General features: G+C 44.0%; 1 protein-coding gene across 5 annotated transcripts; it reads right to left on the reverse strand.

The window, feature by feature from the left end:
* Positions 1-14,598: 14,598 nt before the first annotated feature.
* On the reverse strand, positions 14,599-110,263 carry LOC131904342 (calmodulin-binding transcription activator 1-like). 5 transcript variants are annotated; one of them, XR_009377730.1, is made up of 6 exons: positions 110,153-110,263; positions 82,588-82,657; positions 77,489-77,607; positions 28,539-28,622; positions 26,395-26,544; positions 14,599-16,308 (listed from the first exon to the last, which is right to left on the reverse strand). XR_009377730.1 is itself a non-coding variant. In XM_059255453.1 (4 exons), the coding sequence occupies exons 1-4, from the start codon at positions 110,195-110,197 to the stop codon at positions 16,291-16,293; spliced, it is 252 nt and encodes an 83-aa protein (XP_059111436.1). In that variant the 5' UTR covers positions 110,198-110,263; the 3' UTR covers positions 14,599-16,290. The 5 variants fall into 5 exon arrangements, 2 of the variants coding, with proteins under 2 accessions (XP_059111436.1, XP_059111437.1); XR_009377729.1 differs by having other exon boundaries at positions 26,270-26,544; XR_009377728.1 differs by lacking the exons at positions 26,395-26,544; positions 28,539-28,622 and having other exon boundaries at positions 14,599-15,068; positions 16,210-16,308.
* Between the last annotated feature and the right edge of the window lie 33,916 nt (positions 110,264-144,179).

The raw sequence follows: 144,179 nt of genomic DNA on the forward strand, positions 1-144,179 counted from the left end.
ACCTCCCCCTACTGGTAGCCACTACTGGCAGGTTTCCTCAGGTTTCCTTGGCTTTTGCATCCTAGATGCACCAAGTAAGCACTTCTCATTTCTGAATTCTGTCTCTATAGGGATCAGTCTGTAATAGTCCATTGTATTTCTTGGCAGTTGATATATATACGGGTTGTTTCCAGTTCAGGGTTTCATATAAGCATTATTGTCCAAGTACTTTGAGGGAACTTTCATATTCATTTCTCTAAGGTAAATACCTAACAGAGGACTTGATGGGCCATAGTACAATGTTTAATTTCAGGGGAAAATAATGTAAAAATTCAAAGAGACCATAGTTTTACTTCTTTTTTTTTTTTTTTTTTTTTTTTTTGAGACAGGGTTTCTCGTGTAGCTTTGCACTTTTCCTGGAACTCACTCTGTAGCCCAGGCTGGCCTCGAACTCAGAAATCCACCTGCCTCTGCCTCCCGAGTGCTGGGATTAAAGGCGTGAGCCACCACAGCCCGGCTTGCTTCTCATTTTTATGTATGTGTATCTGTGTGTGCCCAGTGTGCAGATGGCTGTGGAGAAAAGGGTGCTGGGTCCCCTAGAATTAGAGTTACAGGTGGTTGTGAGCCACCTGGTGTGAGTTCTGGGAACGGAACTCTGGAAAAGCAGAAGTGCTCAGAGCTACTGAGCATCTCTCCAGGCTCAAGGCTGTGTTTCATAATCCACAGGATGCTGCCTGTGCCCACCTACCTCAGCAGCACCTACCTGCCAGCAGCCTCACTGCAGACACCCTAGTGGACAATCAGTCACTGTACTTTCACCGAGTTCCCACATCCTCCCACTTCCCCACACTTACTTTTTGAGAATCTTCCTTTATATAATCCCTGTTCCATCTACTCATGGCTACACATAACAAAACACACAAACATGCACCCATGGCCACTCGAGACTTTTATCATCCCACAGTTCCTGTGCCCTTGTAGTAGGGAATTCCACCCCAGTCCTCAGCAGCCTGCCTCCTTTCCTAGTTTATCCTTACAGAACATCACATCAAAAGCCTTGTGGTTCTGGTTTCTTTTTTCTAAACCTAAGTTATTAGAGAGTCATCCATGTTATGTTATTCCTTTCACTGCTGTCTATCCTGTCTACTACCTGTTCATGACATCTGGGTTGCTTTTGGATCTGGAGATGATAAGAACCACAGAAAACAATCATAAAAGCATTTGTTCCAACACAGCATCTCATTCTCTTAGGTAAGTACTTTGAATCGGGACTGCTGGTCATATAATAAACACTGATTTATTATATTTTCCTTAACATATAGATTTACTTAAAAACAAAACAAAGCCAGGCTTGATTTCAAGGTGCTGTGGGTTTGTGCACTCATTTCCAGAAGCAAGCTGAGTTTTGGGTGCTCTGAATCTTCACCAGCCACTACCAGATTTCCTATTTGTTTTGGTTCGAAAACAATGTGAACTGGTAGCATATCATTGTGGTATTTCATTTCCCTGGTGACCAATTTTAGTAAAATTCTTCCATCTACTCTCTGTGTATCTTTAAATGTCTATTCCAATCTCTGGCCTGTTTTAATACTGGCACTTTGTATTACTGAGATCTAAGAGTTCTTTGGGCATTACACATGCTATCCTGTGAAACACATTCTCTGCTCAGGCTCCTTGTGCCCTGGATGCCACCACGATCCTGTCTTTTCAAGAACAGACTTTTTAACTTCTATGAAGTCTAACATTGACTTTTTACAGATTGTACCATATCAAGAAGCCCCTTCCTAATCCATCACACAAATGTTTGCTTTGTTTTTTCAGGTGTCACAATTCTACAACAAATTTATGTCTACAGCCCATCTTGAGTAACATGCACAGTCTAGGGTGGAGACCAGGTGTCCTTCTCTTTTTACATGTGGGTATCCAGGGTTATGGTTACAGTTAGAGGTTCCTTCATTGAATTGCCTTTACACCTCTATCAAAGATAACTGACAGCCCGAACTGACTTACTCTGGTGATGGGATGGCCAAACACCCTAATTGTCGTGCTAGAAACCTCATCCAACTACTGAGGGATCTGGATGCAGAGATCCATGACTAGGCCCCAGGTGGATCTCTGGGAGTCCAATTAGCGAGAATGAGGAGGGTTTATATGAGCGAGAATTGTTGAGACCAAGGTTGGATAAAGCACAGGGACAAATAGCCAAACGAATGGAAACACATGAACTATGAACCAATGGCTGAGGGGTCACCAACTGGATCAGGCCCTCTGAATGGGTGAGACAGTTGATTGGCTTGATCTGTTTGGGAGGCATCCAGGCAGTGGGACCGGGTCCTGTGCTCATTGCATGAGTCGGCTGTTTGAAACCTGGGGCCTATACAGGATCGCTTGGCTTGGCCTGGGAGGAGGGGACTGGACCTACCTGGACTGAGTCTACCAGGTTGATCTCAGTCCACGGGGAAGACTTTGCCCTGGAGGAGATGGGAATGGTGGGAGGGCTGGGGGGAAGGTGAGGGGGGAGGGAGGGGGGAGAACAAGGGAATCCGTGGCTGATATATAGAACTGAATTGTATTGAAAAAAAAAAAAAAAAAAAAAAGATAACTGACCAATTCTTAGACTCTCAATTTTGTCCTATTGATCTCCATGTCTACCCTTCTGCAATACCACTGTCTTGATTGCTAGAGATGTTTACAAGTCTGGAAACCAGGCAAATGAATCTTCTAGCTTTATTTTCAAAATTAACTTGGTTTTCCTAGGTCCTCTGTGTTTCCATATAAACTTCACAATCAGCCAGCTAAATTTTGAAGAGAATGACACTGAATTCATAACCAGTGCAAGGAAGACAGGAGCCACAATAATATCAAACCATGTGACACAGTGTCTCCCTTTGACTCAATGTCAAAGTTCTCTCTGAGGTAGCATCCAGTGCAGAGGTCACAGTCAAACATATTTTCTTTAAAGTGTTTGAAGTACAGGATGCTACTATAAGCAATACTGGTTTCAAATCTTCATCTCAGTTGACATATACCCTGTCAAAATCAAATATTCACATAGGTGATTTTTTTTTTGCTTTGTTTGGATAAACTGCATAGTTTTTCATAATTATAGTTTTTGCAAATAAAGGTTAAATTTTGGAGCTATATTAACTCTCTGAAACTTCAAATCACAGGTTGTTTTCAACAATTAGAATGCAGAAAAGAAAAAAAAAACTCACTGATTGCCTAGGTTGACAAAATCCAGACTTCAGAGCGTCCACGGTTGTCTGTTAGAGATGCACTCTCCTGTGGAGCTGATGGGAACCTGGCACCTCACACAGCTAAGCAGCTATAGACATAGTGTGTACAGTCAACAGCGAGGAGGAGATGTTGCTCCACCCCAACACCCCTCCCAGCACTGCTCTGCATTTACAGTAACAGGATCTCAGTCTAGAAAACAGACGCGGGGGCTCAACACCTGACTTTGCAGAGAACTCTCCATTTCATCCTTTCAAGAGTTCCAAAGAGGGAGCTGTTAACACCATTTTCCCCATCAACAGACCCACATGAAAGGTCTCAACTACAGACAACTGAATAACCAACAAACACACAGCAGTGTTCATAAAGGAAAAAAAAATAAAGGCCCCTGTTTAGCAAAAGGCCACACTACATACACCAAGTTTCTGGTACATGACTATGGAGAAACAAGAAGACAGATCAGATAAAACATAGGCTTAAAATGTATTTCTGCATGTGACTGTTTTTGTCCATCCTGCAATTACATGAACTGACTATGGTCCTCAGCTGCATCTGTAGTGGCATCTGCAAGGACTTGTTCAAAGTTCATTTTAGCCTCCATTATGGAAGCCGTCACTATTGACCACGCTTGTGTTTTCACCTGGTGCCTTAGAAACTGACGTCTTTACTAAGAGGCAGTGGAGCTCTATCTCAAGTGCACATCTCGTATGTATATAACTTTTAACAGAGGAGTAAGTCGAGCACTCCACTGCCATTCGATCAAACTCAAGGCAAGTGATTGCTGAGTTCCCAATTATGCTCAACCTTAAATCACTGTTTGCACTGATTGCAGACCCAGCCCTGCAGGGCGCTGTGCAAAAGCATATATTTGGCAAGCTTTCAAACCACAGCAACAAAACATGTGCTGAGGAAAATGATTCAAAACATTAAGAAAGCAGTCATTTATTTTAGAAGGCCTGATCACGTGAGACAATAAGCTGCTTCCCAGAATAGGCGCCATCCATCAGGAAACCCTACAGCCCCAGCACATACTGGCTAGAGTGTGCCTCAACTATCATGGGGCCTTAGTGAATATTTATCATCCACATGCATCCAACGTTGATAAGCAAGCTGGGTACATGCCTATAATGGTGCACAGCCAAGGTCAGATGACCTCATGGAGCCTAGAGACATACCTGAGTTTCCATATAAGCCTGTGGACACAGAGAAAGGGGACAGTTGGAGTGCCTTTGTGCTGGGCTGACATCACCCATTTCTATGTTTAAAAAAACTATGCAGAAAAAGACAGGCTATGCCTTCACATTAACCAAGGGGCTCCTGGGAGGTCTACGTGACAAGAGGCCATAGGTATATCTAGAAATCAGGCTATTAAGCCAGCCAAGCTAAGCCTGTGAAAATGATAGTGACCCCACTGAGACACAGCTGGGGAAAGCCCTTCCCAGTACCTTTCCTGAACAGCCCCCAGAAAGCCTTCTGTACCATCTTCAGAGTTCAACTACATGCCAATCCTAAGCCAATCCCACCATCTGCCACCTCCTGTGAACTTCAACCTGTCTGCCTGCAAGGACAACCAGTAAAACCAGAGGAATGGTAGCAGACGGACTTTGTTAAAGAGCATGGTGATTGGCTCTCTCAATCAAGGCATACAAGAAGTTTAATAAGTATTTAATCTCCTCAATCAATTTTAGGAAACAAGCCTCTGGAATCCCTGCTCGCTTAAGGTTACAATGTCATGAGTTGCAGGTGTCTTTAGACTCCTCTAAACACGTCACTTCAAAGATGAGAGGAATTACAGGCTTGTAGTCATCCAGACATCCCTTGAGTATCTTAGCCATGAAAAGAAAGGTTAGAAGAACCTGGGTCTTGTGTGGATAGAAAGCTCTTCTAAGGCTGGGAAAAGAGACTGCTGGTGAGTGGGAACTTCCCATGGCCAACATTCAAAGCCCATCAAATACAAGCAGCACATCATTTCCTCAGGACTGATCAGAGGACTCGGAAGTGATGACTTCCAAACATTTAAATTATAACTACTGTTTGTTAGACAGTATAAAATTTACTGTACACACTAGATCCTAAGGATGTACGTATGAAAGTCAAGTAGCCTTTCCATCCCAGGATCACTGACCACCAGCAGCCAGCATATGCAGGAATATGGTTACTACATTCTGTTAAACTAAGCCACCTCACTAACTTCAGACACCACCAAACAGAGGTCCATTCCAAAGTGACAGAATTTGATGGCATGCAGTGACAGCTTTTCCGGTAAGAGGAGATTCACTAGGAACTAGGGGAACTAGGATACCAGAGATCGATGGACCCAAACTCTCCTCCCCATCCCTTGCTGATCTTAATCACATCTACCCAGAAACCACCTGCAGCTGCTCTTCCATAAAGACCCTGCCAACAGTGAGTGGTCAACAGCCTCATCTAGTCCCTCCGCTGCTGTACATAGCACCCAGAGTGGGAAGAAATAGGCCAGTTGCTTCGTTCCCACCTTGTTCATTCCAAGTCCAACCTGGTTCCCAGTTGGGCAGTTACATAACCAGATAATTAAGGCACCCATACCTCCACGGCATTAGGCTCCAGTCAAACAGGAGAAACTCTTGGTAAACTAGTCTAATAAACTGACACTCCATTAAAAGCAATCTAAGTCCTCCTGTTCCAAGGCTTATTAATCCCTGAGTCTCAGTTCAAAAGAAAAAGAAAAGTCCATTTCATCAAAAATTAACTGAGAAGTCAGTCTCCATTTGTACAACCCAACCACTGCAAAAACACTCTGATATAGACAGTGGCAAAGTCACAAATGGAAAGTCACACAGGGGAGCGTTTGTTCAGCAGACAGGTCTCCTGAGTTCCACAAACCAGTCCCCAACCAGCACATTCAAGACCAGAGTCAGTGTTTCAACAGTTTAGAGAGGCATGGTATTCCAAGACAGAGTTGGAAATGTAATTCCTTTCTTACCTAAGGAAATTTTGTGCAAAAGGTGCAACTAGCTACAAGAGCACCTTCACTTTTCTAAGTATCAACAGCTGTCCATATTTTCTCCCCAGATCTGGCAGTGTGGTACTTGGAATGTAATTGACCCCCAGAAGCTCATAGGGAGTAGCACTATTAGGAAGTGTGGCTTTGTTGGAGTAGGTATTGCCTTGTTGGATGAAGTGTATCACTGTGTGAGTGGGTTTTTGAAGTCTCATATATGCCCAATCCATGTCTATACCACAGTCCACTTCCTGTTGCCTTCTGATCAAGATGTAGCCAGCACTACATCTGCCTGCACAGCACCATGCTCCCCGCCACGATAATGGACTAAACCTCTGAAATTGTAAGCTGTCACCTCAATTAAATGTTTTCCTTTATAAGAGTTGCTGGTGTTTCTTCACAGCAACAGAAATCCTAAGACAGGTAGGAGAGAAACTAAGGAAGCCAAATGCTGCTGGCTGAGGTTTAGATTTCTAGAAATACTTGTTTCTCAACAGATCTGTTTCCAAGCCATAGAGTGACTGCTGAACTTGGAAAGGGTCTTTATCATACTCATCAGAAAGATATCACAGAAGCCACAGGAAACGACATCTGCTTCTCTCAGAAGTGGCCCTGTGGGACCAGGAAGCTAACCTAGCAAGTTCATACTGTGGACAGAAACCACATTAGCTCTCCATCCCACCTGGTGGGGGGTGGGGTGGGGGTTAAGAGCTTCCACATGGGCAAGACACAGGATGCCCTGTGAGAAGCTAGCTGTACCAGATGGCAGTCTCCTCCCACACAAGCTCCTCTCCTATATCCACTTGTTCAGTGCCTATGTGTTCAGTCAAGGCATTTGATTGCTAGGTATACAGTTGAGGGGGCTGGTGCGGTGGGGAGGAGACAAGGGCTGAAATATGGAGACAATTTCTTGACTAATAAATGCTACAGAGAAAACAAAAGTCATGAATGATGCAGACTGCATATGACAGGATCATCAGGTCTAAGGAGACTATCCTTGGAATGAGCTCTGGCTGGTACAAAGGTGCCAGCACATACAAAAGGAGAAGGGCTGATGGGAAAGCTTCCCAGGTAGACAAAACAGAAAATTCCTAATAGAACTTGTCTGATGTGTTCCAGGTTTGGGCAGCCTTGGTGACTAGAGGGCAGAGTGAGCAAATGATGGGAGAATGACAAGCAAGTCAAAGGTACTCCAAGTAATGATTGCTATTCTCAATTCTAGATAGACACCATGACTGCTGCACAGGGAGGCAAATTGAGGCATAAAGTCCAAGTAGGAAATGGGAACAGCTGTCTAAAGGAAGAGAAAGAGGCCTGGTCCCAAGTGGAGATGTGGAATCTGATCCACATAAGAAGTAAATAAAAGAACCAACAGATGGATCAGATGTTTGAGATGGAGAAAGGCAAAATCAGGGCTACTCAGAGTTCTGGCTTTAACTAATGAGTTTCTATAAGCCACTTATGTTCTAGGAGACAAAAGCATACATAACCCAGGCTGGCTTCCAATTAGCACTCTCCCTGACTCAGTCTCCCCAGTGCTGGGATTACAGTATGCTCCAGCCCACCTTACTCTTCACCATCATATTCTTCCATGCTCTTTTCATCAACACCACTTCAGCTCTCCACAGCTTTTAACACTGGCTACCAGAACAGCAAAATGCAGACTCAAGTGCATCACACACAACACTGTAAGTTATGGCAGGAGCGCCAGCTCCCAGCCTACCAGACCCTGCCGTGCCACCCTCTCCTCCCACCATTCCCTGCCTTAGTCAAGAGCCTGGCTCTGAACCCCTCCACCAGCAGTGCTCACAGAACAACTTTAGCTTCCTCTCACCAGGCTTTTTAAAGCAGGTACTTTCTCTAGCTTGAGTTTGTCACTGTTTAAAATGTTGTGCTAGTTAGCAGTAATTATGTAAATGCAAGCAGCCATTTCTATTTTTAAAAGGGAACCCCATTTAGCATTCTTACATCCTGAGATGTTTAAAATAGCTAGTCCAGTGGTGCCTTCACTTTATTCAAACTGTTTGTGGGTTTAAATACAGGTTCAGCAGAAACCAAAGCAAGCCAAACATTTGCTTTCTATTAAATGTCTAAATCAGAGGATTAAAAAACAAACTATTTTACATTTGACAGTAAGCGGCCATCAGATCAGCACCATGGAAGCATACTGACTGCCAGGCAGTGCTGACATTGGAGAAGGAATCAACTTGGGAAAGGAAGGATGGCTTTCTTTAAACTCCTCAAAAAGTAGGAAAATACATTTGAGCAAATCTTTAAATTATAGTATCTTCCAAAGAACCCACAAAGCCTTTCTTCTTCCCAAACCTAATGCTTTTTAAAGGCAGCTTTTGCCCCTTAATTCCACATGAAATATTCAGTACAGCATAATTAAATTTTATTCCATGCTATTTTTACTGGGTTCACTGAAATAGAGGGTGCTCGCATCTTTAAAACAAACTTCCCCGCAACTCAGCTTGCACAGTGAATGGCTGGCTCTCAAAACTGAACTTAAAATGCAAAACCTACTTTAAAGGCCTCTGCCAGTGCAGGGTAGTCATGGGTATTAAAAAGGCAGGCTCAATCCTATGTCCCACCAACCTTCACATAAGCAATCAACCCAGCTTTGTTTGCCTAATTGTCTTTGCCACAAGGCACCAGGCAGCTCAGATCTTCTTTTCCAACTAGAGTCTCTGTTCACTTTCTGGTCTCTCCATGGTGGGAAAGGAGACGGAATACAAACAAGTACCTTAGAGAAACCTGTGGTTTCAGTATTTGGATAACTGGGTCTTTCACTAGTCAGGGAGTAGGCCTGATGGCTTGGATTTTTTATACAAACTGAAATTTTAGTGTCTCTTCTAGTTAGGATCAGTAGGCCACAGAGTCCAATACAAGAGAAAGGGAAGTGTAAAGTCTCCCTAATGGTGAACAGGAAAGCTCACTATCCAAAGGAAGCCAAGCACTGTTGCCTTTCACCATGGCCTCAGGAGGAAAATAACTCACCGTAATGTAAAACTCCCCCAGGAATGCACATGACAGTAACATCTGCACCCTGATTCTACCAGCCTGAGACTGTCCCTGTTGATGGGATTACAGAGTTCAAAGTCTATCCTCTTCACTCCAGCCAGACTGTTTCATGTCCTGTAATTTCCTAAAAGCGCTACAGCTGAAGAGGGCAAGCAAACCAACAACCAAAATCTGCACAACAAACATCAGAAATTGTAAGGACAGCCTCTGGGAATTGACTCTGGACAGCTCTCCACAACTTCATGGGTGCCAGACTACAAAAGACAACACTCCAGACACATTTTCAGCTTTAATGAGGCTGTTAGGCTTTCAAAGGATCAAAACATCTCAATCCGCTCATTTGTCTTTGTAGAGCCAGCCACCTTTGCTACTGACTAAAAAGAAAAGCAGGCCTTTGTGGTGTATACCTTTAATCCCAGCACTCTGGAAGTAGAGGCAGGTGGATCGCTGAGTTCAAGGCTTGGTCTACATGTCAAATTCCAGCCTCGCCAGAGGTATATAAAACGACACTGTCTCAAAATAAATAAGCAAGCAAGCAAAGCAACAGGGCCAGACATGGTGGCACTCAGGAATTGAAGGCAGGAGGACCAGGAATTAAACTGTCCTCAGTTACACAGCAACTGGAACACTAGCTGGAGCTACATCTCCAAAGAGCACAACAGAAAAGCAACGGCACCTGCCAAACTCACCAAAGTGGTGAATCGAGACTTGACAGCCTGTTATTGTGGAAATCTGTTATTTCCACAACCACCAGTACAGGGGACTCTTCTGAGCTGTGATGTTCTTAGAAATGGACATCAACCAAAAGTAAAGAAGAGCAAGACATGTGGCAACAACATTTACTTTTCATAGGACAGGAATGGGTAGGGCATTATAATTTACCTAAAGTATGGCTGCCTCCATCACACATGCAAACTTTCTTTCTGGAGATGCTCTACTATTTTCATCTGCATCCCAGTGTTTTCGTAAGAAGTTCTCCTAGCTTCTCAAGGACTGGCCCTTATCACATTTCTTTCAAATAGCTCAGTGGCACTTATTAAAAACAAAAACACTTATATGTTACACATCTCTACTGACAAGGTTCATCTCATGCAACCCAGGGATCACAGAGTAGTTACCATAGAAGCAGCCCATTACCCCAGAGACCACCATGGTGCTGATGCAAGCAACACAGCCACCACTGCCCAAAGCACAAATGAGTCTGTGCTGCCTGACCCCTAGTTTCTTCTGAAGACATGGGGTGGTGGGGAATGCTAACTCAATCCTAACAATATCAACTTCATAACAGTTAATGAAGATATAGAATAAGGAAACTACTAGTCATCGAAGAATTATGCATAACCTGTGGTTGACATTTTGTGCAGTCCAATAAACTTATCTGGGGTTAGAGAACAGAACAGCCACTATATTAAACATAGAGATCACGCCTTTAATCCCAGCATTTGAGGGCAGAGATCCGTCTGGATCTTTGTGAATTCAAGGCCACACTGGGAACAGAGCCAGGCGTGGTGGCTTGGGAAGGACACAGACCTTTAATCCCAGGAAGTAACATGGCAGGACACAGAAAGGTATATAAAGTTTGAGGAAACAGGAACTCGAGCTCTTAAGGCGCGAGGACCAGGAACTAGAAGCTTTTAGCAGCAGTGCAGCTGAGATCCATTTGGGTGAGGACTCAGAGGCTTTCAGCCTGAGGAAACAAGATCAGCTGAGTAGTTGGTGAGGCGAGGTTAGCTGTGGCTTGTTTTGTTTCTCTGATCTTCTAGCTTTCACCCCAGTATCTAGCTCTGGGTTTGTTGTTGGTTTTTTATTAATAAAACTGTTTAGCAATTCGTCTTACAATAGCCAGCCTAAGGTCACCAGGAGTCTCTTCAATGTAAAGGGGACAGCAGCCTTTTCAAAGGCATAGCTGCAGGAGCTGTGGGCTGGGGATGCTGAGCTGCTTGTGGAATGATTGGGACCAGGGTCTGTGCTCTGTGGCCCTCAACCAGGTCAACCCTTGATCTTACATCATCTTGTTCATAAAAAAAGGACAAAGCTCTCCCTGCTCATTCCTCAGCATGAAGAAGCCAAGTGACATGTCATGTCACTTTCTTAAACCTAAAGTATGTGAACTGCAAGGAGTTTCCATGTATTTCCATATATGTATTAAAACTAGCAGGAAGACTGTGGATTTAGATGTTCATTAAAAGGAAAGGGTTTGAACCGATTTTACTCTTCTAAAGAAACATTTGGGGATTACTCATTTTGAAAACACGTACATTGCCTTCAATTTAAGTGTATGAGAAGCAGCTATGAGACTTTGAAAATGCAGAGCTGAAACACGACGCCACGGACCACCCTGTCTCTCCTTAGGTTGCACATATCAGTTAACTGTACCAATAGGAAAAATACTTAGGCATTAAGATGCTGGAAAATCGCAGAAAATATTTCTAACATCAAATAGCTGGAGACATGGCATGAGGTCAAAACTGAAGGTGGCTTGGTGACAAGTGCCAGGTCTACAGTGGAACTCAAGGACCAGAGGCAACTATTTAGCAAAGTGCTAAGTGGGCAACTAAACCAAATCTTACCCACGTGAAGCAATATAAAGGGAACACATTTTTAAAAAAACAATGGTATCAAAGGGCTTACCAATTATGTGTAAACTCAGTCCTATCTTTGGAACTCTGCTGTTAAATACAAAGTTAACCCAAAAACAAGAGTTGGGTTTTTTTGTTTTTGTTTTTTTGTTTTGTCTTTTGAGCACCAAAGGCAGGACTTGCTGTTCAGTGAAGAAATATGCCTTTAGCAGCAATCTAGGAAAGTTCATCTGTTTGGCCCTTGAGTTCACCCCTTAGCATCATCCTCCAAGTTGTTCTCTTCCAGGTTTGAGACACAGTCTAACCTCCCTATTTCACTGACAGACCCACACAAGGCAGAACCACTTCCCCAGATCGGTGGCCATGCAGAGCTGAAGACAGATATGGTGTCTGCTCTACCTGATGCTGAAATCCAGAGTAACGGAATCTGGCCAGGGGACCTCAGTGAAAAATACCGGAGGACAAATAAGACCAACTCACCAAGCCTGGGCCAAGCCATGCCTGTAAGTCGCCCAAAGCTAGCAGGAGGCCTTTCCTTAACCCAGTAATTGACAGCAATGTCCCTCTGGAAAGGCAGGGTGAGGATGCATCCTGGGAAATCTGAATGCCAACACCTCAAACATTCATTCCTCATGCAGAGCATCACTCTCAACTTGAGTGAGGCCACTGCTAAGTTAACTCCATGGCCAGGCTTAGTGGTAGGAAACTGGCAGGCACCAAATATAAGATGACAAACTTCAAGTGGGTATAAATCAGCACCTGGGGACTTTCAAAATCAGAAGGAAAAGACTCAACAACTAATCGTAAGGCAGTGCCCCTTTACAGAGCTAGCCCAGGGCTCTTGGGTCAGAGTCCCTCTCTGCCTGATGTCCTCCGTGTACCAGCAGAGGGCACTAGCTCACGGACTCACTCTTCAAAAGCATATGGCATGTCATTTAAACGGCAGGAACACTGAGAGCTAGATTTTGAATAAGTGCTAAGTATGCAATGTTAACAGTGACTTTAAACAATCATCAGAAGTTTCACTGAACCCCACAAAACTTAAAGGTACTCATACATACACACACACACACACACACACACACACACACACACACACACACACAGGATCATCACATGTAAACAGTAAGTCAATCTGATCTTCAGACCGATGAAGACATTTCAAAATGCATGAAGAACTGCTCCTCCATGGCCCATGAGAGCTGTACCCTTGTCAGGCGCTTGCAGCTTCTTCCACATGCAAACAACAGGAGCACCAACCAAGAGAAACGAGTGGGTTTCTTAACTTGAGAAACCATTCTGTGATGAACTAGAAAGGAGATATTGCCCATAACAAAATTATAGTGCACTTTATTAAGCAGGATTAAAACATGATTTTGTTTGTACTTCAACCCTTCAAGAATAAAGAGCATGTAGTTGTATTCACTATGCCCTGGGTCGCTGTTCTAAGCAAATTAAATTATTTAAAATACAACTTACCCCGAGAGGTTCTAAAATTCTATTTTAGTGAAAAGTTCAACCTTGCATTTCTTGACTGCAACCAAGAATTTTCCTTACATCTGTACCCTCTACCAGGATTTATGCACCCACACAATTCTAAGTAGGGGTCTGTGAGCTCTGCCTCATTAACCACTTTCTACAATTACATTCTCGCCTCAAAATGCACACGTCTTACACTTCCACAGGAAGAAAAGGTTACATTCAAAATAACTCAGTGGCTTGTCTAGTGCAAACAGCATCAGACTACCCAAGGCTTTAGTTTCTTGGTTTGCTGTGTGGCACAGAAAGGTCTGGCCTTTGCTTTCCTTAAAAAGAACCGAGTGCAGTTTGAGCAGAGGTACTGGATACTTCCAAAGTGAAATAAAACTCAGGTAAATTGGTTCTTTGTCATAGTTTTAGTTGACTCCTCCTGTGTGTAATAAGTAAAGTTTACAATGAAATGAACAAAATCTGACAGATACTCTACACCTGAAGAAATTTTATTTCTGCAGACTATTCATCACAAGCCAATGCTACAGACAAACTCACCTTGAGAACGGCCCACTTCACAGGAGACTGTCTCCTTGGGTCTTTGTTCAAGAACAAAAACTCAAGGTTGGCAGAAGTAATATCGGGTACTGTGACCTCTGCCAATACACAAAAGGGTAAAGAAGGCTTCTGGGTCAGGACTTCTGCTGTTACTCTCCACATCCGGCCATGCATGCTTAATAACTGCCCCTGGGTGCTCTGGGCGACATGTGAATATCACAGAGCACACAGACTAAGCCAGTTTTGAGATTACTAAGTCCTAAATTCTCATGAGGCAGTTAAGCGTGTGTGGTCCACTGAGGGCCGAAATGCCCAAAGCCTCTTGTTAGCTCCATCCAGCTCCACGTGTCCTAGTCAATGCCTGCTCACTCTAGACAGCATCTGGACTGAACCGAATGCAGTCACACATTGGATCACTAGACACTGAGGAGACAATTCAGGGTATCTACCTCTTTTCTACCTTCTTGTGTGTTGAGTCTCTTCCTGGACTCTCCTCAGCGGTGGTGAGTGATGCTACAACAAGCCAGGGAAGTGACTCATATCCCCTCTGTCTATTGCTACTCAGGCGGCATGGACACCACAACCAAGTGGCTCAGAAATTCATAATCCCACCATCTCGGATGCTCTGGCTTCTTGTATCTTGCTGAACTAGCTGCAAAACAAAACTTCCTATTTATGTTATAATTTTGAAAGGTATACACAAATACATAAAGTACATAAACAGCAAGTCAAAGGAGAAGGCTGAGAAAGGACGCAACACCAGTGACCCACTAGTTCACTGAACAGCATTTATTGATATGCCAGGCCAGGCTGCCCTACGTGCTGGAGACAGAGGAGACAACACAGAGGCCCTGCTCTCATGGAGCTTCCATTCTTTTGGGAGGCAGTAATCAACACAAACAGGTCATTGCTGGGTGAATGGGAAGTTTGCTGGGGGCAAAAGGACACTAGAACCAGGGAGCACACAATGCAGGTTACTCCCCAGAGGTAAGCAGCAGCTGTACTCTTTCAGTCACTCCGGATGAATCTACTGCATTTCTAGTAACATTCAACTCATATAAACTTGGGGTTTAAAATACAATTAATTCACTAATAGAACTGTCTTGAAGCAGATACGGAGCTGGCAGGATGGAAAGCTCTCCCTATGCGCTCTGCCAGCTTCCTCCCAATGTGTCAGCCCTCACGGCTCCAGCTCTGTGGGTCCCTCTTCTTGCTGCGCCCATGAACAAGTGTGTGGTGAGAGCCTGAAATAAACAGGTGTAAAATGGGTCAAGACCGTTGCTTCTATTTCTGTTTTTAACTGAAGAAAATGTGCCCCACTTCCAGAGGCAGAGAGAGAAAACATGTGGATAAAGGACAACTACAATGTATTTTAAACACACTTATGAGTGTGTATTTGTACATGTGTCTACCCTATATAAAACCTATTTCTCTAAGATAATTCAAAATTGGGTCTTGTATAAAATGTCTTTTTGGCAATGTTACAGTATAACTTTTATTAGGCTCTATCTTTGAAAGGCAGAACTGCTTTAAAGAATCAAATTAAAAATTAAAAGTGCAAAGATGATCAAGGTCCAAGCTCAATTAACACTAATTTTACAATAATTTTTTTACTTACTCCGCATATTCAACATACTCCTTCAGTTTTTGTTTTTTTTTTTCTGACATGGCATCCCAGGGGAGCCATTAGGTACAATCAGTTCTCTAATTTGGATTAATGTGTCTAAGTACATATTGATAGAACAGACAATACTTGGAGAGGCTGCCTTGCTGGAGTCTGTCTGTGGCACAAAGCACTGAGAAGGCTGACTCAACTCCAGCACTTCCAACTGGTCACCACAGGCCAGCTTCCCAGGTTGGAAAAATAAGAGTACTTCAAAGGGATGCTGAGGGCTGTAAGTGAAGGACACTTCCTAATCAATGTAAGATCTTAACAAGCTGCTAGTGACTTCCATTGAGGCCCTGAAACTACCACAAAGAACAAAGTTGCAGAAGGGAAGCCTCAGAAGTCTCTACCTCCCTCACTCAGGTGCTGCAGTGGGCAGGAGGAGGGGCAGGCAGGCAGCAGGACCAGTAGGCTTACAAGTCATGCAGGGGAGTGGATGCATATGGAGTGGAAGTTGCCTGACTACTTCCTAGTCCTCAGATTAGCACAATGCAAACAGGACTGTAGTTCAGGGTTTGAGGGGGAGTAAAAGGCCCACAGCACCAGGCTATGCTCAGCACTTCATAGGTCTAGAGTTTGACAGCAATAGGTTACATTGTGAAGAGGATCTGTGGCCTTCTGCAGGTCTGCAGTCCTCATGACCTATTTCCCCAGGTGTTATTGCACTAAATTAGCAATTTGAGATATCAGGATAAATTGAAGATTTCAACATAAATCACATGTCATAAAGTGTGGACATCTCTGGAATCAGACAGCAGCTTCTGACTTGTTTCCATTGCTCTCTGCACCTTTGCTTTCTGCTACCAAAATTTTAAGACCTGCATGAACAAAAACAGCATTTATTCTTCTCTTCTCCAAACAGTTAAGTTTACCCTTTTAACCTGAGCGTACCTTACCCCACCAGCACTTCTCCCACCACCCACCCTGATTCATTCACTCACACCACATGCTAGTGCGAGGATGGACTCTACGCATCGAAATAAGGCCTAGCACCAGCCCCCAGAGAGCTCCTAACTCAATCGTGAAAGAGATTGCGACAATACACTGTGCCAAGGACTCTCATATAGACACGGGTGCCACACCTGTGAGAACAGTGAACTGGAGTCAATTGTACTGAACAAAGCCCAAGAAAAGAGTTTATGAGAAGGGAATCCCAGCTAGAGTCTGAGAGGAGGTGGCTTGAGCTGGTGCACGGAACAGAGGGCAAAACAGAAGTGTTAGAGAGTGTGGGGAGGGGTCAAGGGGCAAGCAAGGTGTAGCTGGGTGGGGGCACAGTGTAATGGGTCAGGGCTGTGGGTTTGGTTTTATGTGTGTATGTGGACTCTGATCAAGACAAGGAATGGGTAGGTGCCTGCCTAAGGAAGACCAAACACTGCTTTGGGTAGGACGATACTTGCTATGTTAGTCAAGCCTTGAGGGCCAGCAGCAAATTTTCAAAATAAATAAATCACAAGTTTAAATGTTATACCTTGGATTTCTTTGGTTTCTTTTCTTTCTTCTTCTTTATTTTATTTTTTTTAAGAACTCTAGTAACCCAGATCTAAATTAAATACAGTGGGCAAGGATCAAACACTCACTTTCCTAGTCTGGACAAACTGACCTTCACTTTCAATGAGACTACAATTCCATGCACAACAATTAAGTAATTGTGATAACACTGTCTTCAAAACCTAAGCCTCTGGTTATCTTCCACGGCCATGCTGTGATTTACAAGTGACATGATAGACAGTCCCTCTTTTGTTGGGACCCATTCAAGTCCACTTCTCGTAAGATTTATCACAAAGCCATGAGTCAGTCTGTAAGCAAAACACCACTTGGTGGTGAAGAAACCCTAAACAAGCTGCAGCGAAGCCAGACATTAATGGCCACCTAATATCTTATTCCAGCTGGCTCTTGGTACCCACGCCCTTCTCCTTAGATGCTCTCATTAGGGTAAGGAGTCGGAGAAAGCTTACATAGGAGTAAGTTTCATTGTTTCTAAAACAAGGTTCTTGAGCTGCACCCCCCACACACACACACCCCTGCTTTTAAATGCAAGAATACATTTAGGGGAAAAACAAAAAAGGAAAAAAAAGTTCTCAGCTGACAAGCCTGGGCTCCGACAGGCTACAGACCAGTTGGAGCCCTCCTTCTCTTTTGATACCAGTTGTTATTAAAAAAACCACACAACACACAGGGCTCAAAATGGGCTCTTTATAAACCCCTGTGCTCAGATGATCTTGACAGGAATTCCTGGTTAATCTTACTATTGTAGAGAAAAAACAAAAGGGGACCCTAAAGTAAACTTAGATTTGATAAGGGCATGGAATCAGGGCACCATGCAGCTTTCTCTTGGGACTCAGACTAAGTTTGCATTAACAGTCTGCATGAAAAGAGAGAATGGCAGAAGTGAGCCGGTGTTCCTCTCTATCCCTACAAACTATCTTACCTTTCCCCAGTCTTTAAGGCTAAAAAATAAGTTTCTAGATTGAACTGAGTTTTATTAATCTTCAAAGATTCAATATGGTCAAAGCCAGCATACGTATCTACAAACACTCATCTGTGCATGTGCAGATATGAACTATATATAGTTAAGCTGCATGGCAAACACTGGCTCGGGCTTTGTCAAGGGGACCAGGGAGGGCAGGAGAGTGTGCACACTGCTGTCTGTATCACACAGAAATGCCCTGAAGCTACTCAAGGTCGGCTTCTGTGGGGATTCAAACACCTTCAAGATTGTTGAGCTAAGTATTACTAACAGAATCTGAAGGATTTGAGGATTACACCAAAATAAAGATCAGCATCTAAAGATACATGGAAATAAAGACAAGAACTGTCTGAAACATTCACAGGGACAACACCTTTATTAGCTACTCCTTGCCTGAATGAAAACAGACAGAGGGCATCAGAATGCTGCCATGTGAGGAAGATCCTACAGAAACGATGGCCTATGCTTCTGGAATTACTGAGAACTCCTGGTCCAACCCTGGGACTTTAGTGAGGAAGAGCAGCCCTCAGATCCAAATGCTCAGACTCACCCCACGGCAGCTTAAAAAGGACCACTAAAACACCTGGCTCTAGAGCCTCTCTTGCCTCACAACCTGGAAGAAGCTAATGGATTCAGCCACCCAGCTAGCTCTTCATGAACCCAGGTTTCTCTGTCCCTTGAAGCTGGACTGCACTTCATGGTCATCTGCAGAGCTTCGCTGACCAGTGTGGTAGCCATGAGCTTCCTGGGCACCTGAAACGTGACCCTACTGGAGTGAGGTGTGCCTGAAGTACACAATACACACCAACTTCAAAGACTGTACCCCAAACAGCACTGTATCCTGACAATCTTTGTGGTACATACTCACAATATACCAGGTGAAAGAGTGCAATCTAGTAAGGCTCACTTCATTCTGACCTTTCAAAACCAGCTCCCTTGCCACTGCTGGCAGACAGTCTGCCCTAGGTCTACGTGGGTACAATCACCCCTCCAGGGTTCCAGCTTCAAGCACTTCCACTCTGGGTACCATCTAACTCCAGCAATCCCAGGTTCCTACTTCTTAATCACTGAACCAAGAATTCCTTTTCAGCTCTCTGCCTGGCACACCTCACATAGTCCATCCCCATGTGAGCTCTTTAGTACACCATTCAGCTCCTTCACTGAACTCACTGACAACAGCCAGTCCTATTCCAGTCCTGGCCTGGCCTGCACGTGGCTCCTGAAAACAGAACTCTAACTTTCTAGCCTCTTACTTTCATCTGAAGCTGCTGGTACTGGAGTTTCCCTCCAGCTCCTGACGAGCCACACAAGCTCCACTACCACCAGTGACTCCCCAGTGGTGTCCTGCTTGATGCTTAGCAGAATCTGACAGGTGACCACACTGCTTCTAAGGCCTGTCCCCTCGGGTGCCTTCTCCACTTGCTTCTTCACTCTCTCTCCTTCTCCTTAACACTGGGTGGCCCTGGGCTCCATGCTCAGACCTCTCCACCCATGTTTCCTCCCTGTAGGACTCCCCTCTCTACGGTCTCATCACTTCTGGGCAATATTAAAATGCTAATGCTGCTCCCATGGCTAGCTCTAGCCTAGGCCTCTCCTCCGAGTTAGACTGACACATGACTTTGTATCCAACACCTACAGCAGACATCTTAAAGGCCAATGTGTCCAAAAACACAAGCCAGGCGCTCTCCTTCCTCCCCTCCCTAGCCTGCCATTCCTCCAGTCTTTCCAGTTCAGGGAACCGAATTTTTCCGGTTTCTCTGTGCCCAGCACTGATATTAACCTCATGAGAATCCCATGTATCAGCTCTTGCCTTACTAGGCTGCCTGCTTCCACCCTGTCTCCTTAAGCCAGCGAATAGTGGTACTTTCCAAAAAGGGCCCAAGGCAGCTACATGGTCTGCTGGACTGGACTACACAACTCAAAGACAGCCTCAGACATTCTTTCATGAGAGATGCTCTGCTACTCACTGTGTGGTTGAGAAGAATGAAGAACTAATGGGGTTCTCTTCCAACAGAACTACAACCAGATGCTAACCTGAATTGTAATGTGCAAGATTATCACTCATGTTCTTCATCCCATTATTAAAAAATGTAAACAGTTGGCTAAGTGGTGCTTGCGCACGCCTTTAATCCTAGCACTCAGGAGGCAGAGTCAGATGGATCTCTGTGAAGTTCAAGGCCAGCCTGGGCTACAGAGTGAGATCCAGGAAAGGCACAAAGCTACACAAAGAAACCCTTCTTGAAAACAAAACAAACAAACAAAAAGTAAACAGCATTCCAAGCATGCTGTCTATACCAAAATGAGCGGTAGTAGGACACTGTATGTGTACCCTGCCCTAAACTCTGGAGAGAGAGAGATGGACAGATAGAGAGATGGGTATGCACGTGTAGGTGGAGGCAGAGGTTGGCATCACGTGTCCACTTTGGTTGCTCACCACTCTGTTTTTTGAAACAGGATCTCTCACTAAACCTGGAGCTCACTTTTCCAGCTATATCGCCTGGCCCATGTGCTCTAGGGATCTGCCCATCTACCACTTCCCTGGCACTGGAATTACAGAGAATCTGGATTCATCAAGTATTTACCCACTGAGCCATCTCCCGAGACCTTGAAGAATCCTTTTCCTGTTTCTCTCCTTCTTAAACACACACACACACACACACACACACACACACACACACACACACATATATCTTGGATGGCTTCCCCTCATTTAGCAAAATCAAAAGGCCTTAGCCAGGTATGGTGCTACATACTTGTAATCCCAGGACTCGGGAAGCTGAGGCAAGAGAATAAATAGAGCATTTGAGGCCAGACTGGGACTATCCAGTAAGTTGCAGGCTAGCCTAGACTACATAGGTGAGACCCTGTCTTTAAAAAAAAAAAAAAAGCTTTACCTGTGACCTACAAAAACCTCCCAAGATGCTACTACTGGTCCCTGTCCTGCCCTACCCTGCCCTGTGGCTCTGGCTCTCTCTGGACAGCAGCAGCCTCTATCTGTCCTTCCAGCTCTCCTCTCTGTTCCCGCCCTGCACATATCGTAGGGCCTCTGCTTTGGGCTGTCCTACCTACTTGGGATATTTTCACTCCAGATCTCTCCATGGCTCATTATGTCACATCTTTCCCATCACCGAAAGGGAGATACCTGCTCAAGTCATACCTGAAAAGAGTGTGCGCAAGAGCACTCTCTGACCCTGGGGCCACCTGACAAAGCTCACCTCACTGGATCAACCTGTTACCACTAATTATTAGAAATAAACTGGTCAGGCAGCTTCATTAACACAAAATCTGGAGTCAGAAAAGCTAGGATGGAATGCCAACAGTACTGCTTACTCAAGTGAGGTGAAGCAAGCGAACTCTGTGGTACCCTGGTCTCCTCATCTATGGATCTGGGAACAAAGTGGGATATACTATCCTGTAGTCTGGGGTCAGGAGTGTCCGTGAGTTAATACATGGACTGTCTGTCACATATAAACACTCAAGTTACTGGCTCTTGGTTTTTGTTCCTTGTTGCTCTTTCCCAAACAGCAAAGGACTTCAAGAGGAAGGCTGTGCTTGTTTACTGCTTCATTCCAAGCACCGAGACAGCCACATACTAGACATCTGATAGCAGCTTAAAGGAACAAATGGATAAATACTAGACATTAGTCACTTTGGAGGTAGGGCACAAAAGTTTTCTCCCAATCTACGCCAGAAAGAGTAGGTACTGGGCTTGGTACTTGGTTCTTGCTTGTAATCCTTACTAACATTCAGGAGGCTAGAATGGGTGCATGGGTACGAGTATAAGATCAGCTCAGGCTACAGAGTGAAACTATCCACCCGCTCAAAAAAAAAAAAAAAAAAAAAAAAAGCACACCATTCGGGGTAGTTTTGTAGATGTTGTGCCTTCCTGAATAAATAGTCTCTTTGCTACCTGAAGCAAGTCACATGTTCCACTTTCTGAGCAAAAAGAGTTTAATTGTACAAGCTAGAAGTCTCCTACAATCTCAGACTATTTTCTCAAAAGTTACCCAAAAAAAAAGTTTAGGTCTCAAAACAAATGACAGAAAAAAATAGATTTCAGTCTGTCAGGTCCAAATTTGCACATGTTAATGCTTACTGGAATCACTAGTACTACACTGCATTCAGATCACATGGCATTTTCTGGATACCACCATGAAAGACTATTCAAAGCACTTTCCCCGAACTAAGATCACAGAACAGCTCACCAAATACTGCAGTCTCCCAAGCCCAAGCAGAGGTAGATGCATTTCTAAGCAGTCCTGAAACAAAGACTGCTCAAAGGACGTACCAGGTCCCTTGAGTCTGGCCTATCTCACACCTATACATGTGTATTCCTCCCAGACTAACTGAGCCTGGATTTACAGATGGTATTGATGGGTTAAATTAGTTCCAAGATCTACTATCCTGTAATAATACAGGCTCATTCCAGGGAAAGATTGGTTGCCTTTAAAAGCCATAGAGAAGGAATGGCGAAATGGAAGTGACTCAGTGCTCAGCAAAGGAGGCAGGACTTGGCTCCTAACCTCTGAACTAACTGCTCCCCTGTGAAATACAAGGGTGTCTTCAGGACTGTTCTGCTGAACAGAGCAAACAAAGCATCAGTACAACGTTGCAGAACTGCTGCTACACCTGCCCTGAATGCCTTCAACCCTGTGTGCCAGACCAAGTTCAACTTGAGAGCAGAGGCCCAGGAGGCCACAGTGAGAGAAATGCCATGCACCCCATGCACGCATGGCCTGACTGTTTGCCTATACTGTTCTGGCTTCCTGAAGATGGTGATAGGAGTAGAAAAAGTGGCTGGAGGTCACTGGGAGGTCCTGAAAAGTGGTAAGGTCTAGAGAGGTCCTTTCTGTTAGCTCTTGTGGTTGTTGTGTTTTTTAAATTCTGCACCTGACTGACCATTAAGGTCACCACAACATAGCAGAGGACTACTGTGAGGCAGGCAGCTACACGTCACATCTCAATTCTGCACTGCTTTACACTGGCAACACCTGAAGCATCAGGATGCTGCTGCTCTACTTTCAATTGTATTTAGCTGATGATCCTAAATAACACTCTGTCAGCTTTTGTAACCCGGCACAAAACCACACACCTTGTGAGCTACCAGCTGGGCTGCGGTAATGCCCTTGACTTGAGGCTTAAAAGCTTTGGTCAGGAGCACCTTTGATGTATTGTCTTTCCGTATCAGACTGCAAGGATGACCCCCAGATGTGTCATCACATAGAGTGCTGCCAAAATTAGATTATGGCCAGCTAGTGAAACTGCCTCTCCCCTCTGGACCACTATGGAGGCTGCTGCTCTTGCCTTTGTCTGCAAGATCGAGAAGACACAGCTCTTAGGTTTATAGGATGCAGGGATAAGAACCATCTGCCTGGTCTGGTATTTCTTTAATTAAAACTTTAATTACAGATATATCTCTGCACAGATACATGCAGTCTTTCAGCTCCTGCTCTTAATTACCTGAGCTAATGGGAAATGAAGAGTTAGCATTCGCTGAGCGTCTACTATGTACAAGACATGTGCCAGAGGCCTGAGGGGAACCAGAGCCCAGCAGGGAAGACCCAGAGACAGACCTGGGCCACGAAGTTCACCTGCTCCTCGCCCTATCCTCTTGGCACTATCTTTGGAAAGATAAAAGAAGCCAGGAAAAGGACCGGAAGTGAAGGCTGAGCCACTTCCATGGGACCATGGCCATCATTTCATGGGAGAATGAGTAAATGGGGATTAGAACTACAGGGTGCTGCTTCCATGACATCCTGCCCAGCAGCAATTCTGATGCCATCTTCTTCATCAACTCCCTTTGGCTTGGACAGACCTTTGTGGAGAATGACAAAGCACTTCCCACACCCCCACTGTGTGTATCCTACTCTCCAGAGAAGCCACAAGATCAAAGGCCATCAGAAGGACCTCAAAGGCCACCAGGTGGCACCCAGGCCAAACTGCACAGATTCAGAGACTCAGAGTCCCCCTAACCTTATATAGCACTCGCTCTTGTGGAGAGGAAGCAGAAGACTGCTCTAACAGCCCCACCAACACTGCTGGAGGAAGGTAGTTAAGGGCAAGCTTCTGTACTGCCATATTTGCTGTTCCACCCTTACACAGGACGTGTGACAGGCAGCAGATCTGAAGCCCTTCCCTCTCAGGAGCAGATTCCCCATCGCCAAAATCAAGGGGTTCAACACAGTGACCACCCACACACAGTTTAAAAGCTTACACAGCAGCCATGAAGAGGCCCAAGGCAAAATCCTCTCCAAGACAACCCCAGCCTGTCCTAGTGCCTAACCTGCACTGCTTGGTGATTTAAACCCTGGCGTTTCTTAGCCTACTGAAGCCCATGTGGCAAAATTACTTAAATCCTTGAGATGAACCAAATCAGGACAGATAGTCACAAACGAAGCCTAACAGTGTTCAGGCTAATGAGGGGTGGCACCTACTCCAAAACAGATATCAAGACCAATTTTAAAAGCCCATTTGAACAGCTACTATGTGCTAGGCCCCTTGAAGATTTGTAAGCATATTACACTGTGATGACAGATACACTGTGAACATCAGGGTTGGGAGTGGTGTCAGAGCTATAGAGGAAGGAAAGAGAAAGGAAAACTAAATGCATAAGAGACAGAGGAAAGAAGGTGACAGACTGAGAAAGCAGGAAAGGCCCTGTGTACTTAGTTCTAACTGTCTGATACAACCTAGCAGCTGGGAGAATGATCTCAATGAGGACTGTCTAGCCCAAGCTGTCCTGTAGGCATGTCCCTCAGCGATTGTCTGGACTGCCTTAACTGATATGGAAAGATCCAGTCTCCAAGTGGGCAGCTCCATTCCCTGATTTTGTGAGTATAGAAAGTTAGCTTAAGTACACGTGTTTGTGGTTCTCTGCTCCAGTGAGGATATAATGTGACCAGCTGTCTCAAGCTCTGCTGTGACTTCCCCACAGTGATGGACTATAACTGGGAATTTTGAGCTAAAATAAATGCTTTCTCCCTCTAAGTTGCTTTCTGTCAGTTTTCTGTTCTTCAATTACAGCAACAGAAATAGAACAAGAGCCCTCTACTTCCTGAACCTCATAAGGGAAGCACAAGCCTGGCTTTTGTGACAGCTGATTCTCACTCAGGACGGCTGTGTAGAGCGGTGGCTGGGCCTATAGGTACTGGTTAGTGGTAGATGTATGCAGTCAACCCGGAGAGACCCATTCAGCTTGCAGTGTAACCTGCTCTGGAAGTAACAGCTCTGACCCATACATACCCTAGAAAAGCACATTTCTATGTGTACACATGATTTACCTGCTTTTTTTCTTCTTTATAAAATAAACTTCCAGGATTTCTGAACCCTGTTGATCAATGGTTCTCAGCAATAAAAGATCAGAACCATGGAGTTGGCCAGTGATGCAAGTTTTTAACCAACTATGCAAGGGGCTCCATATCCACAGCCAGGACTAAAGAAGCCACTGTCATCAGTCAGTTTTTATTAAGCTTAGTACTGTTACGTCTCTGTCTGATGACTGAGGGAAGAGAATGCGCACAGCTGATTCCTGCAGTCAAATGGCAGAACTGTCTTGTGTAGTAAGGCAGTGGCAGTGAAACCCATGAAACCTAGTCTCAAGTGCAAGACCTACAGCATAATGAATGTAAGCCTCTCCAGGTCTATTAAACCTACCTGAGCATCAGTGTGCTCATGCAGGTCTCCCCACCTCCTGGGTAAATATGGATAATTAAAATGTGTAAAAACCACTGGGAAGAACACCTGATACATATCCTCATACACATGGTGACAGTGAGGTCACTTCCCCTTTACTCAAGAGGACACTGAAGCCTCCTGCAGCTGAGGGAAACACTAGGCAGCTCAACACCTTGACTCCCTAAAAGCTAGCTGCAGGGTTTTACCAGAGTAGCGTGAAGGGTGAGTCCAGCTAAAGAGGCAAGCGGTGACGTTCTCTCTTCAGTCTCTTTCCTTTTGCCTCCAAAGTCAAAACTAGGTAAACAAATAAACTTTTAAAAAAAGGTTAAAAAAAAAAAAAAAGTAACAGCAGCAGGTGAGGCAGCTCCTGGTGGCTGGACTTTCTCACTGTAAGACTAGGAGGCCGTGTAGCTCTACCTGGAGTTTGCATCTGCTACAGATGTCTTACTTACCACATGCTCTGTAGATCCTCTCTAGGCATCCAAGGGTCTCTAAGTCAGTGCTAAAAGACTGAGGTAGGAAGGGCTAGAGTTCACTTTGCTTGAGGTGCATGCACTACTCATGGTATGCAGATCTGGCCACACTGCACTTAGTGCTCCTCTACAGACCTCACACACAGCAACTCTGCTAGAACTCACCATGATCCTGTGAGTGGGTGCTATTACTGACACCCCATTTAAAGAGGAAGCAAACTCGAGAATAGGGCAGCTAGGTAATGTGCTGCAGTCAGTACACTTGCAAGAGGCCAAGGTGGGATTCGAACCTCAGCAGCCTGGCTCCACAGCCATGGTCCTGGCCCTTCACCACGGGGTTCACTACCACTGCCTCTTGGCACAGCCATAGGATGAGGTTCAGTTTCAAAAGCACCTTTCTTCTGAGTTCTCAGTGTGTTTCATTTATCCTCCCAACAACCCTAAAAAAGCAAGTAGGAGACATACAGCATCTGTATTTCACACACATTACAATGGAAGCAGCAAGAACACGGCTAACAAACTCCTACCTGGACAACCAAATTCCTGTCTTCTGAAGTCTCTGTTTGAATTCTTTAGTTTGGGCTAACAGCCTTAACAGGTGCTGACAGCACGTCCAGACCTGAGTAGTCCAGAACAGACTTTCTCACACTCAGGTAAGATCCCCTCAGTGAATCACAATTACAAAAGCAGTATCTGTGGGGCTTACAACTTAGTACAAGTCCTAAATTCTAACCAAAAACTATTTTGTTCATCAAAAATAAGTAGTCAATGTATTCAGTTACTAGCTCTCTGAAAAAAAAATAGGTTATCTTAAAAATGTACTAAGCAGACAGCTTTAAGGAAAAATCTAATGAAAACATTTCACGTCTGCATTTACTAATGTGTCCTAGGCTCCTACTAAATTTATGAATAAAATACTGGACCCTAGAGAGCCAACTCTGTCAACAGGGAGCTTGGGACTCCCTCAGGTGCCATCAGGCAGCTGAGAGGAAAGGAGGTGACAGCCACCATCTCCTGCCACTCTGAGAGTCCGCGAACTCTTACGTCAAGTGCCATTCCTCTACGTGGCACCCAAGAAACAAAGGACACAACTAAAATGGAGGAGAAAATACTCTTGCACAACTGTGCAATGCATATGATAATTACTTTTTAAATCACCTGAACAGTCAAGGTTCAGCCTCCAACTCCCAGGACAGGTACAGTCACAGGGGCTTCATAATCACAGGAGTCTTTATCTATTTCTATTTCTCAACTCTGGTGCTCTGCAATTCCGTGACTAGATATCCAGCAGGCCAGAGGCAGCTTTGCAAGCACGTGGGTGTAAGGCAAAAACAAGCTTGGAAGCGCCAAGTAGTGCAGGAGTTCTGGTCACCAATGAGCAGCTCCTGGTACTCTGACTCTAATGAATGATATAAACTTTCACAGATATCAACAAAGACTGGAAAGAACTTACATCTATGTCAGTGTTCACCTAGAAGTTTCGGCTGTGTGCAGTTGAAATATCATCATTAAACATTAGAGAATAAAATAACAAGACACTAAAAATAATCTGTGCTTCACTGGGTCACGCTAAGAAATTACATGTGATTTTGGGGGGGGATATTTTATTAGTTCAAAGAATTAAGTATGGTTCTGGTTTTTGTTCTGCTTTGTTCTTAAGATAAATTAAAAAAAATATATATACTAATTTGAAAGAAAAAAAACTGTCAGAGCCAACAGCATAAATTAACCTGGTATAGAGTCCACCAAAGCTGACCAGATTTCAGCAAAAACAAAAACATAGTGGATAATGTAAACTGTTGTTTTCCCTTATGTTTAAAAGAAGTAGATTATAAAGGATGGAAAAAGGTGAAATTTGATGAGATAACCATATTCTTCAGGCCTTTTAATGAAATAAAACATTTAACCTTTTTCTCTCAGTAAAATTTGAGAACACAAAATATAATCTGAGGATGCAAAATATGGCATTTAAGAAACTAACAGATTTAAATTGCTGCTGTTTTTTGAGGGGGAAGGCAGCAACAGATGTGAAGAAGGGTGTGGGTAAAGATAGATGTGAGCATGAGTGTGTATGGAAGGGAGGTGGAATGGGAAGGGAGACTTCAGGCAGCCTGGGTATGTATATGTGAGTTACATGTAAACATCAGTCAATTCATAGTTTTTGTAAAATATGAACATAAAAGGAAATACCCTGCATGGGGAAATGCACTCATTAAACTTAAATTTTAAAAGGATGAAAACACAGATTACACTTTATTCTTAAAAACCAAAATGAATTTCAATACAGAAAATGAAGACAGCATTTTGCAACTTTATCACTCAAAGGAGAATCTCTACTTGAGGAAATCAGTGTGCTGCACTTGGAGAGATGAAATGTTACAGCTTGTACACCAAAATTAAAAAATGAAATTAAATTAAAAAATGAAATGGTTACCAAGGTAATGCAGGTCAGGGGATCAAAGGTGAAGGGTCACACATTATTAAAAAGAAATCCAAAAGGGCGGCTGCATCATGATCTCTGCAAAACAAAGGAGCTCCAGTAAGTACAACTAGCATCTCCCAGAATCAACAATCAAGCTCTTGACGCTCTCCCTGCAATTGAACAGTCTTCCCTGATTCCATGGAGAGCCATTTTTATTCAGGTACAAAACCAAATTTTAATTATCAAATTACAAATATTTAACCAATCATATTAAAACCTCCAATATTTCCAATTGAAAGTGGCTGGGAAGTGCTGGCATTTCGTTTCAGTTGGAATCCACACCCTGTTTTCTGGAAATGACAGTGTTTGATAAGTTGCCAACATATCAAGAATCTAATTTGGTCACAGCATGGTGAGCTGGGTTTTTTTTTCCTCCCTTCTCCTTAAGGAATGAGTTCCAAAATTGAGTTTTTGCAAATTTCTTCCATTTGAAGTAGCTGCATAAAATTCCCATTATTGGAACATTTAGTATAACAATGTTCCTGAAGACAGCAATAAAGTGATACATGATAAAATAAACTGTGTAACTATACCTATTAAGTCTGTTCTCACATTCAACTTTCACTGCACAAGGGAAAGGACATTTTAAGCAAAGTAACAACTTGCTATCTCTATTGGAATCACACAGTTAACAGGAGCCTGACATGAGGAAGAACCAGGGAAGAAAGAGGTATCTGACAGGCTTCATTTCCAACCAATGTTACACTTTCTCACTTTCATTAACGAACTAATTTGTGTTCCTACAAAGAACAGGAGGGCCAAAGCTTTGGATGAAATGTGACTACCACCCAGGTTGTGGCACTCACCAACAGTAACAACAACAAGCAAATAGGGACCGTAAATGCTTATTCCCTGGTAAACAACCAGCACAGAAGGACAATCGTCCTTACTGTTGTTAGTCTGAAAACTAATCCTGAGCAGGCTGTTTCCTGATTCAGGATTCCAGGCTCCTTATGCTGAACAGGCAGCATCTAAGAAGCCCTGTGCACAGTGGCCTGCCGCCTCGCCTGAGGCAAGAGAGGCTGGAGGAGGGAACTGGGTTTGATTACCATCTTAGACCCCTTCCATCCTCCCACCTTAGTTTCATGCTGCCATATCAAACACTTGAGTTAACATTGTTAAAAATCGCATCCCCATATACTTATACATTAAGATATAGACAACTGTCCAGAAGGATTTATTAAAAGGAATAAGATATTCCTTCTAGTGGCTTATGGCAATCAATAAATAAAATAATTCTATGAATGCCAGCTTTTGCTCCCTCTGATTAGGTTTTGTTAAAATAACTGCAGATCATCATGCACTGGATTGAGTGTGTTAGTGCTTAAGGCCACATCTCTAAAGTCATGGCTTTCTGTTCAGTTGCACAGCTATGAAAAGTAAACTAACATTTCGTTTTTGGAACCCTCATCTCACACAGTCTGGCACATACATATTTGCTGCTGGGAGGCATGCAGGCAATGTTGAACACTGCAGAAGGAATCAATACCCCATCAAAACAATGCATACGGTGCTTTAGCAGCATCATTACTGAGACCATTTCAGCGTGTTTGTAACGAAAGACAAGAAGCCAGCAGTGTGGCATTAACTCGAGTTTTGTTTTCCTAGAGTATTTTATATTAAAAAGCACCAGACCTGTCCAGATCAAGAAATAAACACACACACACACACACACACACACACACACACACACACACACACACATACACACACAAACATGCCCACTACTAAACATATATTCATAATCTCTTCTTAATGACAAGATGACTTCTAGATGCTTTTTAAAAGTCTTCTAAATCATTCTTAAAATTCCATAGCTTACAGAAACAGTTCCCCAAATTTCTGCGAATTCATCAGTCCTGCCAGAAGTGTTAGGCATAAACTACCTAATGCAACCTCCAAGTTGTCAGCTGCTCCCTAGCATGTCCTACTCTTCCATGGAAGTGGATTCATACTCCCTGCCAAAACACATGGCAGTTCTGACAGACAGCCTTTGAATGTAACTGCACCCATGGTAATAACAATCCAGCTGATTTTTAAAATAACAATCTATTAAGAATTTTAGCCAGTGTTTTCTGCTTTGGGGACAAGGTAAAGCTGAAGGGGGTTTACTATGGTCCTAACAAGTACCTAGAACAGCACTCAGGAAGGTAAAGTGTGCATTCTACCATTGCCAGCAAAGACCGCAGCACCCAAGCCCATCTATGTGAAGAGCAGCTCCGAGACCACTGCATCTGCTGAGGCCAGCATAGGATGCCCTCAAGCAGTGGTCCAGATAGCAGGTCTGGTGGGCACCTACCTGATCTGAAACCATCATTCTGGACCACAGGCTCTAGGAGGTTCAGGACCTGGATAGCTACAATCTTCATCCAAGGGGCTAAGTCTAGTCCTAACTGGAGTCAGTTTATTTTCCCTATGGAATTTTCTGCCTTCTAGACCATTTCCAAGTCTCAAGCAGCAGTAGACTTCATGAACCAAAATGACTCATCTTCCTTTTCTTCTCCAGAAGCCTCCCTTGCCTTCACTATAGCCACAGTCAGCTAGTGGTGAAGTCCTCACTGAAGTAACACAGAACACTCAGGAATTGCCACAGACTGAAATAAGCTCCCAGCTAAGGAACCACAGGGAATTTTCTATCAAGTGGGGACAGTGCTCTAGACCACCTCAGGGAAACAAAGTTACATACAGTTTGTCTCTTTTCACAACCAGTAACAGAATTAAACAGTAAACACTCAAAACCCCTAACCAGCCTCCAAACCCTTCAATGTATCCTTGATCTAAATCTATCTACCTGCTACTGGCAGGATTCCCCAGGGACTCTTACAGCCGACTGTCTGGGACACACTTACGGACAAATTTAATTCCTTTTCTCAATGTATCTACAAGCAAGAGGAACCGGCTCGGTTCTCAGACAGAGCAAAGGCCTGTGAGAGGAAAGAGGTGCTGCCACATCTCCCTTAGATGTTAACTTCTAATGTAACAAAGAAGGAAGAACTGGGAAGAAATCCACAATAAAAAAGTCAAAAGACTCAGAGTCAGGGTACAGTACTACAGAACTGAAGAAGCCCAAGCCCATCAAAACAACCCTAGACATTTTTCTGGTTTTTTGCAAAATGGCTATTAGTGCTGTTATATAATGCTTTCTGCAGCAGATATTAAGCTCTGCAAGCATGCATACTGATTAGAGACATTAAAAAAAGAAACTAATTAAGGTGATGGGGCAAATTTTATGATTTTTAATCTATAAATATAAATACATAAATCCCCAGCATGTCATTCTGTAGAGCATCAAATGTACTTGAACTATATTGAGCTTTTCAGTTAAGCAGAGACTACAGTTCTGTTACCACTTCATGGTATGGTCTGTGTTAGTTTGCCCGACATAACAGAAATGCAACCTAACCAACACCAGAAAGAGAAGTGTTTGGCTTTCGTGTTTGCAGTCCCTGTGTTCACAGACTCCAATGTTTGCAGTGCCTGAGTTCCAGGCACCCATGTTTTCAGGCCCTGTGTCCAAGCACCCATGTTCTAGGCCCCATGTCCCAGGTACCTGTGTTCGACCGAAGATGGGGTGTAATCTCCTTTCCTCTGCCAACAATCATCATGTCTTCTGGTTTTCCAAATTTCCAGAATACTGACCTTTGTTACTTGTCTCTAAGATGAACTAAGATACATGTCTGTTTTTCCAAAACTTTCTATAAATGATAAGACATCCCACACCACAATCATAGTAGTCCTACTATATTCTTTCTTTTTTGTGAAAGAAGGTCTCACTATGTAGCTCTGGAACTTGCTATATAGACCAGGCTAGCCTGAAACTCACAGAAATCCACCTGCTTATGCCTCCCGAGAACTGGGACTAAACAAGTGTGCTACCCAGCCCCACTGTATTAATTTTAAGGGGGTGAGGAGATGAGGTAGCATGCACCTGTAACCCCAAAACTAGGCACTGTGGTAAGAGGATTTAGAGATCCAGGCCAGGCTGGACTATACAATAAGAGCAAGAAAAACAAAGAAATAAAAAGGAAGAGGAGAGTAAAGGAGAGATTTAGAGGGAAGCAGAGAAGATAAACCTTAAACTATTTACCTTCAACAATGAATGTAATCTTTTCCTCTGGTAGCTTAGAATATTTCATAAAGGATAAACAGCATGGAAGAGAGGAACTGTGAGAGAACCACAGGACTTCTGAGGATGCACTTGCTCATGGCACTGAGGCTGCCATGCCAGGTACATACTGTGCAGTTATGAAACACACACAGCACTGTGCAAAGTAACAGCACATAGTCTCACATGCAGGAGCTAAACAGTCAACCTCACAGAATTAGATAGAAGAACAGTGGTTAGCAGAACCTGGGATGGCTGAGGGGCCAAGAATAAAAACATGGTGCAAGGGGAAAAGGAACACTGTGCATTAATTATTTTGAGATAAGGTCTCATACCATGTGTAGCTCAAGCTGGCCCAGGCTGGCTTCAAAGTCATGGCAATCCTACTGCCTCAGTCTCCTAAATGCTGGAATATTATAGACATGAGCAATCATGTCTGGCTATAAGAAGTAACTTCTAACGCTCTATAACACTGAGGAATGACTCGTTGACAACAATGATATATTCAAAATAACTAGAAGAAAAAATTCTGAATGTCCTCAACATACACACACACATACTCATCGAGTAATAGGTACGCCAATCAATAGCTCTATCAGTATACACTGAGTAAGTGTATTAAACATCTTAATGCAGCTCATAAATATGAAATTACTATGTATCAATTAAAAATAAAAAGAGGGGGCTGGGGAGATGGATCCATGGTTAAAGCACTTGTCACACAGTGTAAGAATCAAAATTTGGATCCACATAAAACTACAAATGGTTGCACCTATCTGTAATTCTACAAGACATGGGGCAGAAACAGGAACATGTCCAGGAACTCACCAACCAGCCTTAGGAAGCGCTGAGCAAAAAACCCTGCCTCAAACAAGACGGAAGCCAAAGACTGACACCCAAGGTTGTCCTCTGACCTACATACAAATACATGTACACTGACCCACATACAGACACACCAAACACAATCATCAATTCAATCAAAATATAGCTCAGTGGTTAATGTACTTGCCTAGCATACACCAGACCTTGGGTCTGCTCCCCAGAAGCACATACACAGGGTGTAATAGTGTATGTCTGTAATCCCAGCACTCAGAGGATAGAGGTAGAAGGATCAGATGTGCAGTCATACTCAGCTATGTTACTTAGCAAATTCCAGGTTAGACAGGGCTACATGAGACTCTCTAAATAACTAGATATTTTTAAAGAGAGTATAATTTATCATACACCAGTTCCTCAATGAAGAAAGCTGTATAAGGATGAGAATGCTAAGTGGGAGCACAGGACAAGGATTTAGCCTCACACTGCACTCTTGGAACCAGGCCATGCTGGGACTGCCCATGCAGAGAAGGCCAAGACACTTCCAGGGAGGCTGTGGAAGCCACTGCTCCTGAACTCTTTGTTGCCTGTCTATTACCACAGATGGCAAGAGAATCCTCCCTGTACACACATAGACACTGTGTATTTAAATGTTTGGTACTGCTGGCCCATACGGGGTGCACACCTGAAATTACCCCATTTCCAAAATCAGATTGGCCTACCACATTTATAAAGCTAAGTGAGCCTTGGCATAGCCAAGACCCACGCACGCCTTTCTAGAACTATCCACTAGGGTAAGAGTTGACAAAATGCATAAGTTCTCCCAAATACAACCCTAAAATAAATTCTAAAAAGAAGCAAATTCACCACTGCTGGCCTCATCAAATTCCTTGTTTAGGAGCCAGGTGTGGTGGCACACCCCTTTAATCCCAGCACTGGGGAGGCAGAGGCAGGCGGATCTCTGTAAATTGAAGGCCATTTTAGTCTACAGAGCTAATTCTAGGGCAGCCAATGATACACAAAGAAGCCCTGTCTCAAAAAAAACAAAACAAAACAACAACAAAAATTTCCTTGTTTGCAAACTTCTTAGCAACACACCAGTGCTCAGCTATTTTTCCGACTGGTTAAGAAGCTCCTATCTGAACCATCACCAATAAATAGCTTCTTAGGTACAGTAGCAGGAAATGTAATTCTAAACACCAAACATGTGACTAAGGAGCCTGCCTTTCTGGCAAGTCTCCCAGGTGAGTCTGGACAGTCCAAAGCCCTCCCTTTGAAATGGGACGCAGGTTGGCTGAACCCATCTTCCAATCTCCTCACAGACACACTGGCCTCAGGGGGCAACTAGCCATTAAGTGGCAAAGCTGCTAAAATTTAAGTTTAAAAGAAAATCTAAGCCTGGAGTGAGAGCTCAGTAAGTAAAATGCTTGTCTTTTAAGCATGAAGACCTGGATTCATATCCCAAGAAACCATGTAAAGTCAGATGTGGAAGCACACGTCTATAATCCCAGTCCTCCAGCAGCAAGACTGCAGGAGAGACCCTATACTCCCCAGGAGCTTGGCCAAACAGAGACAGGGCAGGAGTCATCCACACACTCCACCAACACTTGTATGTGACACCATTTGTTTTTATAGAAAGAAGATGCAAACACAGCTTACTGGTGGTCCCTCTCTATCCATATTTAAAAGCTTTTAGATGCCCAAACACATGCCTTTAAGTCTTTAAACCCAAGAGAATTATGTATGAAGTGGAGTGGAGATGGAGAAGGCAAAGCAGAAGAGAGAAACTGGGAGCGAAAGACAACAAAAACTACTTTCTAAAAAAGTCATGGCTGTAGAAGCTTCCTAAAAATATATCTATATACATACATAAAAAGTTAAAAAAAAGCCGGGCAGTGGTGGCGCACGCCTTTAATCCCAGCACTCGGGAGGCAGAGCCAGGTGGATCTCTGTGAGTTCGAGGCCAGCCTGGGCTACCAAGTGAGTTCCAGGAAAGGCGCAAAGCTACACAGAGAAACCCTGTCTCGAAAAACCAAAAAAAAAAAAAAAAAAAAAGAAGTGTAAAGAAAACAATATTTAAAAAAAAAAAAAAAAAGAAGTGTAAAGAAAACAATATTTAAAAAAAAAAAAAAGTTTAAAAAAAAAAAAAAAAGCCGGGCGGTGGTGGCATACGCCTTTAACCCCAGCTCTCAGGAGGCAGAGCCAGGCGGATTTCAGTGAGTTTGAGGCCAGCCTGGTCTACAGAGTGAGATCCAGGATAGGCACCAAAGCTACACAGAGAAACCCTATCCTGAAAAACAAATAAACAAACAAACAAACAAAAAAAGAGTTAAAATGAACTTCCTATAATGGGGCAACAATGCCCCTACTGGGCACTAGAAGCTAACAAAAAGCCCAGCCCCAGGAATGAGTTACTTTGGGGGGATGTGGGGTGTGAGTCAGTGACATTCCCAAAGATCCCCAAACACTACAGGCTATTGCCAAAGCTCTTGGTTACCTTCCAGAACTTGATGGTAAGACTCTGTTACTGAAGACACCACATACATGATCATATGAGAAGAAATACCAAGCTAGTACTGACATAGAAGCATCATCTCTCCTGCTAGCTTCCATAATGCTGGAAGGTGCTATGCATACTGCCAAAGGAGAAAAATAATCATCAATCTTACCGAGCTGTGAACTCTGCAAGCCACAGTAATGACAAGGCCTAGTAAGACATGGCCACTAGTGCAATAGCAGAGTAAACATGGGAGTAACCAACCGACCATTTTCTGACTTTATTTCATGCCCACACCATAGATAAAATCCATACCTGGCACTATATTAGACCAAAAACCTACGGCTAGACAGATTGTAGATCCCAGGAGAGAACATACTACTATTATTATGCTAAACAGAGATAATGTTAAACCAACTCCTAAAGACTTAACATTATACCTATAGATTTAAGTACTTTCTCAATCCTTATCAGAGAAGCTTTTGCATATGTAGACAATGATCAACACAGAGACCCACAAACTAGCCAACTCAGAGACCCACAACTGGCCAAGGTGCAGAGAATAAGGTGCAGAGTGTTCAGCCCTAAGTGGAATAGACACATTCCCTCCTCCAAAGGCTCAGAAATCATTAAAGAGGGAGCCAGAGGCTGTAGGCTACAAGGAAACAGCAGGGCACCTGCCCATATGAACTCACAGCAGCTGTCATAGCATGTATTAAGACCTGTGCAAGCCAAAGCCAGACCAAAGAGAAAAAAGTGTGTTGCAGTCAACAAAGCTGAGAGGGATTAGAGATCTGAAGAGCACTTTGACATCAGACATGGAGATGCAGAGTTTGGAGTTTGCCCAGCTGGTTTTCAGTCTTGCTTTGGTCCAGCATTTCCTCACTATGCTTCCTTCCCTACATTTTGGAATAATTTTGGGTAATGTATATTCTATGTTATTATATGTTGAAAGTATGTGATCTGTTTTTGTATTTTGACTTTGTAGGGGATTACAGTTAAGAGACTGCATGAATCTCAGAAGAAACTTTGAACTTTTAAACATTATTGAGAACGTGATAGACTACAGGGACTTTTGAAATTAAACTAAATGCATTTTGCATTATGATATTATTACAAGCTTATGGGGGCCAGGGAGTAGAATGTGGTAGTTTGGATGTAATTGGCCCCAATAAACTTATAGGGAGTGGCACTATTAGGAGGTGTGGCTTTGTTGGAGTAGGTGTGGCCCTGTTGGAGTGTCACTACTGTGGGGGGCAGGCTTGGAGGTCTCCTACACTCAAGCTACACCCTGTGTCTCAGTTCACTTCTTGTTGCCTGCTGATCAAGATGTAGGACTCTCAGCTACCTCTCCAGCATTATGTCTGCCTATATTCCATCCACCATGTCCTGCCATGAAGATAATGGACTAAACCTCTGAACTGTAAGCCACCCCAATTAAATGTTTTCCTTTATAAGAGTTGTCATGATATTGCTTCACAGCAACAGAAACCTAAGACATTGACCATACTTCTTTATGGAAGGCCACACATCCAAGAATATTTGGGCAGCAAACACTGGCTTGGGGGGAGGGGGGAGTTGCAAGGGGGAGGGGCACAAAGACACAAAGTTGGGTTGGAAAGAAGGGTAGATCTGTGAAGAGTTGGGGGAGGGAAGATGACTATGATCAAAACACATATGAAATTCTCAAAGAATATTTTTCTTAAGTTTTTAGAACAGTACTATTTTTTTCCTTTTGTGATCCTGGGACATTACTTCCTTTTCAACTATGTCTCGTTATTCATTTATAACATGAAAATATTATCCCTACATCACCGGGTTGCTGTGAAAAGTAACTAAAGTGATTAAAGCACATATCAGCACTCAAGCTAAAAACAATAAATGTTAGTTCTGCAGCTGGCATGATGCAGTTGGTCCTCTAACATCCGACTCCCTGGCTTTCCAGGAACACACTCCATGGGTGGAGGTGGTAGATATAAGTTCAAAATGGCAAATCTTAAAGTTAGAATTCAGGGTACTTAGCTCAAACTCTAAAGGGATGGTCTGTGGGGGTCTCTTCCAACTCCAACTGGTTCCTACCCACTCCAAACCCCACACTCTGCACAGAGCACTGCAATGCAGAGACTCCCAATTCATGTAATGAGTGAGGAAATGAATGTGGCCTCAAGAGTAGCAGAGGCTGAGCATGCAGTTACAAATGATCCCAACAACGATCCTCTCACCACACCTTACAGAGTACACAGGAAAGGATGCACACTTCTATCCATGGAACAAGAGAAATATACTCAAGAACTTGTTTATAAGCTAAAAGCGAAAAGTATTTGTTTTCTGACAAAAACTCACCCAGTGGGCAAACATTTATCAAGTGCCTACCTTGGGGCAGACCTTAGGAACACGTATGAACAAGGATGAATACAAAGAACACAGCAGAGACAAAGTCACCGCCTGCTCTACCATAGTGATCCAGGCACAGCTCAGACCCAGATCAAGACCTTTCAGACAGCATGAGTATACTGGAAAAGTATAGGAACTATGAATGTTCACAGCAAGGGCACTTCATTGACCCTGCAAGGCAATTAGAGAGATCTGGAGGAAAACAGTGGAGAGAGAGTGAGCACCAATCCAAGCAAAAAAAGACCACATAAGAGTAGGAATGCATGGGGGCTGGAGAGATGGCTCAGAGGTTAAGAGCACTGACTGCTCTTCCAGAGGTCCTGAGTTCAATTCCCAGCAACCACATGGTAGCTCACAACCATTTATAATGAGATCTGGTGCCCTCTTCTGGTGTGCAGACATACATACAAACTTAACACTGTATACATAATAAATAAATAAATCTTAAAAAAAAAAAAAAAAAGAGTGGGAATGCAGAGGTAGCCTACAGCCAGACTTCAGACCTATGGAGGGTGCAGGCACTTCTAAAACTATTCTGGATGCACACCAAGCTAGGAACCAGCTACAGTGGGCAGAAGGGTCTGGAGAAGCACCAATCCAGTCTAGAACCCAAGGGTCATTTCAGCCAGGAGGGAGTGGTGAGCATAAAGAATGGAAATTTATTTGAGAAAAAGATCCAAGAGAAATTGGAGAAGATGCAATACAGATCAAAAGAAGAGCGAAGTGTTCCAAATGACCCTCAAAGGGAACAACAGTGGTCTTACAGTAGATATAGTTGGCTGATATTAATATCAACAGTTAATAACTCATGTGGAAAAGGTGCCTTTGACATAATATGGTAAGATTGGTTCTTTTCCTTCCAATGGCCTTCAAGACCTATCTAGTCATGAGGAAGGATAGCAAACAAACCCAAACCAGAGAATATCATACAAAAATATTTCTCCCATCAAGGTCAACACCACCAAGACAAGTCAGAAAAATTGTCAACTGAATGAAGCCTAAGAAGAGAGGATAACTAGACAATGTGACAAACCAGACTGGGTTCTGGAAAGGCAAAGAACATGAAGAGGAACTATGGAAGGGGAAGGAAGTGCACAGTACAGATTATAAGGCATTGGTTTGCAGGGACCAATGAGCTAGCTCAGTATTAACCAGAACCAGGCACAGGGCAGAGCTCAGTAACATTATACAACTTCCCTAATGTAAAAGATTTGTCTTAAATTTAACCTAAGATTTGACTACAGAGTTGGAAGCTCAGGTTCTCTTTTCTGAACAGGACTCAGGAGGAGACTGCTAGCTCTATTTCAAAAACTAAGACAGGAGTCCCCGCTAGATGCAGACTGTGCTCATCATTACACCGTACACACACAGTGAGTCATTACACCTCAGCCTTCTGAGCATACAGTATTTATCAATTATGTTATAGTGTGTCACACTCTTTAAAATCAGTGTCATTTATACGATCTCTATTCTTGTCCTCTTTACCATCCCTTTTTATCAAAGGGCATCTTACTTACATAGAAGATGAAACTAACCTATTTGATAAAATCTCCTTGGCTCTCTTTTTTTGAGTGGTAGGAGGCCAGTAACACCCACAACTAATAGTAGAAGACAAAAAGCATAAAGCCAAGACCTGAGAAAATTCTGCTTTTAAATTTAAGAGAACAAGAGGGAACATCCAGCACAGGGAGAAAGAAGTGGCACATACTTCCCAGGAGCTGGGGAAGTATGGTATGTGTGGTCACTGTGGTATGTGTGACACAGTAAAAGCACACACTGAAAAATGCTCCTTGTATTTTGAGCTCTGCTGCTGCTGTTGGAGACAAGGTGGTGTTGTTGGCAACACTGTTTGGTATTGGTGGTGATGTTATTGTTGTTGCAGTTATTAAAATCTTGCTACATAGCCCAGGTTGGCCTAGAACTCACAGCAATCCTCCTATCTCTACTTCCTGAGTGATTGAGATCACAGACATAAATCACATACCTGGCTTATTTTAACTTTGAGATCACTAGTGATCCAAGAAAGAAGATGCTACAGAATAATTGGAACTAGGTTCAAATTCAAACACTTGAATAACAAATGAAGGTGGGAAGGGAGAAGTCTGGATCTCAAATTTACAAACCCATGTTCATAGCAGCATTATTCAAACCACACAGAGGCAAAATGTGGTATCTACATAATGGAATATCCTAGCTTTAAAAGGGAAGGAGGCTGGATAGAGAGATACCTCAGAAGTTAAGAGCACAAATTGCTCTTGCAAAAAAACCAATTTAGGTCCCGACACCTTTTATAGCAGTTCACAACCACCTGTAAGTCCAGGTCTATGGGAGCTGATACACTCTTCTGGCCTCTGCAAGCATCTGTACTCATATGTACATACCTACATACACACACAGTCAAAAGTAAAAGTACATCTTTAAACTCAGAAGGGAAGGGGGGCTAACATGCTACAACATGAAGGAACCTTTAGAGCATTATACTAAGTTAGACAATCCTTGTCACACACAAAAACAACACTGCCTGAGTCCCCTTTATAAGGTCCTTAGAACCAAGCCCACAGATGACAAAGGAAGGCATCAGAAAAGGGATAGACTGTTTGAGGACAGTTTCAGTTTCTGGAGATGGATGATGACGGTGTCTGCACAACAAAAATGAACTTCACACTGATGAGTTCTATGTATAGAAACCATTAAGACACTGAATTTCTGTTGTGTAAATGTAAAAGACACCTGTCTGTCTGAATATTGATGGAGCTATCATGCCATCATGACCACAATAGCAAAGGACTTAGAGCAGGAGTATGAGGGTCAGAGCAGAGAGATCATGGATGTTCGTCCCTCCCTAAGAGGAACCAGGACAGCCAGACTAGACCAAGGACATTCTTCTAGTCATCACAGCCGGACCTACCAGCATTTGTGATGTGCTCAGACATGAGGAAAGGAGAGAAAGTGAAGGCTACAGAAACAAAGATAAGAACTATTCCAGTCCCGTCATCAGTGGCAAGACTTTAATTGTGCTTTAATTCAGTCTTCCTCAACATACTGCTTTTAGGATTACATGAGCTCATTGACTGAAACTCACAACAGAATTCATTCAAATAATAAGTATCTACTGAAACAGATATTTAAGGTTACAATGGAAGGGAGGGTCACCATGTAAGGAAAGAAAACTGTGACAGCAATATAAGCCTAGAGTGAACAGATCTCAGAAGACAGTCCAAACAGATCCCAGGACTGTCGCAGCAACACAGGTAACTGCAGCATTTCAAGTCAACTGGGAAAGATCAACAATTTAATACAGGACCAATTTGGAAGGAAAATGAAATTACAACTATGCCTCACCCTGTTCACGTGGTTTCTTTAGTGTTTAGTTACATTAAACATTTTAGGATAAACCAGAAAAAGAGACTCTGGATAGACAACCCAATTACTAATACCAGGAAGACTTTTCTGTGAGTATTCAAAACCAGAAAGAGCCAAAGTTCGTGTGCACTGTTCACAGAGCTGTTACCCAACAAGTTCAAAAAGCTAGCAATTAATTACAGATGTTTTGTGCAAGAAAAACTATACATATTTCTTAAAAATACTTAAAAGGCAAGGACGGGGGGCTGGAGAGATGGCTCAGAGGTTAAGAGCACCAACCGCTCTTTCAGAGGTCCTGAGTTCAATTCCCAGCAACCACATGGTGGCTTACAACCATCTGTAACGAGATCTGGCACCCTCTTTTGTGTACATAATAAATAAAGAAATAAAAATTAAAAAAAAAAAAGCAAGGACAGGGGGAGGGAGGATAAAGAACCAACTTCAGAAAAAAGAGTGAAAGAAATGAAGATAATTTTTAAAAAGTTAGACAAGCAGTCAAAGTACACTAAATCAAAGGAACGTACAAACCTATGAAATTTAAAGGAAACAAGGAGCCAGGCATAGTGGCACACACCTGTAATTCCAGCTCTTGGGAAGCAGAGGCAGGAGGTTTTGAGTTCAAGGCCAGCCTGGGCTACATAGAGGGACCCTATCTCCTAGTAACAAAGGAAGTATCAGTTTCTCACCCCATAGACTGAAAGATCCCTAAGTGAGAACACCTACTGTTGGTAAGGACATGTGGAGCACGCACTCTCATATCTGGTTACTGAGAATTAAATTGCTACATAGCAAATGTTTATCCTTTGACAAGCACATCTGTCCTGAGAACATAACTAGAGAAGTATGCAAAAATATGTGAGCCAGAATGTTAAATGTGCTATTTAAAAATGGCGCAGCTATATTAAACATCTAAGGCTAAAAATCCAAACCAAAATGATGTAAGAACAAAATAGAGATTGCTAAGTTTTTTATGGGCATCCTTGCTCTGCAATCATGCATATTCATAACCACACATATGCACCAACATGGGCAATGGCCACAATGTTCTGTGTTATAAGGAGGAAACAGTTAAGAAAGAGGTATGCAGTGTCGTGTGTGTCTGTGCGCGCACACACATAGAGTTATACACCACAGGAGCACACCAGACTTGCTCAAGCATCATTTACACCCCCAGAAGGGCGTTACTATGGTCTGAACATGTTTCAAAGTGTCCCGAAAAAGGTCTGTATCAGAAGTCTGGCTCCCAGCATAAAGATGTGTAACTTTTGGAGCCAGAGAGAGGCCCTTAGAGCAACAGGCAGCATGCCAGTGAAGAAACCCTGGTGGGTTCTTGGAGCAGCTCGGCCTCTCTGGCTTCCTATCTGGTGACACAGTTTCTCTCTCCACATACGCTCCTGAAATCAACCATCAGATCTCACCAGAGGTTGAACCATAAGCCACGTGATCTTAAACTATCAGTCTGTAAGTTAACTGTAAGTTAAATAACTCTTACTATAAAGCTCCTAGTCTTAGGCATTTTTACTATAAAAACCAAAAATTGGAATACACATTCCCAAAATCAAACTGCACACAATGGCTATTTTCTCAGATGTACAATTGTAGGAGAAAGTCTGTTTTTAAATGTCCACATTTCTATGGTGCTAGAATTTTTTAGTGATAACTTATTACCACCTTTAATTAAGCACATATATAAGTACTCATATAATAAAATGTAATAAAGCAATTTCTGGGAGTAAGGATATACAATCTGTAGCAAAGAACAGAGTGATCCCATGTGCTCCTTTTTGCTCTACAGTAAACTCATGTGGTACTGGGATTCTCACATAAAAAGTATTACAAATACATGACAATCTTCCTCAAGCTTGCCTAAATTAGAAAGAATTATGGCCTGCCAATAAGATTCAAGCAAAGAACACTGTGAGGCTAAACTCAGCAAAGCCTATGAAGAAATGCACTATAGAAATGGTCTACTGGGGCTAGAGAGATGGCTCAGCGATTAAGAGTACTGACTGGCCGGGCGGTGGTGGCGCACGCCTTTAATCCCAGCACTCGGGAGGCAGAGCCAAGCGGATCTCTGTGAGTTCGAGGCCAGCCTGGGCTACCAAGTGAGTTCCAGAAAAAGGCGCAAAGCTACACAGAGAAACCCTGTCTCGAAAAACAAAAAAACAACAACAACAAAAAAAAAAGAGTACTGACTGCTCTTCCAGAGGACCTGGATTCAATTCCCAGCACCCACAGGGCAGGATACAACTGTCTGTAACTCCAGTTCTGGGTGACCCACACAGACATACACGCAGGCAAAACACCAAATAAAATATAAAATAACATAAAAAGAAACAACAAAAAAACATGAAATAAAAATAAAAAAAGAAATGGACTATTAACTATTAACTATCCAAAGAGTGACTTCAATATATAGTCACTATAGCTTTAACACAACAAAACCATTTTAATTGCCACAAAGCAAGCACAACATATATACATATATATGGTGATATAATGTGTCCCCCAATATATTGTGTACCCTAATAAAACTTATCTGGGGTCAGAGAACAGAACAGCCACTGTATTAGACATAGAGGCCAGATAGTGGTGGTAATATGCTTTTAATCCTAGCATTCCAAAGGCAGAGATCATGTGGATCTCTGTGAGTTCAAGGCTACAACTGGGAACAGAGCCAGGCGTGGTGGCACACACACTTGAAATCTCATGTCTTTGCTTGGGAGGACACATGCTTTAATCCCAGGAAGTAATACGGCAGGACACAGAAAGGTATACAAGGCGTGAGGACCAGGAACTTTTAGCAGCAGTTCAGCTGAGATCCATTCGGGCGAGGACTCAAGGCTTTCAGTCTGAGGAAACAATATCAGTTGAGGAGATGGCGAGGTGAGGTTGGTTGTGGCTTGTTCTGTCTCTCTGATCTTTCAACTTTCACCCCAATATCTGGCTCTGGGTTTTTTATTAATAAGACCATTTAGCAATTCGTCTTACACATATGCACACACACCCCACAAGAAGCAGAATAATGCTGTAGGCAAGACAGGTTAAAGATCTTCAATACATAAAACCAGTTGGATTTTTAGATTACTAGAAAATGTAAAAAGCCACCCCTCCCTCTGTTGGGCAAGGCCCTCAAGGGGCCTTAAAACTGTAACATCAGTAAATTTCACTAGAACACCTGAGAAAAAGAGGGTGAAACCAGGGCCATGAAACCAAAAATGATTAGAAGAACCCAAAGCACAAATGAACAATTAGATCCTTTCAGAGTGAATAGAATTATAATTCTTATAAATTTACTTTCTTTACATTACTGTGTATATGGTGTGGCAGGGCACAGCTCTGTGGGTCAGTTCTCACCTTCCTCCTTTATGTGGGTTCTGGTATTGAACTCAGATCATCAGGCTCAAAACAAGTGTTTTACTTACTGACACATCTTGCTGGCCTGGGCCATGACTATAATTTGTATTATGGTCATCAGTACTAACATCCCTACTCACAATTGTCCCCTCTTTCCTCTGTTTTTCCTTTCTTCCTATTTCCTGGAATCAGGTACCATGAACTGTTCCTACAATTGCCTACTAAGCACTTACTGAACACTAGGCCTATCCCAAGCCCTGGCAGGCAGTGAATATGACCCTCTACCTGGTATGCCTCCCATGGCTCATGCTGCTAGTCCACCTTACTGTCCACCTCCTCAGCACTTCCGTGCCTCTCATAAATAGGCTTAGTTTGTATCTATAGTGTATTGAACAGGTTCCCTATTGTCTGTCTCCACCTTCAGAAAGGAAGACCCAGAAGGGAGTTTTGTGGTTTGGGATACTACCTAGCTAACAGAGGTTCAAATATTTGCTCAGCCAATGAATGCCCTCTTTTCTAGTTGGTCATATCTCCCATCTGTGCAAAAAAACACGGGCTTTGTCCCACAGAACCTGTGGAAATACCTTGGTCTACACTCTTGCCATTTCCTTACCGCTAGCCTCCATTGTAACTGGCTCAGTTTTGTTTGCTCTTCATCTCCAATCCAAATTCCTTTTTTTTTGATTGAACAAGTGTAGTGGGTAGCTGTTGCAGCTTTGACCTGAAGGTACTACCCCCATTGAGATTTACAGTAACTGTCATGCCTATGAGGCGGGGCGAGACAGGAGCCCTTAAGACCTGAGATCCAGATGTGCCGGCTCTCTCTTGGTTCTTGGATCCTGGATGCTGGAGGTAGACTGGGCAGAGTTTTCCAGAGAACACCACTGGACTGCACTTCACCTCTCCCGGACCCTGTAACCTATCCCTTTACTTGTAAATTACCCCCCCAAAAAAATAAACCTCCCTTTTAACTACGTGGAGTTGCCTTAATACTTCCACCAATATCCAAGTAATTCACATTCACTACAGAAGGTCACTGAAAACCCAGCATCACATTCTGTAAAATGAATGGAGTAAAAAAACTTGGGAGTCACATCAACAGCTCCCTCACCTCCCAGGCCACATTCATCCTATTCCCAGGGCTAGACCAACCTATGTGTAAACCCTATCCCCAGCCATCTAAGTATGTCTAGGTTCAATGCCACCACCTTGGTCCCAGCATGCTAGTGTCCCCTGGATTCCTATAAATGTATCCCATAGTCTCTGGAAGCCAGTCAGGTGACAGAAGTACCTACAACAGAGTTCAAAGCTCTACAATCTCAGGCCTCCATTGTGGGGACCTGCATGGGACATCCCACTTCCTCAGGTAGCCCAAGGCCAGGAGCAACTTAACCTCAGCTGCTGACCATTCTGCCACAATTCAACTCATTCTATTCTCTAACCTTCCCCACTGCTCCCTACTTTTTCATATGGGACAAGCTCTCCCTCAGTGTAGGCCTCTCCACAAGCTTCCACTATCTGGATCTGTCATCTCATAGAGCTAACATCTCATACTTTCAATGGCTTCACATCCCTTTAAATGGCTTTCTAAATACATATCTACTCTTTGATGACTTGCTTGGTGGTGACTGTACCTTGATCACACATAGACCTCCAGAGACCAGACAATGCTGGTCAAGTAACCAGCTGGCCCATGTTAACAGACTTCACCTCTACAAAGGTAAATTCAGTATCTGCTCTGTCCACTCTCAGGTATCCAATCTGGCACAGAAAGAGCATGCAATGGCATGATTTACTGAATTAATACAAAATGTCTAGGGTCATCATAGTCTTATTTACCAGGGAGAAGAAAACCACTGGTACCCACTTACCATCCTTTTTTTAAAATATTTATTTATTTATTTATTTATTATGTATGCAGTATTCTGTCTGCATGTATGCCTGCAGACCAGAAGAGGGAACCTGATCTCATTACAGATGGTTGCGAGCCACCATGTGGTTGCTGGGAATTGAACTCAGGACCTCTGAGCCATCTCTCCAGCCACCCCCACTTACCATCTTAACAGACCTGGGCCTTCTAGGGTTTTGTGCCAGAAGTGCACTGCTCTTCAAAAGCCAGCTCTTCTACCCTAGTGGCTTCTCCAACACCTAGCCTTACAGCAGGTGCATCCACTCTGCCTTCTGGAGACTGCAGCTCATGACTGGCCAAGTCTCAGCAGCATGTATCCAGACACTTCTCTACCACACAGTGAACCAGAGGCCTGCCCTCTGGTTTGTTCATTTACTCACTAACTTACTTATTCATTTATTTTTGCAATGTTAAAGATCAAGCCTGAGCCTCATGCACGCTACATACACTAGGTTCCATAAATGAGCTACACCCCCAATCCCAAACACCACTGACTGCCATGTGTGTCCTTTCTCTACTGCGCTCTCTGCACAAGCTCCTATGTGATCAGTCCAGTTTCTGTGGAGGTATGGATCTCTTATAGACCACTTCTGTTCAGTGGTCTACTGTACTCTTTACTAAAACCACATTTTCACTATTTTACAGCAAGTCTTACTACCCTGGAGCATATAGAAACTTTGTCCTTCAAAATTAGCTTATCCTATTTATATCTTCGCATACATTTTAGCACTCATTTGTCAATTTTAACCACTCCATTCTCCTCTGAAAAGTCTGCTGGCACTGCTTGATACTATGTCAAACACATAAAAGAGTTTGCAAACAATCAATCTTTAAAAAGTGAGTTTTCTAATTAATGAACATGGTATATCCTGTTGTGTTTGTTGCTCTTGCATGGTCTGCACTGCTTCCAAATTTTTTCCAAATAATAAGCTTTTTATCCTATGGCAAATGATTGGCTTTACTACACTTTCTGTTAGCTATCAGTGTGTTGAAACTACAGCTGTAACTAGAGCTACCTTGAGTCTTCAATCTCATTTATTCCTAATGTTATAAAGATATAGTCAAACTGGCTGTGAGTACAATTTATAAGATCACAGCCATATTCCTTCCATTCCAGTTGCTGAACTCGTCTCTTCTTGTCATACCAAACTCGGGAAAACTTCTAGGAACACCATAAACATTGAAATTAGTCTTTCCCAGGCTGAAGAGGACAACTGCTGCTCTTATCATTACCTCAAGGCTTGCTGGACAGCTTCTCTAAATACTTTCTAGCCATGCGATTCATTTCATTTCTGAACAGGCATTGGATTTTATCAAAGGTAGTTCTGTATTTGTTAACACTGTCACAATTTTTAGCTTTATTCTATTAATTTAGTAATTTATGCCAATCAATTTTTTGAATATTGAATCTGTCTCATAGTAAGTCTGATATTCTAACTTTGGTGCTTTCAATTTTTCAAGACTTGTTTATGAAGCAGTTCTGATTAATGTTCTTTATGAACTTGAGAAAAATGTACAGTCAATAGTTGTTAGATGGAATATATTTATTCATGTTTCATTATGTTCCATTTTTAGTTATTTCTTCTTTTAAATGCACTATTTCTCTCTTCTACCGTGTCTAATTTACTGATAAACCCACTCACTGAGATCTCAGGTCGCACTTGTTCATTACAAACCTGTTCATTATCTTACTCAGATTTTCTGCTTCCTTATAGACACAGTCACTCTGTTAACAAATCTGTTAAAGGTTCTCACTTTGCCCCCTCTTTTAAACTATGGTTTTGCTGAACAGAACTCTAGCATGACAGGTCACCTTTTCTTTAACATTTTGAAGCACCATCCCACAGTCTTCTAAACACTTGCCTCCATAACCTTTAAACAAGTTTGTTTTAAATTCTGCCCATCTTTTCTACTTGTTCACCAGGAGCAAGGACCCAAACACTCAGCCTACTACCACCAACAAAACAAAACCCACCCCCCTCCCACTCTGCCTTTGTTTATACTCTGCATGTTTCCCTTCTGGCATTTTATCAATTTTGTGGAAGCAAGTGGAAATAAAAACATTTTCAGGGCCAGTGAGATGGTTCAGCAGGTGACCCTGCAAGCAGAACAGTCTAAGTTGATCGTTAGAACCCACAGGTAGGGAGAGAGAACCAACTGCTAAAAATGGCTAACCACATATACATATCACATACATACACATGCAAAACAAATTCTCAATATTCATTGAGTCCTTCCTTTCTCAGCACTATGAGATAAGAACATAATAAACCTCTGCCAAATATGTACCAAATTCATTCCAGTTACATTTAAATTTTATGAACTCTTTAGCACATAGAAAACCTAAATTTACATGCAGTCTTTTTTTTTTTTTTCCCCCTAATTAAATTGATGGGCCTTTTCTTTCTGGTTCTGGCATCATGACTAGTACGGCCTTTACTACTTGAACAATATGTAAATATTAATCCATATTTTCTTCTAGTGTTCTTAGGACTCTAACTTTTACATTTAATTTTTAGATTTATCTTGTCATAAGGTATGAGGCAATGACTTAATATTTTTCAGGAATAAATCAACTGTTCTAAATTTATTTAAGTAAATAAACTTTTGTCTCGAAACCCCCCCAAAATGTATTCAAATATAAATGGATCCTGCAGCCTGACACTGCTCATCACTACTGCAAACTCTCTCTCTCTGTCCTCCTTTGGTTTTAGAACAGGGGCTGAGAGGTTGCTTTTGCTAAAAGCACTAATTCTTTGCTTGGGCACAACCACAGGATAAAAGCCTGGCATCTCTGCCTTCCCTTGCTTCTGTCTTCCTTGCTCTGGGTCAGAAATGCTTCTCAGCTCTTCCATGGGCACCCTGATCACTTGAGAGGTGTGCGTCTAAAAACAGCTATCCTCCCCAGGAGGCTGACGGCACCAAGAAACAAAGGTAAGGGTTCCTAAGTGTGAAAAGATACGATATTCAACAAAATCTGAACAATGCCACCTCTGGGAGGACCTCACACAAGACTCTGGTACACCTAACCCCGAAGGAACACACTCCATCTTGGCTTTCTGACCTGTCCTTTCTCAGCATCCTTCTCTCTGCAGTCACCTGGGATTCCAAGAACAACTCTCTGATCATGAGCCTATGTGGTCAGTTGAAATTACCCAGCAGACAGCAACAACCCTTTTATCCATGGCTCACAGGGCCAACTGGACCACAGTCTGATCACACTAACCAAGCATGTTTCTCACTCCCACTTGCATTCCTTATCTATTTGAACCTGAAGATCTTTTAAGTGCCCCAAGGACAAGACTGAAGATGCTCAGCACCCACCTTTCCCAGTGGCTACACTGGATATTACTTTGCTGTTTCTTGGCCTCACCTTCTATTTGGTCTGTCTGGCCCCTTCTGCCTAGAACAGTAACAGATTCCACAACTCCCCAGTCCTCATCTTCAACTAGTTGTCCTCTGTAAGGTCATTTTCTTCCTGACCCTTCTGCTTCCCAATCCCAGTCTCCTTTACTTTTTCCAGGACCTTTCTCTTTTCCTATTCACCCCACTCCACTAAGAAAGATCAATCAGAGCTGGGCGGTGGTGACACACATCTTTAATCCTAGTACTCAGAAGGCAGAGGCAGGTGAATCTCTGTGAGTTTGAGGACAGCCTGGTCTACAGAGTGAGTTCCAGGACAGGCTCCAAAGCTACACAGCGAAACCCTGTCTTGAAAAAGCAGGGGGAAAAAAAACCCAAAACTCAATCAGTACTCTTGGCTTCTTTGGCTTTTCCCTGGAGCCTACATCTATATCTAACTACTCCCAAGGATGCCTGCCTCAATGTCCCACATATGCTCCAAGCTCCAGCCTAAAACATGAACTCAACACTACTGAAACCTGTTCTTGGTGCATTTTGTTCTCGAGTTTCCTCTCCTCTGTCAGTAGAAAACTCAGAATAAACTCACTAAGGCATAAAAAAGGTATTTTAAACTGAAAATATAAGTTCTAAAATCCCTTATCTTCCTACAAGCAGAGTCTCCCCAGAGATCTCCAAGTAAGTCAACTGTCATAAACCCCTTCCCTGGGAACAACTCAAACCTTCTAAGATGAGAAGACAACTAGAGAAACCATTCGTACGCAGATGCCAAAGGACCATCATTTCTCTATCCTAAAGCCTTTTTTCCCAAACCTTGTTTCTTTTCCAAAAATGCACTCTGTCTCCCCTTTACCTATTAATGTAGTATAAAAGCTCCAAAGTTTGGCTCTTTTCAATCACAATTCTCTGTAAACATCCCTAAAATAAGCAACACACACACACAACATTAGAATCTGTTTTGTTGTTGTTGTTGTTGTTGTTGTTGTTGTTTGTTTTTTCTTGCTAACCTGTCTTTTGTCAGCTTAGGGAAAGGGCCACCATATCTTGGCAATCTCTTTAAACCCTATTATATCAGAGTCTTCTCTAAGGGCACTGCCCAGAAACAGGGCTAAACGAACTGCTCTGGTTTGGAATCCACCAGAATTCCAGCTTTTCTCCACACCATTTTCTAGACCGTTGGTTCTCATCCTCCATAATGCTTTGACCTTTTGATACAGTTCTTCACAATGTGGTGACCCCCAGCCATAAAACTATTTTCATTGCTACTTCATAACTGTTTTTGCTATCGTATGTTATGTACCGTAATGTAAATGTTTATTTTCTGATGGTCTTAGGCAACCCCTGTGGAAAGGTTGTTCAACAACTCCCTCTCAAAAGAGTCACAATCCACAGGTTGAAAACCACTGCTCTAGACTGTCTAGACTGCGAAAAATAAAAACCTAATTGGTCACTGATTAGAATCTTATAATCAATATTTATTACCTCAGAGGTAAAATGTAAGCCAAAGCAGCCGCAAGCAGCACTCAAGGCTACTCTTCTACTCCTTTGGACATGCAATACTTTCACGCTTGTTTGCTAATTCTGCCTGCCTGGTAACACCTTCAAAATGTGTTGTATTTCTTATGTCCATCTTTATCTAGTCTCACACTCATCTGATCCATTCAATTTCCTGATACCCTGAGCACACCATGATGCAACTGAGCTTCATGCTCCTAGAAGACTGCAGAGCCTCTTTTATGTCCTACTGACAGAATGCCTCCTGGCCAAACTTGGATCAGGCTCCTCTGAATTACTCTCTTCAGTGTCCATCAGAATCAGGCTCACACAGTCCAGTGTTGGCACACATTATACCAAGGTGGCTTGGCCAGAACCCCCACCCTCAAGTATTCTCAGTACCTGTTCCTTGTCCTCCACCACTCCCTACGTGGTATCTGATTACCCTTGTCTGCCTTTGACAAGAATCTTGCAGGTTGGTTTAGTCAGAGGCCCTACAACCGCTAAAGTTTCTTCTTAGTAATTTTCCACCCACACCCCCCCTTCACCCTAGCTCCTTGCCCTGTGTGTAGGCAGACTTAGGCCCACTCTGCCCTACTGCAAAACCTCACTGCTGTGCTCCTAACAAGGAGCATCCCTAAACAGTCTACCTTACTGTTTTAACAAAGTAAGTGTCTTGAGTGGTTTTTTCTATAGCAGTACATAGCGGGCACTCAAAACTACCACTAAAGCAGATTAACAGATATGATGTTTAAGAATAAATTGGCTTTGAACACTTATCAAAAGACTGCTTAATGGAAAAAGCATGAAAAGTTACAACTGATTTAAATCATGCATGGAACTGGAAGAATCCCATGGGGGGGAAAAAAATGTAACCCTGAAGTTTTACAAATAGTTCAGAGGTACAATATGCGATCCTAAAAAAGCTTTATTATCATAAACTCAAACTATCCAGAATTAGTCTCATCCAGCAGCAAGCAACACCACCTTTCATTGTTCTGCCCCAGAAGCAGCAGTCTTTGTCATTCCTAGTCATGTGACAATGAGACAAAACACTGTTCAACCGTCACTTCTACCTGTAACTGTGGCACAACCGCAGCCCTGGAAACAAAAGCAACCTAAGTTTACATGGGCAGCTGCACCCTTGGCTAAGAGGACAAAAACAACCAAAACAAACATTCAAATGAAAAGTGGCTCGATGGACATGGGGAGCAGACAAGGGAGATTTCCAGCAAGCTGTAAAGGATGAGAATGTTCTCATTTCTCAGATTATCGAAATGGATTTTTGATATAGGAGTTTTGATGAATTTATATCTACCATTAAATCCCAAAAAAATCTCAGTTCAGCATTTACAGCCAACAAAGTACAGTGATAAAACTCTCCCACTGATCTATCTCTAAAACAGGCTCCTCTTATGGGAGACCTAACAAGTCAGTTACTTTCCTCTGGCTTTCTACAGTCTGGTGAGTAAGAAGCAATTACTACCCTCAAATCTAGACTTCAAAAAGGAGACCCTAGGCCGGGCGGTGGTGGCGCACGCCTTTAATCCCAGCACTCGGGAGGCAGAGCCAGGCGGATCTCTGTGAGTTCGAGGCCAGCCTGGGCTACAGAGTGAGTTCCAGGAAAAGGCGCAAAGCTACACAGAGAAACCCTGTCTCGAAAAACCAAAAAAAAAAAAAAGGAGACCCTAAACCAACCATATTTGAACCTTAGAAAGCAAGCAAATGACACCAGCTGGAACTCTACTACCTACCACCACTAGCTACTACCTGCCACCACACTGGCCACCACCTACCATCACACTGGACATTACCTGCCACCACATTAGACACCACCTGCCATCACACTGGACACTATCCACCACCACTCTGGAAACCACCTGCCACCACACTGGACACTACCTGCCACCACTCGACTGCAATTTTGTCTTTTCTGTTTCCTGTACACCCATTTACAGAAGACAGGGTGGTAATAAAACTAACATTGTGGAACCCTCACCCCTATTCAAGAAGACTTTCCTAAGCCCCAGAAGGCTCATCATCACACATCCTCTGCCAAAGGCAAGGTTCTGACTTTTGTGGTTCCCTTGCTTTTCTGTAAGTTTGACCTGTCATTGTTTAAGTAGCAGCTTTACTGAGATGTTATTCACATACCTTAAAGTCCACCCACTTAGGAGTATTCTTAGTATGTTCTTAAAGTTATGCAACCATCACTATAGCAGCTTTTAGCACAAATGATTTAGGAAATCTAGGACTCCCTTCCCTCGATTTACACTAGACTTAAAAGATAGCCATGAAGGTCCCACTACATTCCAAAGCCTGAACAGCTAAAGGTGGTAAAACCCAGAAATGAAGGCGCTCGCCAGTGCTTTCCAAAGAGCTAGAAACACACACAGAAGAGGTAGTAGGTCACCTGCCTGTTCTTAAAGTTATGCAACCATCACTATAGCTCTTCTTTCATAAGCTTTTCCCTTCAGCAGCTGGTCTTGCAGACCAGCTGAAGCCAGCCCCCACCAGATGCTCAGCAGCAGGCCTAAGGAAATGGTTGTTACTTTCTACTTTTTCCACAGATTAATGGGGGCTGCCCATGCTAGCAGCTGCTCATGCTGGCTACCCTTCCAGGTGCTTCAGGAGAGGTGCTGTAGTGAATTTCCTGAGCCTCTCCTTCCTCCTCTTGTTCTTGTTTCCAGTTTCTCCCAAGATAGTTACCAGCTTATTCCTGTAATACACACTCCCTTACTCTGTAGCACTCACAGTGGGTCTACTCACCCCCCCCCCCCGCCCCCGGAATCCTAATTGTCACTACTCAGATAACTCTAGAACTGACTTAGACAACTACACTCTGTGACTCTCTGTGTGCTGCATGCAGCTATGTTCTGCATCTATTTTATACCACACACTATTTTAATGATCTAATTATTGAAATATATGCAAACAGAAAATACTGTAAATTGTAAATATACATGTTTGTAAGCATGTACCATACCAATACCTATAAAACAGAATACTACCAGCATCCCAAAAGCTGGTCCACATCCTCCCCACTCTCTAAAAGTCACACCAAATCTATAAAATCATTTCACCTATTTTCAAACAAGTTTTTAACTTATGTATGGAATCACAGAATATTTAATATCAAATGCCTGGTTCCTTTGCATCAACAACTATGTTTGTTAAAGTGACTCATTTCTTGAATGAAACAAAAGTCCACTCATTTTCATGGCTGTACAGCTTTGCATTACATAAGCATACTACAACCAATTTTCTGTTGTGTTGTTAAGCATTTGGGCTGCTTCCAGACTCTGAGGACTAGGAATATAGCTCTTGAGAGTGTTTCCCATGTGTTTTTGGGTGCACACGCATACACACATTTTTGTTAACATATATAAGGAGTTGAACTACTAAGATGCATGCTGTATCTCTTCTACTCTGACAGATAATTCTAATTTTCCACAGTGGTTAAATTAATGCAGATGCTGGCTGCTCCTTGCCAACAACTGATGCTGTCCTTTTCAGTTTGGTCATGTCCACACGCAACAGTGTCTTGCTGTGGTTCTGCTCTGTCATTCCCTAATGGCTCATTCAGTGAACATCCTCTGGTTTTAGTAAGCCTCCTGCTCACTTTCCTGTGTTGTCTTTTCTTCTGACTTACAGAAATTCCTAAAATACTCTGATAAAGGCCTGTGTCGGCCACTCTCACTCTATGACTTGACTTTTCATTCTCTCAGAGAGGTCATTTAGTGAAGAGAAGTGCTTCTAACGCAATCCAATGTACCCTAAGCTCTTTACTTTATACTCTCTATGTCTTAATACTAACTGTACAAATCAGCACCAGAAAAATGAACTGTATTTAGCAATGTGTCCTGTCTGTGCCACACCTCTTAGCTCAAAACCATCCTTCAAGCGAGTGGAACTGTCTAGAAGCAGAGGCCCTGTCAAGCACCAGACAGTAGAAAAAGCCCCACCAGATCCAGGAGATAGGTGAGCTCAGGCTCAGTGATAATATGAGACTATGCACAGTAGTGTGAGAAATGTGTTCCAAACACTGCTAGAAGGTGTGCTTACAACTCCACCTAAGCACGGGCATGTAGTGACCACAAGATTCGCTACATGTCTACATAACATACACATATCTACCCACATACATACATTTATTTTCTCACTTACATTTCAAAAATTATGACATCAAATGAGATGGCTTAGTAGGTAAAGTGTCACAGAAAGCTGACAACTTGAATTTAATCCACAGAACTCACATAAAGGTAGGAGAGAATCAACTCCACAAAGTTGTCCTCTACTGCTGTGGGATGGTCTGTATGTCAAATGTGTTGCTGATTGGTCAATAAATAAATCACTGATTGGCCAGTGGCCAGGCAGGAAGTATAGGCGGGACTAACAGAGAGGAGAATTGAGAGAACAGGAAGCTGGGTGGGGAGACACTGCCAGCCACCACCATGACAAGCCGCATGTGAAGATGCCGGTAAGCCACGAGCCATGTGGCAAGGTATAGATTAATAGAAAAGGATTAATTTAAGCTGTAAGAACAGTTAGCAAGAAGCCTGCCATGGCCATACAGTTTGTAAGCAATATAAGTCTCTGTGTTTACTTGGTCAGGTCTGAGTGGCTGTGGGACTGGCGGGTGAGAGAGATTTGCCCTGACCGTGGGCCAGGCAGGAAAACTCTAGCTACACTCTACCCTCCACATGCCTACGGTGGCACATGTACCCCTCCCCCAACACATAATAAAATTTTTAAAACGTAGTTACAAAAAATTAACTCAAAAAGTTAAGGAAGTCACCCTATTAGCAGAAGATGATATATGGCTCTTCAATCACTTGAGAGACTAAGATGGACCAGACTGGCTACATAGCAATGTTCTGGCCAGCCTGGGAACACGAGTCCTTGTCACCAAAGAAAAGTCAGGCTGACTAAATATTAAAAGTTCCCAGTGAAATCTCCTGAAAAGGGGGAAACATTCTGACCTAAACCATTGAGGCTGCCATCTAGTTACAGAAAACCACAAGCAGGTAATTCGGTGAAAAAGAAGGCTGACATTAAACAACAAGGCAAGATAAAGCATGAAGGTAGGAGAGGAGGAGAACAAGTTCTGTGGAAAGTTAAAAATGAAGTGACACACTGCGCTATCTGAGAGCTCACACTAACTTTGCCTCAGTGGCACTCAATGTCCAGGGAAAGGCTCAGTAAGAGACCTTGACAGTGGACACTAAGGACAGAGACTGCTACTCTCATGGTACTCGATATCAAGGGCAAGGTTCAGTAGAGATGCTGACAGTGGACATCAAGGATAGAGATAGCTCCTCTCATCCCAGTGAGTGTTATCTCAAGAGAAGCTGTATGGCTGGGAAGAGCAGGGCGTCTAGTGAGGCAGGACTGCCTTCACAAGCACTTTTCTACATCCTTTCTTGACTAAGTTAACAATGGAAGGTGCCTAACAACCGAGGTCACTCAGAAACTGGTCATCCTGTAACATGCAGTGTCCTTCCAAGCCGGATGGCATTTCCCAGGAGTGATCACTGCCACAGTGTTTTAGGACAGAAAACAACTACTAATTGACAGAAGTAGGCTATGGAGAAAAAAACAAAGAAATCATGTTCACATGTTACCCTTTTCCATGTTAGTTTGAACTACTCAGGATGGGAAAAGGTATAAGGAAAACAGGAAAACAGAAATGGATAAGCTTTATCCTAGCAGGTATCAACCTAGAGTGTTGTACATGGCTTGGCAGGTGTTTTTAAGGATTTGTTTGTTTGTGCCTATGTATGTACCTGAAAGCGTTTATGTGCACCACATACAAACAGGTGCCTGTGGAAGCCAGAAGAGAACTTCAACATCCCTGGAACTGCAACTACAGGTGGTTACAAACCACCTGCTGTGGATGCTGGGAACCAAATGTGGGTCCTCTGCAAGAGCAGGAAGTGCTCTTAACCATAGAGTCATCTCTCCAGCCCCTGCCTGGCAGTTTCATCTGAATTTAGATGTTCCTTCTGTCCATCTGTTTATTACAAATGTCCCCTCCATTTCCTTCTGTGTACTTTAACCATTATTTGTTTAATTATGATGAAGACAGCCTCTGAAAGCAGATGAGAGTAGATTAAACCACTGGCTTTCAACCCTAGCAGTACTTCAGAATCTCCTAGAGCACTTTTAAAAACAAAAAACCCACACCGGGCGGTGGTGGTGCATACCTTTAATCCCAGCACTTGGGAGGCAGAGCCATGAGGATCTCTGTGAGTTTGAGAACAGCTTAGTACACAGAGTGAGTTCCAGGACAGGCACCAAAACTACACAGAGAAACTCTGTCTTGAAAAACCAAACCAAAACAAAACAAAAACCAAAACTACCCCCACCCCTAGGCCTCCAACTTAATTGGTCTAGGGTGGGTCTGCTCAGGGGTTAAATTCATCTTATAATTAGGATTAAGCACCAACACCACAGAGACAGCAGGATGGGGGTGGCTTCTCAAAACTGCTTACAGAAAGGCATTTTATCCTTCAATGTAGCATTACAGCACACAATGACACCCTCTTATTTCAATGGACCCTTTAAGAGGGCACTTCCCACACTTCAGAGCATCTGGTCCAGGATGAATGGGTCTTTACTATCTTGGTCTACCTATCTGGGTACCAGCTTCCTCCAACAGTTTGGCAATCTTGCTTCCTATCATCCAAACTTTCAAGGGCTCAACTTGGGAGTTGCTATCAGAAGTGGCAAGAAGCCCTAGAAGGCATTTGGTCTCACTCCCCCACTGTAACCACATCTCTACTTTTGTCAGTTTTATAGCTCTTAGGACTCCCATAAGATGATGTATAGAAAGCAGCTCACAGGCTATTAAGTCTTTGTTTTGTTTGTATTGTTTGTTGTTGCTGTTGCTGTTGCTCATTTTTACAGTTCTCTGAGTTGAAGTTTCACTCTGGCTGGCCCTGAACTCACTGTGTGTGTGTGTGTGTGTGTGTGTGTGTGTGTGTGTGACAGAGAGAGAGAGAGAGAGAGAGAGAGAGAGAGAGAGAGAGAGAGAGAGAGAGAGAGAGTGTGTTCACGCTGGCCTCAAACTCATGGTATCCTTAGGAAGTGCTGTGATTACAGGTATGAGTCACCACACCTGGCTCAAAATTTCTTTTTTGAAAATTGCCAGACCTTCTTCTAGTTCAAAAGTACTAAATGTTGGGGCTTGTGGTGACTTGAGTAAGAATTGTCTCCCATAAGTTCATATATTTGAATGTTCAATCATCAGGGAATGGCACTACACAGAAGGATTAGGAGGTGTGTAGGAGTAGGTATGGCCTTGTTGAAGGAAGTGTGTCACTGGGGATAGCCTTTGAAGTTTTAAAAGCCCACACCAGGCAGAATGTCTCTGTCTCTCAGGATGTAGCTCTACTACTAGTACAGCTAATACTCCAGTGTCATGCTTCCCACCATGATGATAATGGTCTAAGCTTCTAAAACTGTCAACAAGTCCCAATTAATTGTTTTCTTTCTTAAGAGACGCTGTGGTCATGGCATCTCTTCACAGTAATACAACAGTGACCAAGACAGGACTTCTACAATAGCTCAGCATGGATGAGTGCTTTGCAGTTGAACTTGATGCCTCGAGTTCAAACCCTGGGACCTACATGGTGAAAGCAGAAAACCCACTCCCATTAGTTTCTTCATTAAAGAAAAACACTGTCTTCTCTAGCTTGTTTCTTCCAATGACTCAGGAACTCTTGATGTACCTTTTAAGATGACAAATTTAAAAGGGAGACTCTCAGAGATGTCCACTCAGTGCTCTTAGGTGTTCTTAAATGTAGTTCTGGGAGCCTCTTTCCTTCTCCTAGCCCATGCTTAAAAGCAGTGTTAGAAGTGTATTCTAAAGGGGAAAAAAAAAGCAAAGAAATGAAGATCTCTGGCTACTAAACTGAGAATTAAATGAAGGGTCAAGGTCAGAAAGCTCTAGAGACCAGATGACAAAGTGGTGCTGAAGACACAGGATCAAATGGTAAAGAGGTATGAGCCTGGATGATAAGAACGCCATCCTCATTCCACTAACTCCAATGAGACGTACTGTTTAGTTTAGCTATAAACACAGGCCAGCAGCAATTGGAGCAATCACAGGGGTTTTATTATCCCAATCACCAATATCATGACATAAAAGATATCATTTATCATTCTTCCAAGCATAAGGTAGGTTGTACTCACCCACCACTAGATGCTGCTATTTAAGAACATCTAGAAAGCATGCACACACATGAGTAGAGATGGTAGGTATGTGTGCTTTAGAGTAAAAGGTTCTGTTCCCATCTGTCTGGTGAGTATACAGTTGTTCACCTGCATGCAGACAGTACCACAGATCTGTGTCAACAGGACAACTAAACACAAGTCTCAGAGGAGTAACTACACCAAGAAATTAGGAACTGAAGAGAGAGGTCAGTGCAAGGGTGAAGTGCTTGCCACACAGCATGAGGGCTTGAGTTCAGATTCATAATGGTGTGTATCTATTACTCCTGCCCCACACTGGGGCATAAAGCTAGGCCAATCCCCAAGCTCACAGGCCAGTCAGTCTAATCAACTGGTGGGAGCTCCAGATTCAGTGACAGAACTGGTCTAAAAAGCTAAGGGGCAGAGCAATAGAGGAAGACACTAACATAGTCTCCACTGCACAATAACACACAAGTATACAAACACACACACACACACACACACACACACACAAATAAATAAAAATAAAGTGAGAAACTGGCAATAAAGAATTGATTTTAGGGAAGTTCTATTGTCCTAAGATTTTTTTTCCCTGCATGGGCTGTTTGCAGACAGAAAGCATGGGTCTGTACAGTTGTCTTGTACTGGAGGCTGGCTCTAACCAAAGGGTCTTTGAACATCACCTGAATAACGAGATGAACACAGAGCTATCTCTAACCAGGAGCCTGCAAGGTAGCTGCTGGTTATGCCTAAGGGTAGATAGAGGGCTATGGTGCCAAGCTCATGGCAGCCAACTTGCCTCTAAGGGAACAGGGTCACATGCTCAGTTTGGTAACAGACCAATCTGGAGCTACCTGAAGCTTTCGTTCCCTAATGTGAAGCAGGGTCAACACTACAGGCAGAGCTTAATAAAGGGCTGGTCCTGCTTAAGGCAGGAGGGATGTATAAAGCAAACTACACAGACAATAGAGTAGGCTGAGCCTGGGAGAACTTTGAAGACTGCAGAGACCACATGATAAGGCCCGCCAGAAAGCTCAGAGATGGTGGTACATGCCTTTAATCCCAGCACTCAGGAGGCAGAGGCAGGAGGATGTCTATGAGTTCAAGGCCAGCCTGGTCTACAGATTGAGTTCTAGGACAGTCAAGGCTACACAGAGAAACCATCTCGAAAAACAAACAAATAAAGATAAAGTCCACATGAGGCTGCCAGTCAACAATTTAGAGAGGTCACAGTCTGCATCAGTACCCTGCTTTTCTCTAGCAGCACTTAAATGCTTGGGGGCAGACAAAAGGAGCCAGGTGACAACACTGGTCCTCTCAGCACTGCTCTCTGTCCAACTAGGTATGACAGGAAGGGCTTCAGGAAAGTCCTAAGAGAGTGACCGTGTACCATAGACTCTGGATTTGAAGCTGAGGAGACAGAGAAAAGTAGAAGAGGAGCCTTCCTGAGGTCCCCATGAGAAGGCTTTGCTACTCCTTGACCTGGAAACCAACATCGTCACACAGGTTCTGAAGTTCTCACTTCATGTTCATGAACACCTGTGAAACTGTTCAGGTACACACAGCTGAAAAGTCACCCAGTGTCTGAAGATATCACCTAGAAGAAGCAATGTGTGCCACTGAAAGGGTGTGATGGAATCAGTAGGTATTCCTGTGCCAAGATCGAGGCTGGACATAGGGTCAGTGCTCAGAGTGCTGAATGTTTACTGCACAGGCTTAGACAGAGCGCAAGACTGACCTTAAGAGTTTAGATGGAGTCTCTAGTCATCAAACACATCAGGTCAACACCCAAGATGTGTCTCCAGGCTTACAGCACTCAAGATTAGACCAACCCACACCTGAGTCTCCCCTGCCACACTAAGATGATCCTCACTGAAAAGGAATAAATTGTTCCTGAAGCAGACAGAAGGAGGCTGCACCAAAAGAAGAAACTGAATGGGCAAATCTTTATGATATGGAAAGAAATTCAGCACAGGATAAATACAAGGAAAATAAAGAGAGCAAAGGTGCAGGAGAAAGAGAGGAGAGGAAGGTGGGGAGGGAGGGAAGAGGAAGAGGAGAGTGAGGGGAAGAAGGAGGGGAGGGAAGGGGAGGGAAGAGGGACAGAATAGAGGGAAGGAGAGAGGACAAGAGCAAGGAGGGAGGAGAGGGGAGGGAAAGGAGAACATTGGAGGAAACAACTTCCCTGAGGCTCAACAACAGTCAGTCAACAACTAGCCAGTGAAGTGGGGGGGGGGGGGGGGGACTGATAAAGGGGGACAGATGCCAACAGCAGGAAATAATGGTCATCCCAGCAGGAAGCCACAATAATGAGGTAAAGGAGTCAAAGAGTTAGCAGGCTGGAGGAGGGCTCAAATCCTGTGCCTTGTCTCCTGGGAGAACCTCTCACCTATAGAAGGTTCCAACTAGAACACAAGCCCCACAAAGGTACACACCTTTGCTGTACCACAGCACACCTCAGCAACTAGGATCCCATCAAACCTGCTTAATAGTGTAATGTCCTGAAACAATCAAAAGAAAAACTGAGGCAGGCAACAGGGGAAACTGAGGGAAGAACAAAGGACTAGAGCCCTACACATAAACACTCAACGGCACCGAGCTGTGGCCAGACCACAGCTGTTCCAGGCTTCAGGAGGAAACTCTACTCTGACCTCAAAGGCTAGGTCAATTACACATGGAATTACTAATGTGGGCGAGCAAAGGAGGCAAGACACCACTCACTCTAGCCTCATGTTGCCACCTCTACAGACCGGTCCATGGTTTCTCCCTCTCACCTATCCCTTCTAACCTCTCAGTCCCCACATGTGGCCTCACACATCACTTTCCTCTTCACTCCACTTCAACCTGCCTGTGTCAACACTCCACTGACACCATGTCACAAGGTCAATACAAACCTCCAAGTAGTCAAATCCAAGCATGACTTCCTCTCTGATTTTACTCAACTTCTTATAACCTTTAGCTATGGCCTGTCCACAGAATAATGCCACCCAGACAGCTACATATGACCCACAGCCTGTACATATGCTAAATGGTAAAATTAATCAGGTCACAGGCGGAATTTAGGTTGCCTATTAATTTGTCTTGAAACAGAGAAATTGCCCCTGGATTATCCAACTGGGCTCGGGGTACTCAAGCTGGGAATGTGGCTTTCTGACACTGCACTTACCCAGCACATCCCCACTACTGTAAGAAAGAAGAGAAGAAGGCACTGAAAATAACAGGAGGGGGAAGGAGCAGCAGTCTGACAGAAAGGAATGGGACTACAGAGGCAAGCTCTGGGTTGCTGACTTTGGGGATGGAAAACAGAGCTCAGCAGCAAAACACTTGCCTGCCACACACAAGGCTCTAGGTTCGATCCCCAGCACCAGGGCAGAAGTGGGGTCTGTAGTAAAGAGCCACAGCCACAGAATATAAACAACCCTCTAGAATGGTTCAGGTAACAGAGCCTCATGAAAGGTGTGTGGTCCATCCACACCTTGATTCTGGTGCAGTAGGAGCTATGCCAATGCTTGCAATACAGAGCCAGGTAATAATAACTGCATTGCTTTAAGCCACTAACATTGTAACAATGTGCTGCAGCAGCAAACAAGAACCCGAGGTGCTTCTTTGTTGTTGTGGTGGTGGTGGTTGTTGTTGTTGTTGTTGTTGTTGTTCTGAGACAGGGTCTCACTACGGAGCCCTGGTTAGTAGAGACTGTTACGTAGACCAAGGCTAGCCTTAAACTCATAGACATCTACTTGCCTCAACCTCCCCTCCCAAATGCTGGAATTAAAGGTTTATACTTTAGGCTCCCCTCTTTTCTTTTTCTTTCTTTCCTTTTTTAAAATTTTTCTGGAGGTGAGGGGGAGTTAGCGGGGGATGTCTCTCTACATAGCTCTGGCTGTCCTAGAACTCACTCTGTAGCCTAGGCTGGCCTCAAACTCACAGAGATCCACCTGCCTCTGCCTTCTGCATGCTGTGTGCTGGAACTGAAGGTGTGCACCACCATGCTTAGGCTTCCTTCTTGAAACACTCAGCTTCCATCTCAGCCTCTGCACTGGCTCCTCCTACATCCCTTCTCATGTACCTTTCACACCCAGAAGACCTCACTCAGTCCACAGTTCTAAATACAGTGGTGGCTCTGCAATGATTATCCCTAGGCACACTTCTACCCAGACATCTAGACAGCTGAGTACTGGACATCACCACTTTGGTGTCTCTACCTGACTCCTCATACCCTGTAAGCCTTCCTCTCACACTGCCACCAACACCAAGCTAAGGCCACAACCAGGGACCATTCTTGGCCTCTTCATCTCCACCTCAGGACACACCTACTTTTCCAGTCTCCCATCTCTTACAAAGACCTCGAACATTCTGACCATGCCCCACAAGACAAGGAGCAAAGACAGTGAAAATAAACTCCATATACCTCATGTCACTCACTTCCTCAAAGCTCCTCTTCCAATGGTTGCCCATTATTTAAAAATGGTACCAGAAGGCCTACCCTGCCCATCTCACCTAGTTTATCTTCCAGAAGCATACTCTGCTCCAATCAACAGGTCTTTCTCACTGTTCCTCAAACGAGCATATCCTAGCCTCAAACCTCTGCTCAAGATAGTCCCTCTCTGCCAAGAATATTCTTCCCCAAGACCCTTGGGCAGTTGGCCAGATCTCTCAGCTCACAGGGCCCTTCCTAAAGTTTTTTTCTATAACACACCCTCTAGACTCCCCAATGCTCACAACCTCAGTATCCTGTCGGCACCCTTGAATCTCTTCCCTACTTAACTCACACAGTCTGTCAGGCAGACCCATGAGAACAGGGGCTTGTCCATCTGGTGCCTTCAACATCTCCAATCAGTGCCGGGTAAACAGTAGTACTTCAAAAAAATTACTGAATGCATAAATAATAGTGTGAACTAAAACATTAACATGCCATCAGTAAGCACTATATTGTGGATGGCTGTCAAGAAAGGCCTACCATAGAATACAGGAAGAGAAGAACCAGGTCACAAACCACATGCGTAAAAACTATATTCTGGGTTAATACATAACATATGCCCACATTAGCAAAGAAAAGGTCTGCGTGGCAATTGTGTTTCTGGCGGTACTTACGTCAGTAAGTAGGGAAGAGAAATCCCCTTTCTGAGGCCTCCAGTTTTAACTTGGCAAGCAGTCTTCTTCAAAGAGGCTCTTGGATTCTTACTTCATCCTCCCTCCTGTCCGCCTTTTGTAACTAGGGGGCCTAATGACAGACCTAAGTGAGCCTATCTCAGGCCTGTGTCCCTCCTAAGAGTCTGCTGGTACCTAGGGGTTAGGGGTACACTTTAGCTCCTCTCCTCTACTTCAAGTTTTCCAAGGGTAGCTCTCGTAGATCTGTTGGTTGCTACTGGTAGCTTTAGTGGGCCAGGCAATCTAATTCAGGGTCAAGTTAGAGTAGCCCCTAGAACAGCAATTCAACAATCCATGCTGATCAGTTCCTCATTCAGTTATTCAGTGAGTGGTGACTAGGTAAGAGCTCAAGATCCACCCAAGAGCACAGCAAAGATTCCTTGTCCACCTAGAACTCCCAGTCCGGCAGAAGTAGAATGCAGAGTTTAAAGATGGAAGCTGGAGCTGGAGAGATGGTTCCCTGGTTAAGAGCACTTGTTGACCTTGCACAGGACCTAGGCTTGTTTCCCAGAGCTCACAACTATCTGTAACTCCAGTTCCAGGGGATCTGATGGCCTCTTCTAGCCTCCATGGGCATTAGGTACATACACAATGCATACCAGGCAAAACACTCATGACATAGAATAAAAATGAATCTTTTTTTAAAGATGTAAATGGTATAGTATATTAGATAATGGCAGATGCTAATTCAGAATACTTAAGTCTCACTATCCTCATTTATGAAATAAAAACACACAGCAGGTTCTCTGAATTGCTTGAAGAATGGACTATTAAAAACTTACTGGAAATTATCTTAATACAAAAAATTTGGTTAATAATAATTAAAGCATTTAATAGAAATGATTCTTAAATAACCAGAGTTAAAAAGCCTAAATTTTGTTCAACAGTTTAAAAATGAAACTGTAACATTCACATTAACAAGAATCTTATGATACCAGGAAAGGGGGAATCTGTCACCACACAGCTAAGGGGTGTCAGAAAACATGGGAAATGACTATACTTGTCCTCAATCCTCCAGATCTTGCTTCACTTCAGAAATGGGAAGCAGGTGGCATTTTCCTATTCTTTCAACTTTTTCCCAACTTTGATAAAGACAGGTGTCTGTAAGGGCTTTTCTTCTATGTGTTCTATCTAAAGAAGTCCCTTGTAGCTTTCTGAATTAGAACCCAACCTGTCAACAGAACAAGCCTCCCTCTGAGGCAGCTTCAGGCAACAGCCTGCCCTCCACCACAAAGTACAAGACAGGAGGGAGGCTCTCTCCACCCTTGGCCTTGGCCTTGGCCTTCTGACTACACTATGGTCTCCTTCAAAGGGATAGAAGATGATGTCCTGTCCCTTATCAGCGGTCTGTGTACTCCAGTGCTACCTGCTCTATCTAGTCCCTGATCTGAAGTTCCTCTGCCCAACCAATTCTCTTCCTTCTGGCACTACAGGTGGCTATCTTCACCTTCGCCTACACATTCGGTTTTCTATTTTGTTTCTTACATATGGAAACTTTTTCACACAAATTCCTTTAGAATTATCATAAAATGAATGTACAGCTAAATGAAGCTGGACACAAATTCTACCTAAGTTCTGGCCACAGATGCCTCACCTGAAGGACTGACAGATCTTGGTCAACTTGAAAGCTGACAGTTCTCCCAAGTTTCCCCTTTTTTCCTCAAACATAAACTGCAAGCACCTTAAATTTTGCCTTTATTTCAATTCTACATCTATGGTGGGATCCAACAGAAACCTATCTAAGTACAGACCTATGATAATCTCCCCCACGCTCATCTCACTCTAACCCACCATAGTCCATGGAGCAGTTTGCTGTTTGTTTCCTTTTTCTGGAGATGAGGTCTCAAGCATCCCTGGCTTCAAACTCTCCTTAGCTGAAGATGACCTCAAACTTCTCAATCTCCTGCTTCTATCTCCAGGTACTGGCATTAAAGGCGTGAGCCATCACACCCAGAGCATGTGGTATTGAGATCAAACTCAGGGCCTTGTTCATGCCAGGCAAACACTGTTAGCAACTCTCAAATCAAAAGGGACTTTCCGCGTCTGTGCTGCTGATACTCATCAGTATCCCTAGGAGCATCAGCTCTGGGGAAACTTGAGTTATACTTTAGGAGCTTTTTTAAAAACCTCAGTGGGGTTTCATAAGTAGGAAGCATGTAAGTTGGTGGCAGGTAGATGGGTCAGAAGGGAGGTTATGACACTTGGTTTTGGGGTTCTGCTGCCTTCAGCCTCATGGGCCAAAGATAAGAGTGAAAAAGAAGACTATCTTCCATGCTACTCCTCAACACATGTCAAAATATCAGAATATGCATCCACATGCCCTGATTCCACCACTCTTAAAGGGCCTTCCTATATAAAACATTTAAGTTTTTAAAACTGCATTCAATATCATCTATGTGCTTACTAAAATAAGAAAAAGACTTTAGAAAGCTTCATCATATTCCCTGTAGCCAAAGTTCCCCAAAATAAACCTGAGTGGGGTGGACTACAGTCAAGTCACACACTTAGACTGAGGTCTCCACCTGAGTACACGCTAGATACAATCGGGTGCCACACAGGCACAGGAACAGACACTCCAAACAGCCAGTAGATGCCAGTGAGCCAGACCAGTCCATGCAGCTGAAGAATGCCAGCTTCTCCAGGCAGCCTTCCCTCTCTACCTCAGTGCACTGGTTCGGCTTCTCATCTGTGGAAACCATCAGCATCCAAAGTCACTTGGCTACTGAAAAGGGTGGGATGTTTTATTCCACTTTTGACAACATGGTTTTTAACTGAACCTGAATGAATACTCTTCAGCCTTCTCCAAACTGAATTTGTATGCTAATGTTTGGCAACAGTCCAGTAAGTAAGTTATGACCTAGATCAGAGAACAATCTTCTCCAGTTTCATCTCCAATGCTAAACAGGTACAAAAACTTAGAGGTAAAACCAAGAACTCCGGAGGGAAGGAGGGAGGGAGGGAGGGAGGGAGGGAGGGAGGGAGGGAGGGAGGAAGTTTAAAAAGACAAGACCAAGAACTCATGAGCCTGCCCTCTTCTAAGTGTACTGATCCCACCAAGGCCAAAGGCTTGTGGAGTGATGAAAACATTCTAGAATTTGGAAGGAGCGGTTACTGCACAATTTTGTCATTATATTAAAAAAAAAAATCACTAAACTGCACAGTTCACAAACAAAATTAAGGGATGATTAACAGTAAAAACAAAATCACAATTACAATACAACAGCAGAGCTGTACTCTAGCTTCTCCTACTGCCCCACACTCCAAACTCTGAAAACAATAACCAATAATACCAATCTTCAAAGGTCACTGGACACCATCACCTCCAACCAGAGGCGGCTGAGCAGACCACCATTTCACACAGCACACCTGCTCAGGAACAGAACCAAGACTAGAATGTCCTCCTGCACCAGCTCTGCATCTGCACTGGGTCTCTCAGTTCAGACTCTGTGAAACAATTATCAGGGTCTATGAGTTTGAAATGATTCACATCTTAATTTATCATCTGAAACAGTAACGCCAATTACAAACATATTCTAACACAAAAAGTCACTGTTCAAGTGTGTGGTTTGTGATTATATTTGCTTTGGCACCCAAGAGTGTCATTTAAATTCTTGTTGGGCTAATGAGAAAAATCACAGAAGTGAATTTAAGACTAAATGATGTATTTGTACCAGGGTCTAACGAACTTATAACAAAAACCAGTTTATCAATGAGGAAACAAGGTAGACCTGCAGGGCACAGGACAGCACCACATGCCAAGTCACAAAGAAGGGAGAGCAGCCCAACCCATAAGGTACTCAGCCCCAAGAGATGGTTTTGTTTTGACAGAGCATTACCCACCCCACCCACCAGCACTATTCACATAAGCTTTGTCGGTTGTGAAGTTTCTGTGGATATCATATATCTGAAACTATATTAACACTAAAAATTACAATAAAAACGCAACTGCAAAGCTGAGCTCCAAAAATTACAGAATTTAGTTTTCTACGGTTTTATCTATTTCGTTCACTCAAGATGAGCCCTACTGAGCAGTGGATATGGGCTAGATGTTCCTCTAGGTGCTACTCCCTGAAGTAATGCTGTAGTAAGTAGCTAAGACCTAAACTGAGGGAACTACCTACCTTTAAAGAAGGTCCCACCCCCTCAGCATCTGTTCGGATACTGAAAGCATCACCCTCTGCAGGAGAAGCTGCCTCTCTTGCTAGTCCTCAAAGACAACCCAGGCTGAAATGGGCAGTATTCCTTGCGCGCCCTTCCCCAGTGGTGGCACTGTGATGGGTCTTGTCTCCTTGTCCACTGCAGATGGGAGCCTACAGACTTAACACAGGCTGCTCTCACCAGAGTACTGAGAACTGTATTTAACCCAATTGTGATAGAATGATCAGGAACGTGGTATGTGATACTATATGCTGTGTTCAAAGATCAGATGGTGTCCCTCTTACAACTTGGCTCTGTTCCTGCTGCTCACATCTACATTTCATGTTTTCGTTTAACCAAAGCAACCCACCCTGAAATCAGAAACCAACCACCACTACCTCATGTCACAAAGCTACCCAAAACAAAACCTCCTTCAAGGCTAACTTCCCAGGTCCTCAAAGCCAACATTATCTCCATGGCCTTCCCGACTAGGCACTGTGTGTTCCAGCTGAGCTCACACTCAGGAAGCTTCCAGAGTCTTAAATGTCTCCCAAAACTGTGGTTTCAAACTTCAGAGCTAACATTACATAATAGACCAGCAAAGCCAATCACTGAAAACTGCAGCCCTAAAACTGTAGCTTTTTAAAAATATGCAAAGAAAAAAATTAAAAATACAAAAGTACTGAAAAATATATGCCTACACACAAAAATGATTATGGAAATTGTAAAAGTATAAGGCAGTTTGTATTTAAAAGTGTAAATGAAATATAATAATTCCCATGGTCTTGCAGTCCATTTTTTTTTTTTTAAACTAAACACAGAAAGCCAGGAAAGGTGGTCACAATTTCCCAGTCTCCTCTTAGAAAGACATCAGCCATGCACTTGGGCTCTCCCTGGCTGCCGGCAGCTCGGAGTGCATCATCTGTAGCTACACTGCCTGCTTCTGTCACAGAACCTGTTTTTAGCACTAAAAATGCACCTTAGGGGCTGGACAGCTGACTCAGTAGTTTAGAGCATTTACTGCTCTTGCAGAGAACTGGGTTGGATTCCCAGCACCACATGGTGGCTCACAAACATACTTAAATCCAGTTCCAGGGGCTCTTCTGACCTTCTCTGGGACCAGGGACACACATGATACACATACATATATACACACATGCAGGCAAAACACTCATACATATAAAATAAAATATTTTCTTTTAATGCATCTTTCACAGAAAACCTTGAAGCTGACACCAGCATGTGATGCCATTTAAAGAACTGAATCAGAACGAGGAACCATTTGCTTACTCTAGAAAAACTTTGTACTAGAAGAAGAAACAGAATTAATAGTTCAAAAACTGTAGCACAGGCAAGTGACTTGAACATTTTATTACAGAAAGTTTTTGGTGCTGCAGGAGTCTGAGACCCAGCTCCGAGAGACTCAGGGATGCAGCAGTTATGTTCAAGTTAATAGCTAATTGATGACTAAACAGAAGAAATTCCACACTGGACAACGAATCCAGAGCAGTAACAACTCCAATTATGAAGCAGTCATTTGCCATCAGAAACTTGCAATAGCATAATTATTCCTGGCTCTGAACTTCAAAAATATTAACTCAGAATGCAGAAATCTTGTAATAGTTCATCTAATAGAATGCCAATGCCTACAGATTGGTTTCCAGTAAAGTACACACTTCAGCTGGGCAAGGCAGGGCATGCCTGTTATCTCAAACACATCCCACTCCTGAGGTAGAAGGACTATGAGTTAAAAGCCAGCCTGGGCTACTAAGTAGTCCCTATCTATGTAGAGCAATAAATAAATGTGCTGTGCTCCTTGAGGCCTCCGTCCTGGAAATAAGAACTGGCCTGGCCACCAAGTTACACACAGACGTGGTTTCTACTTTCAATGTACCTTCTTCATTTCTGGAGACTGCCATTACTCATCATTAATAGGCAAAATGTCCAGGTGGTGGCACATGCCTGTGATTCAGGAGGCCGAGGCAGGAGAACTGACAAGCATGGAGCCAGTCTGTACTACACAGCCAAGTGCCAAGTCAGAAGAGCCTTCACTGCAAAACTGTCTCAAAACAAACAAACATTGTTTTAAAGGAGCCAGTGAGATGACTCAGCAGGTAAAGGCACTTTGCCACAAAGCCTAGCAACCTGAGTTTGATCCCCAGGACCTACACAGTGAAAGCAGAGAACTACTTCCTCAAGCTGTCCTCCATCCTCCACACATGTGCATACACACACACACTCTCTCAAATAAATAAACAAATACATGCAATCAAAGAATGAAGGTATGGAGAGATGGCTCTGCTCACAAAATGCTTGCCACATTCAGCATGAGGACCTTAGGTCAGCCCTTCAGCACACATGTCAGAAGCTGGTACATACACATACCTGTAATCCTAACACTGGGAAGGAACAGACAGAAGGAGCCTGGAGCTTGATGGCCAGCTAGTCTTCCAAGTTGATGAGCTCCAGGTTTAGGGAGAGACTCTATCACAAAAAGTTATGTGGAGAGAAACTGAGGGAGACACTGTACATGTGCCTGGCCTCCACACAGACACACATGTGTGTGCATGCACACACATACATGCATACACACAAACATGTAATATGTACATACATCACACATACTACAGCAAAACTATTTCCCTAAGAAATGAATGATACTAAAATAAAATCACCATGCAAGACATGATATACTTAAAAGGAAATGAATTTAAGAAGTCAAACAGTTCTATACAACAAAAAGATTACAAGTCACTGAATAACTGCTAGATTTTGAAGAGTCCAATTGAAAAATGTCATGACCTGTAATCCTGCACTTGGGACATTGAGGCAGGATAGAATTCAAGATGCAGAGTTTAAGACCGGTCTGAGATACATGTGCTTCTATCTCAAAAACAAGAAAGGTGTGGGAATGGTGGCCGCAGGGGAAAGAACACTGAGAAGGGAAGTTGGAAGAAAGGGAATATTAACAATAACAATAATAATAATAATAATATAGTAACAGTTCTTCAGGACAGAGCAGGAAAGAATATAAGTTCCAGCACCTGCAGGGGTTGTACTCCCCAGCCACTTATTCTAAGAACACTATTTAGCATCTCTATATGCCACACTTTGTGTCTATACTATGAAGGTAATCAAACAGCCTACCCTCATAGGGTTTATTCAAGAGCTAAGTAAGAGTATTCATGAAGAAGAACCCACAGTGCCTACCCTACAATCAACTGTCAAGAGACACTGACCTCCATGATTGCTACTGTAGCACCAGCATCACTCCTGTGTGGCCTCAGGCCTCAGGAGCACTGTATCTACCCAAGAAAGCACAGTCTAAAGCTGATTTGCTTCTAGACACAACACTCCATTTCTTCTCAGCTGCAAATAACATTTAAGAAGGTAAGAAAACTATATAGCCCAATGGGTTAGGAAAAGCTAAAATAAACTGGGATGGTGGCCCACACATTTAACACCAGCAGCACTCTGGAGGCAGGGGCAGCCAGATCTCTGTGTTCAAGGCCAACTCTGTCTACGGAGTTCCAGGACAGCCAGGACTATACAGAAAGACTCTTGGGGGAGGTGGGGGATGGGACACAACAACAACAAAAAGATAGTTAAAATAAAAGTGGCTAAACTAAGACAGAAATCACCTAATCAAAGCCTTCCTCTTCTAACTTCCAGCTTCATCAACACTGGAATATGAAGTCACAATACTAACCCTCTACTCACTCACTTTCCAACTCAAAGCTACATTAGAGAAGGGGTTTGCTGCCTACACTAACATTGTTTAGTTTGAGATCTCACAGTGAAAAGATAAATAACTGTTGTAGGATATTATTTTAAAATGTATTATATTTGTTTATGCTGTGGAACATCTGTTTAATGATGCAAAGCTGTGTTGCATTCTTTTATGTTGCATTTGTTTAACTCTGTGAAGCTGTGTTACTGTGCCTGTGTAAAACACCTGATGGTCAAATAAAGAGCTGAGCAGCCAAAAGCAAGGCAGGAGAAAGGACAGGCAGGGCTGGCAGGCAGGGAAAATAAAGAGGAAGAGGATCAAGGAGCAAGAGAACAAGGAGAGAAAAAAGAAGGGGCCAGCCACGGAGTAATAAGAAAAGGAAAAAGCCCAGAGGCAAAAGGTGAACAGGATAATTTAAGGAAAGCTGGCTAGAAACAAGCCAAGTTAAGGCCAGGCATTTATAAGTAATAAGCCTGTGTGTGTGATTTATTTGGGAGCTGAGTGGTGGGCCCCTAAAGAGCCTAATGAGTAAAAACAACCAACTACAAGTACTAGGATGCATTCCACACCTGGCTTGACATGTGCAAGTTCTAGAGTCAACACCCCAACACTGTAAAAACAGAACGAAGTTCCTAGGCAACTTAAGAAAGCAAGTTCCAGGAACTGGGCAAATGGACCTGTTATTAAAAAGAAATCAGTCAGTAAAGTGCTTGCCACACATGCACATGAACTTGAGTTTGAACCCTAGATCCCACCTGAAAAGGCTGCTCTGTGGCCAGTAAGATGGCTCAGCAGTTAAAGGAGCCTGCCACCAAGCCTGTCAACCTGAATTCAATCCCCAGAACCTACATGGTAAAAGAGAACTGATTCCCAAAAGCTGTCCTCTGATTTCCATTTGGGCACTGTGGCACATGCACATAAGCAATAAGTAAATGAAGTAATAAAATAAAAGCTATGCTTGGTCAGTGGGAGCTCGCAATCACAGGGTGGGGGTGGGTGCACGCACTCACTAACCGCCAACCTACCCTACCTGGCAAACTTCAGGCCAGTAAGGAAGGAATCCTGTCTCAAAAATCAGGATGGGTGATAAGTAAAGAACTATACACCTGAGGCTGACCTCTGGCCTACACACACACACACACACACACACACACACACACACACACACACACACACGGGGGGGGGGGCGGGGGGTGATTTTTACACATACATGCCCACATTACACACACACACACACACACACAAAATGAAGCTAGGAAACAATCTGCAGACAAAGAGCACTGCCATGACGCAACCATTCAGCCTTTTCACCCTACATGGCCGGCCTCACTTTGAAAAAAAAACACTGTTCACCTCACAGTATTAGAAAACTTAGAAATCATTTGGGCTCAGTCCCTAGCAAAAAGTAGGTACTCAGTGAACAGCAACCTGAGTAGAGACAGTTCTAACTCTCCCTGTGGCAACACTACAGTGTTAAACTAGTTTCCTCAAAACAAATGATTACAGGCAAGTCTGAGTAAAGGAATGCCTCCAAAGTACAAATGAGTCCCACTGAAGCCAGGAGTCACCTGTGTGGGGTGCGGAGAAGAACTCGGTGGCTGGAGGAGGACAGCTGCCACTTCTCGGCAGCTCTAGTGCCAGTCCTGCTTTGCACAGGCTGCGCAGAGTGAGATGGGAACACAACTTCAACACACACTCAGCTTCTCTCAGGCCACACACCTCTTCCAGGGTGGAGTTCCTTGTCCCAGGAAGTGGGATTTTAAGAAATGTAGTCTTTGTATAACAAGCTTTTCAACAAGCCACCTCCTTCACATGGTTCTCAACCAGAACACAGCCATCTAGTCTACTCTGGAAGGAAAATGGGCTCGTAACTACGACACTGACAGCACTTCACTCCATAAGCCAGCACAGGGGTTTCATGGGCAAACTGTACAGGATTTTCCTCTCCTGGGAACACAAAGGGTACATCCATCCAATACCATGAAGACAACCGGAGGAAGAATTCAGGAAATGCCCAGCCAGCCAAACCACAGAAGTGGGTACCTACATGACCACACCCATTTCTTCTTCCCTGTGGTCCAAACCAGTCGTTAATAAAACAGGGACAGGTGTGGTCACCACAGGCATCTAGACTTCAAGCTCCCATCTGAGCCTTCCACTTTACACTAAGCAATCCTCTGGTTCTTCCAGAGCCAAGAAACAACAGCGATCCCCCACACAGAACTGCAGGCCAATCTTTCCACCTGGTTTTCCTCAGAGCTTCTGTCAGTGTTGAGCTGACAAATCACTGCAAGAAATGATGGCTGTCCATCAGCTGTGCTGTCCCTGCCTCCGCACCTTCAGCAACACATTCCCCTTTGTGCTTGCTGCGGCAGCAACGCCTGCACAGAACAATCTACCTTTTCTCCTCTAGACCTGCAGTTTCATATTTCAGTTGTCTGAAAGGGGGTCAACAACAGCAATCCACAGCACGGGAGAAAACAGAGAGCCACTCCTCACATCCCCTATAAACACTGCTGCACATGGTGGCTCATGCCTGTGACACCTACATTTGGAAGGCTAAGGCAGGAGGACCATGAGCTCAAGGCTAGCCTGGGCTACATATCAATACTTAGTCATGCACACACATACAGAAAGTCCTTGATTGGTGTTTTATAACAAAGCTAGTATGGTAGAAAGTGGAGCATGTAAATAATTTAGACTTAGAAGCAAATAAATACATAAAAGTTTCACATTGAAATCCCTGATCCAGCCACAGTGACTCTCAGACTTGTGAGCACGCTATCAGATAGTCTCTAACTTCACTAAACCACACTGACAGTGTCTATTCCTTATGAAATATAACTGGTAGCATGTTTATTTTATGTGTTTTGTGACAATTATAAACTAGAGCTAAAGCATAAACATTGTGGTGTCAAATCTACGTCTCCAGGAGCATCAAGAGACACTGAGTTTCTGTGTAATTCCTAAGCTAGTAGAGAATTCCTACAAAGCTTCAAAAGTCTACTCTACTGTTGACAAGAGACAGTCCATGATGAAGACAAATGTTCAACATAGCTACTGTTTTTCAGGTCTAAAATATATGAAATCCTTAACAAGTAAAACATGCTGGTTAGAATCAGAGGCATCTAAGCTAATGCTGGCCACAGTAAAGCTGCTCTCCCTGTAGAGCAAGGACCACCCATGCAAGTGAAGAAAACACATACCTCAAAAGATCTATTTAGTTGAGATAAAGCCACAAAGCTTAAGGTTCCGGCGAGTATTTAAAACTGCAGCTTGTGAAGTGAAGAAATTCACCCACAGCTTCCCGCCACTCAAAACAGAGTCAAGATGAAGCCTCAACAGACATCACTGTTTCTTCTCATGCCCTGCCAATCAGGAGGATAGAGCTGCGCTTTAAGCTAACTTAGAAGTAAACAGTGAACCAATAACACAAATGGATTTATGCTAACATGGAAGTAACCAGTAACCCCAGTCACATGAGTCAAAGGAATACATAGACCGATAGACATAATACCCAGCTCTCACCACCACAGTAATTCAATGTCACCTTACACTGAAATGGATAATACCCACCACTAATGGCTATTACCCTTAAATACCCAGATTTCAAACTAAAACTTTAGACAGCAAAACAACACACTAAGATTCCCAAATTAAAATTTAGCAAAAGAAATCTATGTACTCCATCAATCTACTCTTTACCTAGATGTCACCTATGTGACCTACAATCTAGCCTGCAGTCCTAACAGAAATTCCTATTACTAAGGCAAAGCAGTCAATACTTGAAACAAGCTCTCTCTCTCTTCATCAAAGAACTGATAAGCCTGTCCCCAACTCTACAGACTTCAAATTTCCAAAACACTGTTTTCTGTGAAGCATTGGGACTGTAGTCACTCACTTGTGACAACACAGAACTCACGCTGACCTGAGATGCAGGTACATCAACCACCAAATGCAAGATGTCAGGGGTAAGAAAACACAGCACACACTCATGCTGCTTTAGTGAAGTCACGTGCGCAGTTTACAGCTCTTAGCACAAGCCAAGCACACCAGCGACAGGTCAAGACACATTAGTTTGTGTCAACTCAAGATTAAGAATTCTTTTCAGCCGGGCGGTGGTGGTGCACACCTTTAATCCCAGCACTTGGGAGGCAGAGGCAGGTAGATCTCTGTGAGTTCGAGGCCAGCCTGGTCTACAGAGCTAATTCCAGGACAGCCAGGGCTACACACAGAGCAATCCTGTCTTTTGGGGGGGGGGGGGGGACCTCTTTTCATTGACAATTTTCTTCTTCAAACTATTGAATTTAAAGCTAATACAAAGTAGCTCTACGCAAAACATCCTCAAGAATTCACCCATAAGATAATATGCCCTTAAGAATTGAAGTGTATCTACCTCATTAGTGTTCCAGCGGTGCCTCTCTTTGGGTAAACTTGAACATTTCGGCAGACATTCAAGCAGCTTTTTCGGTAAAAAGATTTTTACATGACTACTATTGCTGTTCCCATGATCATCTATAAAGAAGAAAACAATAAATTCAGAGAAAGAGAATGCCTCCTTCAAGTACACTGACAATGTCAGAAACAGCCCAAAAGCATCAGGAGGCCCCTAGTCCTCCTAGTTCCTCCTCTATACACTCTCAGATGGATGGCAGCAGGAATCTGCCTGTGGGCTCTGATAGACTGAGCTTTACTCCACCACAAGCAAGCAAACAGGAAGTGCCCCAGAGCAGCCCAAAATCAGATTACTTTAAAGGCTCTTTCAGTGTTTCCAAGAAACATCAAAATCACAAAATGATTTAACCTCACAAAACCCAGAAACTGTTTATTAACCAAGTTAAAAGTTCCATGGTTTTTAACTTTGAAGAATTATAATTACATGTGACTTTTATTCATAAACTAAACATTACTTTGTCTCCTATAATACAAATGGGACTTATTCTTTCTAAAGGAAACCACAGGCTCTTATAAGGAATTTAAGCCTGTGGTTAACTAACAAGTAATACAGAAGCTGGCCTTTCTAGGCTGTACCTTAAAAATCTATCACTTTAATTAAGTTGATTTTCATGCACCTATCTGCAGAATTAATATAGTTCATCAAATGTAGCTCCTTCTAAAGGAGTCAGAGAATTCATTACTTTTAGACTAGAGAGCAAGTCTGACTACCTGATGCTTCCTAGATCATTTCTTTATATAGCATTTATTTCCATCATTTATTTACATATCATTTACTTTTTCACTCCTGTAAAGCAATCCCTTTCCCTGCCCCCAAATTCCTTGCCATTTGGGGCAAATTCTGGTCAGAGTTTCAAATTACCCACTCCAATTTTTTATACGGAATGAAGTCCCAGTCTACACCTGAGTCCTGGGGACAGCACATTACAACATTAGACTCAAGCTGCTCCAGTCAAGGGCTCATCAGCTTTTACAGTGTCAATAAGACAATACACACACACCCGGAGTGGACAGCCCACACCTGTGCAGGTTCTGCTTCTTTCTGCCTGTGTGACCTTGGGTAAGTTACTCAGTGTTTCCAGTTTCTCCACATCATGAATCAGAGAATTAGGGATCATTTAATTCTCCCCTCAAGTAAAATTTCTATAAAATTTAAGGTCCTTCAGCAACAGTATGCCTTATAAGTCAGCAGCCTTACAGAGGTCTACAGGTACTGCTTGAATATGAAATGAAATACAGCAATTATTTATCCAGTTATTTTTGTACTTCTATTTAATACTGTTTTTTGAGGGATAAATAAAACAAAAACAAAACTTTTCTAAGGTCACAAAATTCTCACCCAAATATTTCTCATCTGATTAGCATGTTTCTTCTTCTCATAGAAAAAGTCGGAAGTAAATATTGGGCACAAAAACAGTCTGAGAAAATCTACTACATCATATAGAATGTTTTATAGGGATTAACTTGAGAGTCTTAGCCTACTGACTCTTTTTTTTTGTAGTTCAGTCCATGAACTACACGGCTGTGCATGTCTATAGCAGTAAAAACCTTGTAATACTGCTCTTAGGAGATCTAAAATTATAAGTTAATATCAAATTAAGATTCAACTTAAAAATATTGCTCAAAATCAAAAGGAAATAAACTAAGAAAAAATTGATAGGACATTCTTAACTGCTTACTATAAAGCCTTTATAATCACATGTGCTCATGCATGCTCCCTACACTTCATCCCCCAGGGAGGTACATGGGTCATAAAACTTTAAAGCACAGAAGTCAGAATCACATGAGGTTTTACCTTCCTGCTCTCTATCCCTAATGTGGTTTATTCTCTCTCCTAAAAAAAAAAAATAATAATAATAATGTGACATACACAATTTTGAAAGTAGAGGTGAAATTTGAAAATCTATATTCTATTCAATATATATGGGGTATCTTTTATAGAAACAGCACTAGGCTAGTACTCAGTATACAAACAGTCATCTTCCTGAGAAAGCTATCTGAAGCAGAACAGAATATTAAACCCTAGTTTGTATTTCTATTTGTGGTCACAACCAATGCTAAATTTCTATCCCTTTAGTCTCTTTAAGAAACCTGGCTGCCAGCAGAGGGGAGAAGGAAGGGGAGAAGGATAGAGAGGGGGAGGGGGAGAGAGCGAGAGGGGGGGAGAGAGAGAGAGAGAGAGAGAGAGAGAGAGAGAGAGAGAGAGAGAGAGAATGAGAATGAGAATGAGAATGAGAGACAGAATGGAGTGTGTATAAATGTGTGTGAGAAAGTTGAGTATGTGTGAAAAAATGTTGAATGTGTCAGAGAAATGTTGTATATGTGAGAGAGAAAGAGAACACTGAATCTGTGTGAGACAAATGTGTGTGAGAGAGAGAGAATGCTGAGTGCATGAGTGTGTGTGAGAATGTTGACTGTGTATCAATGTGTGTGAGAATGTTGAGTGTGTGTGTGTGTGTGTGTGTGTGTGTATGAGAGTTTGTGTGTATGACTGTATGTGTGTGTTCTTCAGGCTTCCACTCTGACAACAGCTGAAACAGTGGTGAGTGGACCCAAAGTAAATGTTTAAAGAGGAAAGCATGATGCTATGTGAGCACTGTCTCAATCAAGTTTCCACCATAGCTCTCCAAAGGACTGTGCAGCAAGGGTTGTATGACAGGCCAGCAGGTCCCCTTGCTCTGTTTTTAAACTGTATCATTTCTTTAATTTTAGGTTCATGCTGAACGTAAGCCAGGTGCTCTTAGGAACCGTCATGATGGTAAATGCCCTTCTCCCAGCTTAGGGAAAAGCAAGTTCAATACTGGGCAGAGTCAGACCTCAGGAAGGATAATGCTAAACTCATACTTCACTCTTCAGGGCCAATTCTAGCACAGTGGTAGACTGGTCACCTAGAAGCACATGGCCCTGGGTTCAGTTCCCAGCACCAGGAGAAAATAATCCACTTCAGTGTTTCTGGTTAAAGCACAGTAACAGAAAACTTTGTTTTTATATTAGAAAATAACTGTTCACATAGTGATACTGCATAAAAAGTGTTTTTAATTAAAAGCTGTTTAATGTTTTTAGAATAGCTGTAAAATGATTAAATAACTGAACATATGTGCCAGTTTTTCAATGCCAGCAATAGTATCTTAACAATAAAACTAAGGTATAAACTGGTTTCAACTGTACCCCCATATTCAATCCGAACAGTTAAACTTTGACACTGCAAAGTGGGAATGTCAACTAAATGACAGGCAAGCCTTTCATTATCGTTATCAACGCATGATACATGACTTCACAATAGAATTGCCTAACCTACTTCACAATAAAAACGTAACTGGCGGGGCTCTTGAAATTGACAAATGATGTGCTTGGCTGACAGCTATAATTCTAGAGAATGAACCATTCTTTCTAGTCAACCTTCAAATATTTTCTAAATGATAATTTAGAGTCATAGTGTAATTTAGTTAAATCTTTCTAAAATGTACAAAAATGTTCACTCAGCTAACTGGATTCTAACCTTCAGTTTTGTTTCTAAAATTAAGATTCACATTGCCAAATCTTTTACTCAAACCAAAGAAATGCATCTGGCTTGTTTCTGGAGTGCTAAGATTTCTGCAAGCTAAGTCCTAAGTGTATTAACTAGACTAGCCTGGTAAGAATACCTCCACTGTCTTTCCAGTTACAATAAGAATGTAACAGTTTGGGGTCTATGAACAATAAGAACATCTGTACTCAGGTGATGGTGACTCGTCAGTCTCTGGACCTCTAGAATGAACTCTACACATGCTCTGTTGCAGCAATAAGTATAACTGCTAACTCTTACAGGGGCATGTGATCAACAGTGTGGAGAGAAAAAATTACAAAGAAGCTCCACACTTTTCTGTTGGGCTCTAATTATTATGTGCCTAGATTTAATTAGTGGGATCAGACTGGCTCAGAGAAACAAGCACACACTGGTGCGTTCCAGGCAGCACAGCGCTCACAGCAACGCTCTGCCATGACTAACCTAAGACCTTCCAATTCCTGTATCCAAACAAACAGGAACGGCAGCAGAGCACTGGTCAAAGCAGGTGCTGTTTCCTTCCAGTCTAAGACGGGAATGGAACCCAACTGTAATTCTCCAAAAGGAGTTTTAGTGATTAAAAAGCAGCTAATAATTTTAAGTAGCAAAGCCTGACTAGTCTTGTTACTGAACAACCTCTTTCCTCTCTTTGTGGAGTTGTATACCCACCACTCTCACCCTTCCTACTCTTAGGTGGCCCAGAATTACTGTTCCTTCTCAATTGTGTTATTGCATCCCTGGTCCAGGGTTAAGGTTATTCATAACCCAGGTTCTGTAAACTCCTGTTCATTCTACAATTACATTTCAATATAAAATATGAAGTAGGAACAGACAAAGCAGAGGCACCAAACCCTGCAATGCATCACACCTAGGCCTTGGGCATCCTCCTGTACTTTATTTCACTCAACTCCAACTTTAGCAACAGGTGATCAGGTTTCTATTATTGAATAGGAGCAGACACTCGTGGAGGTCTACTGTAACACACCAGGCACCCAGACAGGACTTTTATACTAGGCTCTCTTGTTTAATCCTCATGAGAAAATGTGACGTTTTAATCACTCCCCACTCTGCAGATAAAGAACTTGAGGGTTCAGACTAATTTAGCCAAGATGTACTGTTACAAGTAGCTCAACTGGGATTCAAAAATAATCTTTGGCTCCTACACACCACCACCTCGTCCTACTCTGCATCATCCAGATACAGTACTGGACTCCACAGTTAAGGAAGTACTGTACAATACCAACATTTGCAGGAGCTGTGACCTTTCTGTGTGGCTGAACCCATCGCTTTAAATCCTCACAGAAAGCTCATGAGGAGAGCACTGTTCATGTTGCCTAAAAGGATTAAGTAACTCATCTAAGATCACACAGCAGCAAAAGGCAGAAGCCAGGCCTCCTAAGTCCTGGTCCAGGGCTGTCTTCACCGCACTGGAGAAGGAGTCATTCTGGCTGCCAAGCCCACCCACTCCTGTAAGTCAAAAGCTTTTCAAATCCTACCTTCTATAGGTGGCACGGTGTTGAGAACACAGTAGGTGCTAGTTCCGCAGAATACACTTTGGGAAACGCTCTAAGGAAACAGAAAATAAAATGTAAAACTAATCTTTGAAAGAGACATATTCTGGCTCTTCTGTGATATTCCTGCTGAAGATGCAAAACCTGAATCTAAACCATGATGAAACATCAGATAAATCCAAAACATGGGCATTCCACAAAATGACTGGCCTGAGATCTTTCGTGTCAAGTCTTCGCAAGTGAGAAAGACTGAGAGTCACTGACAGCCATCTGTGACCAAGGAGAATGAAGAGGCTACTAAACATGCACCAGGGTTCTGAATGAATTATTTTTAACAATAGTCAAAAGTGAAAGAGGATTTGGGGATTAGATGTTAGAACTGTCTCAATGCTAATTTCCAGGTTATGACTGCTGTAGTTAGGAAAGACAATGCTCTTGTTTGTGAGATATACACAATACAGCATTTAAGAGTGGCGAAGACATTGGCATCTGATCTACAAACAGCTCAGAGGTAATAGTGCTTTGCACTGTAGGCTTAAGAGCACTTCCAAATTTAAGACACACATGGAAACACGAGAACATGCACTACCTGTATGGTTTTTATTAGAGTACACATGTGCTGTGTACAGAATAAACATAAAAGAAGCAACGTCCATGACATCCTCATCTGCAGTCAGTATCAACATTATTAACCATGTCCCAGCAACACACCCAACACCTCATTCATACAAAAGACTCAACTGAGCACCAAACAGCATTATGTAGAGAAACAAAATGAGCAAGTCAGAAGACATGGGCTCTGCTCTCAAATCACTTCGTTCAAAGAAATCGCAAGTGTTCATACAAAAACACATACAGGGAAAACTTTTAAAGGAGAAAAAAAACATCTGGATCTCTCCAGTCAATTATTTTCAGCCCTAAGAATGACTTCTTGTTTGGCTACAATACTAATTGAGACTCTAGATTATTGGTCATATATTATAAACCGCTCGTTTTTTACTTGGAAAGAAACCAAAGACAGGGGGCTGGAGAGATGGCTCAGAGGTTAAGAGCACCGGCTGTTCTTCCAGAGGTCCTGAGTTCAATTCCCAGCAACCACATGGTGGCTCACAACCATCTGTAATGAGATCTGGTGCCCTCTTCTGGCCTGCAAGCCTACATGTAGGCAGAATACTGTATACATAATAAATAAATAAATCTTAAAAAAAAAAAAAAAAAAAAAAGACAGTTTCCAGGTCAACAGCTGAAGTACAGACTCCAGTTCTATCACTTACTAGCTGTTCCTGGGAAGTCACTGAGCCTCTGTATCACGTCACCACAGAAAGGCAGGATGGCACTCTCTCTGATGGCACTCCCCTCTCCTATCTCCTTCAAAGTAAGAGAATTCAACTATCATACCACTTTCACCAAACACCACTGTTACTATGTTAACAAGGATAATTTTAACATTTTCTAAGAGCACAGAAGCTGCTTGACTAAACTGGATGGATTCTATGAATTTTTCCTTTTCCTCTCCCTTCCAGCTGCGATAACCCAGAGCCTCAGAAGTAAATACAACAGAGCTTTCCCATAACACAATTCCTACCCTCAGAATAGCTACTGGCTCCTTAAGTTTTCTCTTCAGTGTCTGCAAACCTCCCCATCTCACTCTAACATCCGCCAGCCTCCAAGTCAGCCTACTAGCCAGCCACACAGAGATGGCTGCTTCATATTCAAAGCTTATTTTCTGCCTATTACCAAAAATAATTAGCATTAAAGGTAATGGCTACCTAGGACATCTTAACCATCTCAAGTCAAAGGTTTCAAAATCACTAGTGTTTGATGAGACACACTAACATAAATGGCCTTATAAAAAAATGGGTTTTCACATCTAGCTTCCAAGTCTGAGAGTAACTTAGTGGTAAAACATCCCAAATGGCAACACAGAATTCCAACCCTGAGAGCACCATGACAGACACTATGGACAGAACTCAACTACACCTCCTCCACAGCAATGGCTTCAGAAGGTTCCCAGTAGATTTAAGCACAAAAGAACTTGCATAACGTGGAAGAAAAACTTTATGAATCTTAAAACTTTATAAATCTTAACCTCAAAACCAGCCCCAGCTTCTCAAAGCAGATAAACAATGGCACAAGACAATGGGAAAAACACAAAACAGCCACATTGACTAGACCCTCCTGTGCCAGGCCCTGCTCAAAGGACTTTCACAAGACTGCACGAGTGCCATCTCCAAATGCCTCTCTGCAACAGTGCAGTGGTTTGGCCAAAGGAAGGAGTGCTAGTCTTCAGAGCTAGAGCGATCTTTCCTAGTTCCCACTCACTGCCAACAAGTCAAGACAGATTAACCCAAAAGGACAGCACTACAGAAAACCGGAAGTATGGGTCCAAGTCCTCCCACAGCTGTGTGTGTCCTACTGCTCCATGGGGCTGTCAGGCCTTCAGGAAGCCTTTGGCCCCAGGATTAGGCAGCCCTGGAGATATAGGGGTCAGAAACTGCCTATTCATCCCACAGCACACATCTCTTTACTCCTTCCATTTGGTCTACAAATAAGAAAGGAGCATATGCCTCATGCCAGACAGTTGAGGGAGCTGAGACCCAACAGTGAACAAGGGCACCCTGCCTCCTCAAGGGACACTCTAGAAGGTCAGGTGAACTGACCCTAAGTGGGTTCTTTAAATCACCATGGTAAGTGCACACTATTGTGAGAGCTTGTAAAGGACTGTTCTCCACAGCTCCTGAATGTGTCACTTTGGAAATGTAAAGACAGTGCTTGGTGACAATCATGGAGAAACCTGAATTCCATTTTAACCAAAGCAAGGGGTCTTGGCCACAGGTGTCAACTTGGGAAATTTAAAATTCTAATGTCCAGGATGCAATTCTGATCAATGAGGGCAGAATATCTAACCATCTTTTGTGCACGTTCACAAAGGACCCCACAGTGGGAAATAAACAGTTGTGTGACTCTGGACAACCACTCTAACTTTCTGTTTCTTCAAGTCAAATGGGAGTGTGAGCTTGAATGAGACTTCTCCTACTTTCCCTTCACACTGGTCATCTGAGAGCTTTGTTCAAACCTCAGTTTTGATCCATGGGTCTCTATGGAGCCAGAAATTCTTCTCTAATAAGCCCCATAAGACACCAATGTCATGATTCATGCCACACCTTGACTATCAGGAACCAGATGACCAACTTCGGAGACAAGGAGTTAGAACTCAGATCCTCTACTCCTGGTACTCCTCAACTGCCTAATTCTATGGACTAAATATACTAATGCCAGAATACACAAACAACAAGCACGGTATCTGCTGAAGTACCCAAGAGGAGCAATGCCTACAGAAGCTACACTATGTAGGTGAAGAGGCAGTACTGAAAACAATGTAATGAGAACAGCAGACACGGATGTTTTTGGGCTAAAATGACAGCTGTGTAAATGCAGAACTACCATTGCAGTAAGTAAGAACAGGGCAGGAAGTGTCTCCCTCACTGTGTCTTTTCATAGAGCCTAGGTCAGGATGTTATACACAGGCACTTTCGCCATATGCGCACAGTCTTTGGATGAATTAATAAAATGCTGTACAGTAAATGACTAAAGGCCTTGAAAGAGAGAAGTGACAGGAAGAAAGCTCTTTATAGCCTTTGCAGTAAACACCAAGAATGTTAAAGCTAGCTAGCTAAGGGTCCACAAAGCTTATTAAATCAAAGGGGAGAGCAGCTATATTAAATGCAGTAAGCCACTGTCCCAATTACAAGTGATACATTAAACATTTTTGTCACCTGCTCTATCAAGACCTGCACTGATTCTTGAAAATCCAGTCACTGCATATAAGTAATCAGATTAAAGAGAGTAACGGCTAGCACCTCAGCAGTCTCACAGAGCATTCTAGGCATAGCATCTCATGAGTAAGGCAAAGTAAGTTATAAACTATGTTAATAAGCCCAAGTACCATCAATAGCTATATTAAGCACATGCCAAAGTCCAGAACAGGTGTCCCTGTGTCCCTCATCTCCAAGCAGCAGCTCTGGTATCCACCCTCTTCTATCCCATGGCAGGGACTTCCTGGGTCTCTAAGCTCCTCTGCACTGAGACAGATGAGATGGTACAGATTCATGCCCAGACACACGAGGAGCCAGGCCAGAAGAGGCTCACCCCCTGCTGTCACTCCACTGGTGAGAACTGACCACAAAGCCATTCCTGACTGCAGTAGAGAAAGGCTTAGAAAAGAAAACAGGTTCAGGGCCCACCAGCAATCTCAGAAACATGCCATCTGTAAACTGTCTTTAATTGCAGAAGACTCACTCCTTTCAGAATGTCTTCAACTAACCTAAAATGCCACCTTTAATCCCTAGGTCACCCTCCATCTAAAGGCAATCTAGCAGTTTTTCTTCCCTGACAAACATTTTCTAACATACTCAAATCTGACTCTGTATCAAGGGCATCCTTGAAGGGCTGTCTGTCCAGCCTGTTCATTCCATTATCTGCAGTGCTTGCTTCATTCCAAGTCTGCCACATAAAAGAAGGGTGGGTATTTGTGGCATTTATAAATGATCGCCATTTCCAAGAGTTCATGGAAAGGAAAGTGTAATGCCCTGGGCTTTACTCAAGGCCTTCTGCCTCTGCTAACACAGCCCTGCCACACCATACCCCGCAGTTCCCAGACAGTGCTCTGAGGTACTGGCTCTTGGCACTCCTGCCCCACATAACAGCAGATCAGTAGCCATGAAGTCTCAGTCCAGTGATGTTGTGGATATTTTTTTTAGAACAGGTCATATCTCTTCATTCATTCAAGAAACTGGGTAAAATGAATTGTCACAGAGACTAAGAGCCAATATTAATTTTTTGGCTACAACACAAGCCGGCAAAATAAGAAAGTGCAAGGTCTGTCAAAAGACACACTTTGGAGACACTCTATGAAACCAGGTTAATGACATCTGAGACTGAAGAACCAATACAAGATGCTTTATCCTTTTCCTGAACTACAAAGGTCAATGGGGGGGGGGGGGGTCCTGTATGTAGGACAGAACAAAAATACTTTGAGCTTATCTATCTCACCACCTTTCACAAAGTCTGAAATACCCTAAGGGCTACAGTTCTACAGAACCCTCCCAACACTCCAGAAGGGCAGAGACAAACCAAGGCAGACACCTGCGCTAAAAGGGCTGTCTAGATGATAGCTCTTCCTCCTCCCAGCAGGCAAAATAAACCAATGAGACACCAGCTGCTAAGGAAGCTGGAGAACTGAAGTCAAGATCTCCTACAGAGTTGGGCTCAAAGGCAAGCAAATGTCTAGGACAGACCACAACAAAGCTGCAGACCTAAGCAGCTTCTCAGAGCTGGTTTTAGAGTGCATCGAGACTGATGCACTCTATGGCCAGAGAAATCGGCTGATTCACCATGACCAAAGATGTGTGTAGGGTATAAAGTGATCTCAGAAAATTGGAGGGGAGGGAGGTCTTTACAGATATGAATCATATTATTGTTATAATTTTCGTAAGTTTAATTTGTCCAGGAAACCGGTATATTCAACAGTCTGAAAACAATCAGTGCTTAATAAATGTCCTCACTTGTACAAATATCCATACTCCAAAGGAGCACACTCTGGAAACAACCATGTCTAAATTGCCCTGTGTTAGTGATACCTACAAACTCCTCAGAGACAGAGGGAAGTATCAGCAAAATCAAGCAGGCCCTCCACCTAACACCACATCACGTCACAAGTGTCATCACCCATAAAATCTTCAATTTAATCCTACAGGGAGTAGCAGACACATGGCCATTCTAGAAAAATGACAAAAGCAAGTCTGGGCACATCACTGGCGGGAAGACAGGATCCCTGCACAGCTCCTAGCCTCCACAGGAACTTGGGAATGCTGCCCCACCAAGAAAGCTCCCAGAGTTAGGCAGGAAAAGTAAACAGGCTAAAGCAAGGCATGGCTCAGTGAGAATCTTGTCTAAAGATCTTCAGGACTTCTCAAGCATTTTCTGGCTCGTGAATCATACCACCTATCACCTAAACTAAAGCTAAAGGAGAAAATGACACTGTTTGCGCAAAAGCAATGAGGCACAGGCCAAGACAATGGCAGACACGCCTGCCCCAATCCCAGCATAAGTGCGGAAATGAGTGAGACTCAATGTGAATACAGCAGAGCTAGGAAGAAAATTGAGGCACTGGGAAGGCCAAAAAAGGCCTTTACAAAGTCCATGTGCATCGAATCACCAACTGAGAGAAGTGGCTCTCAACCCACATTCCTAGCATGGTTACCATTAAACTACTCAGAATTCTAACAAGCTTAGTTATCAGACTGCCAAGCCCAGGGAAGATCAGAGGCAACAAACCAGAAGGGGAAAAGACAGTGCTAAAATCCACACATCAGCAGAAGCAAGGGTGCCGGGACAGTAAGGACAGGTTTTGTTTGTTTTTTAAAACAATAAAAATTGGACACAAGGCTTAGAAAGGTACAGCAGCTTGGGCTCATCTACCATAAAAGTAAATGCTCCACTCACAAGGCCCCAAAATAGCACAGTATTAGACACAGCCCAGTTCTACAACTTTTATCCAACAAAATGAAACTAAGTTAGAAAAGAAGATGCCATTGAATTCCACGCATTCTACATATTATCAGAGCAAAGGTGCACAGTCTTGTCCCTTTAACACATAAAAAACATCCAAATGGATTGACTCATTTCATCCTCGACAGCATCCTGATAGAGATGGAGGAGATGCTTGCACTGGTTCATCAGGGCCAGTTACAAGACAGCAATATTAATGACATGAAAAGGAACCTATGTATACCCCTAGTATTGATACAGGCCACCTGAAAAGCATTACCACATGGCCACATCTTAACCTTCATCTGCAACATCTCTTCCATAATTCCCCAAACTGCAAGTTGCCATCCTACCATCTGCATCCACTTGAAGCACTGCCCTAATGTCTCCTAGTCACACTGTCCCTCCCTCCCTACTGTAGGGAACACACTTCACAACGGACCTACTACAATCCCTGCCCTGATGTTGACATCTTCGTACAGTCTTAAGCCTTGAGTGTGGGTGCACTTGCTTTAGCTTTCATTTCCTGGGTGAAACAGATTATGACTTCTATCACCTTGCTACCCAGCTCTTCTTCACGGGCTGGTAGAGGAAAATGCCAAGTGGGAGAGGCTCATTAACAGGAATTGAGGGTAGCCTCCCACTAAGTGAATCCTCAGATGACCCTGGGAGCTTGGGAGCCGATCCTTCCCCATGAGAGCCAAGCCCTGACTAACACCAAAATGGTTGGTAGGTTCATGAGGCCCTAGGCACCACTTAGGCACATCCTTCTGAACTTCAGACCCACAAGGAACCCTAGAGTAATAGCTGCCATGTTTTAAGTGGCAAGTTTGTGGTCATGTTTTACAGCATCAGTAGATTAACTATACAGCCACAGCCCAATAGGTACAGCTGCCCCATTTTTGTTTATCTCCTTAAACAATCATTTCACTATCATTTCCTTTGATAATCTGCATACACCACCAAAATTCATTTTTTTAAAGAGTGTTCAGCCCTCATGTGTGCGTGCCTGGTGCATGCAAAAGCCAGAATAGGGTGTCAGATTCCTGGAACTGGCATTTCAGAAGGCTGTGACTTGCCATGTGGATACTGAGAATCAAACCTGGGTCCTCTGCATGAGCAGCCAGTGCTCTTAACCACTGAACCATCTCTCCAGCCCCGCTACTAAAATTCCTCAAAGAATTACTCACCTAGCTCTACTTTTCCATTCTATTCTGCTCTGATAGCAGCATGACAACTATGATCCATTCCCAAACCTCATACATGGTGACCTGGGTTCTTGTTCAGTTGCCTCTCTGGCCATTCTTTCCCAGCCTCTACTTAATCCTCTTCCCCTTTCTACCCTCAAATACCTTCTCTTCCCCCATGGCAACCTCAAGCACTACACAGAGCTCTCCTAATTCTTTTGCAATCATTCACTCTATCCAACCAAATCACAGTTACTGCTCTGGAAGGAAGGACACAACACTGAGCCAGTCAGGCAAAGCTGTGGCTTCTATGGTATTTTATGCTCCTGCAGAACCCTCCAGATGGACTCACCATTTTCCACTTTGCCCTGTGCCAAGACTGCCTGCCATGAACTTCAACGACAGGGTCCCTTGCTGTCTGACAGTGCCATGATGAAACAAAATATGCTAGATTAAACCCTGAGCCCACACTTCCAATGTGGCTATGTGTGCACATACTTTTGCATCATCTTTCTCCTATATTCACTTACTTTGGCCTCACCAAGCTGCTAGTAGATGTAGTTCAAAATCTAGGAGGCACCTTCTATCAAGACCTACACACCCAGCTACAAGATTCATTCACTCACTCAGTGTGGGTGTGTGGGTGTGCATACATACTCAAGCCCACTGGCTCTTTCTTTAAGGAAACACTATCAAGAGTTCTTGTCAGGCATGATTTTTCTGTAGATACTGATCATCCCTTGTTTGCTCATCAGCTCTTTTTTTTTTTTTTTGTTTTTTGTTTTTTCGAGACAGGGTTTCTCTGTGTAGCTTTGCGCCTTTCCTGGGACTCACTTGGTAGCCCGGCTCAGCTCACTTTTAAACAAACGATACTAAACCCAGATACTCATGCCCATCCTCTAGAAACATGTATGTAACTGAGGAAAAAGGGGAGTGAGCAAGCCACTCCAAGGCTGTGAACAGAAGAACAGACTGCTGTGCATGCTGACTTGCAATGTGGACAGAGGAGAGGCCAAGAAGGCTTGTATGAGTCTCATCTAACCAGAAACCCAGAGACAGACAGGTAGAGCCATCAAGCAAGCACATGTGAGCTGTAGGCATGCATTCTGGGGGAGGGCATACCCTTCTAGGTCAAGAGTAGATGTGGCCTTGCCTACAACCATGAGAAAGTACAGATCCCCCACAAAATCATAATCTGAAAACTTCAACATAGTGTGTGTGTAGCTGAGTTGTGTGTAAAGTGGAGCCCAAGAGCCCCTATTAGTACCAAGAGGAGAACCAACTTCATCCAATCAATTCTACTCCTCTACTAAAAACAAAATAAACTTTAAAAGCTACAGGGTCAAAATATAACCCAAGAATCTCTACATATCTAAACTATCAGCCCACCTGGTCACTCGAAACTCTTTCTCTAATTCTTTGCTCAGTTACCCTACACAAGTCCTCCAAAGTTCTCTCCAAAAGCCTCCACCCTCTCAGATTAACCTTCATTCTATATTACATTTGCCTTGATAGCACTGAATCCTACCTGTAGTTCACGTGACATCCTGACTAATATCAGTCTCCCCCCACTCCTCCTACCACCCCCATTTGCTCTGTGAGGACAGGAATAGAGGCTGAGCCTGTCCTTTCCTGAGTTTTGCACAGACACTGTTATTATCTGCTGAGTAAACGACTTCACTCAAAAGCACAGTAACACATGCCCCACAGTAAATACCAGAATATCTTCTGCCTCCAACAACTGCATAAATGTCGATGCCACACGTTCCACCTCCAATATTTACAGACATATATACATATATATATACATCATAGAATATGTTGATTTTCTATTAGCCAGAATGTATACTAACCAGCATGCCAAATTTTTTCTATAGAGGCAAACTATCAGCACACTTTCAGATTAAAGGAACACACAGGAACTCACAGGCTGTAGCACAGCTGCTTGCTGCCTAAAACCCTGCAAAGTCTAGTTCCAACCTTGAACATCAGTGTTAAATCAAGACAGCTCATTGCCTTGATAAATTCAGGTAGCAGTATGCTTAGAAGGTGAGATGCTCCACTTCCTGAGCTAAGCAGGAGTTACAAAGCATCTAGGCAGATCCATCAGCAGGATTTTAACTCTCCAAATAGATACAGATTTAACATAATCTCAATTGCATTTCCTGTGGAAACTGGAAAGTTGATTCTAATATTCAAATAAACACAGGAATGTGTTATAGCCAAAGCAATCCTAAAAAAGAACACAGCTGGAGGCCCGAAAACCCAGCACTCAGGATGCTGAAGCAGTAGGATTGCATCAAGTGTGAGGCCAGTCTGGGGTACATCAAAACTCAGCCTCAAAACAAAACAAGCACCACTGTATCACAAAGCTCAGTCAGAGATGAAGACTGGTGATGGTGTAGAGAGAGCAAACGAGGGATGACGCACCAGAAAAAAATACTCACATTGACAGTCAAACCACTTTCAACAAGGCTGACACTTCCATGAGGAAAGAACAGTGTTTTTCAGCAAATAGTACTAAACAACTGGCAAATGGACATCCACAGAGGAACGGAAGCTACTTCACACCACAGACAAAACCTAACACAAATGAACCAGAGACCTAAACATGAGAGCAAATGTTATAAATTTAAGAAGAAAGGATAGACGACGCCGGGTTTCAAGACCTTAGATGAGACCATGGCTTCTTAACTGTGACACCAATTAATAGATACTACCTTACCAAACTGCAAAGTTCTATGCTTCAACAGACAATAAGAAAATGAAAAGACAGCCCCCAAATGGAAGAAAATATCTGGTTAAGAACTGATATTCAGAATATAGAAAGAACTCTTACAATTCAGCAGGGGGAAAAAAAACCTGACTCTACAAAAGTAGAGATAAATCAGGCAGACACACACATGGCCAACAAACCTATGCAGCAAGGAAAGGAACTGGAACCCTCAGCCCTGTTGGTGGGAGCACCATGCAGAGCAGCCACTTTGCAGAAGAATCCAGGTTAAGTCAGAGTAAACTGTAAAACAGCACTTCCATCTTAGGCATGTTACCCAAGAAAACAGAAAACATGCCTACACAAAACTTCTTCCAAGTTCACAGCTGCATTTCCTAACAAGAAAGACACATGCTCAACGACTGACTCGGATGGAGCAGACACTTACAGGGGACATGACACCCAGAAAAGGAGTGAAGTGACATCAACTTCAGAGCATCATCCAACAGAAACTCGCCAGTCCATGTACATGAGATATCCAGAACAGACAAACACACCATGACAGGAGGCAGATTAGTAACTGCCCAAGTCAAGGAGGAATGGGGAATGCCTCCTAAAACATACAAAATTTTGCGTATTAACTGTACAAAATGCTGGATTCCAATGTGACATTTTCATACATATATGTAGTGTGCTTTGATTTCAGCAGGTTTTTCTTCCTGGAGTGATGAGAATGCTGTGGATTTATGCTGTGGAGACAGCAGCACAACTGTTACTATAACCAAAGAACAAAAATGGTCATAGTCTATGCGATGATATATGAATTCTACCTGAGCAAGGTTTGGTTTTTTGTTTTTTGTTTTTTTTTAAGGAATCAAGCCAGGTGTAGTTAACACTTACAATCCTAGCACTTGGGAAGCAAAGGCAGGAGGATCAGGAGTTCAAGGCCAGCCTCATCTACACACAGAGTTGTAAGCCAGCCTCAGCTCCATAAAGCTGTATCTTAAATAAATAAACAAACAAACACACACACACACACACACACACACACACACACAGAGAATCGATTCCTTTTAACTACTGAGACTCCTTATACTTTCATCTTTTGTTAAGCAGAGCACAATACTGAGCAATGCTTCCCTGTATGCAATCTACTCAAAAGTCATCACTATGAAACATCAGTTGCTAAAGCCCTCTCAACCCCTTATAGTCTTCCAAACTGTTCTTTCATAGTCTTCAATTTGCTTTCTGTAATGCTATGAGAAATCATGAAAAACAAGAAATAAAGGACATCAAGGAGATGTGAAAGAAAGTCCCACTGAGGTGCGCACACATGGCCACAGGCACTAAAACATCCAGGCTCTTCCTCCAATACCCATTCTCAGGGCACTATTTTTAGTTACGTATATACATGAATGTGTGCATGTAGGTATGTACACAAGGGCAGTCACCTGCAGAGGTTAGCAGCATCAGATTCCTAGAGCTAGAGTTACAGGCAGTTGTAATCCATGTAACATGGGTGCTGGGAACTGAACTCCAGACCTCTGCCAGAACAAAAACAGCAAGCACTCTTAACAGCCAAGCAATCTTTCCAGTCCATGTCTTCCATGTTTACCTAAGAATGCAGAACTCCAACGACTAAGCTGACTGCCCACAACCAGGGTAAAGGAAATGAAGCTTACCCAAAGATCTGAACCATGAGACCTCAGCTGACAGTGACATCCACCCCCCAAAATAACTGACATACCTGTTAATGCCCACAGGGCAGAGTACACAAACCACTGTATTCTGGGTACCCCACTCTGCATAAAGCACAAGCTTTGGAGAGCCACAACATCCACCCACTAGTGATTTATTTCTCATACACCAAAGATGGTTGACCAAGAACCTCAGCCTCCAATCTGTAGCTACAATGAACATTTTCCATTATATTTATTTTGTGTGTGTGTGTGTGTGCCTTTGTATGGAGATTAGAAGATTTGTAGGAGTCAGTTCTTTCCTTTTACCATGTGGTTTCAAGGGATCAAATTCAGGTGACCAGGCTTAGTGGCACACACCTTTATCCACTAAGCCATCTTGCCAGCCCACAGTATCTTTTACACTGTTTGATGGAGCCAGTTTAAGGTGCCATGACCCCTGCAAGTACCACAAGCCCCTTCTCACAATCTCGTCTCTGTTGAACCCTCTATATAACTAGCAAGTCACACATCCTAGCCCTCCTCCACCAGGACAAACACCTAGCCTATAGACACAAGCAGGGTTCAGTCCAATTCTGTCTTGAGTATTTCTGTACCTACTGAGCCATCAAAGGTGAAGTGTGATCATGGTGAGCACTAAACTCGGGTCAAGACATGCATGAGCCATAACCAGTGGCCACAGCAGGCAACACCTGCATGGAACTTAAGCTAAAAACTGAATGAAGAAAGCCCAGTTGCTAGAAAAAAAATAAAAGACAACAGAAGAGACAGAAAGCCTTGGCATGGAAAATGGGATCCCAGCTCAACCCAAAGTATCTCTAGAGAAAACTTCAGTGCAGACTCACCAGGGACAGTCCCAGACTGTCTTGCTGCTTCACTATCTGTCCAGGTAATCAGTATCTGCTCCAAGACTAGAACTGCCCCTACTCAGCCTGTCCTAAGTGGCCGGTCTCTCAAAACCCAAACTGCAGTAACTGTTTTGAAACAAGATTTCATTATGTATGGCTGGTCTGGAACTCACTATATAGACCTGGCTGGCTAGCCTAGAATGCATTACAGGCTTGAAACTGAGACATCACCACGGCTTTCTCGTCTTTAAAAAGGTGGTAAAATACACCCAATACACAAATTACCATTGTAGCCATTTTTGAACACACGATTTAGTAGCAGTAAGTACATGCCCACTGCATCATTTATCACTGCTTACCTTTAAAAACATTCACAAAGACCACAGTTTTTATTATTTTGCTGAACCAACTGTTCTACCTCTTCACCAAATGGCAAAAGCAAGGAATCTCCACAGGGCAGGGCAGGACTGGCAGGATGTGCAACAGTAGTAGTCCCTACACCTGAAGCAGCAGAGCAGGTAATGACATGGCAGAACTAGAAGGCAGAGGAACTACAAATACCAAGAGGACAAATAACCAGGGTGCTCGGTCAGGCTCACCGAGAGGCTGTCCCGTCACCACACCTGCATCAGAGGGTGCTTGACAAGCAGCAATGGTTCACTTAGAATAATGTGACTGGTACCCAAAACAGATGTCTCTTCCCACTGAAACACCTGTAGTAAATTCTGAGCTCTAAATTTGGTCAAGTAATCTATGATCAATTTCTGGAGGACCCCTAGAAAGAAAGACAAGTACTTCAAAAGCTCTGAGTACCCACTCGCCACCTTTCCACTTGTTATAGCTTTCTTTTTAGCACAACAGCTTCCATCAATAAAACTAAATGAGGAAGAAACCTCCACCAAAGCTTTGTCAAAGGCAACAACTCAGCCAGCATATTTCATAACAGCAGAGATGGGAAGGACAAGGCAAGGAATATTTACAAGAACACCAGAAACTTGAACTTGCCCCCCTGTATCTTTAAGTACAAAAGAAACTAAAAAAGTGAATTATGTTCAAGGCCTCCCCAAACTCCCGACCTGGAGACCCAGGGATCATGTCCAAGTAAAAATGCTATACTATCGATTGCAGTAGACCACGGCAACTCCCCAACCCACAAGTTTAACAGGAAGAATCTGTGTTTACTGAATTACTGGCAATCAATACATTTTAATAACACTTATATTAATCAACTCCAAAAAACATAGTTAAATTAATATAAATACTATCTTGAACATACATATCTGGGGTCAGCAAATAATACTTTTTCAACTGCAGTCATATATTATTATTTTTTTTGGGGGGGGGGTTTCGAGACAGGGTTTCTCTGTGTAGCTTTGCGCCTTTCCTGGGACTCACTTGGTAGTCCAGGCTGGCCTGGAACTCACAGAGATCCGCCTGGCTCTGCCTCCCGAGTGCTGGGATTAAAGGCGTGCGCCACCACCGCCCGGCTCAACTGCAGTCATATATTATTACTTAAGTCTACTTTCCAAAACTATAAACCTTATCCACACCTGAATAAAGACTTTAAATCTACCACAGAGGATACCTAAGAAGACTGAGTGTTTCAGTGTTGGACAACTTCATTTAAAACTTTACAAATTTTTAGTTTCTTGCATGTAAATATAATGTGGTAAATAAAGAGGAGGGGCTCTATGTACAGCAAGCAGAAAGGAGGCACCGCAAAGACTGTACTTCAAATTCCCCTTATGTAGTTTGAGCCTACATACTTATTCTTGACCTGGTGTAAGCATTTCAAAAGGAAAAGTTCCACAGAGCAGCCTAGTATCAGCAAGGCTGCTGCAAAGTCAACTGTATATATCCACCTTCACTTTCTTATCATCATGAGACAGAATGGGTGGAGCTTTCAGGTCATTTCTAGGACAACCCTCTATCCATCAGGACAATCTCCTCACAATCATTACTAACTAACTCATGTCAGAGCTGAGGTTTGGGAAATACACGATGAGAAGAGCCAGAGTCAAAAATAACGAATGGACGGGAACTGTCTGATGAAAACGAGGTAAGGAGATCAAAGAGAGAGGTTTCTACTTAGGGGCCCCAAAGTAGCAGCAAAGTCAGCAGAAACACCTGCTGGTGGGCCTCCTTAGTCCACAGTCAGCCCTGCTACTTTTGGAAAGGAAGGAACAGCACTACCAGGATTTGTTAAAAGCCTCTGGGGTTGTGACCAGAGGATTAGCCTATCACTGATTCAGGGTAGAACAAGGATGATAATGCCAATGCCATGAGACCTGTCCAATATGTAAAACCTAATCACTGCAGCCTCCAACTTTTCAGAAATACTGCAGAGGTACACAGTTTTAAAAATTACAAAATTTTACCATTAAATAGTTCTTTCTTGGGGCCAGCAAGATGGCTTAGCCAGTAAAGCACTTGCCACCAAGCCTGATGGACCAGAGTTTGAGCCTTGAAATCCACATAGTGGAAAAAAATGAACTGACTCCAGCAAGTGTAGCAGCCTTTCTTGGACCACTAGCCCCCAAATCATGACACAGAGACTTATTAATTATGAATGCTTGGCCTTAGCATAGGCTTGTTTCTAGCTAGTTTTTTTTCCCCTCTAACTTAAATTAACCCACTTCTATTAACCTATGTGCTGCCCCAGGCTCATTTACCTCATCTTCGTACTGTCCATCCTGCTTGTTCCTGATTCCTCCTGTGTGGCTGGCCCCAGGAGGGCTTCCCCCTACCCTCAGTCTCTTTCTTTCTTCCCACCAGCCCTGCCTAGCCCTCCTGTCTAGCTATTGGCCATTCATCTTTTTATTAGACTAATCAGGTGCCTTCCTTAGGCAGACAAGGTAAAATAGCAACACATCTTTACATAATTAAACAAATACAGTACAAACAAATGCAATACACCTTTACATAGTTAAACAATTATTCTGCAACACAAACAAATGCAACACATTCTTACTCAAACAAATATTCTATTCCATAACAAGCAAGTTGTCCCCTCACCTCCCCATGTCTCCCCCACAAATAAATGTTTAAAAAAAAAAAAAGCCCAGGGCTAGAGAGTTAGCTAGGCAGTTAAGAGCACATACTACTGTTAATGGACCCTAGATTAGTTCCCAGCACTCATGTCAGTGGCTCACAACCACCTGTAACTCCAACTCTAACATCCTCTTTGGGCCTCCAAAGGCATAGCACTCATTCTCACGCACACAGGCCTGTGTACAAACACATACAATATACACATAATTAAACATATAATCTTTAAAAAATAATCCCTAGGGCTAGAGAGATGGCTCAGTGGTTAAGAACAGTGGCTGCTCTTCCTAAGGACCTGGGTTCAATTCCCAAACACCCTCATGGTATTCACAGCTCTCTATATAACTCCAGTTGCAGGGATCCAATGCACTCTTCCGGCTCCAAGGGCACCAGGCACAGAAGTGGTACACAAAACTTACATGCAAGGAAAACACCAAAACACATAAAACAAAGTTTAAAAATTTAAGAACAAATTTTAAGTAAAAATAATTCAGTCTGGAGAGATGGCTCAGTGGTTAACTGCATGGGATGCTCTTTCAAAAGACCAGGGTTCAATTCCCAGCACCCACATGGCAGCTTACAACTGTCTGTAACTCCAGTTTAAGGGGATCTGGCACCCTCACATCAATGCATGTAAAAAAAAGTTAAATAAATTTTTAAAAAAATAAAATAAAAAGACAGCTTATTATAAAGAAATATAAATAAATAAAATAATTCCTGTCTTCAACATTATAAATAGGACTAGGGGTGTAGTTGAGTGGTAGAGCATTTGTTAGCATCCACAGAGCCCTGCATCCTACTCCCAGCACTTCAAGGGGAAAACTTATATTTATACATTAAATTTTACATAAATTATATATACATATACAATCATATGCACATATGAATAATATACTGTTCCATAATTATAAATCATATTTAAGTAATATCAAAACCATTCAATTCTTAGGAAAAATAACTGTCATATGTACCTTCAAATGCATATTCAGAATCCTTCCCCCTTTGTATATCTACAAATAATAATAATGATAATAATAAAATAAAAACCCTGGCTCAGAGGTAAGCCACTTATCCGTTACCATCAGACAACTCAGTTCAACATAAAGACACACGAAACTCCAGCCCTATCTAAGATGTATCTATGAGTTGTCACATGACTTAAAATGCTGCCCCAGGGATCTGGGGAGACAGTTCAGTCAATAAAGTGCTTTTATACCCATGTAAAAACTGGGTGCACCAGCACACTTCCAAACACTGGGAGGTAGATACAGATGGCTCCTTGGGGCTTTCTGACCATCCATTCTAGCCAGTGAGCTCCAGGCTGAATGACAGAACTGTCTCAAAGAGCTGGAAGGCACCACACCAGAAGCTAAGTTCTGATCCCCATATATATTAATTTTCTATATAAAATTTTTATTTATATGGTGGGGGAGCATGTGGAGGCCAGAGGACAACTTGCAGGCGTCAGTTCTCTTTCTACTACATGGGTTATAAGGACCAACTCTGGTCCATCAGCATGGCTCCAAGTACCCTTATTCACTAAGTCATCTTGCTGACCCCAAAAAAGGGCAAATTTAATAGTAGAACTTTGTAATTTTCAGAACTGTTTACCTCTATAGGATTTCTGAAAAGTAAATAAGCTGTGATGATCAGGATTTACACATGAACACACAAAATAAAGATTAATTTTTAAAAAATCCAGAGTAACATACATTGGCAAGGCCCTGAGTTCAGTCTCTAGCACATGCACACACAAATAGAGTTTTAATAAAGATAGGTATCAACAGAAATGACTGCAGTTTTGATCATCCACTCTTAACCATGAACTGAGCTAAAATGGTACTGCCTAAAAGTAACACTGCTATTTCTAAATGTCCTTGGCAATTAAACATTCAGAAAGTCAGTGAAGCCCCAAGAAAGCTGAAAAAAAAATTAACTTGTTTACAGCTAACCATTCATCAGTCACAGGCATGAAAGATGCCAGAAGCCTCCACCTTGGCCCTGCAGAGGAAAACCTCCCTGGAGGAGTAGCTACAGTCCATGACTACATGAGTGTACAATCCAGAGATCTAAAATCTGACTCTAGTTCAAGTATTGCTACGCCTTCCAACATCAGTGTATCAAAAACAGAAACATTAAAACTATAAAATAACCAAGTTATTTGATATATTTCCAGAGTAACTAAATGCTCATAGACCAAGTGCATTCCAACAGAAACATAATCTGATCCCCAGGCATAACCTCTTTGAAATGAAGCAGAATCCTCCAATACCTCAAACGATAAAAATAAATACCCTTGGTAACAAAGGAAACAGTATTAGCACTCTAACCTTCTAGCAAGAACAAAAATTTTGTGTCAATATGTTCACAACACAGCTCTACACAAAAATCATGCACTAATTAAAACTGCTGCTTTAGATCTCAAGCTGTCTGGCCAGCAACCCTACCCAAACTGAACTGCTGCAGAGCAGGAGCAACTACAGCATTATCAAAACAACTGTGGCATCTCATCTTTTGTATTATCTTTCATAGTTGACTTATGAACTGACTGGTGGTAAACTGATTTGTGAATATACCAGTTCAGGAATACAAAACAAAGAAATAGAAGCATAAAATTCATGAATGAAAATGCTGACATCTTAGCTCAGCTCCCAGAGCTGGAGGAAACAGGGAAGTATGCATTTATTTTCTGGGATGCTAAATCACCAAAGTCACTTAGTGAAGAAGGTACACGAAACAACCTTTCCCTGCTCAGAAGGAAGGAAGAGGGACAACAGAAAAACCATTTGCCTTTGCTCTTGCCCAGAAACAAGAAACAGACAATGCATGTGGCACAAACAAGCATCGCTTATGAAAGACTTAACTATTTCAGGTTATTAGAGTTACTACTAGCACTTTTTAAAGGTGTGTGTGTGTGTGTATGTGTGTGTGTGTGTGTGTGTGTGTATTTAGGTGTCTAAATAAGCAGGATATAATCTCCATTCCCATCATAAAAATTTTTCCCAACTTGGGGCTGAAGAGATGGCTCAGCAGTTGAGAGCACTTGCTATTCTTCCAGAAGTTCATAGTTGGGTTCCCAACACCCCCATCAGGTAGGCTCACACCTCTTATGACCTCTGGGAGCACCTACATGAATACACACACAGCCACACACATATACAAATTATAAAATAAATCTTTAAAAAACTTTCTCCCACTATGTGGCCTATCATCCACAAAGAGCATGTAACAGCAACAAGATCAGACTGGCTGGCTCTGCCACACTACAATGATTGTAAGTAATTCTAAACATAGCAGTAAAACTCACAGGCCTGCAGAATACTTAGATTTTTATGTTAGGGAAAGGATGTTTTTATGGAATGATGTAATGTAAACTACTATCACAAAACTTTGATTCATTCAGGACTATTAAAGCAGCTAGTAATAAGACTGTTCACATTTTTCATCTTTTGGCGGAATTGAAACACTAGGAAATAAAAACTTCTGTAAAGTTTAGATACAATTCTCTAAAATCCTTCTATTCAAAACACTTAAGCCACCAATTCTAGAGCCCTAATGTTAAGATTATTCCATCCTTAGAAAACAGGAGCAGCCTCAGAGCCTTTGTGACCTCTACAAAGCACAGGACTACAAGGACGGTCTCACTAACCATCTGCACAGCTTAAAATAGCCATTCACCAAAATGGATTTTTTTTAATTTAAGCAATAAACAATTCTGCCAATAAACATTTTGAAAAGGAGATCTTATTAAGTTAAAATGCAAACATGCCAGTTTTATCTACAGATCTGGAATGCTGGCGATCACCTCAACTTCCATAAGCACCTTTGATAGAACACCACTACCCCCTTGTGGATTCAAAATAAAAATTCTTATCTTGAATCTAGTTTTGAAATGTTCCATTCTGCTGAACTTCCACCAAACTTTATATTTTCTTCAACTAAAAACAGCTATTTTATCTCAAGTACTTTCTAAAAAGAAGGGGGAAACACATTTTAAGATCACCAAGGCCATCAACAACTTTGTGGTGGAAACAGTCAAGGCACTCTGTTGTTACACAGTTACATTTCCAATTACTACCTTAAGGTTGTCTCAATCATTAATTGCTAATTACATTACTCTCGTAGCTTTGTGCTTCCTATGATTTCAAACTTCACACCAATTTCTTATCATTTCCAAAGGGTTTGATATCTGCCTCAAAAACCAAGGGGGTAACAGACTCTTGAGAAAGGGACTAAAACCAAGTCTAAATTTACAAAGACAGAAATTCCTTACTTAACTCACATGCCTTCAGAAATAATTCTTGGCAGTCTCAACCAATCCTGATAAAAGAAAACTACAATGCATTTTTTAAAAGTAGAAACAAGACGTGTGGGTTGTTTTTCAGTTGAAAGAGCATCTCCAAACCAACAATGGACACACATGTCTGCAATCCCAGAACCTGGTTGGCAGATCAGAAGCTCAAGGTCATCTTCAACTACACAGTGTATTCAAGGCCAGCCTGGGCTACATGGGACTCTGCCAAGACAGAGAGAGAGACAGAGAGAGAGAGAGACATAGACAGACAAACATGGAAGGACAAAGATGGTGATGAAGAGTGCATCTGGAAGCATCTGCACACAGCTCTGATATCATACATAAACAAATCTCACTGATGAAGATTGAACAGGCTGACATACGTGGTTTATCCATCCTAACAGATGCTAGGTTTTTCAAACAGTGTGAAGTGACATGGACAGAGTCATGATGGTCCACACTGTACAGAAGTCTCCATCCCATTCTCAAACATAGGCAGAACTCATGAGAGGACAGAGTAATTAACTGTTGCCAGTATTCATTCGAACCATTAAGTAGGAATAAAGAGGAAAAAATAAGGCGCTTGGTAGGTGTTACCTTATGGTAACTAACTGATAAGGAAAAATGGAGATACTGCAAACTCTGCTACAAAGGATGCAAATGCCATTTAGAATACATACCCAAAGGTATCAATTGTGTCCCAGCCCAAAACCAGTGACTAAACACAGCAGGAGCAATCAGAACTAATCTTCAGGATGGTCTGCTTTATTTGGGATTATCTTGTTACTGTTACTGTTTTTTTGGGAGAGGGGGTAAAGAGAAGTGTTTTGGTTGGCATGAGGAAGTACAAGGTAACGTCACTTACTTTTTTTCCAAGCACTGTCATGCTTGGCATTTCTTTCAAGGCATGACACAGTTCATGCAAAGCCCTACAGAAAGCAGGGGGAAGAAGACAGTCCAGGCCAGCACACCTCCTTCTAAGACACCCTGTGCTAACAACTTCAGAAAGGGGCCATCTAAATCTAAAGGGGGAAAAAAGTGACTGAACTTTTCCAAATGAGCAAAGGACTCATGTACAAGAAAACACGCAATTATATCAAGAATGAGCAGAACACTGGGATGAATACACAAGAGCCATTACAACAAAGGGTACCTCAGTCTTTTCATCTTGTGCTGTCAATTATTTGAAAAATAAAGACCATTCCTCTTAAGAGAGAGAGAGGCCGGGCGGTGGTGGCGCACGCCTTTAATCCCAGCACTCGGAGGGCAGAGCCAGGTGGATCTCTGTGAGTTCGAGGCCAACCTGGGCTACCAAGTGAGTCCCAGGAAAGGCGCAAAGCTACACAGAGAAACCCTGTCTCGAAAAACCAAAAAAAAAAAAAAAAAAAAAAGAGAGAGAGAGAGTAAAGTGGGGATTAATATGACTGGCTGGGCCTCTGCACACTGGGGTGCACAGTATTTCTTTTTAAGTCAAGAATGAGGTTTTAAAAATGCTCAATAAACATTACCAGTCTTTACAGGAGACCCACGCAAGCAATGATGCTCAAAACCTGGCAACAATGTCTCAACATGTTGATGGGGAACATTTACTATAGAGAACACTACGAAGTATCAGACTGTTGCTCAATGTCTACACACTTCTCATCCACAACAAATACTAGAGGGTGGCAGACCATCTCCACCTTCTAATTGACAGTGCTCACAACCACAAGACAACTGAGTACTACACCCACGATGGCATAAACAAAAGAACATGACTGTATCTGGGCAGCCTTGACCCTAAACCTGAGCAGAAGAGAGGGAGAGAAGAGGGAACAGAGGGAAGGCAAGGAGGTGGGCAGGCGGTGCCGCTTCCTAAAGTAAGGTGAACAAAGAATTAGAACTAGAACACCTCCACCCTCACCCCATACATCAGACTGCACCACAGCACAAAGTAAGGCAGAGGAGTTCTAAGAGAGGGTCCCACACTTTCTGCAAACAAAAGCTCCCAATGACTAGTATAGTTAACTGTACCCAAAAAGTGTATACTGCAATCTAACCAGGGACAGAAAGAAGCCAGATAAATTCAGCAAAAACAAATTCCCAAAATCCTCCATGGGGAGGCTTAGAAATCTGAAGGACAGTGTTTACTCGTCCCCTTGTTGGGACTTAGATCCCATGCCACCTACCTATCCTACAGGTAGAGAAGGAGAAAAGGAGGTAGAACTTGAGCTGCCCAGATCAATAAACAAAGTATGATGATACTGTAAGATACACAATACTGAAGATGACCCAGGCAATGGAAATGCAAAAGAGCCACATTATCACCTGTCACCACAAAAGCATCAGTGGACAAAGGGCACAGCCATCCACAGACAGTAAGGGTTGCCACAGGAGTGCAAGCTACAGAACTGGCTTCTAGAGCCGCTGGGGAGAGAAAACCTGACTTCAGAGAGAAAGAGAATGAGCACACTTCAGATTAACGTTGATCAATGTCAACATCGTAATGTATACCTCACCTGTACCCAAAAAGAATCAGGCTTTACCAAAAAAAAACAGAAAGATACAAATAACAGTACTATTAAACAGCATAAAGAATTGAAAGTCACATAAGCTAGTAACTGTATCATGCTCTGGCCTTGGAGTGTGGCCACACTTAGGCACTAGATTTAGATAACTGAACAGCAAAGCAGAGTGATGGCTCATTCAGTGCTTAATACATGATAGCATGAACCAAGATCATCAGAAGAAAGATTTTTTTTCTAAAAGTTCTTTATGTAAAAATGATCTGTTATGTACAAATGCTATGTTCCATGAATATGATACTTTGTGTGCAATGCTGCTGTTCTAATGTATACTAAGCATTCCAATCACATATCTAAATTACCTAAAAGTTACACCTGGACAGTCACATTAAGAATGACTGTATTTTCTTATGTGTGCACACACACAAACACACACTCCACAATCTGGAGGAAAGCTGCTAAATGCCTCTCCCAGTACACCATCCACCCTGTTCACCAACCCCCATCTTCCAGGAAGGAAGGGAAAAGCTCCACAGGATAGCACACTAGTCAAGTATTTTTTGCAAGACTACAATACACAAAAATTTAAATTCAGAAAAAAAGTTTATAAGATTTTATTAAAGTCAAATACAGATAGACTGACATATCATTTACACAATAGGGTAACAAGATCCACTATGGTCTCAGGCAAAGTCACTGAACCCTGCAGATCCTTGACTACAACAGACATCCAGGAAAGGGCTCCAAAGTGAATAGCTGAGTAAGGGAGCAGCCACGACAATGACTTCAGAAGAGCGACACTAAGATCCCACCAAACACTCAATGGGCACAACTGCAGGTAGCCAAGAGCTTGAGAACCCTTCTATCACTGGTCCAGAAGGTGCAAAGGGAGTTTCTCCAAGCTGCCACAGACAGGACATAAGGAATGGAACAAGTAATGAACAGGGTGTAGGGAATGGAGAAAGGGCTCAAGAGCAGCTACCTCAAGATCAGAAAGAATTCAAATCCCACTGGCACACCGACTAACACCTAGTAAACACAGGCAAACTGTTCCTTCCTCATTCGAGAATGGGCCATTGGGGGGGAGGGGGGAACTAAATCCAGCAGGGCCTGAAAACTAAAGCAAACAAAATATGCAGCTGAACTGGGTATGGCACCCCCTGCTTGTGAGTTCAGCATTCAGAAGGCTGAGGCACGAGGACTGATCCCCAAGATCAAGGCCAAACTGTTCTACACAGCAAACTCTAAGTTAGCCTGAGCTACAAAACATGACCTGTCTCAAAAAGACAAAACATTAAAATTTTTGATAAAGTAAAAATGATGAAAATGTGGCTAAGTATGACATAAACTCATCTCTAAGAGAGAGAGTGATGCTAGTCTTTTAGAAAGGGAAAGCTGACCCAATCTGACCTTGAGGAGAGGTTATTGTGCACATGTCAACATGCAGAATCCACTGAAGGGTGAGAGAGAGAATCCCAACATTTCCCAGAAATAGGGTAAGTCAGATCTTCAAGGAGACAAAAGAAAAAGTTCACCTGGCTTGTCCCAAAATGCTGGTGAATGAGAGTAGAAGGGGAAATTATGTTTGGACAGAAAGATGCAAAGAAAAAAGCAAAGTGATTAAGAAAACAGGGTAACCTGACTCACTGCAGAAGGAAAGAGCTGCTTCCTAACCATCCAGAGCCCAGCCACACAGTAAGCACAAGCTCATTCAACTCAAGCCTAACTTTCGACAAGCAGTTCTCCTCTGTGGACCTTCATTACCTCACCTTCACAGTCCATGTGCGGGGCACTCTGCTGGACAGGGACAACTCCCAAAGGTAGTTAGTGGCCTGGAGGAGGGCACAGAAGAGCCAGCACCAGAAACGAGATGACTGTCCTGGGTCTATGCCAACATACACAGCAGGTATTCAAGTCTTCATTTGTCCAAGGCTCACTAACACCCCTAGAAACAAACAAGCCCCCTAAGCTAACAAGAAGCACAGGATGAAAACAGCCTAAAAATGGAAGACACACACAGGAAAATCAGACCAAAAGCTTTCCTTTCTGGCACTGGGTACCATGCTAAAAAGCAAAACTAGAGCCAACTGAGGCATCTCTTTACTTGGGAAACCAAGGTAGAGGGCTCCCTTGCTAGGCAAAGTGCTTCAAGAGTGCACACACAAACGCACACAAAGCTGGAAGGAGGGTGAGGCTCCACACTAAGCCTGTTAAAAAGTAAGGTTTCACTGCTGAGTGAAAGTGTAAGAGACAGGGCAGTGATGCACCTGAGCAGAGCCAGAGCTGCTGGGCTCTCACACTCACCAGGCCCAGAGAGAAGAACCTGGAAAAACCCTGCCACCTTCCCAGGAAGCAGCAAGCACTTTCCAAGGTACCTTTTCCTAATTTCACAGCATCTCTCAGTTCATTGGCTGAAATACAACAGGGACATACTTGAGGACATCAGTTCCCAGTTCTATCAGGGAGAAGCAGCTTCTTCTCCATTCCTATCATTTTCCCAAAACACGGGAAATCTTTCTCCTACATTGCAGTTTAAAAACGGAAAAAAAAAAAATCAAGATAAGAACCTTTACTCCTCACAGAATTGAGCCGAGAATACTGTCCCTAGATTCCAAATGGAAAAGTCTGGGCACTCATCAGCAAGCACTCCACACAGGGGAGATGTGGTGAACATTCTGGGTGGCATTCTGCTTATTCAGTACAATACAAATGACAAATGAAGAAGTGATGAGAAACGGCATTTATCAATGATACTTTTGTTTCTTCTAAGTCTGAAGTCACCAATAACGTATATGAATATGTATATATACACATTCTTGCATGTTAACAGTTCCCACATACTCTGAACATAGAGCTGTCATCTGACCCTCCTAACTTCCTCTGTGCATGTACCGAATGTTATTGCACATATGCACAAAGTGGTTTGTGTGTGTCAACAATTATGTGGAGCATTACAATTTCTGTGATGCCAAAGAGAACCAGAACAACAAATAAATAGAGAAATTTCCCCTTTGCCTAAAAGATACAAGATCCAAAGAAATGTTTTGATCCCACTAGAGACATACCAGGGCAAAGGAAGGTTCTGGTACAACAAGGAGCACACAAGCTACCTCTTCTCAAATGGCATGTGGGCGACAAGGGTGTCTACGCTCCCTATTCTGGATAGAAAGGCATATGGCTTCTCCTTACCCAGCCAACATGAATACAATTTGAGAAAATTAGAAAAAGTCAAGGTAACAGGCTCACTAAATATGGCTGACTGAAAACAGAAGCCATAAGGAGGATATGAGTTCTCTCTCTCTCCAAAAAAAAAAAAAAAAAAAAAAAAAAAAAAAAAAAAAAAAAAAAGGATTGGGAAGTTTATTTCCAAGAAAGATTCAAAGACTTCTTGAGAGTGGGACGCATAAAGTATGGTTCTTATCGCTCAGAAGACAAGCATCAGAACACAAAATTCAAGGGCACGTGACCCTTTTCCCAGTGGGGTAGTGTTAATTGGTGAAGGGTGCCCCCTAAGATCCAAGAGTGAACGGGAAGCAATAGATCCTTGTTTTCCTTCAAGAAAGGAGTAATTCCTGAGGTCCCTTTTCACTCAAGTGGTAGACACATCGGAAGCCTGCCTGCCCTACATCTTACTGGGGCGCCCACCCTGGCACAGACAGGGAACTCCAAGGAGAGAGGCAGAGAGCTGAGGAGAGGAGCATTGGAGCGTCCGGTTTTCCCCACCAGAAAGAGGGCAACTCGAAGGGTATTCAGGAAATGAGCTCACCCTAACCTAGGAAACTGTGCGGAGAGTGTAGATCTGGAAAAAGTGTCTGCCTTCCTATTTAGAAATGACTTCAGAGCTGCACAGGGCCCCACGAGCCACTGAGCGAGCAAAGAAGGAAGAACATGGGTAGCCCGGGTCCCCTTGTCCTGGCGAAAAAGGGTAAACCCAGCGTGCCGAGGCTCCGCGGCCCCACGAGAGTCCCCGGAAAGGGGGGACAGGCTCACACGGAACCCTCCGTGCTCGGCGAGGATCGGGGTCATGGAAGGTAAAGGGCAAGGCAGTATGGAGACCCCACCCTCTCGGCAGTGAGGGTGCAAGGGCAAGAGTGGAAGAGCACGCTGTGAGGGGCGGGGAGGCCGCACGAGGCCCCCGGCCCTGCAGGGGGAGGGGTCGCCCGGGGCCTCGGCCGAGGGGCGCTCGGCACGAGGGGGGCCCCCTGGCGGGGACCCGCGCGGGGACACCCCCACGCCGGCGCTAGGAGGCGCCTCGCGGCCCGAGGGGGGCTGTGGAGGGGAACGTCCGGCCCTGACGCCGCCACGGCCGCCGGCACCGGTGACCGCGAGACCCCGCGGGCCGGGAAACTTTCCTCCCCGCGGCCCCCTCACGCCGTGGCCGGCGCGGCTGGAATGCCCCGGGCCGGTTATCGGAGGCGCCACGGCTCCTCCTCCTCCTCCTCACTGGGCCCGGCCCCCGCCCCGCGCGCCCCCCGCCCCGGCCTGCCGCCCCCGGGGCTGGGTGCGGGGCAACGCGCTCGGCCGGCCCGCGAGTCACCTCAGGACTCGGCCGCGCTCCGCCCCCCCCACCCTGCCGGCGCCCTCCCCGCGCCCGCCGCGCCCCCGCGCTCGCGCCCCGCGCCGCCGATGCCCGGGATGTCCGGCGCGGCCCCGGGCCCGCCGCGCCGCCGCCACCCTGACAGCCCCGGGCCCTCGCGCTCCGGCTCTCACCTTCCGGCTTGTTTTCGGCAGCCATTTCCCCTCCGCGCGCCACATCCTCCTCCTCCTCGCGACCGGGACCCCGAGCGCGCGCCTCGTACCGCCGCCGCCGCCGGCCCAGCCACCCCGCCGCCGCCGCGCACCCGCCCTGGCCCCGCCCCGCGGCCCACGCACAGCGCCCATTGGAGAGTGCGTCTGTCAGTCACGGCTCCTGCGGCCAATCGGGCCGCACCAGGGGCCTCACTACTCTCCGGGAGGAGCGTCCTATCCACCCAGCCCATTGGTTGATCACCACCGCACCGACTAAAGTGATTGGCCTGGAATCAACGCCCCCTTCCCACCCACTCCTAGGAAAACCCGCCCTCCAGATCCAAACAAAGCTTCCTAGTGGCCAGAGGACGCAAGGACAGCCCAATCAGGACGAGCCTGACACGGAATATTTCCTCGAGGCCGAGACGTAGTGTTTTGATTGGGCGTCACAACAGTGTTTCCCAAGCCGTCCAGACCAATCAAAGGGGGTTCCCGGAACTAGGGAACGGCTGTGGGAAGCCCCGCCCCCCAGCGTGACCGTCATGAGGAAGGCGCTCGCTCATTGGCGTGCTGGGGCTTTTCCCGCGTGCTCCCGGAGCTGAAGGACGTTCCCGGGGAAGCCGCTGCCGGCGCGTGGGGGTCCCGGTGTCTGTGGAGGACACGCCGGAACTCCGGGATCCCGCAGCCTACGGCACTGGCAGGGGGCGGCTCTGGGGTGCAGGACGCGAGGCGCCGAGGCGTGCTCGCAGCGTCCCCGAACCCTTCGGTCGGGAGTCCGGGCGTCGCTGCCCGCCGCGGGGGAGGGGCGCGCCTCCCGGCAGGTCCCGCCCCTCAGACAAGCCCCGCCCCCTCGGCCGCCTCTGCGTCCCCGCGGCAGCCTTACGCTCCCGCCCGCCTTGCGTTTCTCTGTCCCCTTTTCTAGCGGCTTAAAATACTGAAACTTTATTTTGGTCACGTTGTCCATGTGACCGGCGGAGCCGATGAGTCATAGGTGCCTGTCCCAAGCTGCAGCCGTGGATCCGGGGCTCGGAACGCTCGACCTCGGCTAGCTTAGCCAGTTCCTCCCGGGCTCCCGGCACTTCTGCCGGATTCCGGCCGCAGCTCCGCGCAGCTCTCCTGAAAGTAGGGCCACACCGGGTGGATTCACAAGCTCCGACCAGGAGAGCTGCAAAGTGCTGCGCCTTCTCCACAGAAATTCAAGGGTTCTGCACGTGGCCAGAAAAGAAAGCAAAGGATGGAAGAAGGGAGGAAAAGGGCAGAGTGCAGGAATTCGGCACATGGACAGAAAAAAAAAAGGGTGGGGAAGAGGGAGGGAAAATAGTGCGGGAATTCTGCACGTGCACCCAAGGGAACGCAGTTTAATGAAAAGCAGCTGAGCTCCAGATTTCTCTGTAAACTTGCACGGCTTGATTCCTCAACACTATTTTCCCTCCGTTTGCTGCTAGCAGAAGCACTGAAAAGTCGATCGAGTGTTTTGGCGTTAGGATTGATCGTCAAAGCCAGTCGCTGCCAATCCTCACAACATGTGTTCTTTCTCTGGTGTTCACCACGGAGAATTGCTTAAGGTTGTTCCAAAAATAAAGATGCCCCAAAAGATGGTTTGTATTGTATACTCATTCTTCAACAAACTTTAATTTTTATGAGCCTCAAAAAAAAAGGCGAAGTTTTAACAACTAGGGTACAGTATTTTATCGATTAGCATTCTTAATAGCACCTGTGTTGCATCTGGAAACGCTGGTGGCGGTGTAAATTAGTATAACCCTTTCAAAAAGCAATTTCACGGTATGTATTAAAAGCCATAAAAAAAATCTACGTCTTTTGACCTGGGAATCTTGTTTCTGAGAATCTGATCTAAGGAAATAACCTCGAGTGGGGAAGTGCTGGGAGAAGGAAGATGCTCTTCCCTGATCACTGTATTTGTTGGAACAAAAGAGTGAGCGATGGCGGCACAGCAGTTAGAAGCACATACTGCTCTTCCGGAGGACACCAGTCCCGTTCCCAGAACCCACACTGGGCAGATCACAACTGCCAGTAACTCCAGCTCCACGACCACCTGCATTCTTGTGCACAGTCCTCATATATACACACAGTTAAAAATAAGTTCTTCAAAAAAAAAAAAAAGTGATCACATCTCAAAGTGCTAATGTTGGCTGTTTAACAGGTGAAGTGTGCTTAGCTGCACTAGTCACATGTCAAAATGGACAAACTCATTGCTGGAGATAGGGAAGATACTCAAAATTCTGTGTTCATTTACAAATATAATGGAATGATAGATAATACCGCATTTGAAGGCTAAGGATATGGCTCAGTTGGGAGAGTGCTTTACCTAGCATGAATGAAACTAAACTCCTTCCCCAGCACCAAATAAACTAAGCACGGTGGTGCAGGCAAAGAGCTCCAACACTCAGGAGGTGGAGGCAGGAAGGTCAGAGACAAGTCAAGATCATCTCGTCTATCTCAACAGAGCGACACAGACGGAGTGAGCACACATGCTACATTTCATAAAATACTGATGCAATACATTCAAGAAATGGTATTTAAGAGGTTCAGTGTATTACTTTACTGTCTCTATTTTCTAAAATATAGCCACAATTAGTTACATTGCTTTTATAATTAAAGTTAAAATCTTAATGAAAACTTGGCATGGAAGCTCATGCTTACAATCCCAACACTAGGGAGCCCGAGGCAGGTGAGCCTGGGGCTGGAGACATGGCTGAGCAGTTAAGAGCACTTTTTGCTCTTGCAGAGGACCTGGGTTCAGTTCCCAGCATTCACATGGTGGTTCATAACTGTCTACAACCCAGTTCTGGGAGATGCATCACCTTCTGGCCTCAAAGGACACTAAGCACAAAGTGCACACTCAAACATGCAGACAAAAAACCATAAATGATGACGGTGATGGTGATAGGTTTATGTTAACAACGTACACACACACACACACACACACACACACACACACACACACACACACGCCTGTGGTACCAGACACTCAGGACCCTGAGGCAAGATCACTGCTATGCTGGCCATGCTGGCAGCATCCCGGCCATGCTGGCAGCACAGTGAAACCCTACTTAAGAAATGATGATAATAAGGCTAGGCTGTGGTGGCGCACGCCTTTAATCTGAGCCAGGCGGATCTCTGTGAGTTTGAGGCCAGCCTGATCTACAGAGCGAGATCCAGGACAGGCACCAAAGCTACACAGAGAAACCCTGTCTCGAAAAACCAAAAAAAAAAAGTATGATGCTACATCTTCTGCATGCTATGGACACAAATGCTGTATGAGATCCTGGGACTGCAAGGCACTCACAGGCTCACAACATTAACAATAGCCTGGAACAGCACAGTGTGAACACAGAAGAAAGTGACCAATGTCACCTGAATCAGAAAAGCATCACCATCACCATCAAAACCCTTAGACCAGGCCAGCATAGAAAATCTTAAATGAAGCCTAGGGAGGTCCATGGGACATGAGGGTATCCAAGACTCTTTCAGGGGACCTGTAAGGTCACCTGGGGAGGTACACAGGGGTCTTCGAGACTCTTTCAGGGAACCCACTAGATCAAAGCTCCTTCATTCTCATGTCATGTTGGTCTCTTACACATGCACAGTGGAGTTCCTCAGCAGTTATATGACACATCCTCACAGCAGACTGCATGTAGAAAGGAGAATGCAGCCAAGTCCTGTCATGCTTGATATAAACAAAACTTGCAAAATTATAAAAGAACAATGTGCTCTTACACATCATCCTCTGTTTTCTTTTGGAAAGTTCAGCTATATCTCATTTAAAAAAAAACATGATTTATGTTAACCTGTTATGGGTTTGTTATTCTTTATAAGTGAACTAGTGCTTTTTAAATTTTCTTAGTTTTAATTTAGACAATAACATCTAATTCAGCATAAACAAACTCACACAAGCCAAAACTCACTGGGGTCCTCGATGATTTCAAGTATATAAAGAAATCATGAAACCAAAGTGTTCAGGGATTCCTGAGCTAGAGAAAGGTTGGAGGGGGTGGGGTTTACTTGAGAAAATAACCAAGAGATGGATTCTGTGTGTGTGTGTGTGTGTGTGTGTGTGTGTTCACCATGACAGACATGTGGAGTTCAGAGGATATCTTGTGGGAGTCAGTTCTCTCACTGTGTGGACCCTGAGAACTGACCTCCAGTCTCCAGGCTCTGGGGCAAGCACCTTTACTTGCTAAGCAATCTCACTAGCCCCTCTACCTCATTTTTTGACGCAGGGTCTTTCATAAAACCTGGCACTCACCTATTCAACTGAACTGACTGGCCAGCAAAGCCCACCGTCCTCTTGTCTCTGGTGCTAGGATCACAGACATGTACCACCACACTCCACTTTTTCCTACAAGAGCTGAGTATCAAACTCAGATCCTTAAAGCTACACAGCAAGCATTTTACTGGCCTGGCCTTCTCTCCGGCCCTGAGGTGGGTATTTTAAGTGCAGAAAGTAGTCTGAGACCTGACCTAGGGAATGAGAAACCTGTTAGGATTTTGAGGTGAATCGTTTGTTACATTTGGTCAGTATTTACTGAAAGGGAACCAGGACTACCAGACAAATTCAGGCAGCTTTGTTTTCCTTTTAGCAATTAAAACACAGAACAACATTAATGTTAGTCACCAGGTTGCTGTGGTCGTGAAAACTTTCCACCTCATCCTTGAGTAAAACACCCTAACTGCCCTTCTCTCCAGAGCCTCTCTGGAAGTTCCATCTTACTTAGTAGGAATGTATCTCACCTTCAGATGCTATTTTGACCATCAATCCCGGTTTTTTTCTAGACATTCATTTTCATCCCCAGCCCATCTTCCTCTCCTTCTCATAGCTGTTGGTATGATGGTCTGGAGGGTTATTAAGGAAAAGTGAAAAGGAACTCTCAAGAGTGGGAGGGGCTCTGAGAGAGGAACACTCAGGCAGGGTCTCTTGTAGCCCAGGCTAACCTCAAATTCACTGTGTAGTTGAGGCTGGCTTTGAACGCATGATTCACCTTCCTCCACCTCCCATGCACTGGGATGACAAGCTCAGGCCATGCCACTGCACTGACTGAGTTTCAGGAAACCAGGATTTGCACCTCTGCTTTCAGACCCAGGCAGAGAGCAACTGAGTCCCTAAAAGGCTACAGAGAAAGGGCTGAGGGGCAGCAATGATTATAGGAAGGGCACAAGGGGACATTAGCATCTGCACAGCCTCCTTACACTTCCATTGTCTGAGAGTGGGGGTGGCTCCCGGCAGTTGACAAAGATGTAAGATTTTGTAAGTAACCCCAGACCACCCCTGGAGGCCAATAAGTCGTTCAGAGGCCTCCTAAGATGTATCCAATGCTTCCAAATGCAGCTCATTCCTATACTCCGTTTTCCAAAGCAAAGTCACTTAATGCTACAAGAAAATCACCTGTCAAAAGCCCTGCATGGAGGCTCATGCCTGTTATCCCAGCACTTCCAAGGCTGAGACTGGAGAATCAACGCAAGATGGAAGTCAGCTGGGATTACACCCTGAGACACTGCAAAACAAACAAACCAAAAATCACCTTCCTGACACCTGGGATACAGTGGGAGTGGTGGCAAACACCTGCAAACCGGAAGGCAGAGGCAGACACAGAGGATCACAAGTCCAAGGCCAACCTGAGATGGGGAGACCCTCTCCCAAAGAGCAAAACAAGGGGCTGGGAGGTCACTCAGTTGGAAAAATGTTTTTCACACAAGCGTGAGAACCCAGGATTCAATAAAAACCCAGCATGGATGGTAGTGTGCCTATAATCACAGCATCAGGGAGGCAGAGACAGGCAGATCAGTGAGGCTTACTGAGGCTAGCCAGCCTAGCCCCAGGACACCCCCCCACCCCCCCAACCCCCCCACCCCACCCACCCCACCCCCCCACCCCCGGCCCCTGGAGATCCTGTCTCAAAAAGGAAGATGGACAGCTCCTGAAGAAAGAGGATGACTTCTAGCCTCCAGGAGTACACGCACACATGAGCATGTGCACCCACACACAAAAACAGCCAAAGAAAACTGAAATACAAGCCTCTGGTGTGCCAGAACTGTCCTGTTGCGTGGCCATGGAGGCTCGTCCACGAGACACACACTTCTACAGGAGCATAAAAGAATGGTGTGGGCCCAGGGTATCTTATTGTCTCTAGCCTTCTGATGTTCTTATCTGTTTTATTTTGGATTTTCATTTGTGTTTGGTGGGGGGGGGGGGGGAGGGTGTTAAATGTGTGAGTTTTGTTGGAGGGAGAGGGAGAGAGGATGAGGGAATGTAGTTGTTCATGCTCTCTTGCAAGCATATGGAGGCCAGGTGTCTTTCCCCCCACACACACACACACCTTTCTTTCCCTTCCTCCCTCCCCCCTCCCTCTCTGCCTATTGCCTTCAGGCAGGCTCTTTCCCTAAGCTTGCTGTTTCAGCCAGGCTGGCTGGCCAGTGTGCTCTTGGAATCTTGCCTCTGCCCCTCAGTGCTAGGGTTGCAGGCATGTACAGCCATATACAGATCTTTACATGAGTGCTGGAGATTCAAACGAAGGCCCTCATGGTTGCACATTGAGACATGTTCTCAGCCCGAGCCTTTCCATTTTCAAACAAGGAGAACAATTTATTTTTCTTTAAATATTAAGCCACGGGATATCATGTAGCCATCTTTAAAACAGAGGTAAACCAGTGTCTACCAACTGAAAGGTCTCTAGCTCTAATGATTAACTGGAAAAACGCTGGGCCTAGTGTATACTGTTCTCACTATTCTCATGTATACACAGATAGTTCTGTGAGGACAGAAAGAGTTCCCAAACAACAACCAAGGGTCTAGGAGCTGGTTCAGTGCTTAAGAACACTCACTGCTCTTGCAGGGAACCCAGATTCAGTTTCCCAGCATCCACATGGTGGCTCACAGGCATCTGTTACTCCAGTTCTAGAGGATCTAGTGCCCTCGTCTGACCTCCTTGGGCACCAGGCATGCATGTGCATATACATACATACATACATATGTACATTCATACCTACATACATACAGGCAAACACTCATACACATAAAAGTAAATAAACCTAAAAACAACAAAGAATGTATTCCCTACAGTTATCTTGGAGAAATGGAGCAGCAATAAGCCGAGGGCCCTTTGTTTGATAGGGTTTAAATGTATTTACCATGTGCATCCATGTTTAGGAGCATTTATGACATACCAGATATCAGTCTCATATGCTTGGGGATTCAACAAAACATGCTAAAAATGCCTGCCCTGCTGGAGGGGACGTTGAAAGGTAGATAATAAACATGCAACATGTGGTTGAAGGTAGCAATTGAAGGATACTAAGTACTTTGAAGAAAAATAATGAGAAAGTTCAGTTTTGTGTTGTTTGCTTTGTTTTGGGTTTTGGTTTTGGTTTTGCTTTGGAGAAAGTGGGTCATAGAAGTTCGGAGTCCCATAGGAAACAAGAATAGCAGTTATGGGGTGGTTGGGATGATGCTTTAGACAGAGGAACCAGCAACTTCAAAAGCCTCAGGGCATCTATGTATTTATAAGACCCACAGTGAGGCCATGTGCAAAGAGTGCTCAAATGTGGAGCCAGGGAGCAAGCTGAAACCAGGCCAAAGGACCACCTCTCTATGGAGATATTGGATTTTATTCTGGAGGTCCTAGGAAGCCAGCAGGGAGTAGGTCTGGAGCTCAGAGTATTATCTTACCTGTGCTTTTGAAGGATCCTTCTCCAGCCAAGTAGAGACTGCACCTCCTTGCCAGACACAGAAATCAGGTAGGAAATGATGGCAGACCTCAGGCTGGGAGGTGGCATCCACAGGGGGTATCATCTTCCCACAGCTGTGCTCACAAGCTTACCTTCATGTCTGAAAACAACATAAGTGTGTTCAGTTACAATTCTGGAAACCAGATTCCAAAATCAGTTTCACTGGACCAAAAAAAAAAAAAAAAAAAATCACAATGTTGGCAGCCCTGCAGGGCCACACTCTTTCCGAAGACTCTATGAAGGATCCTTCCTGGCCTCTTCCAATGCCTGGTGGAGGGTAACCACATCCATTCTCTCTTGGTCTAGCCTCGTCAGCTCTCTCTGGACTGTCTTTACACTGCCCCTTCCCTTCTGTTTGTGCCAACTCTACCATCATTTTTTTTAGACAAGGTCTTGTGTAACCCAGGTTGGTCTCTGTGCACCACTAAGCCCATTTTTATTCGGTGCTGGGGATCGACCTAGAGCTTTGTCATGTTAGGCAGGTACTGTACCAACTGAGCTACAGAGGATGGCACTGAGGGCCCATCAAGATCATTCAGACAACTCCATCTCAAGAGCATTCGTCACTTCTACAAAGAGCCATTCTCCAAATTAAATGGCATCCTCAGGTCCCAGGGAGTGAGAGTTGACACCTTTGATCACGGTTCCCAGATTTTCCACATCAGGAGACAGTATTCAGTAAAGAACCAGAAACAAAAAGTCTTTAAGTGTTGTGGACTCTGTGCTCTCCACTTCCAACAGCTCAACTCTGCCATTGCACCACAAAAGCAATGCTGAGCAATGAGTTCATGAATGGGCAGACCTATGTTTCAATAAAACTTTATTTACAAAGACAGGTGGCAGAAAGTAAGCCAGGGAAGAGGGAAGAGGCCTTACCAGGTAGGTGGATTTAGGATGTATGCTGAAGATAGATGCCTTGGGTTTTGCTGAAGAATTAACTTCAGATAAAATAGAAATGTGGGCTGGAGAGATGGCTCAGCAGTTAAGAGCTCTTGCTGCTCTTGCAGAGGCCCTAGGTTCAGTTCCCAGCACCCACATCTTCTGTACTCTGAGGGTACTAGCACATATGTGGTGTAGTGCATATACATACAGGCAGACATGCCCGTACATATAACATTTATTCAGCCTTTTATTATTTTATGTGTATGAGTGTTTTGCCTGCATGTATGTGTGTGCAACATGTATGTACCTGGTGCCTTCAGATGTCAGAAGAGGGCATCAGATCCCCTGGGACTGAAGTTACAGATGGGTGTGAACCACTATTAGATGCTGAGAATAAATCCTAGGTCCTCTGAAAGAGCAACAAGTGTTCTTTTTTTTTTTTTTTAAAGATTTATTTATTATATATACAGTGTTCTGCTTGCATGTATGCCTGCATGCCAGAAGAGGGCACCAGCTCTCATTATAGATTGTTGTGAGCCATCATGTGGTTGCTGGGAATTGAACTCTGGACCTCTGGAAGAGCAGCCTGTGCTCTTAACCTCTGAGCCATCTCTCCAGCCCGCAACAAGTGTTCTTAACCATTAGCAAACTCTCCAGCCCCACATAAAAAATATTAAAATAGTTAAAAATGCTTTTATCCAAGGCTTGGCTCTTGGAATTTGTGTTGTTTTGTTTTGCTGTTTTTTTTTTTCAGATGGTTGTTCAGTTGGTTTTAAGAAGGGCCTCACTATGGATCCTTGGTTAGCCTGGAACTCACTATAAACATACACCAGACTGGCCTCAAACTCACACAGATCTACCTGCTTCAGCCTCCTGAGTGTGAGGATTAAAAGCATGCATGACCACACCAGACTTTATTTTTGTTTTTCTGACAGGAAATGTCATATAGCCCAGGCTGACCTTGAACTCTGCAGGCGGTTGAGGATGACTTTGAACTTGTGATCCTGCCTCCATCTCCTCAGTGCTGAGATGTCAGGTCTGTTCTACCATGCTGGTCTCAACATTTGGGAATTGTGTCCAAGCAAAATAGTTACCAGTGTGGCATTTAATGACGGGGATGAGGGCTTAAGTGAGGGTAGAAATCCAGAATTCAGCTTGGGATATGCTATTACTTCCAAATGCCTGTTAGATGTTCAGGAGGAAATATGAGAAAGCTAAAGGAATATGTGCGTCTGGAATGCAGGGGAGGTGTGGCTGAAGATACAAAGTAAGCAGTAACCAGCATTCGATGGTCTAACCCAGGAGGCCAGACAAGCTTTCTTGAGGAGGTAAAGTGCACATTCGTCCATCACACTTTTCAGCAAGACAGAAACCACGATTCTCTTGCCAATACAAGGTGAAGATGTGTCGAGAGTTTTCTTCAGCTTTTTAATCAATGAGAGAAGCTGAATGATGTGGAGGCTGATTCAGAGAATTCAAAGAATTCACAGGACAGAGGCAGATGCAGGCAAGCAAGGATGCTTGCTAAGATATGTGAGACCACTTAGTAACCCATAAGACAACAACTGTTACGTTTGGGATTGTTTCCTACACAGGAAGAAATCATTTGTATATGCAGTATTCTAGTTTGCTTTTTGTTGTTATGGTAAAACACCATGACCAAAAGCAATTTGGGGAGGAAAGGGTTTGTTTGGCTTACAGGTCACAGTCCATTATGAAGAGGAAGTCAAGGCAGGGACTCAAGGCAGGGTGGATGCTCACTGCCTTGCTCCTGCTTCGCCACCTTCTTACACAACCCAGCACCCCTTGCCTAGGATAGCACCACCCATATGGTCTGGGCCCTCCCACATCCATTAGCAATTATGAAAACTCCGCACAGACCTGCTTATAGGCCAATTTGATCTGGGCAGTTCTTCAGCCAAGGTTCCATCTTCACAGATGACTCTAGGTTGTGTCAGGTTGACAGGTAAAGCCATCTGACATGTGGACAAAAGCTGCATTGCCTCATTTCCTGTTGCTACCTTGTCTGTAAAACAGCAGTTAAAAGTAACCCTCCAATAGAACAATATGCCCCAAACCAGAGACTACATTTGGTATAATAACCTCTTGCTCATTCCCAAGTTTCAGCCACGTTTGCCCTACACTACCATTCAACAGCAATTGAGTATCTATTAAGTCATTGGCATTGCTCTGTACCACTAAAACACAACAGTGCCAATGTGGTGCCACACACCTCTAATCCCAGCACTCAGGAGGCTGAGGTGGGAAGATTCTAAGTTCAAAGACAACCTGTGCTACATAGCAATACCCTTAACAGGCAACGTTTAAAAAAGTACATCATTAAACAGAACACATATCCCTGCTCTCTTGATGCTTCTCTTATGGTATAAGATCAATATACACAATAAGAGTAGACTCCATAGTCTATGTGAGACACTTCATAGTCTATGTGAGACACTCCATAGTCTATGTGAGACACTCCATAGTCTATGTGAGGCACTCCATAGTCTATGTGAGGCACTCCATAGTCTATGTGAGGCACTCCATAGTCTATGTGAGGCACTCCATAGTCTATGTGAGACACTCCATAGTCTATGTGAGGCACTCCATAGTCTATGTGAGGCACTCCATAGTCTATGTGAGGCACTCCATAGTCGTCTATGTGAGACACTCCATAGTCTATGTGAGGCACTCCATAGTCTATGTGAGGCACTCCATAGTCGTCTATGTGAGGCACTCCATAGTCGTCTATGTGAGGCACTCCATAGTCGTCTATGTGAGGCACTCCATAGTCTATGTGAGGCACTCCATAGTCTATGTGAGGCACTCCATAGTCGTCTATGTGAGGCACTCCATAGTCGTCTATGTGAGGCACTCCATAGTCTATGTGAGGCACTCCATAGTCTATGTGAGGCACTCCATAGTCGTCTATGTGAGGCACTCCATAGTCTATGTGAGGCACTCCATAGTCTATGTGAGACACTCCATAGTCTATGTGAGACACTCCATAGTCTATGTGAGGCACTCCATAGTCTATGTGAGACACTCCATAGTCTATGTGAGGCACTCCATAGTCTATGTGAGGCACTCCATAGTCTATGTGAGGCACTCCATAGTCTATGTGAGGCACTCCATAGTCTATGTGAGACACTCCATAGTCTATGTGAGGCACTCCATAGTCTATGTGAGGCACTCCATAGTCTATATGAGACAGACACTCCATAGTCTATGTGAGACACTCCATAGTCTATGTGAGACACTCCATAGTCTATGTGAGACACTCCATAGTCTATGTGAGACACTCCATAGTCTAGTCTATGTGAGAAGTTGGGTGTGGTGGCACATGCCTTTAATTCCAGGACTCAGAAGGCAGAAGCAGGAGGCTCTCTGTGAGTTCGAGGCCAGCCTGATCTAGATAGTGAGTCCTAGGACAGCCGAGACTATAGAGAGAGACCTTGGCTCAAAAAACCAAAAGCAAACAAACAAAAAAACCACCAGAGTACCAGTTCTGGAGCTGGGAGGATAGCTCAGCAGGTGACGTGCCTGTGACAAGTGTGAGGAGCAGAGCTCAGGACCCCAGCATACACAGAAGTGCCAGGTAGGAGTGGCAACCTGCCTGTAGTCCTAGCATCTAGGAGGCAGAGACAGGAGAGCCCTGGAGCAAGCTGGTGCTTACACAAGCTGAATCAGGTTGTTATGATCTCTAGTGAGAGGCCCTGCCTCAATGACAAAGATGGAGAGCCAGAGAGGAAGACACCCAACATCAATTTCCATGGACTCACACACCCATGTGTGCCCACACACATTTAAAAATTGCACACACATGTGAACATGACATATACACACATATACACAGAAAGGGCACAGTCTCATTATAAAGAGAAATGACCAGAGTAGCCATGATTAAGAAATTGGCATCTTAGCCGGGCAGTGGTGGCACATGCCTTTAATTCCAGAGGCAGAGGCAGAAGGATCTCTTGAGTTCAAGGTCAGTCTGGTCTACAGAGCTAGTTCCAGAACAGCCAGGACTGTTACACAGAGAAACCCTGTCTCAGAAAAAAGAAAGAAAAATAAATTGGCATCTTATACCATATATACCTACCTAGAAATAACACCTAGTACTTCCTAAATACATACACTTTTTAATAATTTGTATTTAAAAAAATAAATTTACATTTGAGCACAGACTGGAAGGAGGCAAGGGAATTAGTCATGAAGATTTCTAAGAGAAGACTGCTTAATACATTAAAGGGGTTTAGAAGGGGTTAAGTTTTTTAACAGCAAAAGGAGAAAAACATCAGCCAAAAAAAAAAAAACCAGATTCTCAAAGGAAGTCAAAACAGTTTGTTTTCGTGGCAGCGCCGCCGTGTTCTTTCAAGTTCTCAGCACACCGTGAGCGTGGGTATGAGAGCAACATGGAATCAGAAGGGTAATTACGACGCCCCTAATCTTTTCACCCTCTAGAATGAAAGCCGACGCTCCTTTTTCATTAGCAGAGGCTCCCATCTGCCTTGCTACGCCACCCACAAAGAATCAGACCACGTGCGTGACAATGCTAAAAGGGAAAATTAAAATTTCAGTAGTAAATAGCAATTCAAAAATAGGTTTCTTCAAAGAGAATTTGCTTGTGAATGGAAGCACGTTCCAAGTAGACCTGGAACTCTGCTCTCTCGGATTTGCAGAGCTTCCCCTCTGTAAACACGGGGAAAATGAAGTTTTGTTTCTCTGCCCTTGATCTGTGAGGGCAGAGAGCAGGCTGCAACTGTTCCCTCTTAGTCCACACTGTGTGAAACCCAGCCTTACGACTTGGGCAAAGAGCCCTCGAAGCCCAGTTTTCTCCAGTGACAAAGGATCCTTCTTTTTCATCTTGTCAGACATAATAACCTGCAGATAGTCATTTGCTCTTTTGCCTTGAGTGGGGTGATTTCTTTTTGCCCGACGACTAACATTTCCTAGGGCAGGCTAGGATTAATCAGCCAGTTTATGAGATGTTTCAGGACAACCTGGACTGGGCATTAGAAACAATGATATCGACCACCCGCCTCAGAACAAAACACCTCCCGCTGGACGATGAGGAGTGAGGGGACCACGTGTAGATCACCTTAGAAACCAGTTTGGGCCTCGAGAGAGGATGCAGTGGGTAAGAGTGCTTGCTGTGCAAGTGTAAGGACCTGAGTTTGACCCCCAGCACCCACATAAAAGCTGGGTGCCACACTGCACGCATATAACCCAAACGCTGGTGTGCGTAGGTGCAGGGGGAGGGGTGATGAAACAGGAGAATCTCTGGGGCTTGCCTGCCAGCCAGACTAGCTAAAATTAGCAAGCCTAGAGGTTCAGTGAGTGCCCCTGCCTCAAAACATAAGGTGGAGGCCAGGCAGTGGTGCACACCTTTAATCCCAGCACCTGGGAGGCAGAGGCAGGCAGATCTCTGTGAGTTCAAGGCCAGCCTGGTCTACAGAGCGAGTTCCACGACAGCCAGGACTGTTACACAGAGAAACTGTGTCTCAAAAAAACAAAAATAAATACATACATAAGGTGGAGAGCAGTCGAGGAGGACAGCCAGTGTCGACCTCTGCCCTCTCCATGCATGCACGCACATGTACTTAAACATGACCGTGCATGCACATATGAACAGTTTGGCGAGTTTCACTAAATACCTACATTTGGATTCTTCAGACTCAGAAGACTCTTTCATGTAACCTAATGAAGATGATGCCAGTGTCTTCCAGAAATAGTTGTTTGCCTCTTCCCTGTGAGCCCAGACTGTTCTGTGTGAGTACAACTCATTATCTTCTACTAGGCATCCCTCAGGGTTCCTAAACACTTACCTGCAAAACTGTAGCCCACTCTTTGTTTGCGTTCTGGTGACTGTGGGCCTCGAGTGCCAGTTATCATCCACTCAGGAACTTCAGGAGTCCCCAAACACCATGTTCTTCCCACCAGGGTGGCGTTTCAATTGGCCACTTCTGCATAGTCAAGTTCAATCAGCCTGTGCAAAAAGAAGGAAGGAAGAAGAGGAGGAGGAAGAGAAGAAGGAGGAGAAGAGGAAAAGGAGGAGGGGAAGGAGGAGGAAGAGGAGGAGAAGAAAGCTACTTGCCCTTCTTCTATGTTGGAAATTCAAGCGCCCAAGGCGGAGGTGGTCCCTAGTGACACACAGGAGCTGTAGGCTGGAACCTGCTAAGACTTTCAGACAGGCTGGCCAGGGCACTAGAACAAATGTCAAGGGATATTTGCTGCAAAGAGGCTCCAAAAATAATGTAAAATTGTTCTGTCCTTTTAAAAATGGAAAATGCCTTGGCAGGGTGATGTATTGTTTGCCTGGCTGCATTTTCTCTCTGTCTCCGTCAAGGCTTGAAAAGTGCTGGTAGCTCTGCCTCGTCAAGCAGAGCTCAGTGTAACTGGACCACATCTAATGCCTGTGCCATGCAAATGAAGATTGAGACTCTTGTCTCCTTTGATATGTGTGACTAAATGCTCAGAGGGGATATCTTCCTCTCGATCCTCTGGTGGGTAGAGGCTCTTTAAAAATACCTGTTGGCATTCCCTCTTCCCACTGACAATAGATGTGACTCTTGTGCTGAGGGGGCTGGGAAGGCTGTGATGAATGTCTCTCCCTGGGAAGAATGCTCTTTCTGTGTTTGCCACAATGGGCAAAGTTCTGGAGGGAATTAAGGAGCGTGAAAGGCACGTTGGCGGTGGGTATCTGCAGTGAGCCACACAGGCTTGCCTGGAAGGCTCCAGAGTGTACATTCCTAGGGCAGAGCTGGCCATGCAGGTGCATTAGGGCTGGGATTCCCAGTAAGGCTCCCTTCTAGCTCTTTCCGGCACCCAGTAGTGGACAGAGTCTGGGGAAGCTAGGGGTGGGAGTGGCTGAGTGGAAGAGGCTAGCCCCTGCACACGCTGACCTATTCAGTCTTACCCCTCGCTTTCCCTGCCAAGAGTCAGAACGATCCAAATGGTGCTGGGAGAATCTGAGCACTTCTCTGTATTGAGGAAGTCTGTGGAAGCACACATGCAGGAAATCAATAGCTCTGAGCGCCGTCAGAGCTTCCAGCCTCCAAACTGGCTGTGCTGGGTGCTGGGAGCCACACTCATAATGAAAGGAAGCAGGCTGCCGGTCCCAGTCTCGACTCCTCCTCCAGTACCCCTACTGAACAAGGCACTCTGCAAGGAAGACTCTGTTTAAAAGCAGGAAAAACAATCTATAAATTCTGTTTCATGCCATTAATTAATTTTTAATGTCTCTCCCATCTCCTCTTTTTCTGGTGAATATTTGTGCATCTCACTCAGAGAGGACATGAGTACAGCTCAGTTTGAAGGTGGGACATGAGACAATACATCCATGTTGTGAGACCTTTCCTGGGGAGACACAACACAAACGTCAGTTCACCCCAGATAGGGGACCAAGGGCAGAACAAATGAGGACTCTACGGAAGGCCAACCTGCACAGGAGTATGGGTGGGTGAGGCGTTGGTTACCTACAGGAGCACAGATGACTCAGAGGCAGCGGCATCCCCACCCCAGCACAGGACAACTTAGAGGCAGCTCAGCTGGGCTGTTTGGAGAAGCTGCCCAGGACCTCCTCCTCTTCTTCTCTTCTCACAGCCCTTGTTTAGCCCCAGGGGAGGGACCTTGTGACTCTGTTAAGCTCGCCTGGTAAGTCTCTTGAGCCTGCACCTTCCTCCCTTCAGGAAGGAATATTTCAGTTCCGAGGAAGTTGCTCCACAGCACTGTCTGATAGAAGGATGGTTGTCACCACTGTGTGCTTGGGCTGATCCAGGACATGACAGTGGGCAAGAATGATTGAATGAATGCACGCATGACATGAATGCCCAGTCCAGCAATATGCAAAGGACTCAGTGTACTGTGGGAGCAGGAAATCCACGTAGAAGGGCGCCATCTAAGGTCACCCTTAGATGGATATATCTGTTTGCTCTGGCTGCCGTCCAGAACACCACAGACTGAGTGCTTCAACAGAAATTTGTTCCCACTCCCTGAAGACTGGGAATCAAAGATCGGTGTATCAGCACATACGTTTTCTTCTGAGCCCTCCCTATCTCCAAAGATTTGTTTATTTTATTTTACATGTATGAGTGTTTTGCCTGTATGTATATATGTGCACCATATGCACGCATGCCTGGTGCTCATGGAGATCAGAAGAAGGTGTCAGATCCCCTAGAACTGGATTTACAGATGGTTGTGAGCCAACATTTGGGCCCTGAGAATCGAACCAAGGTCCTCTCTAAGAGCAACAAGTACTCTTAACCATTCAGCCATCCCCCCAGCCCTGAGGTCTCTCTTTTGGGCTGGCAAATGGCTGTCTGTTAGCTATGCCCATTTAGGTAACCTACCTCTGTATACATTCATGTACCTCTTCTCTCCTTACAGGGACACAGATGAGATGGAACAGGACCCAACCTAAAGGTTTCATTTAACCTCAACGTTTTTTCCTTTCAAAACCCGGTGTCCAAATACAATCCATCCCGAGACTCTGGAGGTTAGGATGAACCTCAGGGCAAGTGTTTCAGCCTGTAACAGATGTAGATTGTTCTCCCACTAACTTCAGTATTGTGCTAGTTTGGGGGATAAAACAATATTGGTGCCATTTCCTGCACACGAGGGAAGCCTGCATTTTCCAGGTCTTTCCTCCCACACTGGCCAAATGAAGAATGTCTGTGTCCTTCCATGTAAACCCTGCCACAAGCAGCTTCTTCTCCCCCCTCTTCTCTCCTCTTCTTTCTCCCCCTACCGTATCTTGGATAATCTCATACATTAATGCAATGTATCTTGATCATATCCATTTCCAACCTAGTCCTCCCACTCCTCCCATAATCCCTAACATGTCTCCCTCCTGCCTTCTTTTTCTGTCTCCTCAGAGGCAAACAATTGTCAGGCATCTAATATGGAAGGACTAATAATCCCTGTCCTGCTGTCTTCCCAGCATCCCTGGGATACCCCACAGGTGGTACGCCCATGCTTCCTAAAAGGCTTTATTCAGCCAGATCCTGCACATCCTTATCCAGGGTCTAGCCAGATAAGTGCAGTTCTCACCCCTCATCAAAGAAACTTCTCTTTGCTGTAGATGGAGACCATTACAGAAAACCACAACCAATCAAAATGCGGGGTCGCGGAGCCTAGTCTAAAACCCAACTCCAGAAGCTAAGACTCAAGGATCATTGTGGAAGAGAGAGCAGAAAGATTGTGAGAACCAGAGGACCAGGGAGTTGACCAAAGTTACACCCATGATGTCTCATCAATATGGCTGCCTAACTTTGACCTGAACAAAGACACCAACAGATATGCAATACAGACGGGAAAATCTCCTGAGACCTCGACTCTAAACAAAGACCTATATGCGATTATAGAGTGCTGAGTGAGGGAGAAACATTCTTCCCCAGGGAAGAGACCACCAAATAGTTATCCAATACCAAACTGTCAGCCCCAAAAATATATACATACAAGTAACATTATACAGACTGAGCAGGTTGTATTTTGGTATTTAGGGATATATATATATATATATATATATATATATATATATATATATATATTCATACACACACACATATATATATATATATTTTTTTTATGAAAAAGAGGCCATGAATTTGAAAGAGAAAGGGAGAAAGGGTCGGTACAATAGAATTGTTTGGAGAGAGGAAGTGAAAGGAAAATGGTGTAGTTACATTATCCCAAAACTTTTCCTTTTTCTTTTAAAGGGGTATTTCTGTCTACAGGGGCCAAGTCTCAGGGTAAGCAAGGCACACTTGCCTAAAGCACCTGTTTCTAAAAATGATTTTATATTATGATCGACACAAACACATTAGGAAGCAGAGTGGGAGGTTGGCATAACATGCAAACATCTGGAGGCTCTCCAGCCACTCTGTCCTTGCTGTAGTCTATGTACCTCTGCCATCCCAAGCACTCGGGCAGGCTGTACACACAGAAGATGTACGAGGCTGCTCCCACTGACTGACGGCGAACAATTGCCAAGACATATGGCAACATGAAAAAAACCCAGGTGCAAAAGAACTAGATGCAACCTTTTTTTTTTTTTTTTTTTTTTTTTTAGCAGAGGGAAGTCAGGATGTTGGCTCACATCTGTAATCCCAGTTCTCAGGAAGTTGAGGCAAGAGGATTGAGAGGCCCAGGCCAGCCTGGGCTACATAGTCAGATCTTGTCTCAAAACATCAAGAAAAGAAAAGTAAGGGAGGCTTATAAATGCCTCTGGATTAAAGTCCTAGGAGCCCAGAGACAGGAATAAGAGAGAGGCCTCTTGCTAAACACCTCCCCCCACACACCCCCAAACACACACACACACACGATATTCTCTTTCAGTGTATATGCAATTACCTCTTTCTTTTTTAGTATATCATTTTAAAAAGCAGTAGTCCTGTTTTTAAAATTAATTATCATTATTCAAAGGATGGTTTTCTTCTGAAGAAAAAATGAAAGATAAGAAAAACACAAACTATTAGCTGATTATTATTAAGTATTTTGGGCAATCATGCACAGTAATTGAGCGATCCTGAAACTGAAAGTTTAATTTTCCTTTATGTTCAGCATCTGAAAATTGTTTCTCTGATATTTCTACCTGTGTGCAAAGGAATAAAAGCATCAGGCAACACAACCTGTGAGATTTTCCCTACAAGCAACATTTAACTGTAAGATTTTAGCTCCAAGACAAAGGGGGTGGTGGAGATCAGGTACTGGAGAGATGACTGGGTGGTTAAGCATCGGCTGCTCACCCAAAGAAAGCAGGTTTGTGCCCAGCACCAAGTGGCTTGCAACCCTCTGTAACTCCAGTTCCAAGGGATCTGATGCCCCCTTCTGGCCTCCACAGGCACTGCATGCACATGGCGCACATGAACAAATGCAGGAAAACACATATGAAGAATCTGTACAAACACAAATAAGAATCTGTTAAAAAAAATAAAATCTTTTTTAAAGCGTTCCCAAAAAGTGGAATCATTAATTACTTTTTTAGTTTTTTTCTTTTTTAACTTTATATATATGAGTATTTTGCTTTGGTGAATGCCTGTATACCATTGTTCATGCCCCGTGCCCATGGAGGCCAGAAGAGGGCATCATATCTCCCAGAACTAGAGTTACAAAAATGGTTGTGAGCCACCATGTGGGTGCTGGAAATCAAACCTGGGTCCTCTGGAAGAACGGCCAGTGCTCTGAACCCCTGAGCCATCTCAGCCCCAATCACTAATTAGTAAGGTGTGGTAACCCCAGGCATCAAGAGGCTGAGTCAGGTTCCGGAAGAGTTGAGTACGTTGGCGCATGCCCTCAATTCCAGCACTTGAGAGGCAGAGGCAGGAAGATCCGTGTGAGTGCAAGGCCAGCCTGCTCTATACAATGAGTTTCAGAACAGCCAGGGTTACATAGTAAGACCCTAGTTCAGAAAATGAAAAGAAAAGTTGAAAATCAGCATGGGCTACAGAATGAATTTCCAGGTGGACCATATGAACATGAGACCCTATCTCAAAACAAACAAAAACCACAAGGGCTGGTGAGCTGACTCAGCAGCTAAAATAAGCCTGATGATGCTGTGGGATGTTCTGTATGTCAAATATGTTGCTCTGATTGGTTAGTAAATAAAACACTGATTGGCCAGTAGCCAGGCAGGAAGGATAGGTGGGAGAAGCAGAGAAGAGAATTCTAGGAAGTGGAAGGCTGAGTCAGAGAGACACTGCCAGCCGCCGCCATGACAAGCAGCATGTGAAGATGCCGGTAAGCCACGAGCCACGTGGCAAGGTATAGATTTATAGAAATGGGTTAATTTAAGATATAAGAACAGTTAGCAAGAAGCCTGCCATGGCCATACAGTTTGTAAGCAATATAAGTCTCTGTGTTTACTTGGTTGGGTCTAAGCAGCTGTGGGACTGGTGGGTGACAGAGATTTGTCCTGACTGTGGGCCAGGCAGGAAAACTCTAGCTACATGATGACACAAGTCCTCAGAATCCATGGTGGAAGGAGAGAACCAGCTCCTAAGAGGTGTCCTCTGGTCCCAGAACACCTACCGTGGCATGCACTGCACTGTACACACACACAACAAATAAACACTAAAGAAAAATTAAGAACTCAGTTGAGGACCAGTGTGGCTCTAGCCTACCAGTTACTCTGATGATGCTGTTCCTGTGGAGTTCCAAGGGCAGGTGTCATACTGCAGTGAGGTGAAGAATGACCAAGGGCAGCGGTCACTGCAGTGAGGTGAAGAATGACCATGAGGTAGAGAATGACCAAGGACAGATGTCACTGCAGTGAGATGAAGAGTGACCAAGGGCAGCTGTCACTGCAGTGAGGTGGAGAGTGACCAAGGACAGATGTCACTGCAGTGAGGTGGAGAATGACCAAGGACAGATGTCACTGCAGTGAGGTGCAGAGTGACCAAGGACAGCTGTCACTGCAGTGAGGTGGAGAATGACCAAGGACAGATGTCACTGCAGTGAGGTGGAGAGTGACCAAGGGCAGCTGTCACTGCAGTGAGGTAGAGAATGACCAAAGGCAGCGGTCACTGCAGTGAGGTGCAGAGTGACCAAGGGCGCTCACTATATGCACACAAGCAGGGAGTCACATTCAAGCTTGTCCTCATCTGTGTTCAACTGGTTATATACACATGTCTCTTTGCCTTGGCAAGTGTCCTGCAGCCAATGACAACAGGGTTTCTAATGGTTATATGGTTATACCGAAAAGCTCTCCCTCTCACACGAAGTTCCGGGCACGAGGAGACCAAGTGTTGTCGTTTTCTTTTTTTTTTTTTTTAAAGATTTATTTATTTATTATGTATACAGAAGAGGGTGCTAGATCTCATTACAGATGGTTGTGAGCCACCATGTGGTTGCCGGGAACTGAACTCGGGACCTCTGGAAGAGCAGTCAGTGCTCTCAACCTCTGAGCCATCTCTCCAGCCCGTGTTGTCGTTTTCTAAACGCTATGGTCAAATACAAGGCTGCCTTTTCCAGTGTCTGTGGGCCTGTTATTTTGGTGTGGCATGGCTTAATGTATCCATAGTGATTCTTTGTAATGAGAATGTGGAGAGAAGCCTGCTAAAAGCTGGTCTACTGACAGTTTGCCATGCAGGGAAGCCTGGCTTTGAGTGTTTGTGAGGAAGAGTAACAACCCAGTTGTATGCTTCCTGGGACACTTTGGAACTCACCAATGCACGTTCAGGACCCCATCCCTGAGGCTGCCGGCTCATCCATCCAGTGTGGCAGTCAGGCCACTTGTGACTTGAATGAAACCATGAGCAGCAAGTGCTGAGTCAGATCTGATGAAATAAATTGTGTTTTCTCAGAGGCCCAAGGACACAGGTCACCTGCTGTTTCCCACCATCCAGAGCTAGAAACCTGTTTGTCCCAGGTAGCAGTGTCAAAGGCAGGGAGAGCGTTCCTGCCTTGCTACAGAGACCCCTTTCTCCAGGGTGAGAATAACTCCCAGCTTCCCTGACAGGCCTGGGAAGAGGAAGAGAATGCCTCCATCAGCGCTCCGGCTCTCATCAGGGGATATGAGTCTGCTCCTGGTACAAGCAGGAAGTGGAATTTGAATATCGAGCAGAACCTGCCTATCCTGAGAGGCAATGTTGTGGCTTACACTCCATGACAAGCGCTGCCCCCCACCAGCCGCAGATCTTGTGGGCACCAAGGCTAGAGGTAGAACTGTGGGAGGCCAGCCAGTAGCCCACTCTGCAGTTACACATACCCTGGAAGGAATGGTTCTTCACAGCCTGCACCCTGGACTCACGCCTGCTTCCCCAAGCCAGGCTTCTCTGGGGACACAATTAGAGGCTGTGGAGGGTTTACTTAACAAGATCTGGGGTCCGCCTGCCAGGTTCATGACAACAGGCTGAAGCCACTATCGAGCCTTATTTGCCAAACGATCGCACAGTCAGCAGGAAACTGTACAAGAGGGAAAAGGAAATCAGAGGTGGAAGGCGAGGGAGCTTGTTTCCAAACTCCTACTCGACTGTCAGTACTGTGGGATCAGCAGAAAGCCCTCAACTTCCATCCTGACTGTGCCATTGGGGAGCAGCCGCAAAAGGCGCTTCACCAACAACCAGGCCTGCCACTGCCAATGTCAGACAGTAACAGAGTGGGTGGGTCAGGTGTGGTGGCACATGCCTGGAGACCCAGCTACTTCGGTCGCAGAGGCAGGAAGACTACAAGTTTGAGGCCAGCCTGGGAAATAGAAAGACCCTTTTTCAGAGCAAATGAATAACTTAAATGTATATCACACAGGCCACAAGACCTCCTGTGTTGTCATGACGATCAAAGACTGTCTATGCTTGTTAGGTTGTCAAGACTCAAGCCAGACTCACCTGGGAAGAGGGGACCTCAGTTGAGAGAATGCCTCCCTCAGACTAGCCTGTGGAAAAACGTTTTCCTGATTAATGATTGATTGGGGTGCAGCTCACTGCAGATGGTGTCACCCCTAGGCAGGTGATCCTGGGTTGTATCAGAAAGCAAACTGAGCAAGCCACAGAGAGCAAGCCAATAAGCAGTATTCCTCCACGGCTTCTGCTTCAGTTCCTGCCTTGGGGCTTCCACCTTGGCTTCCTAAAATCCGTAAATGAAAATAAATGAGTTCTTCTCCAAGTTGCCTTGATCATGCTGTTTATCAGCAACAAACACACACTAGAACAATGCCTGAGAAAACTCTTTTGAACTTGGCAGGTACCCTAGAAATGGACAGTACACAATTGTCACAGATTCTTCATCCTTTGCAGGATTTGCACCAGGCTGCATTTTCCCCAGACATTCACTTTCATTTTCATTTTAAAAATTATTTTAAACTACATTTGTATGTGTATTCAAGTGTACAAGCATGCCATGTCACATATGTGGGGGGAAGTCAGAGGACAACCTGCAGAATTTGGTTCTCTTTCCATCATGTGGATCCCAAGGATTGAACTCAGGCCATCAGGCTTGGCAGCAAGCCCCTTTACCCAGTGAGCCATCTCACCAGCCCCCATTTTCATTTCCAAATTGCAATGCCCTGAAATACAAATCTAAATACAACTTGTTTGAAGTTGTATGAATTATAGAAGCAAGCTCTGGTGATTGACAAAGGAAGTTTTCAGTTTTCTTTTCTGTTTGCCTATATAGCTTTTTCAAATAGGGTCTTAATTTGTAGTTGAGTCTAGCCTTGAGCTCATGATCCCCTGCCTCAGATCCTCCTGCCTCAGCCTCCCAAGTCCTGGGATTATAAGAGTGCTCTGCCAGGCCAGCACCACACCAGCTAGTCACTTCCTGTTTGTGTTCACAGAGCCCATTTATTTCCCCAACTCAGCCAACATAGAACTAGATAGACTGCTTTTGTTCTACGTTCTGAAAGGGGGAAATGCAAATTTGGTTCATTCCCTTTTGGTAAAGGAGAAATCACACACACACACACACACACACACACACACACACACACACAAAACAAAAAAACAAAAACAAAAAAAAAACACCGGAGTTGGCCTGAGGTCCCAGCCACCCATGAATGTTCAATGAAAATTATTTCCAGATCTATAAGTCAGTGGTTCTCAACCTTCCTAATGCTGTGACCCTTTAATACAGTTCCTCATGTTGTGGTGATCCCCAGCCATAAAACTATTTTGTTGCTACTTCACAATTGTAATTTTGCTACTGATATGAACTGTAATGTAAATATCTGTGTTTTCCAACGGTCTTAGGCGACCTCTGTGAAAGGGTTATTCAACTTCCCCCAAGAGTTCTAGACCCACAGGTTGAGAACCACTGCTCTAAATGCTCATCTGCATTCATTCAGCTGTTCCCCTCCCAATACTTCACCAACCTCTCCAAATCCTCTCAGGATTTGCTGGACCTGGGGCTCAGCAAAGGGACTCCAAGTCCTCCTCCAGAGGAGCACAAAGGGTAGCCAAGCCACAAGGATGCTCTAGAGTCAGGTCTGTACAGGGCTGGGAAGATGGCTCAGTCAATGCAGGGCTTGCTTTACAAGCTCAGGGACCTGAGTCCAGTCCTCAAACCCATTTTCTTTTTCTTTTTTCTTTTTTTTTGTTTTTTGTTTTTTGTTTTCTGAGACAAGGTTTCTCTATATAACAGTCCTGGCTGTCCTGGAACTCTCTCTACTATGGAATAATCCTCTTGTACACTGTAAAGATTTGTTGCCTGAATTGGTTTAATAAGATGCTGATTGGCCAGTAGCCAGGCAGGAAGTATAGGTAGGGTGACCAAACTAAGGATGATGGGAAGAAGGGCGGAGTCAGGAGATACCAGTCAGCTGCCCAGGAAGCAAGACATGCTAGAGGACAGGTAAAGCCATGCGGCAATACATAGATGAATAGAATGTGTTAATTTAAGTTGTAAGAGCTAGTTAGTACCAAGCCGAGCTATAGGCCAAGCATTTATAATTAACATAAGCCTCTGTGTAGTAATTTGTGAAGTGACTGCTGGGTATTTGAGAACAGGCAGTTGGGACAGGAACTGTAGACCAGGCTGACTTCAAACTCAAGAGATCCGCCTGCCTCTGCCTCCCGAGTGCTGGGATTAAAGGTGTGCACCACCACTGCACAGCTCAAACCCATTTTTAACAAAGCCAGGTAGAGCGGAAACAGCTAAGCAGGTAAGAGCATTTACTATTCTTCCAGAGGACCTAGGTTCACTTCCCATCACCCATACAGTGGCTTACAAACACCTATAACTCTAGTTCCAGGGTATCCGACATCCTCTTCCAGACTCTGTGTACCAGGCACACATGTGGTGCACCTACACACATGCAAAGTTCTTATAGATATAAAATAAAAAAGTTTGGGCAGTGGTGGCACACACCTTTAATCCCAGCACTTGGGAGGCAGAGGCAGGCGGATCTCTGTGAGTTCGAGGCCAGCCTGGTCTACAGAGCGAGATCCAGGAAAGGCACAAAACTACACAGAGAAACCCTGTCTCAAAAAAAAAAAAAAAAAAAAAAAAAAAAAAAAAGTTAAAAAGCCAGGTGATGTGCTTGTAATACCAACACTGGGAGGGCAGATTCCTGGGGCACTGGCCAGCCAGACTAGCCTAATAGGTAAGCCCCAGGTGCCTGAGGTAGTGTCTCTAAGAATAAAAAGGTAGGAGCTGGGTAGTGGCACACACCTTTAATCCCCGCACTCAGGAGTTAGAAGCAGACAGATCTCTGTGAGTTTGAGGCCAGCCTGGTCTACAGAGCAAGATCCAGGACAGGCAGGGCCACACAGAGAAATCCTGTCTTAAAAAAAAAAAAAAAAAAAAAAAAAAGAATAAAAAGGTGGATGGCACTGGAGGAGCGACACCCACAACGGTCCTCTGATCTCCACATGGGCGGACCAGGGAGAGCTGATCTAGACTGCTTGAAGGCTAGAGAGGCAATAGGCCTACAGCACATGTGTTGTTCCCATCAGCTGTCTCCCTCTTTATTCATTCATCAGTACATAAATATGTGCATTGGACACCAGCCCAGGCACCGTTCTTGGCTCCAAGCAGGTGGTGACAAAGGAGACAGGTCCCCTCATGATGGGTGCTCACACTCTAGAAGGAAGATAGCTTCCTATGTGCTACACGTTCTCGACTTGACACAGGAGGGAGAGGGGCTAGGAGGGGCCTTGCCGGGCCTGGGGTGTGGCTGGGTGCTTCACCTGAGCCGTGGGACTCGGAGAATAGCAGACCAGGCATGGTGAGGAGGCTGGATGATGGTGGCCTGAGGAGAATGAGTTCAATCTGGGAAGCCAATGCTCAACCTCGTGACAGGAGAAGTCAGAACTCAAGAAGACTTGCTGGCTCTGATGTGAGCTTGGGTTTTACAATAAATGGTGGAGGAGCCCAGTGGGTACAGTTCTCAGTGGTGGGGAGTCTGAATTACGACAGCCAGAGTTCTGTTTCCCTTTTATTATTTTTTATTACATTTTACTTATGGAGTGAGCATGCCACAGAGGACAACTTTGGAGAATCAGCTCTCTCCTTCTACTATGTGGGTCCTAGGACTCGAACTCATGTCCTCAGGCTTGGCAGCAAGCTCCTTTACTTACTGAGCTATCTTGCCTCCAGGGTTATTTCTTAATGTTTTCCAACAATTTCCTGAATTGCATTTCACCCATTCTGCCAAGAGTTAGACATAAGACAGTGGCCAGGGATTTGGTACTTCCCTAGTCTGGGAAGTCAGGATGCTTCCTCCCAGCTTAGCAGCAGCATAAGTCTGTGACCTCAAATTGCTGAAATGGTCGTAGAGTTACCCAAGCTTCCCCTGGTGTTCCGTTCCAATTGGATTATTACAGCTCATTTCTCTGCAGAACGACCCAAACCCCTCCCTAGACTCCCAGCCACAAAGGGGAAATTAACAGTAACATAAAAAGTTAAGAAGGTGAGAGAATGTTATCACTGTTGTCAACAATAAAATCTGCTGCTGATCTTCAATGGGGAAGACAGGAGCATCTATTATTTATAGAATACAGATTGTTAAATATTAAATGCTTGAGCTTGGGACAGTGTAAGGGTAAAACCAGGGGTGAGAGCTTGTCAGAATCATAAAGACATACCTCTTTGCAAGGGTGAAGTGCACCCACGTTTATTACCAGTTTTACTGCACTGTAAATTAAGGGGGGAAACCTGTGATGTGTCAGTTTCAAGCTCTAAGTGATAGACATTATCATCAGGAAGGCATCTGTCTGTACTGAACTCCACTTTCCAAATAGCTGCAGTACCCTCACCTGGAACCATTAACCATTTCAGCCAAGGCAGGCGATAAAAGAGGATGTCCAATGCTTATTTACATCTGAGGGAATGGCGGCCAGGAAAGGGTTTTATGTGCTGGCCATGTTTCCTGCAGTTGCTTACGCTTGTCCAAAGGCTCATGCTGACAGAGGGAGGTAAAAATATTTTTTAAAATCAAGAAAATCACCAAAGTCATGGGAGATAGAGCACATGTTCCCAACTGAGCCCGGAGGATCATCTGAGCCCTGGGATTTAAGAACAGCTTGCATAAATAAAGACTCCAGAGTATGAAAGAAAAGGGGCTGGGGTGATACCAAAGCCATTAAGAGCACTGGCTGCCCTTCCAGGTATCCCAGGTTCGATTCCAAGCACCCATGTGGCAGCTCACCATCTTCTGTAACTCCAGTTCCAGAGGATCAAATGACCTCCTCTGGCCTCACTGGCTACCAGACACAGAAATGGCACGCAGAAAACATGCAGGCAAACACACCTATACAAATAAAATGAATTAAAACGCTTTTTAAAGGAACGAGGAGAAAAGGAAAAGAGCCTTGGGAGATGGCTCCGTTACTGAAGTATTTGCCACGCGCACCTGAGGACCAGAGTTCAGTCCCTGAGAGCCCACGTCAAAATGCCAGGCACAGTGCGGACACCTGTAATCCCAGCGCTGGGGAGGCAGAGACAGGCAGATCCCTGGGGCTGCTGGACAGCTACTCCAGCCAAGCCGGTGAGTTCGGGGAGCTGCTGGCTCAGTAACAGACTAAGGTGAGACGCTGTCAGCCTCTAGCTTTCATATGCAATTTGTACATGCACCTGTACACGCACATACACACACACAAACACACACACACACACACACACACACACACACACACACACACACACGAATCTCAAAAATTTACATGTTTATGTGATCTTTGTCAGTTTACCCTAATCATCGTTTGTTTGAGACAGGGTCTCTATGTAGCCCTGGCTATCCAGGAACTCACTCTGTAGACCAGGCTGACCTTGAACTCACAGAACTCCATCTGCCTCTGTCTCCTAAGCGCTGAGATTAAAGATGTGTACCACCATACCTAGCACTTTTTAAATTGGTGTGTGTGTGTGTGTGTGTGTGTGTGTGTGTGTGTGTGTGTATGTGTGTGTGTGTTTTGAGACAGGGTTTCTCTGTGTAGTACTAGCTGTCTCAGAACTCACTCTGTAGGCCAGGCTGGCCTTTAATTCACAGAATCCACCTGCCTCTGCCTCCCAAGTGCTGGGACTAAAGGCATGCACCACCACCACCACCACCACCACCATCGCCCAACCAGCATTTTTTAATTTTTAAAGTACATTTTTTGAGTTTCTCTGAGTTGCCCACACTGATATTGGACTCAATATGGAGTATAGGCAAGTCTCAAAATTGAAGCAATCCTCCTGCCTCAGTCTCCTGAATGTTAGGTGTAATCACTACATGAAGTTCTTCCCTCATTTCTTTCTGACTTGATTTTTTTTTTTAAGACAAGCACTTATTAGCTTAGGTTGGCCTTGAATTCCCAACAATCCTCCTCAGCCTCCCCTAAATGCTGGGGTTACAGGTGTAAGCCAGTATCTAATAGATACTAATGCCCAGGTCTACCCTAATTTCTTTCTGACCTGAATTATTTGTTTGGGGTGAAGAGTTGGGAGTTGGGGATGGGTTAAGTCAGGTTCTTATATAAGCCCAGGCTGGCCTCAGACTCACTATGTAGATGGGGATGTCCTTGAACTTCTGATCCTCCTGCTTCCACTTCCCAAGTGCTGGGATTGTAGACCTGAATTCTCAATGCAAAGTTACAGACCATGAACCACCATCACTGGCTTCCTCACATGAAGTAAGATGTCGTGAGAGCCGGCAGCACTGGGCATCCCCTCCGGCCGCTCCCAAAGACTCAGGCACAGCAGCTTCCTCTCTTGATTTACTGCTCACAAGAAAACGATTTTTCCCTCTTACAAAGAAGATTTGCACATCCAATTTGTTTTCCTTTTTTAAAAATGTGTTGAATTAAGCCAAAATATTTCCAATGAGGCACCTGATTGAAATACAAATTATACCCACTAGGGTAGCAGCCTCCTGTTTAATAAGTGCTCAGTGGGAATTATGCACTAAATTATCTCCCTTAAATAGTTGCTGATAGACTTATCAATATTTGGATTAATTTTAATATGAAGGAAGTAAATTTTTAACATTTCCATTTTAGGTAGGAAAGAAAAACTACAACTTAATTGTATAGCAGACTTAACCTTGACTCTTCCTTTTTCTGATTGAACTCTATACAATGATATTAAATTCAAAAATTAATCTAGCCTGCAGAATGGATAATTAGTCAAAACCAGAGAAAAGTCACAAGAAATTAACAATGAAATCAATTCCTTGATTTTATGTCACACCTTTTTCTCTAGGGTATTTTCAGGCACAATTTCAATACGAGTGCATTGCCTTTTAAATTCTGTTAAAATTATATTCTGGAAAGATCTGAACTACTCCTTTAAGAGTTGGGAAGAACTGAAGTAAAATAAGTTCCATAACAATGGGAAAGAAGCCCAGAAAAAGAAATGATTTGAAAAGAAAGCTAGGAAAAAGGGAAATGCCACAGTCCAGGGGAGTCAAGATGACCGGCCCTGGGAGAGCTAGAAAGCTTCAGGGAACTGAAGTGGCTTCCAAATGAAGCTGAGGGTGTATGAGCAACTGTCCAGTGTGGAACAGCAAGGCCAAGAGCTCTGGAAATACCCCCGGTGGAGGCGGCGGCGGGGGGGGGGGGGGGGGGGGGACGGGGGACACAACATTTGACTGAATAGCTGGAGCAAAGGAGAGCTTGGAAAAGAATTAAGAAGGGCTAAGAGGTAAGGCTTACCGAACAGAAAGGAAAGGTACTGGGGACGCAGCTCAGGTGCTGTGTGCTCACCTAGCATGTGCAAGGCCCCCGAGTCTGATTTGCAGAACCAATAATAATGATGATGATGATAGTAATAATAATAGTTAGAAATGACTGATGGAATAATTCAAAAGCATAAATATCAAGCACTAATAGAGAGGGTACTAAGAAGATGGCTTCATCAGTAAAGTCTAGCATGAGAACATTAATTCGGATTCCCAGACTCCATCGGCATGGTCTGCAGGCCCAGCACAGGGGCATGATGGGGAAGAGACAGGCAGACCCTGGCAGCTTGCTGGCCAGTCTAGCCAAAATGGAGACCTCTAGGTTCAGTGAAAGACCCCGTCTCAGAAAAGGAGGTGAGGATATGAGCAACTGAGGAAAACAATTTAACTTCCGGCCTCCATACAGACACACAAAAAGAGAGGTGGGTGGGAGGGGCAGACAGGCAGACAGACAGACAGAGAGACACACACATACCACACAGTAGAGGAATCAGATGTAAAGAGAAAAGTGGAAAACTGAAGGCTATGCAGAGGAAACAAAATTCTGAGTAGACCCATGACCAGCAAGGAGGCTGAATTAGCGTGTGAGGCCCTGGGTTTGACTGAAAACAAAAAACAAATTATGCATCAGCCACCTCATCCTATGACCCCCCCCCCCCCACACTTTACTGAATTCAATGAGGTCTACCAAACATTTTTTAAAAAAATATAGCAACACCCCTCCTGAGCCTTTCTGAACTAAAGCAACAAGAACTATGTCCCGACTCAATGTATGAGACCAATATTTATGGTTCCCAAACCAAACAAAAGCTCACAAAATTACACACCAATATCCTCAACAAAACCCTAACATACTGAATCAGATCCATATAAAAAGGATTATGTGACCAAGTGGGATTTATCTCAGGAATGCAGTGTTGGTTTAACATATGAAAATCAATCAGTGTTATATACCATATTAATTGAATAAAATATAACACTATACAGCCATCTCAACCACTACAGAAAAGGCATTTGTAAAATCCAACACCCATCAATATGAGCCCCACCCCTCAAACAGGGGCGGAAGACAGCAACTCAGATGCTGTGTATGAAAAACCCACATGGAACCTCAAGCTCCACAATGACAAATTGGATGCCTCCCCTCTAAACCCAGGAGTAACTCAAAAACATTGTTCACCTGGATCTTGTGCCTTAGGTTCCAGCCAGGACGGTCAAGCAAGCAAAAAGGCACCTAGATTTTTGAAATAGTAATGCTACCTCTCTTCACAGATCTTTTGTGGGTGGGTGTGGTACTGGAGTTCAAACTCAGGCCCTTGTGCATGCCAGCATTGTACTTCTGAGCTACCCACCCCAGCCCTCTACTTATTTTTAAGGGTTTACTTTTTATTTTATGCATATGAGTGTTTTGTCTGTGTGAATATAGGTACACGACATGCCTGCAGCGCCTACGGAGGCCAGAAGAGGGCAGTAGATTCCCTGGAACTGGAGTTATAGATGCTTGTGAGCGTCAGGTGGGTGCTGGGAATCTAACCCAGGTCTTCTGGAATAGCCACAATTCTTAACCCAGGATTCTTAACCTCTTAGCCATCCCTCCATCCCCACCCCTATTTTTAGGATATATTTTTATTTTTCATTTATGTGTGTGTCTGTCTTTATGTGCTGGTGCTCAAGATGGCCAGAAGAGGCTACTGGATCCCCTGGAACTGGAGTTACAGAAGATTGTGGGCCACCTGACAGTGGTGCTGGGAATTGAACCAGGTTCTTTGCAAGAACAGTGTACAATCTTAACCACTGAGCCATCTCTCCAGCCCCTTCCCCCACCTGCCAGCCCTTTTAGGTTTTTATTTGTTCATTTAACTTTTTACTGTGTGTGTGTGTGTGCGTGTGTGTGTGTGTGTGTGTGTGTGTGTGTGTGTGCTGTGCGTGTGTGTGTGTGTGTGTGTGTGTGTGCTGTGTGTGCGTGTGTGTGTGTGCGCGCGTGCGTGCGTGTGCGTGTGTGCTGTGCGTGTGTGTGTGTGTGTGTGTACATATATGTGTGTGTGTGTGTGTGTGTGTGCTGTGCGTGTGTGTGTGTGTGTGTGTGTGCGTGTGCATGTGTGTGTGTGTGTGTGTGTGTGTGTGTGTGAGAGTCAGAGGATAAACTTGTAGAGCTTTTTTCCATCCACCACTATCTGGGTTCCCGGGACAGAACTCAAGTCATCAAGCTCTTACGTGCTAGGATTTCAGGCATGTTCTGCCATATCTAGCTATGTAAGGGTCCTAATGAACACATGCATGCTCACACAACCATTAGGAATAATAAACACCCCAAGGAAGCTTCTAGATGGAAAATCAGTATGTGAAAAGTCACTGTGAGCTGACCATGATGGAACGGGGATGTGCTAGGGCATCCCCAGGACTCAGGAGGCAGAAGTTAGCTGGCCATCGTGATCCAAGCAAGTGTGAGCTACTGATCAAGAATCTCTCTCAAAAAGCAAACTGCCCCCTAAACACATGCGGTTGTATGTCTATGAACAAGTGGAACATGAAATTAAGAAAATTCTGTTTACAACTGCATCAAAAGCTACAAACAACACAGTTTTCCTGGGGCTGGAGAGACGGACACAGTTAAAAACAATTACTGCTCTTCCACAGGACGGGAACTGGCTCCCAGCACCCACGGCAGTTGAATCTCACAACTACCTGCAAGTCAGTGTAGCGAGAATTCTAACTGGTCTTAATAAACCCTGGAGTCAAAATCAGCGTAAAAGCTGAAAGATCAGAGAAGCAGAGCAGCAGCCACTAGAGACTTCTTACCTCTGCGGATCCTCAGACTGAAAGGGGCCAAGCTCCTGTCTCCACTCCGCCTTATCACTTCTTGTTTCCTCCTCCCAAGTACTGGGGTCAAAGGGATGAGATACCAAGTGCTGGGATTAAAGGTGTGAGCCACCACTGCCTGGCCTCTAGTGGCTATCTCCGCACTCTGATCTTTAGGCAAGCTTTATTTGTTAGACCACAAACAAAATATCACCATAAGTCAGATGTTCTTTTCTGGCCTCTGAGGGCACCTGGACACACCTGGCATACACATATACAAACAAAAATAAAATCTCAAAGCCTGAGTGGTAGCACACACCTTTAATCCCAGCATTGGAAAGGCAGAGTCAGGCATATCTCTGTTAACTAAAGGGCAGCCTGGTCTACACTGTGAGTTCTAAGCTAGCCAGGGCTACATAGTGACATGCTGTCTCAAAATTAAGTAACTAACTAAATTTAAAAATGTCCTCAACTGAAAGAAGTCAGAGATGTGAATAGTAGAATCCACGTTCATAGGTTGAAGAACTTAGCATACGTGCTAAAACTCCTTCCCCCAGGGACAAATAAACTGCTTCAATCCTTCCCTCTATTCTGAGGTGCAGCTCCTTCAGAGTGCACTCTGGGGAACCAACAAGCGTTTCAGGCTTCCTTATGGAGCACTGGGTGAGGAATTACGGGCAGGAGCGTTGGTGACCTTAAAGCAGCCACACTGAGGTCTTCACCCAGCTTGGTGATGACTCCCCTCTGCCCGAGGAGATGGAGCCGCTCCCCTTATCCTTCTCCATCTTTATCCTCTAGCCCCTCCCAGGACCCTGAGGCCATGCACCATTAGGGCAGAACTGCATACAACCGGTTGGGAGCTGTGGCCGGATGCTCCGATGAGGGTCCCAGGATGCCCCTCACCCCATCCTTCCAAGAGGGATGGCTAAGAGCCAACAAGCCCAGCTGTGGTGATCTTGGGCAAGCAGGCCCAGCTGTACTCGTGAGACAGCA

The sequence above is a fragment of the Peromyscus eremicus genome, chromosome 2, assembly GCF_949786415.1.
Source record: "Peromyscus eremicus chromosome 2, PerEre_H2_v1, whole genome shotgun sequence".
Lineage (NCBI taxonomy): Eukaryota > Metazoa > Chordata > Mammalia > Rodentia > Cricetidae > Peromyscus > Peromyscus eremicus.

Bases quoted from the DNA above. Each gene is read 5' to 3' on its own strand.
- LOC131904342 (XM_059255453.1), bottom strand. From the start codon at position 110,197: ATGTGGCGCGCGGAGGGGAAATGGCTGCCGAAAACAAGCCGGAAG. The intron at 82,658-110,152 runs GTGAGAGCCGGA...CTGTTTCCTTAG, and splicing joins TGCCGAAAACAAGCCGGAAG to AGCGTTTCCCAAAGTGTATT. The intron at 77,608-82,587 runs GTAGGATTTGAA...TCTTCTTTATAG, and splicing joins CACCGTGCCACCTATAGAAG to ATGATCATGGGAACAGCAAT.